This window comes from Hyperolius riggenbachi, chromosome 3 (genome assembly GCF_040937935.1).
Source record: "Hyperolius riggenbachi isolate aHypRig1 chromosome 3, aHypRig1.pri, whole genome shotgun sequence".
NCBI lineage: Eukaryota > Metazoa > Chordata > Amphibia > Anura > Hyperoliidae > Hyperolius > Hyperolius riggenbachi.
In genome coordinates, this window is record NC_090648.1 from 146,825,570 (window position 1) to 146,969,748 (window position 144,179).

The 144,179-nt window shown below is 44.4% G+C and overlaps 1 protein-coding gene across 2 annotated transcripts; it reads right to left on the minus strand.

The window, feature by feature from the left end:
* Window positions 1-18,708: 18,708 nt before the first annotated feature.
* On the minus strand, window positions 18,709-81,353 carry PLEKHO2 (pleckstrin homology domain containing O2). 2 transcript variants are annotated; one of them, XM_068275086.1, is made up of 6 exons: window positions 81,247-81,353; window positions 47,613-47,759; window positions 37,968-38,081; window positions 31,354-31,458; window positions 28,374-28,475; window positions 18,709-20,371 (listed from the first exon to the last, which is right to left on the minus strand). In XM_068275086.1, the coding sequence occupies exons 1-6, from the start codon at window positions 81,253-81,255 to the stop codon at window positions 19,118-19,120; spliced, it is 1,731 nt and encodes a 576-aa protein (XP_068131187.1). In that variant the 5' UTR covers window positions 81,256-81,353; the 3' UTR covers window positions 18,709-19,117. The 2 variants fall into 2 exon arrangements, with proteins under 2 accessions (XP_068131187.1, XP_068131186.1); XM_068275085.1 differs by having other exon boundaries at window positions 37,968-38,084.
* Window positions 81,354-144,179: the final 62,826 nt, after the last annotated feature.

The window sequence follows — 144,179 nt, forward strand, 5'->3', positions numbered from 1 at the left end:
TGAGGGGGAATTAGACAGGCTAAACTCTCTAAATACATACAGGGTCTATTTCTTTATGTTTTCCTTCTGACCTGTGCAAGTATCTAATAAATGTTACTGTGAATCATAGTAAAGTTTCACAGTCTGTTTTTTCCACGAGGGAGGTAAGTCCACCAAAACTTCCCCCTTTTAAACTATTTTAAGATCCTTTATGCACCTCTGTTCACCTATTTGAAAGTGAAAATGACTCTGTCCATAAGGGTAAAAACTCCTTAGTGGTGCACTAATTAAGGCTGAAGTATTGCAAATACCTTCTGTTGCAAGAAGGCAAATTACACTGGCCATACAAAGAGTGATTTTTCCACTTGATCATTTAACTGAATCCAGGCTAAATTCTTGTATTCGATCAACCAAAATTGATTGATATTAAGTGTAGAATTGAAAGAATCCCTATAAGGAATCTGTCCATACCTGGTGGGGGTTCCGCCGAGATCCAGGCGGAATCTGTTATTTCCAGGTCTCTGTGTTTGTTCCCCGCGGATGACTGGTTCACAGGCTGCACATTCTGATAGTCGGACGGCGCGTTCCAAGTTTGCCCTCCGCAAAGGTAAACAATAGTCAGCTGACTCCGCTCTTTACAGCTGACACCTAGGCAGGGTCTTGCTGTGTGATTGGATGTGCGGAGTGTGGCCGGCCACTGATTGCATGATGTATTGTATTTAAATCTGCAGAGTGCTCCCAGTCATTGCCTGTGATAAGCATAGCTTTGGCTAGTTGCTGGGTGCGCATTCACCTGTTGATACGCTGGATATTGACCTTGGCTTGTATTTGACCATCCTTGTCTATTGTGATTAACCTCTGCTTGATTCCTGGAAATCCTTGTCTGCTGCCTGAACCGACCTTGCCTGTTATTAGACACTTTTGCTTGCCGCCTGGACCGACCTCTGCTAGTTACTGGATACCTCTTGCTTGCTGCCTGGACCGATCTTTGCCTGTTACTGGATACTTCTTGCATGCTCCCTGGAATGGACGATAAGTATAATTCTACTATCCTTGTCAGTCATCTGAACAACTTGCATACAGTCTCATATAAACTCTATTACATACTACCTGGAGCATCTGTTACCTGTTGAATAACTTTGCATGCAGACTAATAGGAACTGTGTCATAACTTGCATCATCTATTACCTGTTGCATAACACTGCATGCAGACTTGCATGAACTCATAACCTGGACCATCTATTACTTGTTGAATAACTTTGCATGAAGACTTGCCTGAACTGTCTCATACCTGGTTTACTCATTGCCTGACCCTTGCTTGTGGATTGCTTGATTCCTCTCCTGATACTGGAGAATCTGCACTTGCTATCTCTGCTATTACTGATAAACGACGGTGATTGCCTAATCCTTCTGAACCATGGTAATAACCTTTTGTGATACTGCTGAACTGTTGAACTGTGTTACTAGCCTGTTACTGTTCTAGCAGGTTATTCCTCTCTACTGAGTGAGGACATAACCTGTCAAGCCTTACAATCCCACTTCGGCTGGAGCATTTTCTTCAATCATACAAACATGTAATAATGTTTGAGATCTCTCTATCAGTTCTTCTTCGATCAAGCAGGCACATATACTGAACGCTGATCTTTACTGCATTATTCTCTAGTTATTACTACAGAATAAACCACATATCAACTTTTATATGTGGTGCTGGCATCCTGCAGGTGGTTCATTTTCTATCACTGGTTGGTGATTTTATCAGACAAATTAGTCCAATTGAATGTTGCTTAAAAGGAACTAGCTTAAAGTGAACCAGAGACGAAGCACCCTTGTGTATTTTACCATAGAAATCAGTGGGAACATTAGAGAAAACATTTACCCTGCTCTCTGTTCCATCCTCACTGCTAAAAGTGTCTGTTATCTAGCTGAGATAAGAATCCCGGACTGAGCATTGATTCTGGCTTTGCTATAATGACTCAGCTATAATGATTCCTGAGCAAAGCCAGCAGGGGGCAGGCTTGGACTTGAAGACAGCAAAGAACACAGTCTCAGCTATAATTATTCTGTAGCAAAGCCAGACCGACTGCTTAGTCGGGATTCTTATCTTAGAGGTGATAACAGGCAAATTAAACAGAGAACAATGTAACAAAGAGCAGATTAGGTGTTTACTGTCATGTTCCCACTGATTTATAAGGTAAAATACATGAGGTTGCTTCATCTCTGGTTCTCTTTAACACCTTAAAGAGGAACTTTAGCCTAAACAAACATACTGCCATTGAGTTACATTATTTATGTTAATTAAAATAGATAGGTAATATAATCTCTTACCCACCCTGTTTTAAAAGAACAGGCAAAGGTTTGTGATTTCATAAGGGCAGCCATCTTTTTGGTTGAAAGAAGGTGACAGGTAGCATGAGACACAGTTCCAACTGTCCTGTGTGCTGATCACCCCTCCCAGTTGCTAGGCAACGTGAATAAAAACATAGGAAATCCCATCATGCTTTGCGCAGCATCACTTGGAAAAAGCCCGGGCAGTTTTATTTGATGGGGCGGAGCTTAGCTAAAAATGTAGCTAAAAATGAGACTTCTATAAGAAAAACAAAGGTCTGATGCTGTGAAACTGTTAAAGAAACATCAAGCCTTTTCAGTGCTGCTGAGTAGATTTTTAGTATGGAGGTTCACTTTAATGACAAGCTGACTTTTAAAAACGTCCTGCTAGAGCCTCTTAATGGCTCCAGGACGTTTTTATAAGTCAGACAGTGCTGCTGCCGCTGTGAACATGCGCGGGTGCACGTGCATTCCCGTGCATGTGCACGTGAAAATAGTGGGGAAAAAAAGCCAAAGAAAAAATACACCTTTATTTCCAAATACTATATTGTCACCATACTTTGTACTAGGGACATAATTAAAATGTTGTGATAACCAGGACAAATAGGCAGATAAAATGTGTGGGTTGTATGCACAGTAGCAGTGTTTATATTAAACCCATATGGGATGAAATTGGAGAAATAGTGTATTTTTTCATTTTTTCCTTGTTTTTCCCTGTAAAATGCATAGAAAATAAAGGAATTACTGAAAACAAATATCAACCCCAAAAAGCCCAATTGGTGGTGAAAAAAACAAGATATGGATCATTTTATTGTGATTAGTATTGATTAAGCTATTGTCAAATGAAAGGGATGAGCACTGAACGGTGAAAATCGTTCTTGTCCGTTAGGGTAAAAACGCCTTTGGGGTGAAGTGGTTAACTGTGTATGAAATTTTTTGCAAAGATACATCTAAATCAAAAATGGTTTGGCTGTTCTAAAAAAACAATCAGGGTTGCAGAAGGAAAATGATGTTCCAAATTAGATAATGGATCTCCAGAAATAACTTTAACATCCTTAGTTAAGGTAAGGGGCAGAACTAGAGCCAGACTGAGACAGGCAAGAGAGGCACTAGCCTTGGGTGCATGGGTGAGCGTTGGGTGCACTCTTGAATCATTGTGGTTGATGCACAAAAGCCAGTCATTTTGCTGTGTGCAGACAGAGCATGGCTGTCACCCCTGTCATAACCACCTATATCTCTTTTGCTTTAGCAAATGTCATGGAATGTAAGTAAGTTATATTAATTGTATCTTCTTGCAATTCAATGGACTCTGAGAAGTCTTCTGCAGCACCACAATTTCGAAGACGTTGACTCTTCGGCGTTCAGAATTTCTTATGGCTATGACTATACAAACCTTGATAGCAAGGTGACAGCTCTGCTTTTTTTTTTTTTTTTTAAGCAAAAATGTCAGCCCTTTCATATCCCCCTCTAACTCTTTTGCTTTGGCAATCATGGAATGTAAGTAAATTGTTACAAGAAGCTCATTTTGAATATGGATATGAATTTGAATATAAGAGAGAAAAGAAATTGTGTGTGTGACAGACAGAAAGAAAGAAATATTCAATTCACTTTTTTCTCCTAGGTGATATTTTTACACCTTATTCAAAAATGCCTTTTAAGCCACCAGTAATCAAGAAAACACTCTGAATATTTTGATAGTACGTTTTCACCTACTTTTGGTACTTTTACCATTGCAAAGTGCTGAAGAGTATTTTTTAAACAGAAGATGAAAAATTATTTAAAAAAGTAAACTGAACAGGGCATGGCCCTTATTCAATTCATTTTTTCTCGTTTTCTTTTTTTTTAGCACTCTGCTTGGGGGGCCCCATTGTAAAACTTGCATCAGGGCCCACAGCTCCTTAGCTACTCCACTGCTGAGGTGGCTGATATTGACCACCACAGGTGACAATCAGATGTGTGTATGGTAGCCCCTGACCCCCGACCTCCAACCCGCATCATATCTACTCACACCGAGTGATGACGATCCCATTGTTTGCGCCACTCCGCAGCCCACCACGTGATATCGCGCACGTGCCGCTCGTTCTCCCTTCGTCACAGTCCCGCCCTAACCACCCTTCACCCGCATAGCTACACAGCTGACACGGGTGTGTGCAGCGTGGCCCAGCAATGCTACTCAAGGGGATGAGGTCCTGATCCCTGATGGGCGACATCCATCACAGGTGTGTACGCTCCTTAACACTTTAATAGAAAGGGAAAGAAATAGTGTGTGTGCAGAGAGGGAAAGAGGAAGGAAGAGAGAGATAAGTGGTGAGTGACAAAGAGAGAACAGTGGTGCTCAAATACCCCTTTTTAAAATTCGAGTTTGGTCGAATTCGAATAGTAAATTATTCGAGGTCAGTCGAATATTCGAGTCGAATAATTTTTACTATTCGATTCGACCTCAGACTTCGAGCTCACTATTCGAGTCGGTATTCGAGCTCATTATTCGAGCTGACTATTCGAATTGGCCTTAAATAGCTTCCAACACTTGTTTTGAGGGTGAATGATGCAAGAAACATCTTTTTTTCCAAGTAACAACAGCAAGTGATTATGTGGGGATGTTCCTTTAAAAAAAAAAAAAGGTGAAAAGAGAAGTTGTGTCCAGAATTTTGTTCAGTACTGTATATACTTCTTCTTCTTCTTCTTCTTCTTCTTCTTTATCTTCTATCTTCTTCTTCTTCTATATCTTCTTCTTCTATATCTTCTTCTTCTATATCTTCTTCTATATCTTCTTCTTCTTCTTCTTCTATATTGTCTTCTTCTTCTTCTTCTTCTTCATCTTCTTCTTCTTCATCTTCTTCATCTTCTTCATCATCATCTTCTTCATCTTCTTCATCATCATCATCATCTTCTTCTTCTTCATCTTCTTCTTCTGCATCTTCTTCATCTTCTTCATCTTCTTCTTCTTCATCTTCTTCATCTTCTTCTTCTTCTTCTTCTTCATCTTCTCCATCTTCTCCTTCTTCTTCATCTTCTTCTTCTTCTCCTTCTTCTTCTTCTTCATCTTCTTCTTCTTCATCTTCTTCTTCTTCATCTTCTTCATCTTCTTCTATATCGTCTTCTTCTTCACTTATTTCTCTTTTCAATTTTTTTTTTACAGAAATGCAGCTATTTTTGAGCGTAACAAATAGCTGGTGGCGCACGCATGTTGGAAGCGCCATTGTATGTGCTCCCTGGCAGTGGAAACACACAGACAGCAGGAGGTAAATTCAGCAGCAGGAGGAGGATGATGAGTGTGTGGCAGCAGGCAGTCAATGAGGCAGGCAGCGTGACATAATAGCCCTGGTACCTAGCGGTGATACCAGGGCTGTAAATAAACACAACAGGAGGTCCCAGACAGCGGTCATGCAGCCCACATCGTGTCCAATACACAACTGGGACAACACAGTTTTCAACCCGGGCACCTCAGAAAAATTAAACCTTTTTTTTTTTTTTAATGGTTTTTTGGTTTTGTTTGTACAACCAATTACACAGATATATAGCTATTGTTTGACGTAATAGCTGGTGGCAGAGTGGCAGCAGAATGTAATTCTGTGTACCCTGGCAGTGGGAAACACAGACCGACAGCAGCAGCAGCAGGAGGAATGGAGGAGTAGTGTGAGTGTGGCAGCAGGCAGGCAGGCAGCGTGACATAATAGCCCTGGTACCTAGCGGTGATACCAGGGCTGTAAATAAACACAACAGGAGGTCCCAGACAGCGGTCGTGCAGCCCACATCGTGTCCAATACACAACTGGGACAACACAGTTTTCAACCCGGGCACCTCAGAAAAATTAAACCTTTTTTTTTTTTTTTTAATGGTTTGTTGGTTTTGTTTGTACAACCAATTACACAGATATATAGCTATTGTTTGACGTAATAGCTGGTGGCAGAGTGGCAGCAGAATGTAATTCTGTGTACCCTGGCAGTGGGAAACACAGACAGACAGCAGAAGGGCAGTACACAGCAGCCCACTGTAGGTGTAAAATGTGTGGCTGCAGGCGACGTAATAGTCAAACTGAACCAGGCTGGCTTAGTGAGCAGGAGCCAGGAGGTGGTAAAGGGTGGTAAGGCACATTAACGATGGTTCTTAGCCAGTTCATGTCCCCCTCTCGCCGACAACAGGGGCCAGGAACTCGCCTTCCACCCACGCCTGGTTCATCTTGAGAAACGTCAGTCTGTCCACAGACTTGTGAGACAGACGTGAGCGTTTCTCGGTGACCACGCCACCAGCTGCACTGAAGCAGCGCTCGGACAGCACGCTGGAAGGGGGGCAGGACAGCACTTCCAGGGCGTACTGCGCCAGCTCGCTCCAGATCTCCAGGCGCTTGACCCAATACTCCATGGGATCAACAGGGGCATCGCTGTCAAGCCCGCTGTAGGACCCCATGTAGTCAGCCACCATGCGGGTCAGGCGCTGGCTGTGACCGGAGGAGGATGCTGCTGCATCATGCACCTCCTCTCTAGTCACTGCTGCCGGAGCCTCTACAGTCCTGTAGAGCTCGTGGCTGAGAGACAGCAGGTCTGTGGGGCGCTTGCTGCTGGATGCAGGCACCTGCTGCTGCCTCTGTGCTGGCTGCTGGACAGTGGGGGTGGAAGGCTGGGGGAAGGCTTCCTCCAAGCGCTCAACAAGGGCCTGCTGCAAGCTCCTTATTTGTTGCGCTGGGTCTCCTCCTGCAGGCGGCAGGAACTAGCTCAACTTCCCCTTGAGGCGTGGGTCCAACATCATGCTGATCCAGATGTCCTCCCTCTGCTTCATCTGGATCACCCTGGGGTCCTTGCGCAGGCACGCCAGCATGTGCGCTGCCATTGGGAAGAGGCGGGCCACGTGTGCTGGCACATCGACGGCAGTGCTGTCCTCCTCATCCTCCTCCTCTGCCGCCTCATCCTCTCTCCACCCCCGCACCAACTCAGCTGCGCTGTGCTGATCCCCCTCATCAGCAGCAAGGTCAGGGACCTCCACCAAGTCCTCCTCCTCCTCCCCCTCAGAGGTGGACTGTGCAGCTGCTTGCCGCTCCTGCTGGTCCAAGGCTGCCGCTCCCTGTTCCAGCAAAGCATCGAGGGCCCTGTTCAGCAGACAAACCAGGGGCACCCACTCGCAGACCATAGCATGGTCCCTGCTCACCATGTTAGTGGCCTGCAGAAAGGGAGCCAGCACTTGCTGGTCTTGTCCCTTCTCCGAGCGGCGGAAACAGTGGCCAGGGCAAGGTACTGGTTGACAGCGTGCTTCTGTTCAACCAGACGCTCCAACATCGCCAGGGTGGAGTTCCAGCGAGTCGGAACGTCAAGGATCAGCCGATGGCGTGGCAGCTCCAGCTCCTTTTGCACGTCTTCCAGGCTCGCACAGGCTGCAGCCGAGCGCCGGAAGTGACGCACAACGTTCCTTGCCGTTTCCAGCAGTTCGCCCATCCCCTGGTAGGTGCGCAAGAACTTTTGCACCACCAGGTTCAGCACGTGGGCAAGACAGGGGATGTGGGTCAGGTTTCCCCTGTCTATTGCGGCAACCAGATTGGCCCCACCTCTCCGACTCTGAGGCCTCTGGGGGTCAGCCAAATCCTCTCCTGCTCCTGGAGTTTGGCCAACACATGGGTTGCCGTCAGCTTGGTCTTCCCAAGGCTGACCAAGTTTAGCAGCGCTTGGCAGTGGCGGGCCTTCACGCTGCTGCTGAGGCGGGGGGTTTGGCCAGGTGTGCCGGAGGATGGCAGAGGATCGGAGGAACCTGCTGCAGTTCCCCTGACCCTGCGGGGGGGGCACCACCCACTGTGTTGCTGCTGCTGTGCCCGCTGCTGCTCTCCCATCCTCACCCCCTTCCACCAAGCTGACCCAGTGGACAGTGAAAGACAGGTAGCGGCCTGTCCCGAAGCGGCTGCTCCAGGAGTCCATGGTGACGTGGACCCTTTCACCAACCGCGTGCTCCAGCCCTCGCTCCACATTGGCCATCACAAAGCGGTGCAGTGCAGGAATGGCCTTGCGGGCGAAGAAGTGTCTGCTGGGGAGCTGCCAGTCTCGGGCTGCGCAAGCAAGCAGCGCACGCATGTCGCTCCCCTTCTGCACAAGCGTGTACGGCAGGAGTTGGGAGCACATGGCCTGTGCCAGCAAGCCGTTCAGCTGCCGCACGCGACGGCTGCTGGGAGGCAGAGCCCTAACCACCCCCTGGAAGGACTCGCTCAAAAGGCTCTGGCGTGGCCTTTTGCTGGCACGGGAATCAGCAGACACAGCAGAGGAGGCCACTGAGGACTGGCTGCCAGAACAGGCCTCAGTGTTGGCGGCAGGAGTTGCAGAGGGGGGAGGAGCAGTGCGTTTCCGCACTCCTGCTGGTGCTGCTGGAGGAGCAGGAGGGCGGGTGGCTGCTGTTGCTGCTGCTGCTGCTGAAGGCTGTGCAGTGATGGGTGTGGTGCCACTGCCAGCACCAGATGCCTTAAGCCTCTGGAACTCCTCATGCTGGTGGAAATGTTTCGCAGCAAGGTGGTTGATGAGCGAGCTGGTGCTGAACTTTAAGGGGTCTGCACCTCTGCTCAACTTCCGCTGACAGTGGTTGCAAGTGGCGTACTTGCTGTACACTGTGGGCATGGTGAAAAAACGCCAGATTGGTGACAAAAACGACCCCCTATGGCATGGAACCGCTGCTGCCTGTCTCCCTGTGGTGGTTGGGGGGGGGGGGCTTGGGTGCGGCTGGTGGTGGTACTGGCAGATGCTGCTGCTGCTGCTGCTGAGCCTGAGACACCAGCAGGCTGTGGGACCTGCCTACTGCTGCCAATGCTTGCAATGATGCGCCTCCTTGCAAGGCCCACAAGCGCATCCTCCTCCTCCTCCTCAGAGCTGCTGAGGACGACATCCCCTGGAGGTGGTGGCACCCAGTCTCTGTCTGTCACCGTGTCATCATCAGCCTCCCCCTCCTGAAACATGTCCTGCTGGGATGATGACCCCCCAAACTCCTCTCCTGATGCATGGATGGGCTGCTTGACTGTCGCCACAGTCTTGCTGTCCAATCCCTCATCCCCCAAAGTGCCCATCAGCATATCCTCCTCCAAATCGCCAACAACAGCAGACAATTGACGCATCATGCCTGGGCTCAAAAGAGTGCTGAGTGACAGGTCGGCGACTGACGGTGAACTGGCCTCCTCCCCAGGCCCTGCTGGGCGGCTGCTGCGAACAGGGGTGGTGGTGGTGGTGGTGAGGGTGGAGGCCTCGGATGCAGAGCTGATGGCGGGCTGCTCATCCTCCGTCATCAGTTGCACCACAGTGTCTGCATCCTTTTCCTCAATGGGACGTTTCCGACCCGGCTGGAGGAAAATCGGAGCAGGTGCTACACGCTGCTGCTGCTGCTGTGTCTCTGCAGCGTGAGTTGCAGATGCTCCTGCTGGGCGGCGCCCAAGGCGTCCACGGCCAGTGGCTATGGGAGGAATGTTAGCCACTGACGCTGCTGCTGCTGCGGAACTGTGCATGGTGGCGCGGCCACGCCCGCGGCTTGCCACAATGCTGCTCCCTCTCCTCCTGATTCCCTTGCTGCCCTTCCCCTTGCCCAAACCGCGCTGGCTGCCACTTCCAGACATCTTCGATGTTTTGGGCGTAAACACAAAAGTTTTTGAAAAGGGCGGGTGAAAAGTGGGGTACTTTAATGGAGTGGGTTGGTGGGTGAGGTGACTGAGTGAGTGTCCCGACTCCCTAGTACAGTAAGTAAGTAGTAACAGTCAGGAAGTACAACTAGCAGTTACAATAATCAGTAGTAATCACAAGGAAATAGAGTGTGTGTACACTACAGACAGTGAGTGCACGCACGCGCAAACACGCGCAGGAGCTGGCCTATGAACAGAGAGTGAGTGAGTGTCCCTAGTACAGTAAGTAAGTAGTAACAGTCAGGAAGTACAACTAGAAGTTACAATAATCAGTAGTAATCACAAGGAAATAGTGTGTGTGTACACTACAGACAGTGAGTGCATGCACGCGCACACACGTGCAGGAGCTAGCCTATGAACAGTGACTGAGTGAGTGTCCCTACTACAGTAAGTAAGTAGTAACTGTCAGGAAGTAGAATTTACAATAATCAATCAGTAATCAGAAGGAAATAGAGTGTGTGTACAGTACACAGACAGTGAGTGCACACACACACGCAGGAGCTAGTAGCCTATGAACAGTGACAGTGAGTGTCCTAGTACAGTTACAGTATATAACTATTCAGAAGGAAATAGAGTGTGTGTACACAGACAGTGAGTGCAAGCACAGGCAGGAGCTAGCCTATGAACAGTGACAGTCAGTGAGTGTCCTAGTACAGTTACAGTATATAACTATTCAGAAGGAAATAGAGTGTGTGTACAGTACACAGACAGTGAGTGCACACACACACGCAGGAGCTAGTAGCCTATGAACAGTGACAGTGAGTGTCCTAGTACAGTTACAGTATATAACTATTCAGAAGGAAATAGAGTGTGTGTACACAGACAGTGAGTGCAAGCACAGGCAGGAGCTAGCCTATGAACAGTGACAGTCAGTGAGTGTCCTAGTACCGTTACAGTATATAACTATTCAGAAGGAAATAGAGTGTGTGTACAGTACACAGACAGTGAGTGCACACACACACGCAGGAGCTAGTAGCCTATGAACAGTGACAGTGAGTGTCCTAGTACAGTTACAGTATATAACTATTCAGAAGGAAATAGAGTGTGTGTACACAGACAGTGAGTGCAAGCACACGCAGGAGCTAGCCTATGAACAGTGACAGTCAGTGAGTGTCCTAGTACCGTTACAGTATATAACTATTCAGAAGGAAATAGAGTGTGTGTACAGTACACAGACAGTGAGTGCACACACACACGCAGGAGCTAGTAGCCTATGAACAGTGACAGTGAGTGTCCTAGTACAGTTACAGTATATAACTATTCAGAAGGAAATAGAGTGTGTGTACACAGACAGTGAGTGCAAGCACACGCAGGAGCTAGCCTATGAACAGTGACAGTCAGTGAGTGTCCTAGTACAGTTACAGTATATAACTATTCAGAAGGAAATAGAGTGTGTGTACAGTACACAGACAGTGAGTGCACACACACACACGCAGGAGCTAGTAGCCTATGAACAGTGACAGTGAGTGTCCTAGTACAGTTACAGTATATAACTATTCAGAAGGAAATAGAGTGTGTGTACACAGACAGTGAGTGCAAGCACACGCAGGAGCTAGCCTATGAACAGTGACAGTCAGTGAGTGTCCTAGTACAGTTACAGTATATAACTATTCAGAAGGAAATAGAGTGTGTGTACAGTACACAGACAGTGAGTGCACACACACACGCAGGAGCTAGTAGCCTATGAACAGTGACAGTGAGTGTCCTAGTACAGTTACAGTATATAACTATTCAGAAGGAAATAGAGTGTGTGTACACAGACAGTGAGTGCAAGCACACGCAGGAGCTAGCCTATGAACAGTGACAGTCAGTGAGTGTCCTAGTACAGTTACAGTATATAACTATTCAGAAGGAAATAGAGTGTGTGTACAGTACACAGACAGTGAGTGCACACACACACGCAGGAGCTAGTAGCCTATGAACAGTGACAGTGAGTGTCCTAGTACAGTTACAGTATATAACTATTCAGAAGGAAATAGAGTGTGTGTACACAGACAGTGAGTGCAAGCACACGCAGGAGCTAGCCTATGAACAGTGACAGTCAGTGAGTGTCCTAGTACCGTTACAGTATATAACTATTCAGAAGGAAATAGAGTGTGTGTACAGTACACAGACAGTGAGTGCACACACACACACGCAGGAGCTAGTAGCCTATGAACAGTGACAGTGAGTGTCCTAGTACAGTTACAGTATATAACTATTCAGAAGGAAATAGAGTGTGTGTACACAGACAGTGAGTGCAAGCACACGCAGGAGCTAGCCTATGAACAGTGACAGTCAGTGAGTGTCCTAGTACAGTTACAGTATATAACTATTCAGAAGGAAATAGAGTGTGTGTACAGTACACAGACAGTGAGTGCACACACACACACGCAGGAGCTAGTAGCCTATGAACAGTGACAGTGAGTGTCCTAGTACAGTTACAGTATATAACTATTCAGAAGGAAATAGAGTGTGTGTACACAGACAGTGAGTGCAAGCACACGCAGGAGCTAGCCTATGAACAGTGACAGTCAGTGAGTGTCCTAGTACAGTTACAGTATATAACTATTCAGAAGGAAATAGAGTGTGTGTACAGTACACAGACAGTGAGTGCACACACACACACGCAGGAGCTAGTAGCCTATGAACAGTGACAGTGAGTGTCCTAGTACAGTTACAGTATATAACTATTCAGAAGGAAATAGAGTGTGTGTACACAGACAGTGAGTGCAAGCACACGCAGGAGCTAGCCTATGAACAGTGACAGTCAGTGAGTGTCCTAGTACAGTTACAGTAAATAACTATTCAGAAGGAAATAGAGTGTGTGTACAGTACACAGACAGTGAGTGCACACACACACACGCAGGAGCTAGTAGCCTATGAACAGTGACAGTGAGTGTCCTAGTACAGTTACAGTATATAACTATTCAGAAGGAAATAGAGTGTGTGTACACAGACAGTGAGTGCAAGCACACGCAGGAGCTAGCCTATGAACAGTGACAGTCAGTGAGTGTCCTAGTACAGTTACAGTATATAACTATTCAGAAGGAAATAGAGTGTGTGTACAGTACACAGACAGTAAGTGCACACACACACGCAGGAGCTAGTAGCCTATGAACAGTGACAGTGAGTGTCCTAGTACAGTTACAGTATATAACTATTCAGAAGGAAATAGAGTGTGTGTACACAGACAGTGAGTGCAAGCACACGCAGGAGCTAGCCTATGAACAGTGACAGTCAGTGAGTGTCCTAGTACAGTTACAGTATATAACTATTCAGAAGGAAATAGAGTGTGTGTACAGTACACAGACAGTGAGTGCACACACACACATGCAGGAGCTAGTTACAGTATATAACTATTCAGAAGGAAATAGAGTGTGTGTACACAGACAGTGAGTGCAAGCACACGCAGGAGCTAGCCTATGAACAGTGACAGTCAGTGAGTGTCCTAGTACAGTTACAGTATATAACTATTCAGAAGGAAATAGAGTGTGTGTACACAGACAGTGAGTGCAAGCACACGCAGGAGCTAGCCTATGAACAGTGACAGTCAGTGAGTGTCCTAGTACAGTTACAGTATATAACTACAATACAAAATACAATCACTAAGTAGTAAAGGACAGCAGAAATACTGTCTAATACTATCTAATACTGTCTAATACTGTCTAAATACTAATGAGAAATAAACTAACAGAGGACAGGAGGACAGCTGTCCACACAGGCAAGGCCCTGAGGCCTAAAGCTGTAAGCCTGCAGCAGCTGTCTGAGTCTCTCTCTATGTAACACAAAAGCTACTAACTAAAATACAATGTCTATCTAACTAACAACAATATAGGTGTGTATAGGAGGTGTATGTGAGCAAAAACGCTAGGTAAATGACCACAATAGAGCTCTTGCTAAGCCAAAGCACAAAGGAGCAACTCTCTCTCTATGCAAGTCTCAGGCAAGGACGGAGAAACTGAACATGGTGGCCACTATTTATAGAGTAGGGGCTGGCCAGGGTCCCCCTCTGTGATTGGCTGCCGTCAGAGGGCCTGGGAGCCCTCTGATTGGCTCTAAGGACATCAATCTGGGCTATGACGCTATTCGAGCTCGGTATTCGAGCTCGAATAGCGCCGTTTGCTCGAATAGCTCGAATAGTGAATGGGCTATTCGCGTTTACTCGAATAGCCCATTCGAATAGCTGCAGCTATTCGGAGCTCGAATACCGAGCTCAAATAGCTGGAAAAGAGCTCGAATATTCGAGCTACTCGAATATTCGAGCTCTGCTGAGCACCACTGAGAGAGAATACATAAAAGAGAGAGAGAAATGTTTTGTGATAGGGATAAATACAGAGACAGCAGGGCCCATATGCAATTAACTTTTTCTCCTGAGTTTTATCCTACGAGATAATTTTTCAGCTTCTCTTTAAAATAACATTCCAGAACTTTACAATTCAAACATGAAAAAGTACTATCAACATTAAGGTTTGAAAATATCACCTAGGAGAAAACTCAGAAGAAAACATAATTGCATATGGGTCCAGGACATAAAGAGGCTTTGTAGCTTCTGGCCCCAATGGAATACTTTGTAAGAATAGTCGCAGCAGTGGGATGCTTTTCATATTAATGGTTATCCAGTTCCAATCATAAAATAAAAATGATATGAGATCTTATGTCTTTAATTTGATCTGTAGCCAGGAGATGCTTTGGACAGGAACCACAAGGTTATTGCCAGACCGTCCAGTCAATGACAATCAAACAAAACAAAACCAACTAGAATGTTTGCAAGGCCAACAGAGTCATAGCAGTCAATACCTGGAAGTACTCTTGTCTTTGCCGCTCAAGTGATAATCTTGTAGCACTGTTAAGGAAAATGATTGCAAAGTTCACGCTAATGTGAATCCAATAATTGTTCACCTCTATTCAATCGTTAGGCTCCAAATAAATCTCTTCTAAGAATAGCCTCTTGCGTTGTACTCTATTGCAATGGATTTGCTTGCATTTAATCCTAAAGCTGGAAAGTAAAACCCAATGTTACAGTGTTATTATAGAATCTAGATTTTTGTGCCATAATTGCTGACTTATAAACAGGAAGATCCCAGAAGCGTTTTTCAAGCGCAAGACTTTGTAGTTCTGTATCTACTTCAAATCCAAACAAAGCCTCATTTATCAGAGTGGCTGAGAATGGAATCGTAAAAAACAAAGTCTCCTTTTTTTTCAGGAATGCAGAAAGACATGGAAAATATCATTGGGTATTTTAATGCAACATAAAAAACACAATACAAATCTGAGCCACAAACTTTTTTAGGAATAAGGCACAATAGCCAATAATGCAGGAAGCCCACACGAATGTTTCCCTGCATTTTCTCTTAATGGTGTGTTGCCTGGCTGTTCTGCTGAACACCTGCCTCTAATACTTTTAGTCATAGACCCTTAACAAGCATGCAGCAGATCAGGGGCTCTGACTGAAGTCTGACTGGATTAGCTGCATGCTTGTTCCAGGTGTGTGATCCAGACATTACTGCAGCCAAAGAGATCAGCAGGGCAGTCAGGCAACTGGTATTGTTTAAAAGGTAATAAATAAATGTGGCAGCCATCATATACCTCTCAATTTAGGTTCCCTTTAAAAGACATCGTTCTTTGCCCTATAAACTGAACTTGTATAGGTGATAATGTAGTAGCAATATTGCTACTACTATAGGTGAAAATGAGTAACTCACTGATCTTTAATCTTGCAAGAAAACCGGGCAAGCAAAATGGAATTTCATTACCATAATTCGTTCTGAGAGAGAAGCTTCACTACTAATTCTATGGATACTGACCGGTGTTTTGGTTTGTTTTCGAAGGAGCTGATTTATGAAGCTGCAGTGCTATAGCAGCACGAGCTCCATGGCAGCACCGTTCAAGGCTACACACTATACTCGGTTTTGCGGCGTAGCCTTCCTTAGTTACGTGCGCTGCTTACATAGCAATGCCTGCTCCTCTAAATGCCGGCCGCTACTATGTTAATTGACATAGTTACTATGTTAATTACATAGCATGTCAATTAACATAGTTGCCACCGCTCTAGTGAAGTATCGCGGGCATGATACTTCACAGCAACGTCCGGTATTTAAAGGAGCGCATGTTACTATGGAAGCAGCACGCGCCACTAAGGAAGGCACACTACGCTGCAAGACCAAGCGTAGCGTGCAGCCTTGAATTTAGCTTGCAGTGCTGTCATGGAGCTCGCACTGCTATAGCAGCGCAGCTTCGTGAATCAGCCCCAATGACACTTAAAGGCAGTCAAGGGTGAAATATACATTACAATTAATTAAATCCTCATACCTGAAGACAAAATCATCATTTGAATGGGTAAATAACTCACCCATTCAGTGGGAATGGACATTTTTCTTAAAGCCCCCTCCCCAGCAGCTTGTGTTACCCAAAAGAGTCTACAGATTGCTTTGCAATAAGTCCTGAACTGGCACACTGCTCAATTCCTGATCATGCAGTATGTCCTGCTTTTTGGAGAGGGGAAGGGAAGGATGCTAAAGCATTGCTGCTATGGGAATATCAAAGGAAACTTCTGCATCAACAAAAGTTCTTGGTAGTGGAACATGGACTTTATCCCTTTCTGCCCTCATCAGCATTTAATACACTTATAAATACTTGTCATCACCAATAAGCTATACAAATCCGAGTCCTCACTCACTGTGTTATTGTGTCAGCATATTACAAGCAGCAGAGTGTTGTACCCTGTTAGCCATCAGTAAAAGCAAGAAATTTTGAATCAGGATGATACCATTTATTGGCTAAATTAGAGGAATATACTAGTGTCCTGGGCCTAATGTGCTTGTAACTGCACTACACCTCGATTCCTGACATCACTGGATTCAGCTGATGTGTGGTAAAATCAGGTGTTACCATATGACACAGAAAATAGGAAGTACAATAAATGCCAGACTACATTTTCATGCATTCTTGCATTACAATAGAAACCATGAAGTTAATTCCCAAAACAAGGGTAAAACTGATGCATTCAGTCAGAGCATGGAAATTTCATTGGTATTTACGCAAGTAACGTGCACTGTGCAAACTGTGTCATGTACACAATGCTTGCATTGCTTCTATAACGTGCATTGCGCTGTTTGCATAATACATAACATGAGTTGTACTAAGTGCACAACACACATTACATTGCTTGTGTAACTACTGGTAAAATTGCAACACACATTTAGTGAATCAATCCTCATGTGCCTGCATGAGCAGACATGGCGTTGTAGCCTACAGGAAGTAAGTGGTGAGCATTTGTAAGATTTCAATACTGCTAGAAGGAAATGGGGATAAGATCTTAAAAAACGAATGCAGGTAACCTTACATAATGACCTTCTACCCAAGGCTGGATTTATACTTTGTGTGTCCCTAGGCCTAGTATGTTTTGGCTCCCCTTTCTTGTGCAGCAGCTCTTGCCCCATTCCATGTGCAGCCCCCTCTTCCATGTATATCATCCATGTATGCCAGGGGAGGACTGGGACCTTTTGGCCTGGGGGGAAAACACAAACTAGAGGCCCGTTTTCACGGCAGCCCCAGCCCAAATGACATCACACACGTGCCCCACGTGCTATGTGCCGGTAGTCACGTGGGAAATACAGCAAGGACACTCGAGGGACAGCGTGACAGATGAAGTATTAATGCACTGGCACCGGGGAGGCACATAATACATTTTGAGTTACAACAGTCAGGGTTTCTATCTCTTACACAAGTCCTGCAAGCAGCCCTTCTGGAGTCTAGGGACTGTCTGCAAGCAGCCCTTCCGGAGTCTAGGGACTGTCGAAAACTTTTCAACCTAGACAATATCTTATGTAGCTGTGCACATGCAGTTAACAATGGTGAGAGACCAGACAGATTTTTTCCCACGGACCCTGCAGGCAAGCCTCTGCTCTGTCTTATGCTGTGTATATTTACTATCTTGCCCGCCCTGCAATTGCTCTGTAATTGGGCGTTTATTTCCCTCATTCAGCCTAGTGTTTCACATTGCCTTATACAAAAACCTGAATTCACCAGGCACAGTGCCAGCCCTAAATCATTAAATGAGAGGCAGCCTGGGGGGAAATCTCCCCCCTTCCCCCCTGGCCAGTCCTCCCCTGATGTATGCAGCCCCTCTCATGAACAGCTTCCTGGAGCATCTTTTTCCCTTTTTCATGTGTTGCACCCCACTTTCAGCATCCTCTTTCATATGTTGCAGCCCCTCTCATGTTCATCCACCACTTGGGCTGCAACTGCCCAAGACCCAAGCCTTTGTTGCCTTTGCAGAAATCCGGCCCTGCTTCTACCATCCATCCCAATATATATAGCCTAATATTTTTCAGTAATTGTTTGTTAACCACTTAAGTAGCAATAGTCTCTGCCCCCTTAAGGACCAGAGACCGCTGGTGCAAGAAACGGCGGCATAACGACGAATCGCCGCCCACGCCACACACCGGGAAGCTCAGCCACCCACTCTGCTGTCTCTATGACGGCAGAGTTCCTGTGAGCCGGTCAGGAGCCGCTTTCATTGTCTCCTGACCCTGCCTATCATTGTAAGCCAATGGGAGCTGTTTACTTTGATAGACAGGGTCAGGAGCCAATAAAATCGACTCCTGACCCGCTCACAGGGCTCTGCCGATATAGAGACGGCAGAGCGAGCGAGCTGCAGCGGGGAGCCAGCGGCGAGATTGTCGGGAGCGACAAAAGCGGCGAGAATGCGCAGCGTCAGTGTATAGCCATCAAAACAGGGCATAGATTTCAATTAGCGCAGTCCTTATCTAGTTAATCAGGACTTTACATTGCTGTTTACATAAAAATGACATCTTTATTGCTAATGGGCTTATATAACAAGGCAAACCAATGAGCAATGTGCAGATTACAGTAACACAAAGGAACCAATAAGGAACCAATTCAACTTTTCTAACCAGATATGTATAACTGGGAATAAATAAGCCTGAAGGTGAATCTATATGAATACTTCTTTCAAGATTTAATTGTTAGAATGGTCTTCTGTGGTAAAGTCCTGTAATGTGTTCAAAACTTTTCATTGTACATTTCAAAATATATTATTCATTACTGCACAGATATTGCATTGACAGGAACATGTGCCAACTGGCCCTCAAGCGGAAAATTAAAATGTAAGGGTAAAGTGCTAAAGCAATTTGTATTGTATATTATCTTCAGCTATTTACAGTTTGTAAACATTTACTAAAATGGAACGCTTCTCCTTTGCATGGCCAAGAGTTCCTTCTGCTTCTGCTTTTCAGTCTTTGCCTCTGGCGTGCTTGTACCACTCCTGGGCTCCTTTATCACCTGGAGAACATCTGAAGCTTCTTGAAGTTGAGTCATTAACTCATTAAGAATTTGTTCTGCATTAGAGTCTATTCCATTATCCTCAGCAGTCTTTCCAAACTGGCCCATCAAAACCTGGTTTAAAAGAGCCTTTGTTTTCTCCTTTCCGTGTGCCAGTTTCATCTCTACCCGTTCTAAATGGTCTTCTTGCGTTAGATGTGATATAGCACCGTCCTTGTCCCTTGCATTTTCATTGACCAGGCTAGTTGGAGATAAAAGGTCTCCCATGGAGGAGGACTTTGCTTTCATATCAGTTTGATGCATTTGTTTTTTTATGTGGACATTTTTCTTTTTATATTTTACGCATGGGGCCACCTTCTCATGACTCGTGGGTATGACTGTTTTTTCAGGGAGTTCATCTTGAACACTGTTTGTCAATGAGTCATCCAACTCATGGTGTGCTTCATCCTCAATATTTTTGCAGACACTTTCAGATCGCTCTTGAAGGTCTTCTTTACTTGAAGCCTTTTCATTCAGATTTTCTGATGACCTCCTGCTGCCATCTTGTAGGCTACTCAAGCTGTTGTTTGTCTCTTTTGTTCTTAAGTCTCCTGATAATACTCCCAGAGGTGAACTTGATGGAGCTTCAAGCTCATCTGATTCAAAATGTATCAGGTTCTCTTTGCTTCCTCTCTCATGTGATGTAATGTTCTCTTTCTCGTCCAGATCTGAGGCTGAACCAACCCATTTAATTTTCATTTTGTCTGACAGGATTTTCGGGGGAGGTTTGGGAGGAGAATTCACCACATCACTTAGATTTTCCTTGCTCTCGCTTTTGATTGCTTTGAGTACTGACTTCTCATCCGTGTTTGTCTGTTCACTTTCAGACAAAAGCTTCTCTCGAGCATAAAGACTTTCTTTAAGGCTTTTTGAAGGAGGAGATGGTGCTTCAGGTACCTGGGCTTCACCATCTTTTGTATCAGGAATAGGAGTCTCCAGAGTTTGAGGATTGTTTGGCTTTATGGGTGGCATAGGTATCTTTACAGGTTCCTTCTGAGGTTCTGGTTCTGCAGCCTTAGGTTTTGGCATTGGAGAGACTACTGTTAATATCCCAGTGTCTAAAGACTCCAGGCCCAATCTTAACGAGTCATCAGCAGCTGCATCTGCCACCTGAAGGAGACAGTTAAGAAAATAACATAATGAAAATCAAAAGAATAGCACCTGATTTTATTCATTAAAGTGAAGCTGAGTTGAGAATGTAGGCCAACATCTTTATTTGCTTTAAAAATACTTTAATTGCCTGGCTGACCTGCTCACAGCTGGAATAAGCATGCAGTCTTTGGAGTCAGACTTGAGTCAGGTCACATGTTCTTACACTTAGAGTTATGGATTGCCAACAAGGTAATGGTTAACCAGAACTCCTAGAAGTGTGTAAGGGGATGAAAGGGATAAAAAATCCTCCTTACTAAAATGCTATACAAAACAGAATTTTGCCTTCTTAAATCAAAAGATATTCACTCTGTAATTTTAACAAGCTGACCCATCAATGCAATCCAGTGGTTCTAGGGGTGTGTTTAGCTATCAGGGCAACAAAGGGATGATTTGCATATTAAGCAGGGATGCATTGTGGGAGACATCATATGCTCACTCCAACCTGAATAATCACAAATACTGTACCTTTTGTTTTAAGAAGGTACAATTATGTTATACTGAGACACATGGATAGACACAGGGACAGACACATGGATAGACACAGGGACAGGCACATGGGTAGACACAGGGGCAGGCACATGGGTATACACAGGAGTAAGCACAGGGGAGACACCGGGGTGGACACAGAGGTAAGCACAGGGTAGACACAGGGGCAGGCACATGGGTAGACACATGAATAGACACGGGGCAGACACAGGGGTAGACACAGGGGCAGGCACATAGGTAGACACAGGGGTAAGCACAGGGCAGACACAGGGGTAGACACAGGGGCAGAAACATGGGTAGACACAGGTGCAGGCACATGGGTAGAAACAGGGGCAGGCACATGGGTAGATAATAATAATGGCAGTATTTGTATAGCGCCTTTCTCCTGTCGGACTCAAAGCGCTTGCGAGGCAGCCACTAGAGCGCACTCAGTAGGCAGTAGCAGTGTTAGGGAGTCTTGCCCAATGAACTCCTTACTGAATTACTGGCTTACTGAACAGGCAGAGCCGAGATTCGAACCCAGGTCTCCTGTGTCAGAGGCAGAGCCCTTAACCAGTACACCATCCAGCCACTGCTAGATACAGGGGTAAGGACAGGGCAGACACAGGGGTAGACACAGGGGCAGACACAGGGGTAGACACAGGTGCAGGCACATGGGTAGACACAGGTGCAGGCACATGGGTAGACACAGGGGCAGGCACATGGGTAGACACAGGGGCAGGCACATGGGTAGATACAGGGGCAGGCACATGGGTAGACACAGGGGTAAGCCCAGGGCAGACACAGGGGTAGACACAGGGGCAAGCACATGGGTAAATACAGGGGCAGGCACATGGGTAGACACAGGGGTAAGCCCAGGGCAGACACAGGGGTAGACACAGGGACAGGCACATGGGTAGACACAGGGGCGGGCACATGGGTAGATACAGGGGCAGGCACATGGGTAGACACAGGGGTAGACACAGGAACAGGCACATGGGTAGACACAGGGGTAGACACAGGGACAGGCACATGGGTAGACACAGGGACAGGCACATGGGTAGACACAGGAACAGGCACATGGGTAGACACAGGGGTAGACACAGGGACAGGCACATGGGTAGACACAGGGGCAGGCACATGGGTAGACACAGAGGTAGATACAGGGGCAGGCACATGGGCAGACACAGGGGTAGACATAGGGGCAGGCACATGGGTAGACACAGGGGCAGACACAGGGGTAGACACAGAGGCAGGCACATGGGTAGACACAGAGGTAGATACAGGGGCAGGCACATGGGCAGACACAGGGGTAGACATAGGGGCAGGCACATGGGTAGACACAGGGGCAGACACAGGGGTAGACACAGAGGCAGGCACATGGGTAGACACAGGGGTAGACACAGGGGCAGGCACATGGGAAGACACAGGGGTAGACACAGGGACAGGCACATGGGTAGACACAGGGGCAGACACAGGGGTAGACACAGAGGTAGATACAGGGGCAGGCACATGGGCAGACACAGGGGTAGACATAGGGGCAGGCACATGGGTAGACACAGGGGCAGACACAGGGGTAGACACAGAGGCAGGCACATGGGTAGACACAGAGGTAGATACAGGGGCAGGCACATGGGCAGACACAGGGGTAGACATAGGGGCAGGCACATGGGTAGACACAGGGGCAGACACAGGGGTAGACACAGAGGCAGGCACATGGGTAGACACAGAGGTAGATACAGGGGCAGGCACATGGGCAGACACAGGGGTAGACATAGGGGCAGGCACATGGGTAGACACAGGGGCAGACACAGGGGTAGACACAGAGGCAGGCACATGGGTAGACACAGGGGTAGACACAGGGGCAGGCACATGGGAAGACACATGGGTAGACACAGGGACAGGCACATGGGTAGACACACGGGCAGGCACATGGGTAGTCACATGGGTAGACACAGAGGCAGGCACATAGGTAGACACAGGTGTAGATACAGGGGCAGGCACATGGGAAGACACAGGGGTAGACACAGGGACAGGCACAGGGGTAGACACACGGGCAGGCACATGGGTAGTCACATGGGTAGACACAGAGGCAGGCACATAGGTAGACACAGGGTAGACACAGAGGCAGACACAGGGGTAGACACAGGGGTAAGCACATGGGTAGACACTTGGGTAAACACGGGGCAGACACATGGGTTGACACAGGGGCAGGCACATGGGTAGTCACAGGGTAGACACAGGATAGACATAGGGGCAGACACATAAGTAAATACAGGGGAGACACAGGACCAGGCACTTGGGTAAACACGGGGTTGAACACAGAAGCAATGATTAAAGCGGATCCAAGATGAAAAACTAACTATAACAAGTAACTTGTCTATATATCTTATCTAAAGTTTAGATAGTTTACACAGCAAATCTAGCTGCAAACAGCTTCAACAGTTTATGATTATTTCTTCCTGTGATACAATGAGAGCAGCCATGTTCTGCTTATCTTCATAACACACAAGCAAACTGATCTGTATCTCCAGCCCTCAGCCTGTGAAAAATTCACTCCCCTCTCCTCCTCACTCCTCCCCTCTACCTCTGAAATCTCTGGCTAGTAACACCTCCTCCTCCTCCTCATACTGAGCTCCCATAAGCCCTTGCTACATGGGTCTCTAAGTGCCAAAGCACTGGAGAAGCTGTGTGTGAGGCTTGTTTAGTTTATAGGGAATTAAGGTGGGTACACACATCAGATAAAAGTCTTTGGAAAATGAAAGATCACAGACCAATTTTACCCCATTCCATCTAGTATGAGAGACATACCTACACAGTCTAATCTATTGAGCTGACCCATCAGATAAAAATCTTTGCAAGATGCTGAACACAAAGATGCTGTACACAATCAAGAGATCAGTATCTGCAAAAGATCTGTTCCTGCAAAAGATCCATTCCTGCAAAATGCATTCATAGTCTATGAGATCTGCAGATCATCATACACACCTTGTTTAACCACTTGCCGACCGCACGCTTATACCGTGCGTCGGCAAAGTGGCAGCTGCAGGACCAGCGACGCAGTATTGCGTCGCCAGCTGCAGGCTGATTAATCAGGAAGCAGCCGCTCGTGCGAGCGGCTGCTTCCTGTCAATTCCCGGCGGGGGGCTCCGTGATTAGCCTGCGGGCCGCCGATGGCGGCTCGCAGGCTAAATGTAAACACAAGCGGAAATAATCCGCTTTGTTTACATTGTACGGCGCTGCTGCGCAGCAGCGCCGTAAGGCAGATCGGCGATCCCCGGCCAATCAGCGGCCGGGGATCGCCGCCATGTGACAGGAGACAGCCTGTCACTGGCTGCACAGGACGGATAGCGTCCTGTGCAGCCCGGCTTACCAGGGGGGGCCAGGTAGGAGAGGGAGGGGGAGGATTTTGCCGCGGAGGGGGGCTTTGAGGTGCCCCCCCCGCAACACCCGGCAGGCAGGAGCGATCAGACCCCCCCAGCACATCATCCCCCTAGTGGGGAAAAAGGGGGGCGATCTGGTCGCTCTGCCTGCACGCTGATCTGTGCTGGGGGCTGCAGAGCCCACCCAGCACAGATCAGCTAAAACAGCGCTGGTCCTTAAGGGGGGGTAAAGGGTGGGTCCTCAAGTGGTTAACGGACAATCATCTGCAGATCAGATCCTCCAGGATGGATCTTTGGATCTGCAGATGATTGTCTGATCTGCAGATGAATGTCTGTACCACCCTGACGTTCTATTAACCACTTGCCGACCGCGCACTCATAACGCGCGTCGGCAAAGTGGCAGCTGCAGGAACAGCGACGCAGTACTGCGTCGCCAGCTGCAGGCTGATTAATCAGGAAGCAGCCGCTCGTGCGAGCGGCTGCTTCCTGTCAATTCCCGGCGGGGGGCTCCGTGAATAGCCTGCGGGCCGCCGATGGCAGCTCGCAGGCTAAATGTAAACACAAGCGGAAATAATCCGCTTTGTTTACATTTGTACGGCGCTGCTGCGCAGCAGCGTCGTAAGGCAGATCGGCGATCCCCGGCCAATCAGCGGCTGGGAAACGCCGCCATGTGACAGGGGACGTCCCGTCACTGGCTGCACAGGACGGATAGCGTCCTGTGCAGCCCGGATCTCCAGGGGGGGCCAGGTAGGAGAGGGAGGGGGAGGATTTCGCCGCGGAGGGGGGCTTTGAGTTGCCCCCCCCCGCAACACCCGGCAGGCAGGAGCGATCAGACCCCCCCAGCACATCATCCCCCTAGTGGGGAAAAAAGGGGGGCGATCTGGTCGCTCTGCCTGCACGCTGATCTGTGCTGGGGGCTGCAGAGCCCACCCAGCACAGATCAGCTACAACAGCGCTGGTCCTTAAGGGGGGGTAAAGGGTGGGTCCTCAAGTGGTTAAATGCGCCAGGGTGGCGGCGCAGCACTATTTTTTTGTGTTTTTTATTTTTTTATATCATGTAGCTAGCCTAGCGCTAGCTACATGATTTCCCCCTCCCTGCGGCGTCCCTACCACCCTTCCAATCGCCGCCGCGTCTTCCCATTTTAGGGCTTCCCCATCGCCATGGCGACGATCGTGATGACGTCATCGACGTCATGACGTCATCGGGAGTCCCGATCCACCCCTCAGCGCTGCCTGGCACTGATTGGTCAGGCTGCGCATGGGGTCTCGGGGGGGGGGGGGCACCCTATAACGCAGCGGGTAGCGGGTAGCGGCGGCAATCGATGTAAACACGCAGCAAGCAAAGTGCTTTCTGCGTGTTTTAAAAAAAAATTGTCAAGAGCGGCGCCCTCTGGCAGTAATGGACGAGCTGAGCTCGTCATTACCGACAAGGAGGTTAAACAAGGTGTGTATGAGATCTGCAGATATCATAGACTATGAATGCATTTTGCAGGAACGGATCTTTTGCAGGAACTGATCTTTTGCAGATACTGATCTGTTGCATGTGTACAGCATCTTTGTATACAGCATCTTGCAAAGATTTTTATTTGATGTGGAGTTCAGCTCAATTGAATAGACTGTGCAGGTATGCTCTCATACTACATGAAAGGGGTAAAATTGGTCTGTGATCTTTCATTTTCCAAAGACTTTTATCTGATGTCTGTACCCACCTTTAGAGTATTAAAACATAAAAAAAAAGTATTTGGCTTGAGGAATGCCCTATAAACTATATGAAAGGAACACAAATATGCAATGAGTAAAAGTTTATCTCGGATCCACTTTAAGGAAAGTAAAAGTTGTATCTCTTTTTCGTGCTCACCAGTGTTACAAGCCTCATAGAAAAAGCAGCAGTGTTTACCTCTTAAATATCGAATAGTGAAATATATAACAAGTGTGCTATTATACTTAAAATTAATTTATCATAAAACTAGCCAAATAATGTTAACCAGGACATCTCTATGGCAACACATGTTAGAATATTACTACATAAATATAAAACAATAAAGAACACAGGTACTGGCATGCATAAGAAAAATATGTGAAGATGAAACAAGTGGTTAATGGTGGAAATACAACCAATTAAAGCAGCAGAAACATGCTGGGGACTAAGCAAATTCTCTGCCTCTGGAACTCTGTGGAGCAGTTATTTTACACATAATCCTTTGCCCACTCCACTAGGCATTGTGAGTTCTATCAGTGTGAGATTCTTTCTGCTTGTAATATTGGACTGTTTTTTTGTTTGGGTTTTTTTGCTTGCATTTCCACTATCATTTTTGTGCTCGTTAGGTATTGTTCTTTTTTTTTTTTTATCCCTGCATTGTTCACGTGTAATACTATATAGTGCTTTTATTGTGTATACCAGTACCAATGTACTTACCATAATTATTTTATGTTTAGTGTGGTAATATTCTAGCATGCAATGGCATTAAGGTGTAATTGTTACAAAAATGTGCCTAGTTGTTTAACTCTTAGGGCTGGTGCACACCAAAAACCGCTAGCAGATCCGCAAAATGCTAGCAGATTTTGAAACGCTTTTTTTATTTTTCTATGGCGTTTTGCTAGCGTTTTGCGGATTGCTGCTGCGGTTTTCAGTATAGTAGATTTCATATATTGTTACAGTAAAGCTGTTACTGAACAGCTTCTGTAACAAAAACGCCTGCAAAACCGCTCTGAACAGGCGTTTTTCAGAGCGGTTTGCGTTTTTCCTATACTTAACATTGAGGCAGAAACGCATCCGAAATCCAAAAAATGCCTCACCCAGGCATTTTTCGTTTCTGCAAAACGCCGCCTGCTCCGGTGTGCACCACCCCATTGAGTAACATTGACCAAGCGGATCCGCAGCCGCAAGCGGATCTGAAAACGCCCAAAAAGCCGCTCGGTGTGCACCAGCCCTTACCGGTAGAACAATTGTTACACACAAGTCTTATTCACCCTTTTGTCAATGTTTTGCTTGTATCTCCCTAATTTATATAACAGAAAAGCAAACTAGTACCACTGACTTCTGATTGGCCACTAGTTCTAGCCCATCAGCAGTGAACAGTCTAAAGGTGGCCACACACAATACAATTTTTTAAATATCTGTTCAATTTAAGAATTGCAATCAATTTTTCTGACTGATTGTAACATTTAAAACACCTATGTTCTATTTTTTACCAATTATGATAAAAATGATTGGAAACTCTGAGAAAATTGCTAGGGTGTGTATATGAATAAATTGACAGTCATACAACATACAATCTTTAGAAAAATTTCCAGCATTCCGGATCGATAAAAATCTAAAGAAACGGAAAACCCGATCGCATTTCTCAGTCGAATGAAAGAAAAAGCTTTCGTTTTTTTCGAGAGATCCGATCATAGTTATCGAATTGCCGTAAAATCGGATCATTTTAGTGTATCGTGTGTGGCCACCTTACTACTTAGTGCTGATTGGACAGAACTACTAGCGCTGACTAAAGGTGGCCACACAAACGATACAATAAAATGATCCGATTTTACGGCAATTCGATAAAAACGATCGGATCTCCCGAAAAAATCTAAAGCTTTTTTTTCATTCGAATGAAAAATCTGATCGGATTTCCTGTTTTCTTCGATTTTAATCGATCTGGAATGCCAGATATTTTTCTTCAATCTTTCTAAAGATTGTATGGTGTGTGTTGGATTGTCAATTTATTAATATACACACCCTAGCAATTTTGTCAGAGTTTCCAATCATTTTTATCATAATTGGGGAAAAATTGAACATACGTGTGGTACATTGGTCATATTTTTGAAATGTTACAATCAGTCAGAAAAATGTATCACAATTCTTAAATTGAACAGATATTTAAAAAATTGTATGGTGTGTGGCCACCTTAAGCATGACTGCAAAGGCCTTTGCATGAATGCAATTGCTGGGAGGAAGGAGTGAGTTGTTTTGGGGGGATACAGGGGTGCGTTACAAGATTAAAAATAGATCATATAATAACTACTATAGTGAAGGTGAGGGGCGCCAATTATTTTATGAAGCTAGCATGTGACAGTGTGACAGCAGGGGTGCATTAGTGACAGCTTGGCCTCAGAATTTTATCACAAACCTCTTTGAGGTGGATCCTTGTAGGTGGTCTTCTCTTTGCTGCCGCCACTTTAACTCTATCGCGGGTCACATGTTCCAAAGAGCAGCTGGTGTCTATCTGCACCTACACAAAAGAGTAAAAGGCCCTCAGTGAATAATGAGTAAATCATAGTGTGCAGCATCTGTATAGGCTGAGAAATTACTTGAAGAATATTTTGTAGTCATTTTCTGATAGTTACAGTGTAAAGTTACCCCTACATTGGAGACAGAGCAGAAGGGGAGCTGCTGTATAGCCTTTCTGTGGTGCACCTTAACCTTAGTGGCTGATCTATGCTTTTGGAAAACAACCTTGGTTACCAAGGGTATTCTTAAAGGACATCCGAGGTGAAAATAAAGTGATGAGAAAAACAATTGTATCTATCCTCCTTCTCCTAAAAATGACTTTTTAGATATCTAAACAGTGACAACATGCATACATGGCATGTCAGCTGACTTGCTGACACGCTGCATCTGGATTGATTGTTTTGGATTCCTCTTTGTGTTGATTGGTTAGTCCTTGTATAAAACTAAAGTGAGTGCCCTCAGTTTTCACCTGTGATAGCCTATGCTGGGCTTGTTGCTGAGACTGCACTCACAGCAGGGTTACCTGTATCTCGCCTGTCTCTTGACTAGCTTTGTTCCAGATTGGATTACCCGTTGCCTACTCCTGCCTGTTCCTGAACACCTTTCTCTATTGGATTACCTGTTGCCGACTCTGCTTGTACCTGGATTACCCTGATTGCCGCCTGCCTCGACCACTGCTGGTTTAACAGACTCCCATGAACTCTGCCTGGACTGACACCGGCTAAGGATTTGACCATGCAATTGCTTAGTGATTGAACTGCATCTACTCAGCCTGCTATCTTGGCTTTCATCTGGACTGCCTCAGCTTTTAGGCCTCAGGTGAATATTAGGTATATTGTGTTTGCATTAATTGTGGTGTTTGGTGATTGCTGTCTGCCAGATTGTATGCTACATCTACCTGTGGGGTTTTGTAGTTGTGTGTTAGGTAGGAGTTTTGGTGCAGGTGTTAGGGCTGGGTTATAAGGTCAGTCATATGAGCATACAGTCTGACTAATAGCAGGATCCAGACGAGCCTGACATGTTCATTTTGAACGACCGCCATGACAGATCCCGTTGTGGATAGTGGTCCCGATCCCCATTGACCCCTGCTGTAATTACCGCGATAGTTCTAAGTCGCGTTCGCGCCTGTCATTTGCTCCTGTGGTATGATATTGCAGAAGATGCATCGGGGAACAATCGTTCTTTGCATTGTTTGTTGCCATGTTTTCCCCAATCCATCTGCTGTCTCGGTGGTGGTGGTGGGTATTAAGCGTTAACAGGAGGCATTGAATATAAGTGTTGGTTGTATAGTGATCCAACATGGAGGACTGATAAATAATATTGTGAGACACCTGCACTGACCTGTAGAGTCTTGCCTGACACACTCATCAAAGATCTCTAACATCTTGCGTAAGCTGAGCTTAAAGGTAAAAGTTAATCTTTACTTTCCTAGGGCTTCTTCCAGCCTTTAGCAGTCTATGTGGTCCCTCCAGTTCTGCTGCCCTCCAGTGCACCGCTAGCTGATTCGTAAGATCGGTGACCACAGTTGTGGTTGCAGGCCTCTGCGCATGCATGGGCACATTCACACACCTCTTTTAATCACACTCCCGGGGCTGGGAAGGTTCTGCGCTTGCCAGGGCCGGATTTGTACTCTTTACCGCCCAAAGCCACTGTCACCAGCCACCCCCTTCAGTATAGGTAGCGAGATGAACCATCCCCCTTCCCTCTGGTATAGGTAGCCTGATGACACCCCACCCCCCAGCTCGCCTTCACACCTCAGCACCTATCGGCTTGTCTCCAGTGCAGAAGCTTCCTTTTCCTTTCCATCTCCAAATCCATAGCCACCAGCAACAATGCAAACGTACACAGAGAGCAAGGTGGCTGCTGCACAGGCGGCCAGCAGCAGAGTACCGCAGTCAGGCGCTCGCTCCCTGCATTGCAGCATTTGCAAGCTTGCAAATGCTACACCAGTTTAGCCTGCTGCTTTGGTGCCCTTGCTCCTGTGGTGCTCTAGGCCATGGCCTAAATCCGGCTCTGGTGCTTGCACAGTTCACAGAGATTTAAACTGAGTATCAGCAGTCCTTTGCATTTCATTCTTGTTTTCCGCAAAATACAACTGACTACAGTTTAGCGCACACGCACCTTGAAGATGTTCTCCAGCCTGCACAGAGGAAGTACAGCACGTGAAGCAGACCCTTCTCCTTTCATAAGTCATGTGGTTCAGTGTGAGACAATTGTATTTGTCAGCCATTTATTTATAGACCACATGTTCTCATTATGCAGTATGCACGCCTCATGGGGTACTCCAGGTGGGTTTATGAGGTACTTGTCACAGTCAATACAATCTAGCAATACTGCCTTTTCCAAATTGATAATTCATATATGTACAGGTTTTAGTTAAAAGTATATTACAGTATTAGGAAAACACTTATACCTCATTATGATGCACTTTGATGAATTCACCATGCCAAGGGGTACATGAGGTTATATTGCCTGTAGTAACGGGCATATGGTAAATATTGTCATTCAAAAGGGGATGCATCATTTAGAAATACAAAGAAACGACGAAGTAGTAAAATGATCTGAATTGTAAACTGCTTGTTTGGATCCACAGTAATCATATTTTTTTGTTATCATTATCCATTTATCATTTTCCAGGCTTGCCTTGAACCTCATTGGTTGGCACAAAATAGCACAAAGAGAATACATATTTCAAACATGCTGAAAAATTGGTAGGCCAAGATTAGGAACCTTTTCTCTGAATGTACTCAACTGCACAATAATGATTAAGAGACTGATAAAATTGAAGAGAGAGAGAGAGAGAGAGAAAGGAAAAAAAAATGGGCTGAAACCAGGCCTTCATTTTCCTTTCAGTGTAGTGTAAATCCATAAATCCATACCTCATCAAGGACTTTGTTTTTGCCCCGGTTAATCCCCTCATTCAAGGCCTGGATCCACGCGTCTCGCTCCTCTATATTCCTGGCTTGAAATTTAACATCTTGCACCTGTAACATCAATGCCATTATCTACTATATAAGCACAAGAGAAAGAGAAATGAGAACCAGTGGGAAGAATTTATCATAAGCATTGTCATGCTGCATTTTCCAAAATCAGCAATGTTTATGTTTGCACTCTATTGGCCTTTTTCTGCTCTGCTATTGGCAACAGGCCTGATTGTGCAGGCTTAATGGTGTCATTATCAGTCAGGTGAGATAATCTGTTAAATGTTTGTACTTACAGGAACATTAGCCATTCAAGTGAAGATAAATAATTATACAAATCATTTATAGGGATTCCTTGCACTGATTAAAACGAAATGTTATCTTTTCAAACCCCAAAAGTCATCAAAGCATGCGGTATACAAAGAGAAAACCAGGTAGGTGAGCCTGAACTGCTATTTAATACAGATTGGGGCAATCACTGGTAATCAAAACAGTGTGTAAGGCCTGTTCATACAAATGCATGGGTGGCTGTGTGTTATGCTCTAATGCTCCACTGCGAATGCTAAACTGTATAGCACCCCTGCGTGCGCTATGCTGTAATGCACCACTGTGCACACTATACAGTAATGCAACCCTGCGCACTCTATACTGTAATGCATCACTGCACATGCTATACTTTAATGCACCCCTGCACATGCTATATTGTAATGCACCACTGTGCACGCTATACTGTAATGCACCACTGTGCACGCTATACTGTAATGCACCACTGTGCATGCTATAAAGTAATGCACCACTGCACACACTATACTGTAATGCACCACTGTGCATGATATACTGTAATGCACCACTGTGCATGCTATACTGTAATGCACCACTGCGCATGCTATACTGTAATGCACCACTGCGCACGCTATAAAGTAATGCACCACTGCACACACTATACTGTAATGCACATGCTATACTGTAAAGCACCACTGTGCACACTATACTGTAATGCACCATTGCGCACGCTATAAAGTAATGCACCACTGTGCATGCTATACTGTAATGCACCACTGTGCATGCTATACTGTAATGCACCACTGCGCATGCTATACTGTAATGCAACACTGCACATGCTATACTGTACAGCACCATTTTGCACTGTATACTGTAATGCACCACTGCACATGCTATACTGTAAAAAACCATTTCGCACGCTATACTGTAATGCACCACTGCGCATGCTATACTGTAATTCACCACTGCACATGCTATACTGTAATGCACCACTGCGCATGTTATATGTAAAGCACCATTTCGCATGCTATACTGTAATGCACCACTGCGCATGCTATACTGTAATGCACCACTGCGCATGCTATACTGTAAAGCAGTTGGCTGATGGTGTAATGGTTAAGGGCTCTGCCTCTGACACAGGAGACCAGGGTTCGAATCTCGGCTCTGCCTGTTCAGTAAGCCAGCACTAATTCAGTAGGAGACCTTTGGCAAGTCTCCCTTACACTGCTACTGCCAATAGAGCGCGCCCTAGTGGCTGCTGCTCTGCTCTGGCGCTTTGAGTCCGCAAGGAGAAAAGCGCAATATAAATGTTATTTGTCTTGTCTTGTCTAAAGCACCATTTCGCACGGCATACTGTAATGCATCACTGCGCACACTATACTGTAATGCAACCCTGTGCACGCTATACTGTAATGCACCACTGCGCACACCATACTGTAATGCAACTCTGCGCACACTATACTGTAATGCACCAGTGCGCACGCTATACTGTAAAGCACTACTGCGCACGCTATACCGTAATGCACCACTGCGCACGCTATACAGTAATGCCCCACTGTGCACGCTATACAGTAATGCCCCACTGTGCACACTATACTATAATGCAACCCTGTGCACACTATACTGTAATGCACCACCGCGCACGCTATAAAGTAATGCCCTACTGAGCACGCTATACTGTAATGCACCACTGTGCGCGTTATACTGTAATACACCACTACACATGCTATACTGTAATGCAACCCTGCGCACACTATACTGTAATGCACCACTGCGCACGCTATACAGTAATGCCCCACTGCGCACGCTATACAGTAATGCCCCACTGCGCACGCTATACAGTAATGCACCACTGTGCACGCTGTACTGTACTGCACCACTGCGCACACTATACTGTAATACACCACTGCGCACGCCATACTGTAATGCCCCACTGCGCACGCTATACATTAATGCCCCACTGCGCATGCTATACAGTAATGCACCACTGTGCGCACTGTACTGTAATGCACCACTGCGCACACTATACTGTAATGCCCCACTGCGCACGCTATACAGTAATGCCCCACTGCGCACGCTATACAGTAATGCACCACTGTGCGCGCTGTACTGTAATGCACCAGTGCGCATGCTATACTGTGCACCACTGCGCGTGCTATACTGTAATGCACCACTGTGCATGGCCACCATTCACACTATGGCTCATTTCCTATCCACTGTGCGCGCTGTACTGTAATGCACCACTGCGCACACTATACTGTAATACACCACTGCGCACGCCATACTGTAATGCCCCACTGCGCACGCTATACAGTAATGCCCCATTGCGCACGCTATACAGTAATGCACCACTGTGCGCGCTGTACTGTAATGCACCACTGCGCACGCTATACAGTAATGCCCCACTGCGCACGCTTTACAGTAATGCACCACTGTGCGCGCTGTACTGTAATGCACCAGTGCGCATGCTATACTGTGCACCACTGCGCGTGCTATACTGTAATGCACCACTGTGCATGGCCACCATTCACACTATGGCACATTTCCTATTAACTTTTCTCCTGAGTTTTTTGCAAGGCATTATATTCCAAATCTTACTAATAAAATTAAAGCGCCCCGTAAACCTTTAAAGCGCCCACCATGCAAGAAAATACTCAAAATAAGATTGATATTACTTTTTTTTACCCACTGTTCAGTACTTTTTCAATTGATAAGTGCTGACATTTTTTTTTCTTTTGATAAGAAGAAAAATTATCTCTTGTGAGAAAACTCAAGAGAAAAATCTGATAAGGCACTTCAAAAGACACACAATGGCCTCAATTCACTAAAGGTACATACACACGTCTGATTTTTCCAAACGACCAGTCGTTCAGACCGGTCGTTTGGACGTCAATTCAGACGTGTGTACAAACGATCGTATCGCTGATAAGACTGGTTTTGGCCTTTAGGTACATACACACGTCTGATTATTCTCGAAACGACTGGTCTTTTAGACTGGTCGTTTGGACATCAAGTCAGACGTATGTACAAATAAACGTTCAGCTAATAAGACTGGTTTTGACCGATCCGCCAAGTGGATCCTTCAAAACCAGTCATATCAGTGGAACGATCGTTTGTACACATGTCTGACTTGATGTCCTGACGACCGGTCATTTGGAAAAATCAGACGTGTGTATGTACCTTAAGCTTTATCAAACACTTTATCGAACGTTTGATAATTTATCTCATGAGTAAAATCTAATTTTGAATTCACTAAGGTGTTATAGATTTATTGAATATTTTATTGATAAAACATTCAATAAATCTATAACACCTTAGTGAATTAAGGCCTTTTAGCAATCTTGCTGTGTTGGAGCAGTCAATGTACACTGCTAGTTTCATCACCTGAAGAAGTTCTCTGCCTGAAACTAGTAGTGTACCTTGACTGCTCCAATACAGCAAGATTGCATAAAGACCTTTTGTATGATATCTCTTTCATTGGAAGTGGTTTAGTGGTGTAACGGGGTGGGGTGCCTGTGGAGACTTGGTAGCGGTCAAACTGTTACAGGAGTCCAGTGTATTGGCCAGAGGTGGGAACCAGTTTGCATTTGTAATTTGATAAGTACCTATGTGTTCTGGAAAACAGACATATGTATGGAGCTCACCATCTATTCTAAGGATTCCAAGGCTGTATAGATAGCATTCTAGCAAATTATTTAAACTTATTTAAGTGTACCGGGACCCATAAGATCCCTAATTTTATTATATTTAATTACTCCTATTTAATTTACTCACTTTCTCTCATCCATGGATCATGTTCTCACCATAGGTTATGGAGCAGAAAATAATTGGGTACAAAATACTGACAAAGTGAGCGTGACACCTAGGGATAATCCAGAAAGTTTGACCCACTGTAGCTCAGCCCAAATCTTTCAAAACCCTTTCTATGACTGGCTGGAAAATAGGGACCCTAGCTGTTTTACTGCCCCCTTAAAACACTTTTCAGACTCTTTGGCCAGCTAGCTTGCAATTGGTTATTTTATTGCTAAATGATAATGGGCAGCGATCTCAGATACTCTAAGCTACCTGGATTACTAAACTGTAAGGAAAAGGAATGTTAAGCATTTCTATTCGTAAGCATTCGAAGATTTTATTTTTTCTTTATTTATTTTTTTTGTAAATATTTATGCACTCTCTCGCTTTACTTTTTAATGATTTAAAAATAATTTAGCCATTTCTCTGTGCTCTGAAGTATAGAGAAGTAATTGAACTTTGCCTCTGTGTTATCCTGCCAGGAGCATGGCAGTAGATGTCACCGCTACTGCAGTTACACTGCTGCTCTGGTTGGTTCTTTGTTGAAAAAGGTGTGTGTGTGTGTGTGTGTGTGTGTGTGTGTGTGTGTGTGTTGTTGAGTTAGGTCTCAAAAGTCACTAGAGAGAAGGAAAATCAGTAAAGAAGAGCACTTTAAAGGTGAAATTCCAACAAGAACAATAAATATAGCACTATGCTTGGCACTCACCAAATAATGTAGCTGTCCAAGGCATGTAAAAAGCAACATATACCTAACTCCCAAGGAGAAACTGCAGTCATGTGATGCCAATAAGGTTCTTTTCCTCAGCCCTGGACTGCCAGGCAAGCTCTGACATTCTTGCAGTCAGGGGCGTGCCTCCTCCAATTGAACAAGAGAAAAAAAGCAAGAGACAAAGATGGTCAGCAGACACAGCCATGTTTGAGTGATTCAACTGGTGAATCTCTTGTGACTTTTGTCTCACGAAGCGTCGCTTAGTCTGTTGGTGTCCTGTCCTGTGTACGAAGGTCTTCTGCAGACGGCAGTGTCGCTACCATAGTACTACTACTATACATAGTCTGTGGCAGATGGCTTCAGTCGTGTCTTCACTCTTTCTGTTGTCACATGTGTACAACTGTCGTGAACTTGAATTGTCACTGTTGTCTCTTGTCTGTTTGTCGCTGCCTCACAACTACAGACAAATGTATGCTGTGTGTATGGGCCTGTAGTGGAATCATGGCAGTTGACTTTCATTAGCCTAGTGCTTTGGGAATCACCAGTTATACCATGAAAGCCCAAATCCAGGAACACTTCAGTGGGACCCGGACTGTAAGCCTGTGTTGTGCCATCTCCATCTTTCCTGTATGAGTTTGTGGCAGAAGTGGTGGACCTGCTGGGATACCACTGGCTCCAGCTCTATGTCAGTACAGTTTTTTGTGATTTTCTATGCATTTGAGATTTATATTTTTGAACAGGCTTAAAGAGAATCTGTATTGTTAAAATCGCACAAAAGTAAACATACCAGTGCGTTAGGGGACACCTCCTATTACCCTCTGTCACAATTTAGCCGCTCCTCGCCGCATTAAAAGTGGTTAAAAACAGTTTTAAAAAGTTTGTTTATAAACAAACAAAATGGCCACCAAAACAGGAAGTAGGTTGATGTACAGCATGTCCACACATAGAAAATACATCCAAACACAAGCAGGCTGTATACACCCTTCCTTTTGAATCTCAAGAGATCATTTGTGTGTTTCTTTCCCCCTGCAGCTATATTCCACTGAAGTGTCAGGCTGTTTCTTCCTGCAAAGTGCAGACAGCTCTGCCTGTATGTAATTCCTCAGTATGTGAAAGCCCAGCCAGCTCAGAGGAGGATTTATCCAGCTTGTAAAAGATAAGAGAGAAGAGAGAAGGTGCCCTAATCTAAATAATACACAGGCAGTGTGCAGAGAGGGGCCTGGAGGGAGGAGATGCATCACAGAACCACAACACTGAAGAACTTGGCAGCCTTCCAGACACAGGCTGACAAGTCTGACAAGAGAGAGATAAGTTGATTTATTACAGAGACTGTGATAGCAGAAAGTGCTGCAGTAAGCCAGAACACATTAGAATAGATTTTGGAACTTGCAGGATGATAAAAAACAGGATGCAATTTTTGTTACGGAGTCTCTTTAAGAAAAGTTAAAACTTCTATTGAGTTTTTATTGCTGTCTGGTCCCCGCTGGTAGTGCAGGAAACTCCTTCATTGAATGAACATTAGGATGATAAACACCACACAGACAATTAGACCATTCCGCACTCTGGTTTGAACTAAGAACCTTAGACTAGAGTTCCACTTTAAGACCTATTGACTTACTACATAGGCACCTGTGAAAAAATGGCAATATTGAGTCATTTATATGACGCTTACTGATTGAATACACATAGCATTTAAGTCACATGTAGGCTAATGTATCTAAAGGTCACAAGCCAGGTGAAGAAGTGTGGCTTCATCACAAGGTAAAGGTGCGTGCTGAACATTCATTACCTTGGTGCCTGGTAATGGAATCAATGTGAAATGCCTTTTACGCTTTAGCAGGGCTTTCTGGTCCTGACACTTCTCAAAGCTGCCAAGTTCCAGGGTCTCCAAACACTTCTTGTCCTGCTGTGGAGGCAAAAGAATTACATGACACATATATAGCGCGGTGGAATTTGGCACCTTAATTAGAGTTAAAAAAAAAGTAGCAGTCCACTGCATACAACTTAAAGTGAACCAGAGATGAAAATAAACTAATGTGATAAACAATTGTATCTGTCCTTCTACTCCTAAAAATCACTCTTTTAGATATATCAAGGTTTTATTTTATGTATAAACATTTACAAAGCAGATTTAATGTTTCATAGTCTCTGCTCAATTGCAGTGTCTCAAGCGTCCCAGAGTGAAAATACATGAACTATTGACCCTTTTTATGTTTTCCTCACAGTATACATTATATATACACATATACATTCTGAACATTTGTATAGCGCTTTTCTCCTGTTGGACTCAACGCGTTTAAGAGCTGCAGCCACTAGGGCGCACTCAAGAGGCTACCCTGCAGTGTTAGGGGGTCTTGCCTTGAACTCCTTACTGAATAGGTAGGTAGTGACCCTAGCCAGGATTTGAACCCTGGTCTCCCATGTCAAAGGCGGTGCCCTTAACCAGTACACTATTCAGCCAATGTATAGTAAAAAGCCCAGGTATCTGCTTAGGAAAGTGTTTTATAGCTGTAATTTGTTATCAGTGAGCCGACTGATGCTAGGGACACAAAATGCGTTTTTTGGTCGATTTTCTGTTTGTTTTTCCGCTCAATTTCCCGCTCAATTCTATTATCTTTTCTTATCAATTTCCATTCACTTCTATGAGAAATTGAGCGGTAAAATGATCGAAAGTAATATCGGACATATCGGAAATTATTTATCGAACTCATCTATCGAAAGCAAAAAACGTATGGTGTGTACCTAGCATGAGTCCTGACTGGAGAAAAACTGTTAATTCCACAGCTAATTATAAACTCTTTCAGGCAAGGAAAAAAAGAAAAGGAGCACAGCGTAAGGGTCTGTATGCTTGCCACTGTATATGCACAAGTCTATCTCACCATGTCACATGTCATCTCTGGTACACTTTATTGACCCGTATTTGTTTTCTCCAAAATTTTCGCTTAGGAGATATTTTCACAACTAACCAATACAGAGCCTTGTAAGTCACCAGCAAGCTGTAACATACTCAGAATAATTGTGACTGTACTTTTTCACCTACTTTTTCAATTGCAGAGTGGTGAAAAGTTATTTTAAACAAAAGATGAAAAATTACCTCCTAGGAGAAAATGAAGGAAGTTAAGTGAATTGATTAAGAGCCAATGGTCCATATGCAATTTATTTTTTCTCCTAAGTTTTCTCCTAGGTGATCATTTTTTCATTTTATTCTTTTAAAATAACTTTTTAGCATTTCACTATTGAAAACATACCAAACGTAGTAGAAAAAGTGCTTTCAAAATTATTTTTGATATTTGCTTGCTGGAGGTCAAACTGCATTTTATTGACAAGGGCCCATATGCAATTCACTTTTTCTCCTGAGTTTTCTCCTAAGTGATATTTCACACCTTGTTTTATAAAATACCTTTTTAAAATGACAAGCAAGCAAGAAAACACTCAAAATGATTCTGATAGTACCTTTTCACCATTTTTTAGGAACTTTTTCAATTGTAAAATGCTTAAAAGTTATTTTAAAGAGAATATGAAATTATCACCTGAGTCATCTTCTATGAGATAATTTTCATTTTCTATTTAACTAGATTTTCAGCATTTTACAATTTAAAAAGTACCCAAAAGCTGATAAAAAAATGCTATCAAATTTATTTTGAGTATTTTCTTGCTTGCTGGTGGCTTAAAGTGAACCTTAAAGAGAACCTGTACTGAGTAAAATTATTTAAAATAAACACATGAGGTAACTTCAAATGAACATTACATAGTTACCTTGCCATCAGTTCCTCTCAGAAGCTCACCATTTTCTTCTGACAATAATCCCTTCCAGTTCTGACAATATTTTGTCAGAATTGAAATATATCAGTTGCTGTCAGTTACAGCTGAGAGGAGAACTGATGTGTCCATGTTTCCCTATGGCTCAAGTGGGCGATGTTACAGTTTAACAGTGTGCTGACCAGGAAGCTGTAATGGGGTAATAGCCATTTTCAAAATGGAGGACAGCGAATTCCCTTGATCACAGTGGACAAACAGGACACAGGAGAGGAAAAATAGATTGAGGAGTAGACTACATTGGAGGTAAGTATGACTCGTGTATGTTTATTTTGACGTTTAATTTTCAGTTCAGGTTTTCTTTAAGTCAGAAAAAAAATGAGTTTTACTCACCTGGGGCTTCTATCAGCCCCCTGCAGCAGTCCTGTGCCCTCGCAGCCACTCACTAATCCTCAGGTTCCCCGCTGCCAGCTAGTTTTGTTTTTGCCGACAGCCCCGTCAGGACTGGCCATGCGTAGCTTTCTCCGCATTCCCGACTGCAATTAGCGCTATTGCGGGTCGCAACACGTACAAAAATACGCGTTGCCACATTACGAACGCATAGATATGCGGCAACGCGTATTTTTGTACGCGTTGTGGCCCGCGATAGCGCTAATTGCAGTCGGGAATGCGGAAAAAGCTACGCGTGGCCAGTCCTGACGGGCCTGTCGGCAAAAACGAAACTAGCTGGCAGCGGGGGACCAGAGGATTAGTGAGTGGCTGCGAGGGCACAGGACTGCTGCAGGGGGCTGGTAGAAGCCCCAGGTAAGTAAAAGGCATTTTATGACAAGTTGTGAAAATATCACCTCGGCGAATACAAGGGAGAAAAAGTGAATTGCATAGTGTCTATGTCTCGAGGGGCTGAATGCAATCCACCTTTTCTCCTGAGTTTTCTCCTCGGAGATATTTTCAAACTTGTCAATAAAATGACTTTCAAATCACCAGCAAGCAAGAAAATACTTAAAATAGTTTTAATAGTATTTTTCCAACTAATTTTTGGTACGTTTTCAATTGCAAAGTGGTGAAAAGTTATTCTAAATAAAAGATAAAAAAATTATCTCCTTGCAGAAAACGCAGGAGAAAATGTTTATTGCATATGGGCTAAAGTATCCAAAATGCCCAATTTACCACATCTTTCACTAGAACTTCCAATGCAGACTTTCAAGGCTGTCGCTTAATAACATTTGGGTCTTATGGTGGTTAGACACGGTTTAACTTTTCATTTTTTTTGTATTACTGATCGATTTAAATAAAACCTGCCTAATCATTCTGTCTAGCTGCTTCATACAGTAACTGTTGTCCTACCTCACACCCATAATGGTCAAATATCCTAAAACAACTGCATGCAACCTGGAACAATGTTCTATGTAAATACAGACTAGACTGGACTGGTTCTTGCTCCATAGGGGAGTAAGCAAAAGAATGGTTTAACTTTGCCCATTCTACTTTAATGAGAAATAAAGAGCTCCTTGAAGCTGCACCCCGCCACCCATCAGCACAAATATAAACTCCATCATGTTAGGTTAGTGCTACATTTCTGTCCATTTGTGCTGCAAATATTAAGATTTTTGCTGCTTTCATTTTAAAGATTTTGAAAAGTTCTCTCAGCCTTAAGGTGAGTACACACATCAGATAAAAGTATTTGGAAAATGAAAGATCACAGACCAATTTTACCCCCTTCCATGTGAGCATACTCTACACAGTGTATTCTATTGAGCTGAACTCCACATCAGATAAAAATCTTGTCTGTTAAACAAGGTGTGTATGAGATCTGCAGATATCATAGACTATGAATGCATTTTGCAGGAACGGATCTTTTGCAGGAACTGATCTTTTGCAGATACTGATCTGTTGAATGTGTACAGCATCCTTGTTCTAAGCATCTTGCAAAAATTTTTATCTAAAGAGGAGTTCAGTTCAATAGAATATACTGTGTAGAGTATGCTCATATACTACATGGAAGGGGGTAAAATTGGTCTGTGATCTTTCATTTTCCAAAGACTTTTATCTGATGTGTGTACCCACCTTTACTCAGTCAGGCTTTGCTGGGAGAACTTTTCACCTTTATAAAATCTTGAATATTTCAAGAACTATAAAACATAGAAGGAATATTTTTTGCAGCACAACCAGAGCACTATCAAACCATACAGATCTGTAGGCTGTTGTATGAGGAATGGGTGATGTTATTGTGTGGGAAAAATAACTGCTACTATCGTCAAAACAAAAGCAGCACAAATCTTATTTTTTTTTCAGTACAAATGGGCAAAAACGTAGCACTAACCAAACATGATGGAATTGTTATTTCTGCTGATTGTAGAAGGGAGAGCTTCACAGAGCTCAAATAAAGCCCCTTGATGCAAGTTCCTAGAGTTTAGTTGAACAAATCTTTTAATATGGATTTCGGCAATCTCCCCACAAGATGTTAATAAAACAAACCACCTCTACTGTATGTAGCTGAATGTACACCTGTTTCTTCATATACTGAGTGTGGGTTTATAGCAGCGAAACAGCTGCCATGTTTTTGCGGGAGTGACAAGTGCCGGTCAAATAAACGCAGCAGATCTGTCCTGAGCAGAAAGCAGATGTATTTCCAGACCAACCTTGCCAATTTTCCTTTCACACAAAAACAGCCTTCTTGGCAGAAGTAACAGGTGCCTGAGAATCCTCCATGAAGAGGAGCCCTGGCTGTGTTGCGCACCCAGAGAGCCATGATTTTCCAGACATTGCTCTCCACACCTTTCCTGTCTGAGGCTCACGCAGATAAACATTCTGGATGAAGTGGACCACACATTACTGATCTGTATCTCAGCCTATTTCAAAGTAAAATGTTGTTAGGCTTACAGCTGATGTCTTCACAATATTATTCAGAATCATGCTCATTTATTTTACAAAAAATAGCTGAAGGGTAACTCCAGTCAAAGCTTAAAGTGAAATTCCACTTTAGTATAAAAAGGGCTTTTTATAATTTACTTTGACTAAAAATGAATGTCCAGATTAGTAAGGCTGACTATAAACTTGTAATGGCTGGAGTAGTCCAGAGATTGTTATGACGCTCCCATTTGAGAGTGTAAGAACACTTTGGAATAGCTGCAGTTTGTAATATATGTTACGGGCTTACGGCCAGAACCCAAAGTTGGCCATTTCAGGATGGGGCCGGTCAGTATGCGAAGTGGACAACTGATGTGGCCAATTCAAGACGAACTCACTCATTTCGGACTTTGGCCAGCTAGAACGACACCTGACGAGAGCCGGCTGGCCAAGTTCCAAAGAAAGGCTTTCATGGAGTGCGGTGGCAGTGCATCAAATAGTATACGTTTCAGAGGCGGCATCTGCATTATCCGGTCCCCCCCCCCCCCCCGTGCCCTTTGCCCCCTGTGTCCTCTCACCTCTGTCTACAGGGAGGAGATATACAGTATAGCCCGTCTTAGCACACCTGTGTTCTCTCCGCCCCTGCTGTGTGTGCAGTGGTCTCTGGCTTTTATTGCAGCCTGTGTCACTGCTATTCACTGCCCTATGAAAACATTACCCATACGAAAGCAAATATTGGTGTCACAGGCTGCAAATAAGCCTGTGCACTCCACACGTAGCAGGGACAGAGAGAGCACAGCCATGCTGCCTAGGCTGTCCTGCTTATTCCCTCCTTGTAGAAAGAGGTGAGAGGACATGGGGGTATTGGGCAGGGGGAGGAGCTGGGGAATGCAGATGCCACCGCTGAAATTGTACCATTTGCTTTTCTTCTGGACTCGGTCACCAGGTCCTTTGATTTCGCTTTCTGGTCGGCCAAATTCCTTATAAGTAAATTTAACATAGTTTCCTTTCAAACTGGCCGCAATAGCCGGCCACTTCACATATTGACCAGCCAGATTCCGATCGATGTAGAAATGTTTTTTGTTTTTTTTTTGTTTTTTTTTTACTCATTGGATAGAGTGCGGGTAGAACAGATCCTGTCAATCTTTTAGGCAATGCTTCCAGTGACACTGCATCAAACAATATAATCGCATTGCTAACACAATTTGATTATATTGCAATGGTAGGTTCACATTGACACCTTAGAAATGCAGTGTGATGGGATCTGCTGCCATTTTACCTTAGATCCTGATTTTTCCAAGAAGGGAACGTAGATGGGAACCCTAACCCATTTAGGGGAAACCCTAACAATTTACCTTCCAGTAACACACAGCTAATGACAGAATGTTTCCACTACTACTCCTCATAGGTGATTCCTGCTGCCTTTTTTTCCTGCCTACATGTGTGCTACCATCTTTCCTGTCATGCTAACATTATGCACTGCAGCGTAATTAAATTCTGTGCATTATTTTGGTTACTATGCACAATGAGTCTACTCTGTTATCTGAAGTATTCCATCACCCCTCTTCCACCACCGGGTGTTGCTGCACCCCTGACACTATCTTCTGAGCCCTCAGCCTCGATAGCATGTAATAACATGTGATCAAAAGTCAGAAGAGGATGATGGGAGTATAGCCCCGCGGGTGGATGAAAAGGAGAAGCCGGTCCAGCATGCAGAACAGGTAACTATAAAAATGCTCCCTTCACAGCTCTGCATGACCTCAGTAGGCAGAACAAGAAATCCAGATACCATATCTATAGCTTAGGTAGGGCTCACACTTACTGTAAGTCCGTGGAAAGTGGCTGCGGTTTTCCACAGATGATTTTTCATTTGTATCATGTGTTAAAGAGACTCTGAAGTCCGAAAATGCCCCTTTTTTGCCAGTCCTGTTAAGCATTAATGGGTTAGCTGAAACGCCCCTAAAACGAGGCTTTATACACCCCCAAATACCAGGGCAAAAATCCACGACTTTCCTGGTCGTGAATTTTGCTGCCCGGGGAGGCAGAGCTTTGAGCTGCAGCTCTGCCTCCATTCACATCAATTGCCCACGGATCTCCGCCTCCTCCCCACCCCTCTCAGTAAAAGAAGACTGGGAGGGGCGGGAGGAGGCGGAGATCCGTGGGAGACGCGAATGGAGGCAGAGCTGCAGCTCAAAGCTCTGCCTCCAACAGGAAGGAGCCCCGCAATTTGCCCCGGGCATTCCGGGGTGAATAAAGCCTCATTTTGCAGCGGGATAGTGGCGTTTCAGCTAACCCATTAAAGCTTAACAGGACTGGCTAAAAAAAGGGTAATTTTCTGAGGCTTCTGTCTCTCTTTAAATGTGGACGTCACCTATAGTTGGAAGAAGGCACTTGACTGTGGGCTATGGAAATTGCATGCAGTGTGCAGCAAGTTTTTTTTCTGCATGCGGGAACTGCACCTAAATGTGAACGGGCCCATTTATTAACATGACCTGTCACATCTGCATGCAAGGAAACCATGCACAATCCCCTCAAGTGTCACATACAGATACCTTCTTCCTGGTTCATTGTTTTCAGAAGAGAGATAAGATTCTGGAATTTGAGAAGAGGACAAAACTAACATAAACAGGAAGTGGATGTATCGCCTAATCATCTCATTTCTGCCTAGGGTCTTCAGCAAAAAAACTTAGGACATCATAGTATTCAGTCTCCTTTTTTCACATTTTAAATCTACCTCTTCAGTTAACTATACAACCTATCCTAGTTACTCTTCAGACTTTGATTCCCTTCTTCCTTCATTTGTTCATGTTGTCTCGCAGTGCCACCTCAGCTGTAGTTTATAGGCCGCCAAAGGTGCCCATTCTAAATTACAGATTTACAGCTGGTAATTTAAAGGATACCCAAGGTTACATGTGACATGATGAGGTAGACATGTGTATGTACAGTGCCTAGCACACAAATAACTATGCTGTGTTCTTTTTTTCTTTCTCTGCCTGATAGAGTTAAATATCAGGTATGTAAGTGGCTGACTCAGTCCTTAACTCAGACAGTAAGTGACTACAGTGTGTCCCTCACTGATAAGAAATTCCAAATATAAAACACTTTTCCTAGCAGAGAATCGCTTCTGAGAGCAAGAAAGAGGTAAAAAGGGGAATTTCTTATCAGTGAGAGTCACACTGTAGTCACTTCCTGTCTGAGTCAGGACTGAGTCAGCCACTTACATACCTGATATTTAACTCTTTCAGGCAGAGAAAGAAAAAAAGGAACACAGCATAGTTATTTGTGTGCTAGGCACTGTACATACACATGTTTATCTCATCATGTCACATGTCACTACAGGTATCCTTTAAGCACCAGATGCGCATTAGAAGCAGTGGAGTTTCTCTACCCTATAGTGGGGAGGACAGTGGCAGGGACAACGGTGTAGTTTGGCTACTCAAGTGTACGCCTTAACTCTACCTAACGCCCCCTATTCTTTGCATTTTTTTGTACATGTTCTACCACAAGGTATCATTGTATTTGTCATTTATGTGTGTATTTATTTGTAATTATTAAGTATTTATTTTATCCACCTATGGTTATATTGTGCTTAATACAGCCCCAAAGAAGGTAACAGGCTATATGAATCAACACTTATAGTAATATACACAATAACTACACATTAAAGAAAATCTGTAATGAAAAAACTCCTCTGGGGGGTACTCACCTCGGGTGGGGGAAACCTCCGGATCCTATTGAGGCTTCCCCCGTCCTCCTCGGTCCCACGGCGGCGGCGAAAATCCTCCCGGAGCGGCGGTGATGTAAATATTTACCTCTTGGCTCCAGCGCAGGCACAGTATCCACTCTTCCCACGGAGATAGGCGAAAATAACCGATTTCCGTCGGGCCGCTCAACTGCGCAGGCGCAAGTCTTCTGCACCGACACAGTAGAGCGGACCCGACGGAGATCGTCTATTTCTGCCTATCTCCGTCAGAAGAGCCGCAACAGTGCCCCCGCTGGAGCCAGAAAAGGTAAATATTGCACAGCGAAACAAATTGTCGGCTGTGCGTTCTGGGGGCTGCAGCGAGACCGCCGTGGGACACAGGAGGACGGGGGATGCCTCGATAGGGTCCAGAAGCTTCCCCCTACTGAGGTGAGTACCCCCCAGGGGAGCTTTTTTTTCAGTACAGGTTTTCTTTAAAAACAAAAGTTTGCTTTCTTAAAAAGGAAAGAATTTTTCGATAATTCAGGTTGGAGTGAGGTCCGAGATGTCTCCCAGTGCATCACTGCTGAATATATGCAAATTAACTATTGTTGCCCTTAGAAGCTAAACACACCTCCAGATCTGCTGGAATGCAATGATGTGTCAGCTTGTTAATTTGTACAGAGCCATAATAATCCAACATGCATACAGACTGTTTCGGATTGGTTGATCCTCATCAGTGCATGACATGGATTATTTTGGCTCTACGGAGTAGGGCTTGAAACACTGAGGGGTACAGACTAACCAGCAAGCTCATGGTGACCCAGAACTCATTGGAGTGTGTGAGGGGCTACAATGGTCATCTCAAAGCTCACTCCAATCCACTGAATTATTGCAAATTCTCTCTGTTTTAGGAAAGCAGACTTGTTTTCCATAGCATTTTAGTAAGGGGGCTTTTAGGACCATTGTAGCCCCTCACACACTCCAATGAGTTCTGGTTCACCATGAGCTTGCTGGTTAGTCTGTTTTTTCGCCTATGTTTTTCTAAGCTGTTTGTTGAAAAATGTAGCAATCTGTGTGTCCTGAGAAAACATACAAAAAGTCAATTCTGTAGCTACTGACTTCCCAGAAGTCCTTGAGATGACATACCTCATTGTCACAGATGAGGAGCTGTGTCTTTTGTATCTGAATGTAGCGATCTTTCCACAGTCCCAGCAGCCCACTGCTTCTCTTCAGCCAGCCGGCCTTGTGGATCACAATAGCTTCTGGGGGGGAGACACTGCTCCCCTTTTCGCCCTGGAGCACAAATACAGAAAAAGCGTCAGAGTGAATGGGCAGAACATACACGGATTACAACTTGATCTTGCTTTTGTTTAATTTGTCCTTCAGTGGAAATGATCAGGCAAATGCAAGCATTCCAGTTTTGCAGGCAAATAGCATGCAGCCTACATCTAATCCCATTAAATATAAGCAGCTACTGCCAGTGGCGTAACTAGAAATCATTGGGCCCCCCTGCGAAACTTTGATTGGGGGCCCCCCTTGACCCTACTGAACACTGAATAGGGACTGTCTGCAAATCTGTGTCTGCAAAACTTTGTACGATTCCTCATCAGTGGCTGAGCAGATGCAGTCATTAGAAACAATGTGTAGAAAGCAGAATTTTTTTTCTCCATACCCTTAGTTGTCAGTCTCTAAGGACCGGTAAAAAAAAGAAACTCCTCCCCCACGGGGCCCCCTGCAGCTTCTGGGCCCCCTGCAGCTGCATCCCTTGCAGGGTCTATTGTTACGCCCCTGGCTACTGAATTGGTCTGGCTCATTTCCATACATGTCAAATTATTTATGCTGCTTTTCTGGCATATGTTTTGATTTGACCACCATGTGAGGCTGATAGTTGAAATTTCTGTATACGCCGACTAACGCGATTGAGCACGTTACCGGGGCTGATCGCGGCTGAACGGCAGACTGCGGGAGGACGACGAGGGACTCACATGTGCTTATGCTGCTGGAGGGAGCTGCGGGTGAGTATCAAATCTTCTTTCCCTTACAGCTCTGGTTTCCTTTAAAGCCCTTTCTATAATGTGCTTTCTGATGATGAACCCAAATGGGCACCTGAGTGTGGGCTATGGGAATCACACGCAGTGTGCTATATGATGCAGTGCACTTAAGAGCCTATTTCTACTATGCCTGAATCTGGTCTGAATCTGCAGTGTTTCCCCGAATGCCTGTATCACTAATGACTTGCCGTCCAGATCGCACTGCGGTGCGAATATAGAGCACATACTGCAGATTTCGGCAGTTTGCAGCCTAATTCCTATTCGCTTGCATGGCACAGCAAAGCAATTCGGGCTACATCCCTATACGTGAACAAGCCCATTTATTAACATGGGCTGTCACAGTTGGTGTGATTCTACATGTGGGGAAACCATGTTCAATCTCTTCAAGTGCGCCCCCTGCCTGAGTCACCTACAAATGCCTTCTTCCTGGTTCATTATTTGAAGAAGCAGTAGAGTGTTGTGCTATTATTTGAAGGAGGATAAGATTCTAGACTTTTGGGAAGAGGACAAAGGAAGTGGCTGTATCACCTAACCATCTACATCGGGATTTTGACAAGAATACTTTGACATCTTTGCATTCGGCCCTCTTTAAAGAGACTCTGTAACCAAAATTTCATCCTTTTTTCTACCATCCTACAAGTTCCTAAACCTATTCTAATGTGCTCTGGCTTACTGCAGCTCTTTCTACTATCACCGTCTCTGTAATAAATCAATGTATCTTTCCCCTGTCGGACTTGTCACCCTGTGTCTGGAAGGCTGCCAACTCTTCCGTGCTGATCTGTTATGCATGCCCTCCCCCCTCCACGCCCCTCTCTGCACACTCCAGTGTGTGTGTTATTTACATAAGCCAGCAGCGTCTCTGCTTTCTTATCAGTGAGAGAAGAGAGCTGGATAAAAAATCTCCTCTGTTATGCTGGGAATACACGGTTCGTTTTTGCCTTCGTTTAAACCTTCGTTTCGATTGTGCCTTTTGTCCTTTTCGATCCCGAAATAATCGGTCATACGGTTAATATCACCACCCACGGTTTCGTTTTTTTTTTCGATTCTGATGGTTTCGTTTTTCCAATGATCGAAGGCTGCAAAGAAACGAAACGAAAATCCCTTTTTACAGGGACGGACTAGCATAAACGAATATATAATCGATCTGAACAGCCATCAAGCCTACCAATGGCTCGATTAGATGGATAAAGAGAGATAATATCAAACATGTTCGATCACTAGTCGTTCGTTTTTGGGGTCTATTAATCGAAACTATAATGAGATTATGACTATTTTCACATACGTTTTCAACACTCGATTCGTTTACCGAACGAATCGAAGGTTTAAACGAAGGCAAAAACAAACCGTGTATTCCCAGCATTAGGCTGTAAAAGGAGCTGGCTGACACATACTGAGGAATTACAGACAGGGCAGAGCTGTCTGCAGGAAGAAACGATCAGCCTGTCACTAGTATTCAGTGTATGAGAGCTGCAGGGGGACAGAAGGTAAACACACAAATTATCTCTTGAGATTCAAAAGGAAGGCTGTATACAGCCTGCTTGTGTATGGATGTATTTTCTATGTGTGGACATACTGTACATCAACCTACTTCCGGTTTTGGTGGCTATTTTGTTTGTTTATAAACAAACTTTTTAAAACTGTTTTTGACTACTTTTAATGTGGCGGGGAGCGGCGAAATTGTGACAGAGGGTAATAGGAGATGTCCCCTAATGCACTGGTATGTTTACTTTTGTGCGATTTTAACAATACAAATTCTCTTCAAAAAATAAAAAAAGAACATCAGTTACAGTAAATATACAATCCCCAGGTAAGTAATTCTGCTATTATTTATTTCGCCTTATGTATCCTTTAAGATGGTCACACATGATACAATTTTCCTATATTTCTTTTCTGTTTGAGAATTACAGTAAATTTTTCTGATTGAGTGTAACATTTTAGAAATCTGACCAATGTACCACAGCTGTTCAATTATGAAAAAAATTGCTTGGATCTGAATTTTTCATCAGGACTAATTCACACTTCAAGAACTTTTCGGAGCATTTTGTAATTTTAAAAGCTCTTGCTATTGTAAACCTATGTGTATGTTCACACTGGAGCGACGTGATTTTGTAAAAATCCCCCATAGGATTGCATTAGCAAGAGCTTTTAAAATCTCTAGCATTTAAAAAGCTCTTGGAGGCCCAGTGCTCACCAAAAACCTCTAGCAGATCTGCAAAATGCTAGAGCAGGGGTCTCAAACTCGCGGCCCGCAGGCCATTTGCGGCCCTCGATACAATATTTTGTGGCCCTCGCCAGCAAAAGCTTCCTTATAGTTCGCTTTAGTGCTCCCTAGTAATCCGCCGCATCCCTGCCGCTAAACGAGGGCTGCAGAGCCACCAAAGCGCCCGGGGGGGCAATCCGCCGGCATTTCCTGGAAGGGGCAGAGCTTTCAGCTTCAGCTCTGCCCCTCCTGACGTCAATCGCCGCATGGATCGCCGCCTCTCCCCGCCCCTCTCTGTGAAGGAAGAGTGAGAGGGGCGGGCAGAGGCGGCGATGCGACGCGATTGTGAAATTCCTTATGCGGCCCAGCCTCATCCTGACTTTGCCTCCTGCGGCCCCCCAGGTAAATTGAGTTTGAGACCCCTGTGCTAGAGGTTTTTGAAGCAGATTTTCTAAACATGCCTAGCATTTTTTTTGCAGCATTTTTGTGTAGCAGATTACAAATATTGTTACAGTAAAGCTGTTACTGAACAGTTTCTGTAACAAAAATGCCTGGAAAACCGCTCTGATGTAGCATTTTTCAGAGCGGTTTTCCACTTTCCTATACTTTAACATTGAGGCAGAAACGCCTCAGAAATCTAAAAAATGCTGCAGCCCCTGAGTTTGCGTTTGTGGAAAAAACGAGCAGCTCTGGTGTTCACCATCCCATTCACTTTCATTAGCCAAGCGTTTTTCCCCCTGCAAGCGTTTTAAAAAACGCTTCAGAACCGCTCTGGTGTGCACCAGCCCGTAGTGTGAATCAGTCCAGATTCCTATTGATATTGTTACTGTTAGGCCGTGTTCACAGTGCCTAGTTGCGTTGCAGAATGATTCTGCATGTCATCTCACTGCCGATACAGTTCTATGGGCCTGTTCACATCTCTGCGTTGTTACTGAACGGGTTATTCTAACTCGCTACATGCAGGCTTTGTACTACAGTCTACGGCCAGTCTCCATTGCAGTTCACACTCATTATAACGTGTGCATTATGCAACTGACCACTGTGAACCTAGCCTTACAGTTATTGCTCTGTGTAGTCTCAGTTGTTTTGAATTTAGTACTGGCTGATTTTTTTTAAGCAATGTTATAGGGTCCCATATAGGGTCACTTGTTCACTAAACCCTGAGAGTATTTAAAAATAATTTTCAAAATGTGGCTATATATTCAACACTATTATCCCGGTCTGTTAAACTAGTCTTCTGCTAATAAAAATGTTTTGATGACAAGAAATTGACCATCTACCCTACGCCAATCAATTTTCAGAAAAATTGATCAGAAAAAATAATCCGCTCCCAATTGATATTCATAAAAACATGAAATCCAAATCAGAGTTCTAGCTCAAATAAAAGGAAAGGTTTTCTGTACAACCGATCGCTTTCATCAAATTGCTGTAAAATCAAATCTTTTTATAGTAATGTGTGTGGCCACCTTTCTTCCATACTACATACAATTTGCATTACATTCCTATGCAAGCCAGCAGAACTGGGACAAGGTCCTCCAGCACCCAAGGTTGAGACACCAAAGTGCACCCCTCCATCCCTCCCACCCCAGCCATCACACACTGATTGCTATTGGACTAAAGGCCCACACACAGGGCGTACAAATGTCTGTACAGACACGTGTTGAGTGACGGTTCGTGCATCAGTTCGTTCATGTGGACACGGCAAGCGACAAAGACTGTCAGCAGACTGTCTGCAGACACAGCCATGTTTGAGCGATTCAGCTGGTGAATCTCTTGTGACCTTTGTCTCATGAACCGTCGCTTAGTCTGTTGGTGCCCTGTCGTGTGTACGAAAGTCTACTACAGACAGCAGAGTAGCTACCATAGTACTACTACTATACGTAGTCTGTGTCAGACAGCTACTGTCATTTCTTCACTCTTTCTGTTGTCACGTGTGTACAACTGTTGCGAACTCAAATTGTCACTGCCATAAATATGCTGTTGTCTCTTGTCTGTTTGTCCCTGTCTCACAACTACAGACAAATGTATGCCGTGTGTATGGGCCATGAGAGGTGCCCCAGGCCCCCAACCTCCCAACACCTTAATCTTTAGTTATCTGGCTTGCAGTCACTGCCATGTATCCCCTTTTCTTATTTCTCTCATACTTAATAGGGGAATGATAGCTGAGTGAGTTGTGCGCCCCATCCTGCTCTGTGCCCTGAGGCTGAAGCCTCTCTGCCTCTGCCCTGCAAGCCAGAACTGTTAGCAAACCTGTTTTACTTATGCAAAAACTAAATTTTAAAAGTAGAGCGTTATATATGCAGTGCTCTTATGGTCTGTTTTCTCAGCTGCTGCATTGGTAACTACTGCTGTGCATGCTGTTTATTACAGCATCCAGCATCCTATGTATGTATGTGAATGATATCCAGGCCACAGGGAGATGTGCTGGGTCAGTATATGTGGACAGCTGGAATCACTATGTTGTTTATGGGAAAGTGAGAGGGAAATATGATGTGGAAATGACCAGGTAACCGGGACAAAGGGGAATCACACAGAGGAAGCTGGATAAACAATGAGATACAGCCAGAAATAGCAGAGAGGAGGGGCTGTGTGGATGGCTATAGGGAGAGGCAGAGATGGAAACTATTTCTCAGTATTTCTCATTAGACTATGATGATACCTCAGACTTGGGTTTATACTTCAGGTGTAATTGCTGTTATAAGGTTATTATTATTATTTAGTATTTATATAGCGCCGACATCTTCCGCAACACTTTACATAGTATGTTGTCTTGTCACTAACTGTCCCTTTAGAGGGGCTCACAATCTAATCCCTACCATAGTTATAGTCTATGTACAGTATGTATCCATACCTCCCAACTTTTTGAGATGAGAAAGATGGACACTTAAGCCAAGCCCCTGCCACACCTCTGGTCACACTCCCACCACGCCCATAGTCACGCATACTATAAAGATTTCATAAGAAAAATATGTTGTTTTATAATTCAAACCACACTGGTCCTTTCTATCCTGGTTAATCTTCCTTCATAGTAACATTTTAAAATGAGTTATATCAATTTAAAGGATGGGAAGATTAGAGTCAAACACATTTTTAGTATAGAAATATATATATTTACCGGTATATAGAAAGAGGGACAAAGTCCCGAAAGATGGACAAATGAGGGGAAAAGAGGGACAGAGGGACAGGGCTCCCAAAAAGGGACTGTCCCTCCAAAAGAGGGACAGTTGGGAGCTATGTGCAGTGTTGCCAACCTCTCACGTTATTTTTTACTGACAAATGCCTTAAAATTTACTGACAACATTTTTTTTACTGACAAAATCCCCTGCGCGCTGAAAAATGGGCATGGTCACACAGCAGAATGTGGGCGTGGTCATGGGTGGGGCCAAATATACATGATTTTAGTAGTGCTGTAAAAGGTCTGTCGGGGAAGTTTGAGCTCTGCCATAGTGTCCCCCTCCCCCCCTTCCCCCAAAATACATGTAATCTTACAGCATTTCACCAAAAATCCACGTAAAAATAGAGATAATATGGCAGTGGTTCCCTAAAAATAGTTGTAATCTGACAGCAGCGATTCCCACAAAATACACATAATCTGGCAGTAGTTCCCCAAAATACACTTAATCTGACAGCAGTGGTTCCCCAAAAATAGGTAGCCCCAGGTCTATAGGTGTCCACAGAATAGGTGGCCAGCAGTATAGATGTCCCCAGAACAGGTAGCCAGGGGTAGAGATGTCCCCAGAACAGGTAGCCAGGAGTATATGTGCCCAGTATATGTAGCCACTAGCCAGAGGTATATGTCCCCAGTATATGTAGGCAGGAGTATATGTGCCCAGTATATGTAGGCAGGGGTATATGTGCCCAGTATATGTAGCCAGGGGTATAAGTCCCCAGTATATGTAGTCAGAGGTTTATGCCCCCATTATATGTAGGCAGGGGTATATGTCCCCAGTATATGTAGGCAGGTATATATGTGCCCAGTATATGTAGGCAGGGGTAAATGTGCCCAGTATATGTAGCCAGGGGTATATGTCCCCAGTATATGTAGTCAGAGGTATATGTCCCCAGTATATGTAGGCAGGGGTATATGTCCCCAGTATATGTAGGCAGGTGTATATGTCCCCAGTATATGTAGGCAGGGGTATATGTCCCCAGTATATGTAGTCAGGGGTATATGTGACCAGTATATGTAGGCAGGGGTATATGTGCCCAGTATATGTAGGCAGGTGTATATGTCCCCAGTATATGTAGGCAGGGGTATATGTTCCCAGTATATGTAGGCAGGTGTATATGTCCCCAGTATATGTAGGCAGGTGTATATGTCCCCAGTATATGTAGTCAGGGGTATATGTGCCCAGTATATATAGTCAGGGGTATATGTGCCCAGTACATGTAGTCAGGGGTATATGTGCCCAGTATATGTAGTCAGGGGTATATGTGCCCAGTATATATAGTCAGGGGTATATGTGCCCAGTACATGTAGTCAGGGGTATATGTGCCCAGTATATGTAGGCAGATGTATATGTCCCCAGTATATGTAGGCAGGGGTATATGTCCCCAGTATATGTAGTCAGGGGTATATGTGCCCAGTATATGTAGGCAGGGGTATATGTTCCCAGTATATGTAGGCAGGTGTATATGTCCCCAGTATATGTAGGTAGGGGTATATGTCCCCAGTATATGTAGTCAGGGGTATATGTTCCCAGTGTATGTAGGCAGGTGTATATGTCCCCAGTATATGTAGGCAGGTGTATATGTCCCCAGTATATGTAGGCAGGTGTATATGTCCCCAGAATAGGTAGCCAGGTGTCCCCCCAGCAGGAGGGGAGCAGCGCAGAGAAGAGGGAGAGCTGTAGGATCAGCGGGGAAGGGGGGCCACCCCCTCCCTTCCCTCACCTTAGCTCTCCCCCTTCCCTCGCTCGCTCTCCCCTCCAGAACGAAGTGCTCCTGCGGTGGCTGGCAGCGGGTGGAACTTACCTCCGTCTCGTTGCAGGCGCGGGATGGATTTGCCGCTAGTCTGGTCCAGACCAGAGCAGTGGCACCAGAACTTCCGGTGCTTGGAGCGAGATGGAGGTAAGTTCCGCTCACTGCCAAACGCCGCATCGCACTTCGTTCTGGAGGGGAGAGCGAGCGAGGGAGGGAGAGCCCTAAGGTGAGGGAAGGAGGGGGGAGACGTCCGCCCTTCCCCACCGCTGATCCCACAGCTCTCCCTCTTCTCTGAGCTGCTTCCCTCCTGGCTCCTGCTTACAGGCCTTATGGACGCTGCTGAATTCCTCACGGAATTCACGGGCAGCTAAAATTGTAACAAAATTTACGGAATGCCCATAAATTTATGGGCGGTTGGCAACACTGGCTATGTGTATCAGTGTATGTATCGTAGTCTAGGGCCAATTTAGGGGGAAGCCAATTAACTTATCTGTATGTTTTTGGGATATGGGAGGAAACTGGAGTACCTGGAGGAAACCCACACAGACACTGGAAGAACATACAAGACAAGAGTGCTATTCACTACACCACCATGCTGCCCAGGATATACTGAACTTCATGTTCATATGCAGTATTGTATGCTCTGAGTAAAGCCTTGTACACATGTTAGATTACTGTCACCCTGGAGGGATTGGTACACAAATCCCTGGACACCAGTTCATGGCCAAGGCTGTGCAGACATGTCGCTAGCCTATAGGCTATGTCACTATGGAGGGGGAGGAGGGGCAATGTGACCTATTGAGGTCGCTGTACACACACACTATATTATAGCCCAAGGTGCTTTTTATCGTCTGTGTCGGTGGAGTTTAATCCAAAATGCATACAAACCTTTAGGCTAGGTTACGCTATGCAACTGGCCACTGTGAACCTAGCCTAAAGCATTTCTGATGTAAATCATGAAGAGAAAAGATTTTACAATGGGCAAACACTGACTAAATAATCTATAAATGAATACTGTAAACAATATGCAATTTTATTTATTATGCTATTTTCCCTACAGTTCCTCTTTAACATGAAAGCTGTATTGTAGGATGACATCTCAGAGCTGAATGGTTGCCATGGGAAACGAAAACACTTTTTGTTAATGGCTTTCATACACAAGGCTTGCTTGGAACAGCAGACATTTCCCAGTATGCACCAGGGACTCAATGTTGGCAGTAAATTGCCACAGAAAGTTTACTCTAATTACCTCACACACAAGAGGAGACAGTCACAGAGATTTTTACAGCTAACAATGAAGAACGTTCCAGATAGCAAAGTCATTTTATTCCACAGGAAAGTGTCTCTTTTAATCATGCTGCCCCTTGGTCTGAAAATGCAGTGTGCTTTGCAATCATTTCAGAAAACAAGAACTTTGGGGGGGGGTGGAAGTATATAACTTCCAGGTCTCCTTTCCATATGCCTCTGTCAAGGTACATAAACACGTCGATTTTTCCAAATGACCCGTCGTTTGGACGTCAAATCGGGAGTGTGTACACTCGGTCATTTAGCTGATAACGCTGGTTTTGATGGATCCGCCAGATCTCTCTCCACGCAGTCCTCCTTCTCCTCTATGACCCGGCGCGTGTTTACACATAACACGTGTGTAGCCGCCGCCCGCCCGGATAGGTTGATGATTGTTGCAGCTTCACACAAGGGCCCGGGGCGCAGAGAAAAAAAGGTAATGTGATGCGGAGCGGGGTGTATCAGTCAGGGACCCCCGATTTAGTTTGCCCCAGGGCCCCGGAGCCCCTTAAACCGGCCCTACCTCTGAGGAAGTTGCATTGTGGTCGAGAAAATTGTCAGATGACAAAAGTGATTTACTATAATTAATTAAATGTACACTATTCATAGGCAAACGCAGGGCGGGGGGTGGGGGGGAATTATAGCTGCCCAGAATCCCCCCTCAGACCAGGGCCGGTGCAGTGTCAGGGGCCAGGCACAAGCTGAGACACCAGAATATCTGCAGGTATCCTGTAGCTCACAGCACTGCTCCCTTTCTTTCCTTTAGGTATGAGCACAGCCCTGTGCCCTGCTGTGTGAATGCTTCACTATCCCCTTCATTACCAATGTTGGCTGTCCTCGTTATTATCTGTATCCAAACTGCTCCTGATCAATACCGTTGTTGGTCGGACGCCGGTCAGATGGGAAATTGCATTATGTGTACCCAGCATGATGTACTACCATATTATTATACTGTATTGTGTGAGGCTGAGGGAGAACTTTCAGGAATCTTCCCCCCCCCCCCCCATTGAAAAGCCTGGATTTGCCCCTGCTATTGTACACAACTGTTAATTGAATGTATAGATGGAGTGTGTAATAGGTAAAGTTTGACTTTATATGTGTTATTATGTATTATACTTTACTGGTGTCACTGTAAGCCCTGATTTCAATATTTAGAGTTCTAGTTAGAATACTCTATTTCAATGAAACAGCTTTCAGTTCATATTACACTTCTCAAGTGCACAAATAAAGGATCACAGTAATTTGTCTAATGGCGCTTTGAAAAGGATAAAAAGAAATAGACTTGTACTACTTCACGGTGCTGAAAAAATTGACCTATTAGTGCATGAAAAATTATGGAAAGCATCGGTAGCGGTATACTAATAGTGGGATAGCACTACGGTATTTAGGATTAGGACTATAGATACAATTGTTTATCACATCAGTATATTTACTCTTACTGTACAGTAGAGCTAAACTTTGTTTTTTAAATAAAACAAATTATATTTGCTTGAGCTCTACAAGTGGCCCCATTGGTAGTTAGAAAGTTTTGGCAGTTATAATTATACTGTATTCCTTCCCTCCTGTGACTGCTCTGGCCTCCCTTTGGTACACACTCTATATTGGGCAGCACGGTGGTGTAGTGATTAGCGCTCTTGCCTTGCAGCGCTGGGTCCCCGGTTCGAATCTCAGCCAGGTCAACATCTGCAAGGAGTTTGTGTGTTCTCCCCATGTCTACGTGGGTTTTCTCTGGGCACTCTGGTCTCCTACCACATCACAAAACATACAGATAAGATAATTGGCTTCCCCCTAAAATTGCCTCTAGACTACAATACATACACTACACGATATGGACATAGGACTCTGGTAGGGATTAGATTGTGAGCTCCTTTGAGGGACAGTTAGTGACTAGATTATATACTATGTACAGCGCTGTGGAAGATGTCGGCACTATATAAATACTAAATAATATGAAATGATAGGTCTGCTTTAAAAGAGACCCGAGGTATGAGACCTACAGAAGCTGCCATATGTATTTTCTTTTAAACAATACCAGTTGCCTGGCAGTCCTGCTGATCTTTCTGGTCAATGGTGTCCGGATCGCACACCTTAAACAAGCATGCAGCTAATCTCGTCAGATTTGTCAGAAACATCTGATCTGCATGCTTGTTCAGGGTCTATGGCTTAAAGTATTAGAGGCAGAGGATCAGCAGGACAGCCAGGCAATGAGCATTATTTAAAAGGAAATAAACATGTGTCAGCCTCCATAGCTCTCTTACCCTTGGGTTCCCTTTAAAATCCAATCAGATTCCACTTTAGTCTGGTGTGATAGCACAGAGTATCTCTAGTAGTGTAGTGTATCTTCAGCTCCACTTATCATTAATATCTGTCTCTGTGTACTGCTTAGTGATTTCCTGTAGGCTGGATTGGAGTGAAGCAACTTGTGGGTAGTTATGGTGTGAGTCAGCAAACGGAACTGAGCAGTATTCATACCACAAACTAGGAGTAACATCAGTGATGCAACCCAGAGCTACGCTAATATATTATTTTGGTAAGTTGACACTGTTTACAAAGTAAAAATTTCTGTTCTGATGCATGTTATTGGATTACCCAGAACTCAAACACAAATCACAGAACATCTGTTTGCTGTTGATTTGACTCCATTAACTTTCTGTTCCTCAGAATGTCCTCCTTGTATCCTCTATGGACAAAACAGGAACTGAAGAACCTAACATCTTTCCACCTTGCAAAGCAGCGGCTCTAACTGACAGTAATTAACACTGATAACACAGCAATACCTCCCTGTCATTCTTTAGGCGCTTACACACGCCAGATTTTTTAAAACTACGGGTCACCAGACTCAGTAGATCAGTCAAAACCAGCCTTATCAGTCAGATGACAGCCTGTACTCACATGCAAACTGTCGTCAGAACGACCGCCCTTGAGCGGGTCTGGTGACCCGTAGTTTTAAAAAATCCGGCGTGTGTAAGCGCCTTTACCCATTTCTGAGATGTAACAATTGATACTGATCTCTCATTTAATCCCCATGTAAACACATTAATCACCTCTAGTCCGGGGCGTAACTAGAAATCACTGGGCCCCCCTGCAAAACCTTGGATGGGGCCCCCTGCACACTGAATAGGGACTGTCTGCAAATTTTTGTCTGCAAAACTTTGTAGGATTCGTTATTAGTGGCTGAGCAGATGCAGTGATTAGAACAAATGTGCAGAGAGCAGAACGTTTTTTCTCTCCTTGCCCTTAGTTGTCAGTCTCTCAGGACAGGGCCCCCTGTGGCTTCTGGGGCCCCATGCGGCTTCATTCCTTGCAGGGTCTATTGTTACGCCCCTGCCTCTAGTGATCTGAAGTTAAAACTCCCACCATCCATACAGAAGATACAACTAAACTACTAGTGCTTGTCTGGGCCGGCTCTACCATGAAGCAGACTGAATCATGTGATCCAGGGCAGTAGACTGTAGGAGGCAGCGTCATCTCTACACTCAGCTGATCATTTCCAGTCTTCCCCTGTTCTCTGCTGCTTCTGCCTGACTCACGGAGCACAGAGCTTCCCTGTTGTTAGCCTGTCTGTGTGGCACGCCACTTACTTAAATATGCACTGCTTTTTACTAGCCCTACCTCCTCTTCATGTGCTGATCTGCCCTCTAGTTTCCCTGCACAGCTGTTGGCACTCAGCCACCCACCTACACATCCGTACTCAGCTAAACATCTATCAGCACCCATTCGCTCGCCTATCAGCATCCAGCCTAAAACAGGTAAAAAGGGTGGTGGTGGGGGGATCGCTTCAAGCAGTAAAAAGTATGAAACCTTCCGGTTGCCACCTGTACTCATTATGTACCTGACTGCTGCGGCAGCCTCCTCTGGTCTACCTTAAAGTGGATCCGAGATAAACATTTACTCATTGCATAATTCTGTTCCTTTCATATAGTGTATAGGGCATTCCTCAAGCCAAATACTTTTTTTGTTTTGTTTTAATACTCTAATTCCCTATAAACTAAACAAGACTCACCCACAGCTCCTTTTGTGCCGTGGCACTGTAGCAAGGGCTTATGGGAGCTCAGTCTGGGCAGGAGGAGGAGGTTACAAGCCAGAGATTTCAGAGGCAGACGGGAGGAGGGAGGGGGAGAAGGGATTGCATTTACACACAGGCAAGCTGATAGCATCTCCCGCCCTCAGCTTGTGACAATGTGACAAACAGAACATGGCTGCCCTCATTGTATTACAGGAATAAATAATCATAAACTTTTGAAGCTGTTTGCTAGATATGCTGTGTAGACTATCTAAACTTCAGATAAGATATATAGACAAGTGTGAGAAAGCGCGGAAAAGCCGCCGCGAGTACTCAGAGCAAGGCGGCTGATTCCGCGTCCAACGCGGCAGGTTGCGCACGTGGGTCTGCATCCACCGGCATGACGGAGCGCGATGGAACCGCCGCATGCCTTATGAACAAGGCGGCGGATTCCGCGTCAGACGCGGATGTTGGCACGCATAGGCATAATTCTGACAGTACTGCTGAACGCGGAGGAACCGCCGCATGCTTGGACAGCGGTGCGGCTGGTTCCGCATCCAACACAGCAGAAACATTACAACACATATCTGGTGTGGCTGGGACTGATAGTCCACACAGGTTCAGGAGGACGCGCGCGCGGAGAGGCAGAGTCTTTATGACAGTCAGAAGGGTGTCAGCTGACCAAGCCGGTCAGCTGACAATTCCAGCAGTTTTCATTGGTCCAGCACTTAGGGGTGGCGCTGGAGAGCGCTGGGGTATATATACTGGGTGCTGGTCATTTCTCTGGTGTCTGGCGTTGCGATCACTACGTGGTAGCACTCAGACCTTCTGTCAGTATCTGTGTTATTATCTGAGTTATTATCTAGACCAGTTTCCAAGGTGTTGATGACCAAGGAGCTCACACCTTAGTCTAGGAATCCTGTTACCATCTGTATTATTATCTAGACCAGTTCCGGGGTGTTGATGATCTTGGAGCTCACACCCAAGTCTAGGCATTGTTGATTATTTGTTATGACCTTCTGCTTTCCTGACCACTCTTCTGATCTTTGATTAGGTACTTCGCTATATCTGATACTCTGTTGCCAAACTCTGCTAGTCTTAGGATTCCGCATCTGTCTCCTGTCTCTGTACTTTATCTGTCTGTGTGTTAACGACCTGGCCTGTCCGACCTCGAGAACTATCTTCCCTGTTGAGAGATAGTTCCCTGTCCAGTCAGTGACACTTCACCTTTGGTGTCACTCACTCTCTGATCCTTCCCACACTCAGTCTGGCTCCGCCCCTTGGGGAGCATCAGACCAGTGGAAGGAACCTGTTTTCTAAGCAGTATCTCGTACTGCCTAGCACCCTCTACATGGGTGCTCTCCTCAAAGTATACGGTTGCACCAAACACTCATATTACTCAGGTGTCCAGAGGTTAGAGATATATCTGATTATTGGTGATACTGCAGATCATCAATAATCGGGTATATATCTGCATTCTCGGTGATACTGCAGATCACCGGTAATCAGATCCTCTCTGTATTACACCGATCGTTACAGAACGCCAGACCAAAAGACAAATGGACGCACACAGCCGTCTGGGCACACTTATCACTTCGGTGGATAACATCAACCAAGTGCTGGGTAGCCACCAGACTTTAATAGACGCACTGTCTGAATCCGTACAAACCCTCCAGACGGCTGTAGATGAAGTGCGATCCCCTCCTAGCACAGACATACGTATGCCTGTACCTGAAAATTTTTCTGGTCACAGATCTGACTTCCGAAATTTTAGGAGTAGAGTGTTGTCATACTTTGAGTTGAGACCTAGATCCTCAGGAACTATGGCCCAAAGGGTCACGTTCATAAAGACTCTATTATCAGGCGATTCTCAGACCTGGGCGTACAGTCTACCCGCCGGAGATTTAGCCTTAACCTCGGTAGATGAATTTTTTAACGCTATGGCAATAATTTACGACGATCCAGACATTGCCTCGACTTCTGAGCGGAAGCTCAAATTGTTGCGTCAAGGCAAGAGTCTGGTCGAGGAGTATGCTGCAGAATTTAGGAGGTGGTCAGTTTCAGCCAGGTGGGACACCTATGCCCTTTTAGACTGTTTCTTATCAGGGTTATCAGATGAGGTTTCTCATTTAATGTTAAGTCAGCCTGAACCTAGAACTGTCGATGAGGCCATTTCATCGGCCATTAGGATTGATCGCAGGTTACGTTATCAAAGGCAGACCCGGGGTAAAAACAATGTTAAGATGGTGCCCTACGCTGCGCCTCCTGTGACCCCACCTCCTTCCGTTTCTCCTCCACCCGAGCCAATGCAGATTGGTCGGTCCAGATTGTCTCAAGTGGAGCGGAGACGCAGGATTTCTGAGCAGTTGTGTCTTTATTGTGCAGAGGGGGGTCATAGAGTGCGGAATTGCCCTAAAAAGTCGGGAAACGCTACTGCCTAGGAGTAGTTGGGGGTAATACCCTAGGCGTACGACTCTTACCCCTAGAGGATAAACGGTTACTTCTTCCTTGCACGATTACATGGGAAGAAAAATCTGAAGTCTCTGAGGCCTTCATTGATTCAGGCTCAGCGGCTAATTTTATGGATTACGAATTTGCTAAGAAATTGGGTATTCCGCTCACCCCGGTAAAACCACCCATCCAGGTTACGGCAGTGGATGATTCCCCCCTGCAACGTAACCATCCTCTGTCTCAAACACCAGAGGTGGAGGTCACTATAGGGGTGCTGTACAGAGAGAAATTGCAGTTTTTTGTGTTACATATGACAACCTCCACAGTCATCCTTGGCATGCCGTGGTTACACCTTCACTCCCCTCAGATAAATTGGGCCACTGGTCAGCTAACAAGCTGGTCAGCCCATTGTTTCCATCATTGTTTAGTGAAGGTGACCTTGTGTCAGACCAGGATTCATTTAGAGGGAGTTCCGGAACAGTATTCCGAGTTTTCAGATGTGTTCTGTCCCAAGGCTGCCGATAAATTACCCCCACATCGCCCTTTCGATTGTCCCATCGATCTCCGATCTGGTTGTATGCCCCCTAGAGGTCATCTCTACAATTTATCTGGGCCGTAAAAAGTGGCCATGCAGGAGTACATCCGTGAAAACTTAGCTAAAGGATTCATTTGCCCTTCCCGGTCACCTGCAGGAGCAGGCTTCTTTTTTGTAAAGAAAAAAGACGGAGGCCTTCGGCCATGCATTGATTACCGAGGTCTGAATAAGATCAAAGTAAAAAATCGCTATCCATTGCCTTTGATAGACGATTTATTCACGCAGGTCTCTTCACGCTAAGATCTTTTCGAAATTGGACTTGCGAGGGGCATACAACCTGGTGCGGATCAGACAGGGCGATGAATGGAAAACGGCCTTTAACACACCCGATGGGCATTACGAGTACCTGGTGATGCCCTTCGGGTTGTGCAACGCCCCGGCCGTTTTTCAGGAACTTATTAATGAAGTATTCAGAGAAGTGTTGGGTAAATTTGTCCTGGTATACCTTGATGATATACTTATTTTCTCGGACAACCTCACCCAACACAGGGCTCACGTCAGATTTGTTCTGAGCAAGCTAAGACAGAACTTGCTTTATGCTAAATTGGAGAAATGCATTTTTGAAGCAACATTCGTCACTTTTCTGGGGTACATAATTTCCACCTCGGGCCTTTCTATGGATCCTGCCAAGGTCTCTGCTGTCCTGGAATGGCCTCAGCCAGTGGGACTAAAATCTCTCCAGAGATTTTTAGGATTCGCCAATTACTATAGAAGGTTCATAAAGCAGTACTCCACAGTCATAGCACCCCTCACCAGTCTCACAAAGAAAGGGGCAGATACCAACCACTGGTCCCCCGAAGCCCTGGCTGCTTTCTCCACTTTGAAAGAATTGTTTTGCTCTGCACCCATTTTGAGACACGTTGACACCTCCTATCCCTTTATTGTGGAGGTGGACGCCTTGGAGGTCGGGGTAGGGGCTGTGCTGTCTCAGCGCTCTGGGTTGCAGGGAAGATTACACCCGTGTGCCTATTTCTCTCGTAGGTTCTCACCAGCAGAGAAAAACTACGATATAGGCAACAGGGAGCTCCTAGCCATTAAACTGGCCTTTGAAGAATGGCGTCATTGGTTAGAAGGAGCAGAACATACGATTACAGTTTACACTGATCACAAAAATTTGGAATACATTGAGGGGGCTAAAAGATTAAGCCCCCATCAGGCTCGGTGGTCATTGTTTTTCTCGAGATTTAGATTTATTATTACGTACACTCCGGGTAGTAAAAACATTAAAGCGGATGCCCTGTCCAGATGTTTTGAACCGGAGACAGCACAGCCCTCAGACCCGGAGACTATTATCCCACAGAAAGTTGTGTTGGCAGCCACAGAGACTTGGAAAGACTGGACAGAGACTTTAAGTCCCTTCCAGCAGGATGTCCCTGAGGGAAAGCCGGAAGGGGTTATGTTTGTACCACTGCCATTTCGTCTCCAGATCTTACAGAAGTTCCACTCGCACAAGAATGCTGGACATCCGGGGGCCTCCAGAACACAGGACCTGGTTGCCAGATGTGCTTGGTGGCCTTCTCTGGCAACGGATTGCAAGCAGTATGTTAGAGAGTGTGCAGTTTGTGCAAAAAGCAAACTCTCCCGTCTGGCACCTGTGGGAACGTTGCAGCCTTTGCCCACCCCGAATGAGCCGTGAACCCATCTGTCCATGGATTTTGTGGGTGAACTTCCGAGGTCTGAAGGCATGTCGGTCATTTGGGTGGTAGTCGACCGTTTCAGCAAAATGGCTCATTTTGTGCCCTTGAAAGGACTCCCCTCGGCCCAGGAGTTGGCCGATCTTTTTATCATCCACGTTTTCCGACTACATGGCATTCCGGAAAACACAGTGTCGGATCGGGGTGTCCAATTTGTTTCTAGATTCTGGAGGGCATATTGTCATCAAATGGGCATGGAACTGTCATTTTCATCGGGCTACCACCCACAGACCAATGGTCAGACTGAGAGAGTGAATCAGTCATTGGAACAGTTTTTGAGGTGTTATGTTGCGGATGCGCAAAATGATTGGGTCAAGTTCTTGCCGTTCGCAGAATTTGCGCACAATAATTTGAAAAGCTCATCCTCTGGATTTTCACTGTTTCAGGTGGTAACTGGAAAGTTGCCTAAGTTCTCCCCACTGCCAGTAGCTTCCACTCCGTTTCCAGCTTTGGAGGCATGGCAAAAATCATTTAAGAACATTTGGGGGAGCGTGAAAAATAATTTGGAGAAGGCTTTTCAAAGTCAGAAAGGTCAAGCTGACAAGAGACGCTCCGTAGAGTAGAAGTTCTGGCCAGGAGACTTGGTCTGGGTGTCCACGCGTCACTTGACCCTGAAACAGCCCTCGCCCAAGTTAGGACCCAGATTTGTGGGCCCTTTTCCAGTGACCAGGAAGATCAACAATGTTACTTATGCCATTGATCTTCCTGCCAGCATGCGTGGTGTAAGATCCTTTCATGTGTCCCTGCTTAAACCAGCAGTTCATGTAGGTCCCACTCCTCCTCCTCCTGTGATGGTAGATGACCAACCTGAGTACGAAGTAGAAAAGATTTTAGACTCACGCGTTGCACAGAACTCAGTGCAGTATCTAGTTCACTGGAAAGGGTATGGTATTGAGGAGAGAACATGGGTACCTGAGTGTCGCATGCACACGGATAAATTAAAGAAGGAGTTCCACGCCCTACATCCTGGGAAGCCGGGTAGGATAATTCTGACAGTACTGCTGAACGCGGAGAACCCGCCGCATGCTTGGACAGCGGTGCGGCTGGTTCCGCATCCAACACAGCAGAAACATTACAACACATATCTGGTGTGGCTGGAACTGATATTCCACACAGGCTCAGGAGGACGCGCGCGCGGAGAGGCAGAGTCTTTATGACAGTCAGAAGGGTGTCAGCTAACCAAGCCGGTCAGCTGACAATTCCAGCAGTTTTCATTGGTCCAGCACTTAGGGGTGGCACTGGAGAGCGCTGGGGTATATATACTGGGTGCTGGTCATTTCTCTGGTGTCTGGCGTTGCGATCACTACGTGGTAGCACTCAGACCTCCTGTCAGTATCTGTGTTATTATCTGAGTTATTATCTAGACCAGTTTCCAAGGTGTTGATGACCAAGGAGCTCACACCTTAGTCTAGGAATCCTGTTATTATCTGTGTTATTATCTAGATCAGTTTCCAAGGTGTTGATGACCAAGGAGCTCACACCTTAGTCTAGAAATCCTGTTACCATCTGTATTATTATCTAGACCAGTTCCGGGGTGTTGATGATCCTGGAGCTCACACCCAAGTCTAGGCATTGTTGATTATTTGTTATGACCTTCTGCTTTCCTGACCACTCTTCTGATCTTTGATTAGGTACTTCGCTATATCTGATACTCTGTTGCCAAACTCTGCTAGTCTTAGGATTCCGCATCTGTCTCCTGTCTCTGTACTTTATCTGTCTGTGTGTTAACGACCTGGCCTGTCCGACCTCGAGAACTATCTTCCCTGTTGGGAGATAGTTCCCTGTCCAGTCAGTGACACTTCACCTTTGGTGTCACTCACTCTGATCCTTCCCACACTCAGTCTGGCTCCGCCCCTTGGGGAGCATCAGACCAGTGGAAGGAACCTGTTCTCTAAGCAGTATCTCGTACTGCCTAGCACACTCTACGTGGGTGCTCTCCTCAAAGTATACGGTTGCACCAAACACTCATATTACTCAGGTGTCCAGAGGTTAGAAATACTGTATATCTGATTATCGGTGATACTGCAGATCATCAATAATCGGGTATATACAGTGGTGTGAAAAACTATTTGCCCCCTTCCTGATTTCTTATTCTTTTGCATGTTTGTCACACTTAAATGTTTCTGCTCATCAACAACTGTTAACTATTAGTCAAAGATAACATAATTGAACACAAAATGCAGTTTTAAATGATGGTTTTTATTATTTAGTAAGAAAAAAAACTCAAAACCTACATGGAGCTGTGTGAAAAAGAAATTGCCCCCTGAACCTAATAACTGGTTGGGCCACCCTTAGCAGCAATAACTGCAATTAAGCGTTTGCGATAACTTGCAACGAGTCTTTTGGAGGAATTTTGGCCCACTCACCTTTGCAGAATTGTTGTAATTCAGCTTTATTTGAGGGTTTTCTAGCATGAACCACCTTTTTAAGGTCATGCCACAACATCTCAATAGGATTCAGGTCAGGACTTTGACTAGGCCACTCCAAAGTCTTCATTTTGTTTTTCTTCAGCCATTCAGAGGTGGATTTGCTGGTGTGTTTTAGGTCATTGTCCTGCTGCAGCACCCAAGATCGCTTCAGCTTGAGTTGACGAACAGATGGCCGGACATACTCCTTCAGGATTTTTTGGTAGACAGTAGAATTCATGGTTCCATCTATCACAGCAAGCCTTCCAGGTCCTGAAGCAGAAAAACAACCCCAGACCATCACACTACCGCCACCATATTTTACTGTTGGTATGATGTTCTTTTGCTGAAATGCTGTGTTACTTCTACGCCAGATGTAACGGGACACGCACCTTCCAAAAAGTTAAACTTTTGTCTCGTCGGTCCATAAGGTATTTTCCCAAAAGTCTTGGCAATCATTGAGATGTTTTTTTAGCAAAATTGAGATGAGCCTTAATGTTCTTTTTGCTTAAAAGTGGTTTGCGCCTTGGATATCTGCCATGCAGGCCGTTTTTGCCCAGTCTTTTTCTTATGGTGGAGTCGTGAACACTAACCTTAATTGAGGCAAGTGAGGCCTGCAGTTCTTTAGATGTTGTCCTGGGGTCTTTTGTGGCCTCTCGGATGAGTTTTTTCTCTGCGCTCTTGGGGTAATATTGGTCTGCCGGCCACTCCTGGGAAGGTTCATCACTGTTCCATGTTTTTGCCATTTGTGGATAATGGCTCTTGCTGTGGTTCGCTGGAGTCCCAAAGCTTTAGAAATGGCTTTACAACCTTTTCCAGACTGATAGATCTCAATTACAGTACTTTTGTTCTCATTTGTTCCTGAATTTCTTCTGATCTTGGCATGATGTCTAGCTTTTGAGGTGCTTTTGGTCTACTTCTCCGTGTCAGATAGCTCCTATTTAAGTGATTTCTTGATTGAAACAGGTGTGGCAGTAATCAGGTCTGGGGGTGACTACAGAAATTGAACTCGGGTGTGATAAACCACAGTTAAGTTATTTTTTAACAAGGGGGGCAATAACTTTTTCACACAGGGCCATGTAGATTTGGAGTTTTTTTCTCACTAAATAATAAAAACCATCATTTAAAACTGCATTTTGTGTTCAATTATGTTATCTTTGACTAATAGTTAACATTTTTTGATGAGCAGAAACATTTAAGTGTGACAAACATGCAAAAGAATAAGAAATCAGGAAGGGGGCAAATAGTTTTTCACACCACTGTATCTGCATTCTCGGTGATACTGCAGATCACCGGTAATCAGATCCTCTCTGTGTTACACCGATCGTTACAACAAGTTACTTGTCATAGTTAGTTTTTCATCTCGCTTTAAAGAGAACCCGAGGTGGGTTTGAAGAATATTATCTGCATACAGAGGCTGGATCTGCCTATACAGCCCAGCCTCTGTTGCTATCCCAAACCCCCCTAAGGTCCCCCTGCACTCTGCGATCCCTCATAAATCACAGCCACGCTGCTGACAAACAGCTTGTCAGAGCTGGCTGTGTTTATCTCTGTAGTGTCAGTCTGCTGCTCTCCCCGCCTTGTGCAGAACTCCGGTCCCCGCCTGCATCCCTTCCCTCCCTGCTGATTGGAGGGAAGGGACAGGGGCAGGGACCGGAGCTATGCAGGAGGCGGGGGAGCAGCTGAGACTGACACTACAGATGTAAACACAGCCTCACAGCGTGGCTGTGATTTATGAGGGATTGCAGAGTGCAGGGGGACCTTAGTGGGGTTTGGGATAGCAACAGAGGCTGGGCTGTATAGGCAGATCCAGCCTCTGTATGCAGATAACATTCTTTAAACACACCTCGGGTTCTCTTTAAAGCCAAAGTGTCACTTATCAAGTATCAAGTATAGGCATACAAAAGTGTTAGAGCATCCATATCCAAATCAGTGGAAGACATCACATAAATTCTAATAGAAACATAATTGTACAAACTGATGATTATATTTCTTTCAGAATTCATGTGATATCTTCCACTGATTTGGATATGGATGATTTATCATATTTGTATACCTGACATCTGTCAGATTAGTGACACTTTGCCTTTAAGGACATTGTTCCTACTTTATGTTGTCGATAGGGTTACTATGGATACTGTGAGGACATTTAAGACATTTATAGCACAAAATATGTTTTCAGTTTACAAAAAAACACAGGGGGAACATTGGCTCGGGGATGACCCACAAATGGGTACACACACTGAAAAGTTTGAGAACCACTGACCTAAAGTGTTCATTTAAAATAAATTCACTCTGTTCACCCTTCTGCTACATAGATTTGGTAAAATTGTACAATAAAGATTGTATCATTAGTGGGCACCTTTAGATGTTTTTAAATGGTACGATTTCAATAATGTATGACGTTCAGTGGTTATGATAATAGTTGTCTTCAGACACAGCTGTCTGCCTGCATTGACTGATATACTTACCTAGGAGTCTGTGGACATCATCAGTAAGCGACTGGAGAACTTCTCTGTTATTACCAGTGGGAAACTAGATGCAGTGAAAGGTGCTGTCTACAAATTATCGGTGGAAAACATTGGGGGTTCATCCAAGGAAAACCTTTCATTACTCTGAATGGGAATGCATATTTACTCCTAAATGTGCTTTTTCTGACTGGCAGACAAATGGCGCATGAGATAAATACGGCTGCTGTCATTGCTGTCTTTCTAAGTAAGTTAGTTGTCTAGATAATGTAATGGTGATGCCCTTGGCTATAAAAGCCGGTCACCTAGAACAAGTGTGTAGATGCTGGGGTCTGACTTTCCTTACACTTTCTGACTATATATTTGTTCAGAGGCTTAGATTGAGAAATGATTACAGCCATAGGCGTGTCATTACATTTAGGCAAATAGTATTGTCATAAGATGGATAAGTCATAAGATGGATAAGCAACAGCCTCATGTTCCTCTTATTATAGAGGTATATGAGAAGATTACGGAAGTCATCAAGTTATGAAACTTTCATATTTCCTTAAAGCGAACCTAAACTCTTGCACAGGAGTCAAGGAAAACACAGATACATTCACCCTGTGTGTGTTTCCAGAGAACAGCCTGTCTAATTCTCCCTTATCTGCAAGTAATCAGCAAGTGTAAATCAGGGCTGTCAGCTGTCTGTACTGTGCCACGCTGTGCCGTTGTTATGGGGTAATATGTAAACACTGGAGGTTACTCCTTTCTGTGCTCCCCGGAAATCAGGAAGTAAACACTGCAGGATCTCTATTGTAGTTCTATAAGTTATGAGTAAATGTTTTTCTCTGAGGCCCCCTTGAAATGCCACGTTGCCCCGCATTATGTTCCCCGACCACAAGGGCCATGCAAGTCTATGGAGACTTGCACAATTCGCATGATGTGATGCCGTGTGCCAAAAGTATCAAAATCGCAGCAATACGACGCAAAGTCTGAAGTGCACTACCACATAATCTGTGCCTACCACATGGATTATGCAGTAATGCAAGTCAATGGATGACACAGCAAGTGTGTACAACAGAAGCACGGTGCAACCTGGCGCACATGCGAGGACCGATGGGAATCCCAGTGACGTACTTTCTGCCCGCAGGGAGTACGTCACTAGCCATATGACCCTGTCACCACACCATGGTTTGGTGATATTTTCTTCACTTGATTTACATTTTGAAATGTATTACATGGCGACATCTTTACTGCTGGCAGATGATCTCTGTGTATGGAGATGCTACATCTTTAGCAGTTGGAAACAGCTGTTATTTCCCACAATGCAACAAGGCTCCCACAGTGTGATGTCAGTACCTAGGTGCTGGCATCACACTGTGGGAGGGGTTTCACCACAATATCAGTCATACAGAGCCCCCTGATGATCCATTCGAGAAAAGGTAAAGATTTCTCATGGGAATGGGGTATCAGCTACTGATTGGGATGAAGTTCAATCCTTGGTTACAGTTTTGCTTTAAAGCAACTAACCTAACTCTAATCTAAGACTTTTATCATTGTCTTTATCACTGTTGGGAATATTTCACTTCCTGTCCCTCTTAAACAGTGCTGCCCATAACTATTCATACCCCTAGCAAATTTTGAATTTTTTGATGGAAAATGACATAGGTGTCTCCCAAAAGATAATACGATGATGTACAAGAGGCATTATTGTGGAAAAAAAATAATTTCTCAGCTTTTATTTACATTTGAGCAAAAAGTGTCCAGTGCAAAATTATTCCTACTCTTCACAAGCTGTCACAGTCTGTGGGAAAATTCAAAGTCCTACGAATAGTCCAAGCTGTTCTAAAGCATCCTAATTACCCTGAATGATTAGGAACAAATGCTTTAATCAACTCAATAAGTGAAAAACAGCAGCTCTCTGCACTTGGTTTGTGGGCAGTCATGGCTAAGACAAAGGAGCTTAGTGAGGACCTGAGGCTGCACATTGTGGCTGCTCACATGTCAGGAAAGGGCTACAAAGCCATTTTTAAATGTTTTCCAGTGGCTAAAGTGCAAGGTATTATTAAAAAATACAAGATGCTCTGCACTGTGGAAAATCTCAGAGGACATGGTCGGAAGCCAAAAGTGACACCGGTGCTGGCCAGGAGAATAGTGAGAGAGGTGAAAAAGAATCCAAGGATTATTACCAGGGCCATCCTGGTGAATCTGGGTTCTGCTAGTGGCAATGTCTCAATGCAGACAATCCAATGGACACTGCACACTGCTGGGTTCCACGGATGCAGACCAAGGAGGACGCCACTTCTCCAGATAAGGCACACAAAAGCTTGCTTGGCCTTTGCAAATGTTCATCTGGACAAAGAAGAATACTTCTGGTCTTCTGTGTTATGGTCAGATGAAATGAAAACTGAATTGTTTGTTCACAATTATGTTTCCTTTATTTGGCGTAAAAAATTAAAAGTATTCAACCGAAAGAACACCAGCCCCACTGTCAAACATGGTGGAGGGAACCTAATGCTTTGAGGGTGTTTTTCAGTCAATGGACCAGGGAACCTAATCACAGTAAACGGCACCATGAAAAAAGAGCAAAACATGAGGATTCTCAACAACAACATCAGGCAGTCTGCAGGGAAACTTGGCTTTGGGCACCAGTGGGCATTTCAGCATGACAATGACCCAAAACACACAGCAAAAGTGGTGAAGAAATGGTTAGCGGACAACAACATTAACGTTTTGGAGTTGCCCAATGAGAGTCCTGACTTGAATCCAATTGAGAATCTGTGGAGCGAGCTAAATATCAGGGTGATGGCAAGAAGACCCTACAACCTGAAAGATTTGGAGCTCATTGCTAAAGATAAATAGGCAAAAATACCTGTGGAGAGAGTGCAAAAAGCTGGTCTGCAATTATAGGAAGCATTTGATTGCTGTAATAGCCAATAAAGGCTTTTCTATTGATTATTGAGAAAGGTATGAATAATTTTGGACTGGACACTGTTTGCTCAAATGAAAATAAAAGCTGAGCAGTGTTTTTTTTTACCACAATAATGCCTATTGTACATCGTCTTATTATCTTTTGGGAGATGTCATTGTCAATGACATATGTCATTCCCCATCAAAAAGTTACTTGCTGTTTGAATGAACGTAACTTTAAGTCAAAATTTGCCAGTGGTATGAATAATTATGAAAAGCACTGTAGGTATCTCAAAAGACAGATATCAGCATAGCAGTAACAAACGGACAGATGCTTCAGCCCATGCCTACTCCAACCACTCAAGTAGGACTGTAAAACCATCTGCCATATATGCACAAAATAAGAAATGCACTGTGGTGATCTTTATTTTCACACAGGAAAGTTGAGGTCGGAGCGGAGGCTCAGGAACACCCGTTTCAACACAGCATACCTATATATAGTTTTACACTGTAAAACCTATAGATGATAGAGGTTGCAGAGAACAGCTATAACTGTTAGGACAATCAGCAAGCAAGTGCTCTTATTTATACAGGACAAAAAACTCTACAAAGCCCTCAAGGCTGAGCTCTGGGAATAAAAAACAAGTGGAGTTAAATGTAGATGGAATTCAAAAGAACCAAAAACAACCCCAATTGCAAAAAGCTGCAAAATGTAAAATACATGTGTACACAAGCATTTGTCTCAAAGTAATATGCACAATAAATTACTTTTTTTCCAATGTCACTTTCATGCATTAATCTGACAGCACCGAACCTCTCACTGACAGGTTGTAGACTAGTGCATCTCCTCATGGGGGATTCCCAATGTTTGCTTTATTCTTGTCCTTAGAAAGGACCAATACAAGATGACAGCTGGCCTGTCTACATGTCTATAAACTATTCTGACGTTAGACTGCACCACTAAAGGAAACCCTAATAATCTCCCAAGAGGGGCTGGACTAAACCAAAACCTGTCCGTAAAAGGTCACAGCCACCAGACTAGAATAAAGAAAAAGTTATTACAGTTCATTTACTCTGGGAGAAATATACCTATTATATGTACCGTAGGTTTACTCATGTCATTTAAATTGTGCCATTTTTGTAGTTCACTTATGTAGCTATAGCAGTTCTAAAGCATATGTGCAATTTATGATATCAAATAATCCACAAATCAGTAGATTACTAAGTGGGGCTTTTTAGGGGACAATTAAGAGTACTCGAAAGAGATATGAATGACTATAATTTACATTGTATGGCATCCTCCTATACCTAACTTACAGCCCACCTGGGGGCTTTGTATGCATTTTACTTAGAGGTGTATAACTATATACAAAGCAGTGTGCTATAACATTCTGGAAGGTGCTGGCTTGGCTGGCTTCCGAAGAAGTGACCTCGGATATACAAAACATGTCAAGCTGAAATATTCATGCAGTCATGGAGCCCTCTGTTGTGATTGCATTGTACATTCAGGTAACCCTCTGGGTGGAGCATTGCTGAAATCCCCTCCAGGGAAGATTTGGAGCAGTTGTGCTCATAAGTTTACATACCCTGGCAGAATGATTTCTTAACCATTTTTCATACAATATAAATAACACAAAAAATAGATTTCATTCATGGGTAGTGGTTGGCTCAATCCATTTATTGTCAAATCACCGTGTTTACTCTTTTTAAATCATAATCACTACACAAAATAACCAAATGACCCTGATCAAAAGTTTACAAGCCTGATTTTGCCTGGTAATACACAACTTGACACAAACGGGTTTTAATGGTTATTAAAGGTAATCATCTTCACCTATGATCTGTTTGCTTGTAATTAGTAGGTGTATATTAAAGGTCAATGAGTTTCTGGACTCCTGACAGGCCCTTGCATCTTTCATCCAGTGCTGCACCGATGTTTTTCTGGATTCTAAGTCATGTGGAAGGTAAAAGAAACATCAAAGGATCTGCGGGAAAAGGTAGTTGAACTCTTTAAAACGGGAAAAGGATAGAAAATATCCAAGGAACTGAGAATGCCAATCAGCATCGTTGAAACCCTAATTAACCTTTCAGCAACTGCTCCACGCCGATTGGTGTGAGCAGCGCCACAGCCACAGGACCACTCCACACCGATTGGCGTGAATGGCTCTTGGCGGAGATTGCAGGGGATCGCTCGTGCCGATGTGCACGCATGCCCGCTGGAATGACGGAGCTCTGCTCCGCCATTAGTCTCCCAGCAGCGATCGCCGCTCGGAGACTGTTAGATGGCGAAACCGCCGTCTTTTATCACTGTACAGCGCTGTGATCTACAGCAGCGCTGTACTGGGGACAGCCGTGTGACACGGCCGATCACAGTGATTAGCTGGCGGGGGGAGGGAGGGGATGCCGCGAAAAAATCAAGAAAAAAGAAAGACATGTATTTAATAATAAAGGAAATAAATATTTATATATATAAAAAAAAAACATCCTGGGAGCGATCATTGCCCACCAACAGAGAGCTCTGTTGGTGATCAGAAAGGCGGGATGGGGGGCGGGGGGAAATCACTTGTGTGCTGAGTTGTGCAGCTCTGCAGCGAGGCCTTAAAGCTGCAGTGGCCTATTTAGTAAAAATTGGCCTGATCACTAGGGTGGTTTAACACCGCGGTCCTTAAGTGGTTAAGAAGTGGAATATTATGGGTTATGTGTTGAAGCCAACCCATGGTCAGGTATATCAACTAAAATTTCAGTCACAACTGCCAGAAAAATTGTTCAGAGTGCAAGGGAAAAACTACAAATAACTTCAGCAGTAATACAGGACCTTCTGAGTAAATGTTGTGTAGCAGTTTCAAGATAAACAATCAGGAGGCACTTGAAGGAAGATGGGCTGCAGGGTCGAGTTACCAGAAGAAAGAGAAAGCTATTACTATGCAAATGTCACAAAGTATGCCACTTACAACTGTGTATCAGTAGCTCCTGAAGGCGGGGAAGGCCTAAAACGATCAGGCCTGGAGAGGGGCAGTCCACTTACCTATGAACATTTAAGCACTCTATGGGGTTGATTCACTAAACCGTGCTATGACAAATAGCACGCCTTATTAGAGATAACACGCCTTATCAAAGTTAACACGCCTTATCAGAGTAGTATAGCAAGCGCTACGAACCCAAAGGGACTTAGGGCAGGACGAGTGCCATTGCCAATTGGCAGGCGTAAGTTCGTATCGCTCGCTGTGCTACTCTGATAAGGCGTGTTACCTTTGATAAGGCGTGTTATCTTTGATAAGGCATGCTATCTCTGATAAGGCGTGCTATCTGTCATAGCACGGTTTAGTGAATCAACCCCTATGTGCTTTAATGCAATTTGATTGATTCCAAATCCCTGTTGTGAGTATTGGTGCACTGGATTCTATGTTTTTATTTAATAAATTACCTTTGGGTTGATTATTGGACAGTAAATAGTGGTCTTATCATCTTTTGGTGACTGTCACCCTGTTGGTTTACTGAGCACTGGGTGTCTACAGGTCATCTACTGACATTTACGTATGTGTGAAATAACAGTTGCAACTACTTGTGCTTAGGCTTATATTGGAGTTTTTATTTATATTAAAGTGGAATATAACCCTGCATTTCAACTTTGCTCTAAAACATTATTTACAGTATATTACATGCAACCAGCATTTTTTTTTTTACTAGACCAGCATTGGAAGGGTTACACAGGGCTTTAAAGTCCCTAGAGATTTCTGCAACCGAATCCGAACTTGAGTTAGATACTTTTTGTTTACAAATATGTGTTTATTATGACTCATCTCTCTCACTGAGAAGGAGCTTGGAGGACAGCCAAAGAGATGTATCTATTGATAAACAGTTACACACTAACTAAATAGAATGTAACCATCTGAATGTCTGCACGGAACTTAAAACCTCTGTGTTTAACCCTTCCAATGCTGGTCTAGTAAAAAAAAAATGCTTTTTGCATATAATATGCTGTAAATAATGTTTTAGAGCAAAGTTGAAATGCAGGGTTATATTCCGCTTTAAGTTTGAGGTGGGAGGACATGAATGAAGAAATAATTGACAGACAGTCAGGACAAGAGATGGTAGAGGTTTGGTGCTTAGTGTTATATTTGATTGTCAGCTGCAGAGGGATAAAACTAACATGAGTACTAGTGACCACTGACATTGCTGACCCCTCATTGAACATCAAGTGTACATCAAATAAAGGCGCCTGGAAATTTGGGGCTCCCAGTAATGCAGATAGTAAAATATCGGTATTATATACCGATATTTTACTAAGGCCAAATCTAATCCTACTCTCACACAGAACCCTCCCAACCAATGACTAACTTTAAACCCCCCCCCCGCAAAAACTACCTGCCTAATGTCTAAAACGAACCTTCCCCCTGCACACACTACCTGACTAATGCTTAACGCCCCCCCCCCCCCCCCACACACACACACACACACCCTAACTAATACCTAATCTCCCCATCCGCATACACTACCTGCCTAAACTTACTCCACTTCACACTCTACCTCCCTAATGCCTAAACCTAAACTGCCCCCCCCCCCCCGCACACACTACCTATCTATTGCTGAAACACATCCCTTTCTCCCACGATGATCGCATTGCATCCGCTTAAAACAAAATATGAAAAATCTGGGGCACCACAAAATACTGGCATTTCGGCGCCCTATACCACTATTTTCTATTGGCGCCTATGGTGGCGCCCAAATAGTCCACTTGCCGCATGCGCCCCTTTTTTACTGCTTGGCTAGGCCAGTGCTGCTATAGTGGCTCTTAAAGCGGGATGCTTCCAGCGCATCCTCCCTTTTTCCATATTGATAAAATAGACATGCAGCACTGCAGAAAGCTGGGCAGTGTGTCCATAAATTATTGTTCCTAAAATATTACCCAAATGAAATATGATCAGCAGCAACTTTAATGATGGTGAAAGAGAACTGATAGGTAACTAGACGGATAAGAAATGTTCCAAGAAAATATTTCAGAACTGGTGATGAGATAGTACAGAGTGATTATCCATTTTAACGTAAAGGGAAAGATCATGGAAAAGGACTATGAAGAAATAGTCTCAGTGGAATGGTAGGGGTGTAAATCAGATTGAATTTTGGATTAGTGGTGTTATTATTATTGCTTTTCAAATGAGGAAGGAAAAAGTGCAAAAATAAAGGCTTAAGTGAGATGTCAGGATACAAATGTGGAATAAAGAGAGCTGGGAAATGAGATGTGAAGGAATGGGGTTTAGAGCACAGGAAGTTAGGTAGGAATCAGTGGCGTAGCTAAGGAGCTGTGGGCCCCGATGCAAGTTTTACATTGGAGCCCCCCAAGCACGCTATACATAACAATTGATGCAAAGCGCCAAAACCTGCCAGTGGCAACTACAGTGTCAGAGGTGCAAGAGGGTCATGGAGGACAGTTTGATAATGATTACCACTATTCAAAGTATCCATAGAAGAGATTATTACCAGCACTGGACCAATAGAGACTTAATACTGCAGTCGAGAGAGGGCCCTTCGGGGACCCTCTGGCCCAAGGACCCTGATGCGGTCGCAACCTCTGCACCCCCTATTGCTACGCCCCTCGTAGGAATGATAAAAGCTGTCCAGTTATTCCTGGTCCACACCATGCAATTTCCCATCAGAACGATGTGTGAAATCGATAATCACTACTGCCCTAAATCCATCCCGTTATCGATCAGGAGCTGATCACACCTGTCGGAAATTATCGATTGGCTGGATTATCGATTTGACAGGAAAAAGCATAGTGTGTACCAGGCCTTATGGTGGTAAGACCTGTCACAGTGTTGTTTACATTCAGGGATTGCACAGGCAGACAGAGTTGTGTGTTGAAGCTGTAGCATATTGCATTACTGTTGCTAGTAAAATATGTTGCAGAATATTCAGGTGATAAACTGGTGGCTGGACAAAGGTGTGGTCAGCAGTTTAAAGTGTCACAGGCGTTGAAAAGTTGCCAGTCACACATTGTATTCTTCCTTGCAGGAAGAGAAACCATAGTGATGACTCATCACTGTACTGCTGAGCTGTCCAGTTCAGCCAACCTGCTGAATTTATTTAAGAATTTATATAGCGCCGACATATTACGCAGCGATGTACAGAGTATTTTGTCTTGTCACTAACTGTCCCTCAGAGGGGTTCACAATCTAATCAATGCATGCAATGAATGATATTGAATTTCTTACAGGGGATTTATTTGAATCTGTAAGTACACACATACAAACCAATGGAAAGCTCTGATGGGTCAAATAGCCAGTAGACGATAAAAAAGTCAAAGTCAATGACCTTGCCTTAGCTAAAGCTGAAGGTAAATACTCCATTCTCCTCCTCCTTGACCTCTCAGCAGCTTTTGACACAGTAGATCATTCCCTACTCCTTCAGTCCCTTCAGTCCATAGGCATTCACGACCTCGTCCTGACCTGGCTTTCATCCTACCTCTCCAACCGCTCCTTCACAACCTCCTTCAATGAGTCCTCATCCACCCCCAACCAACTCTCGGTGGGAGTCCCCCAAGGCTCGGTCCTTGGCCCCCTACTGTTCTCCCTATACACATCCTCCATTGGCAAGGTTATCTCCTCCATGGGTTTTAACTATCATCTGTATGCTGGTGACACCCAGATCTACCGCCACACCCCTGACATATCCCCCACTACCATGGACAAGGTCTCTTCCTACCTTTTTCCATAATAATTTTTTTTTGCTATGGGGCCCAGTCATTTCTAGCTACGCCCCTGGACATAATGCTTAAAATGCACATTGAAACATTACCCAAAAAAAAAAAATCTGAATTATAAATGTTTGAAAGGCCAAATGCTAAGAAGCATCAAAACAAATAAAAATAAACATTTCCCAGAAATAATATTCAAATAAAAATAAGGTGGCTTCAACTAGACACATTTTTCCCCATTAACTACCTTGTTTTCCTTTGGCTATACGATAACCTGAATAAAACTTTACAGAAATACACAAAGCCAAGCCTTCATCTATGTGGATGGAATACTTCAAAGCGTGTTTCACAATCATGGTTCCTTTAATGAGCTCTCTGCCCCTCTGTATGCGAGTGCTTTATTTCTGAACAGCGCTGGGCTGTAATTGCTGGCTAAAGTGTGGTGAGCATGTTCTGGGGCAGAGCTGGAAACTTTTAATCAGCTATGTAACATTTGTGATTTCAGAGCACAATCTGGTCACTGCTGAGGGACTACAACAGCCTGACACACAGCTGTCTGCACAGTAACCCCTTGTGTACTGGCTGCTACACAGCTCTCCGCAACTTTTGCATCTTCCTAAAACATCAACGGTTCACTCTAGTGTCATCTCCAAATCCACTCCTAAATAACGAGATGTCCTCATTAGGACGTTCTCTTCTATTTCCAACAGCAACCTCCAGTGAAATCAGCTGACGTGAAGCATCTTTATACTTGAAAGGCAGCCTAACCAGTATGAGGACATCTACTTAACTGTCCCAGCGCTGCTTCAGAGGAAATCATTACATTACCAACAACAACTGACAAGTTCTGCAACAAGCGACATGGGAGCCGTCTGAACTGTTTTGCCTTTGAAACAATTATGTCTGTTTCCTTTCCTCTTCTCTCCACTCTGTCACAAGCCTGAAGTAAAATGAAGCTGCCTACACAGGTTTTGAGTTACCTGACAACCAAAGCATCACTACATTCTCAGCAGAGGAAGGGTTAAACAGGGAGGTGTCAGTTCCACATCCACAGAGAGAAGTACTGAGTTGACATGCAGGTGACAGAAGAGACAGTCTGAGAGGCTAATGGATAACTTACATTTTCCATGGTCAGCCTGTCCCCAGGATACGCAGTCTCAGACCTGAGACTTCTCTACAGGAAGGGAAGCCAGATGTCCTCCTCCATGCACCCCCTTCCCTGCACTCCCCACCCACCCAGGCTGGACCTTCAGCCCTGACAGGCTGAGCAAGAGGAACCTTACTAGCCCCAACACTCAGCTCCCCTCCCTCTGCTCTGCTCAATTCCTCTTTCTCAGCTGCTAGCAAACCTCTGCTTAGAAAAGTTGGGTTTCCGGTGGTTGAGCTGAAGTTGAGTCAGTGAACTGAAAGTACAGAACAGTTTCCCTCATATAACACAGCACAGCCTTGTAGCTTAGTCTGATGTGTGAAAGCAAATAAAGGAAGGCTCGGTATTCACCTTTCAACTAAAGCATCATAAATACATTAGCACTGGGCTCCTAAAACATCAGGGTTGGAATTCAAATGCAAGCTGGCACAGATGCTTACCTCACCTCTGCAGATTTGTGGAACCAACTAGCTTGAGGCTTTTCATATATAGCACGTTAGAATAATATGTTCACTCCTCCAACAACCTCTTCCTAATCATTCCACGCATCTCGCACTACCATGCATGACTACAGGACTTCACTAGAGCTGCCCCCATCCTGTGGAACTCTTTCCCACTGCCTATTAGGCGTGCCCCCTCCTTCAACACCTTCAAATCAGCCCTCAAAACTCACCTCTTTAAGGAGGCCTACCCCACCTCACCGCTGCCCTAACTCTCTCTGCTGAGAACCTCTTGATGCAGCCCCCTCCCGCTAGATTGTAAGCCTTTGGCAGGGCACTCCCTCCCTGCGTATCATACTTGATTGAGCATGTTACCCACGTGATTGGGCAAGTTTCTACTGGCTTTCTGTATCTTATTGCTTATTACCTGTACTGTGTTGTCGGTTATCCCTGTTATCATTACCTGTTATCATTACCTGTAATCTAATTTATTGTACAGGGCTGCATAATTTGTTGCACTTTTTAAATCCAATAAATAATAAAGCTAAGTTTAGGCAGGGGTTAATATAGGCTGTGTACCTGGTGTTTGCAATGCTATAAAAATGCTAGTCGATATCTGCCTAAAATAGGACAATAGAGGTGTAATTGGGCATTCATACTAATGTAGTTAGTTGGCTGCGTGTTAGGAAAATTGTGTAAGCAATGTTCCATAAATGTGTGCCAGAAAGCCTGCCAGGAGTTTGGTAGATGTTCAGAGAGTATTTTATATCCATCTTGGAGGTGTGGCGTTTGCGGGAAATGGCCCAGAATTCACAAAGTCCCTAGAAGCTACAGGGAAACACTTCCTTTTTGGTATATGTAGTGTATAGTAGCAACTGGAGCAGTCACATAACAATTAGGATGCAGAAGATGCAACTTCACTGGGGTCCCTGGACCAGAGGGGCCTCCTTGAACTGCTGTGTTAGCTTTTGGTTGATGGTGGTAGTATTCACAGCCATATGTGCTTTGAATAGTAGTCATTGTTAATACACACTATTCCCCTCCCCCTGCTTACACCTCTCTGACACTGTGACTGTCATTGGCATATTTAGGTGATCCACATTGATTGTCATCTACAGAGTGCTTGAGGGGCCCCAATGTAAAACCCATATTGGACCCATCTTGAGCTACCCCACTGGGCTGCAGCATCTACAAGGCTTGTAGAGGAGTTGGGGGACTCCGGCAACCACAGAGGTGGCAGAGGATCAGCTGAGGTGGAGCAGTGGCCAGGACTATATGTAACTGCTGTGCTTGGGTGGAGGATACACAGAAACTGGCACCAGTATGGGGAATATATCCCTAAAACAAAGAGCAAAGCAAGGTAGATTCCAATAGTGCTTATTAAACAACAATAAAAATGCAATGTATCAATAGTATAATGTAAAATGATTGCTATAGCGATGATTTTACAATTTTGTTTTGGTTGAAATACTTGAAGATAAGTTGAAATCACTCAGGAACTAGTAGGGAACTGTGAAAAATGACATTGCCCAAATGTAGAGAGGTGAAAAAAAAAAAAAAGCCCACTTGTTCAGGTGTTGCAATTTCTGAAACACACAGCAGTGAAAAGTCCATAAGTAAAAACAGAGTACTAAATACCTAATTGGATGTAAATGTTGCTATTAATGACTGAAAGTGACTTACTGTAACTAATGTTTTCCTTCAGAATGAGTGGAAATGTGGAAGCTGAACATAGTGATACCCATCAGGCTGTGTCTAGAAATAACATCAGCATGGAGGCCATCACTAGAAGAACAGAGCTTTGTGGACGTTGAAGAGCCGTTGTCCCCATTTCCAAGTACTTCTTCCCAGAAATCTTTAATTAGCAAGATGCAATAGAGGAGAAAGAACCTCCTACCCATTTTTTGAAGAAACACTTACTTACGTTATTTAAAGCAAACCTGTGTGAATCTCAGGACAAAAAGTCATATGCTTACCTCAGTAAAGGCAACCCTCTGGAATCTCCACAGGATTCCCAGGTTTTTCTCCTGACTGCAGATCCAGTGCTGGATGCTCTGGAAGTTCAGGGCCACTGTCCCATACCTGAATGAGGGCGACCACACTGCCCAGGTGCAGAAAGGCTGGTACCTGTACAGTAGCAAGGAGGCGATGCACAGCTCAGCAGAAAGCCTGTTTGGCTCAGTGCCACTGTGCAGGTACAAGCCTCCAGCGCAGTGCAGCCGAGCTCCATCAACAAGCCATTGTCTACGAGCTTTGGGGTTCTCGGCACTGGGACAACGAGGTGAAGGGGGCAAGAGAAGCCTCTAGATGATCCAGAGGCTTCCCTCTACCTAGGTAAGTTCCCATTTGGGGCACTTTATTTCCTTTAAAGTACACTGGCCATGTCTAAATAAATCACTTCTATCCTAGACCTTCTTACCACCAGTATGCCAAAACTCAGATTTCCCACCTGGAAACAATCCTAAATTCCTGCCTAGAAGGAAGGGACAGACATACCTAGAATGCATGACTTTTGCCAGATGGCAGATCGAAAACATTAGAATCACTTCATGATTTAGTAGATTTACTAGTATTTACTAGTATTTAAAATACTTTCACAACCATATCTGATGACCTGAGCTGGAAGAAGAACACCATCACAACCCAAAAGAAGGCCCAGCAGAGGCTCTTCTTCCTGCGCCAACTAAAGAAGTTTGGTATGGCCCAAGAACTCCTTAAAATCGTTCTACTCTGCCACCATAGAGTCTGTCCTCTGCACCTCGAAACTCGTATGGTATGCTGGCGCCACCGCAAGCGACAGATACAAAATTCAGAGGGTCATCAGATCAGCTGAGAAAATAATTGGGAAACTACTCCCCCCTCTGGAGCTCATCCACAACTCTAGGTTGTGCTCTAGAGCAGCAAAGATTGCTAATGACCAATCACACCCAGGTCATCGCTTCTTCCGACGGCTCCCATCGGGTCGGAGGTTCCGGGCCATCCCCACCAAGACATCAAGGCACAGAGACACTTTTTTCCCCACAGCGGTGAGGCTATTGAACTCCCTATAAATCCCATGGTGCGCCCCTCACACTTGTACTTAGCCGCCACCACCCATGGCCCAAGAGTGTTTACGGTACTGGGATCATTCTGAGTACGTTGTGTTCTTGCTGTGATACTGCCTCACGGTTTTTCCTTGCATTGTATATTTCTGCTGTAACTTAATGTTGTGCACTTTTTTATGTTATGTCTTTACTGTAAGTTATTTTTTGTGAGCTGCCCTGTGATGCTAAAACCAATTCCGGGCATGACCCAGTCATGCTTGGCAAAATAAACGATTCTGATTTCATAAAACAAGGTGACATATCGTGACCTCTCAACACTCTTGAATTAAGGCTTGTGACCCATAATATTTCATGGCAATATAAATAATATTTCTTTGAACGTAAATTATCAGAAAAGATGGGGAACCAATTCTTAATAAAACCTTTGATGACGAACAATAGGAAAAGAGTTAAGAAAAATCGCACAAAAGCTCAGTAAATGTTTCTACCCAGGAACAGGGATTTCAGATTATTATCATGTCATACAGAACTCCAGTTGTTCTACACAAAATGTATCCTACAATACTGTATCCCAGATTTGTTAAAGATGCAAAAGCTGCATTGGAGACCTTACACATATTTTAGGTCTTGCCCTCAACTAAACATTTCTGGAGTAGTGTACAATTTTGGATTTAACAATTATAACTCATGAGATCCCATTGACACCTGAAACTTTCCTACCACATCATTACAATTTAACTGCCTAAAATTAAAAAAAAAAAAAAAAAACTGACATAGGGGCTTTTGTTTGTACCTGTGCTTTGTGGCCTTAATAAAAGAAGATTGATTGAGGAGTGCCGGAGTCTTTCAGTTCTTTCAGCCATAAATTTACAAAAATATCTCTTCTTGTTCATTTTATTAATGCGGCCAGAGCCTCTATTCCTATACTTTGCAAATTAACCACTTCTCCAACAATAACTTAGTGGTGGTTTAGAGTAAATTTCATAGCTAAAATGGAGGAGTTACCATAATTGCCACCACCCTAGACAAAACAGAGCAATTTATTTACACCTGGACACTATGGTATGATTTCAGAAACTTTGATAGTTATAAATATATTATGAACTGACCCTCTACACTTATTACTCTTTTTACTCTTTCTTCTCTCTATACATTTGTAAAGTATACCCAAGGCAAACCTCGGGTTAAAAAATACAGACTTACCTAAGACAAAGGAAGCCTCTTTATCTTCTAGAGCAGGCATGGGCAAACTTTGCCCTCCAGCTGTTAAGGAACTACAAGTCCCACAATGCATTGCAGGAGTCTGACAGCCAGTAATGACTCATAAAGGCAAATGCATTGTGGGACTTGTAGTTCTGTAACAGCTGGAGGGCCGAGTTTGCCCATGCCTGTTCTAGAGGCTTCCCAAGCCGTCCTCTGGTCCCTCATTGCCAAACGCTGCCCCCGAAGAACTCCAATAAGGGCTTGACGGATTGAAGATTCAGGCTGCGCTGATCTTCAGGAGAGTACAGCCACGCCTGCGTGGTAAGCTGGAGCCGCTCCTGCAAAAGTGGCTCCGTGCTAATGCGCAGGCATGGCTGTGGTCCAACAGGATGCACGCGCCTGAAGAGGTGTGTGTCCTGGATCTTCTGCCGTGTCCTGGCAAGCAGTGGCAGTGGTGGGGAGCACACAGGAAACCTCTACAGCATCTACAGACTTCCCTCTTCTTCAATAAATATGTTTTTTTTTACCCAAGATTCACCTTGCGTTCCCTTTAAAGTGGATCCGATATAAACTTTTACTCATTGCATAATTGTGTTCCTTTCATATAGTTTATACAGCATTCCTCAAGCCAAATACTTTTTTTTTGTTTTAATATTCTAATTTATTTATTTATTGTATTTATAAAGCGCCAACATATTACGCAGCCCTGGACAATAATTTAGGTTACAGACAATATTTAGGGGTGACATACAGCAATATGACAATACAGGAATACAAGAAAAACCAGATCACGCAGCACAGTATGAGTACCAGGTAATGCTTAGTCAGTCACTGGATGGAGCATGGAGATTAGGCAAGTTGAGTTCACTCAAATGCACAGCATGGGTTCACAGTAATGGAGGTGCATGATCAGGTAGGACACAAAAGGAGGAGGACCCTGCCCGAAGGCCTACAATCTAGAGGGAGAGGTAAGGACATGAAAGGTAGGGACCAGAGTTCAGCTGCGGGTTTAGAGCACTTGTGAGGGGTGGTAGGCCAGAGTAAAAAGGTGAGTTTTGAGGGCCTTCTTGAAGATGTTGAAGGAGGGGGCTGCCGTAATCGGTGGAGGTAGGAAGTTCCGTAGTGTTGGTGCAGCTCTTGAGAAGTCCTGGAGGCGGGCATGGGACTGGGTGATGCGGGGATGGTCAGGCGAAGTTCATTGGAGGAGCGAAGTGAGCGGCTAGGTGTGTACCTCTGAGTGAGATCGGAAATTTAATTCCCTATAGACTAATCAAGCCTCACCCACAGCTTCTCCAGCGCCTAGGCACTCTGACCCATGTAGCAAGGGCTACAGTCTGGGCAGGAGGAGGAGGAGGTGTTACTAGCCAGAGATTTCAAGTTTTCCCAGGCTTAAGGCTGGAGATGCAGTGCAGCTTGCCTGTGTAATGTGACAAACAGAACATGGCTGCCCTCATTGTATCACAGGAATAAATAATAATAAACTGTTGAAGCTGTTTGCAGCTAGATTTGCTGTGTAAACTATCTAAACTTTAGATAAGATATATAGACAAGTTACTTGTTATACAGTGGTGTGAAAAACTATTTGCCCCCTTCCTGATTTCTTATTCTTTTGCATGTTTGTCACACTTAAATGTTTCTGCTCATCAAAAACCATTAACTATTAGTCAAAGATAACATAATTGAACACAAAATGCAGTTTTAAATGATGGTTTTTATTATTTAGTGAGGAAAAAAAACTCAAAACCTAAATGGCCCTGTGTATAAAAGTGATTGCCCCCCTTGTTAAAAAATAACTTAACTGTGGTTTATCACACCTGAGTTCAATTTCTGTAGTCACCCCCAGGCCTGATTACTGCCACACCTGTTTCAATCAAGAAATCACTTAAATAGGAGCTATCTGACACAGAGAAGTAGACCAAAAGCACCTCAAAAGCTAGACATCATGCCAAGATCCAAAGAAATTCAGGAACAAATGAGAACAAAACTCCTGTAATTGAGATCTATCAGTCTGGTAAAGGTTATAAAGCCATTTCTAAAGCTTTGGGACTCCAGCGAACCACAGTGAGATCCATTATCCACAAATGGCAAAAACATGGAACAGTGATGAACCTTCCTAGGAGTGGCTGGCCGACCAAAATTACCCCAAGAGCGCAGAGAAAACTCATCCGAGAGGCCACAAAAGACCACAGGACAACATCTAAAGAACTGCAGGCCTCACTTGCCTCAATTAAGGTCAGTGTTCACAACTCCACCATAAGAAAGAGACTGGGCAAAAACGGCCTGCATGGCAGATATCCAAGGCGCAAACCACTTTTAAGCAAAAAGAACATTAACCACCCTGGCGTTCTATTAAGATCGCCAGGGCGGCTGCGGGAGGGTTTTTTTTAAATAAAAAAAAAAACTATTTCATGCAGCCAACTGAAAGTTGGCTGCATGAAAGCCCACTAGATGGCGCTCCGGAGGCGTTCTTCCGATCGCCTCCGGCGCCCAGAATAAACAACTTGTTTTGCTTACATCGTCGCCATAGCGACGAGCGGAGTGACGTCATGGACGTCAGCCGACGTCCTGACGTCAGCCGCCTCCGATCCAGCCCTTAGCGCTGGCTGGAACTTTTTGTTCCGGCTACGCTGGGCTCAGGCGGCTGGGGGGACCCTCTTTCGCCGCTGCTCGCGGCGGATCGCCGCAGAGCGGCGGCGATCAGGCAGCACACGCGGCTGGCAAAGTGCCGGCTGCGTGTGCTGCTTTTTATTTGATGAAAATCGGCCCAGCAGGGCCTGAGCGGCAGCCTCCGGCGGTGATGGACGAGCTGAGCTCGTCCATACCGCCCAGCTGGTTAAGGCTTGTCTCAATTTTGCTAAAAAAAATCTCAATGATTGCCAAGACTTGTGGGAAAATACCTTGTGGACCGCCGAGACAAAAGTTGAACTTTTTGGAAGGTGCGTGTCCTGTTAAATCTGTCATAGAAGTAACACAGCATTTCAGCAAAAGAACCTCATACCAACAGTAAAATATGGTGGTGGTAGTGTGATGGTCTGGGGTTGTTTTGCTGCTTCAGGACCTGGAAGGCTTGCTGTGATAGATGGAACCATGAATTCTACTGTCTACCAAAAAATCCTGAAGGAGAATGTCCGGCCATCTGTTCGTCAACTCAAGCTGCAGCGATCTTGGGTGCTGCAGCAGGACAATGACCCAAAAGACACCAGCAAATCCACCTCTGAATGGCTGAAGAAAAACAAAATGAAGACTTTGGAGTGGCCTAGTCAAAGCCCTGACCTGAATCCTATTGAAATGTTGTGGCATGACCTTAAAAAGGCAGTTCATGCTAGAAAACCCTCAAATAAAGCTGAATTACAACAATTCTGCAAAGATGAGTGGGCCAAAATTCCTCCAGAGCGCTGTAAAAGACTTGTTGCAAGTTATCGCAAACGCTTGATTGCAGTTATTGCTGCTAAGGGTAGCCCAACCAGTTATTAGGTTCAGGGGGCAATTTCTTTTTCACACAGGGCCATGTAGGTTTTGAGTTTTTTTTTCTCACTAAATAATAAAAAACATCATTTAAAACTGCATTTTGTGTTCAATTATGTTATCTTTAACTAATGGTTAACGGTTTTTGATGAGCAGAAACATTTAAGTGTGACAAATATGCAAAATAATAAGAAATCAGGAAGGGGGCAAATAGTTTTTCACACCACTGTAGTTAGTTTTTCATCGTGGATCCGCTTTAATCTAGTTTTTTTATACCCTAATACCTACTGAGAATAAGTTTATGAAAACACAATAGTTATCCATTTTTACTACTTCATCAAGTATTGACAAAAATATATTATTATTTTAATGATACAACTTGCAAGTATATAATGTACCTATATTTGAATAGATTTAGATTTTTTGCTTAAACGGAATCTGAAGTAAAAATAGACTTATGATATAATGATTTGTATGTGTAGTACAGCTAAGAAATAGAACATTAGTAACAAAGATATGAGTCCCATATTGTTTCCAGTACAGGAAGAGTTAAGAAACTTCAGTTTTTATCTATGCAAAACAGCTTCTCTGAGCTCTCCGACCCAACTTAGGTCAAAAACAGTCCACTTTTCAAAAAGCACTTATACATCAAAGAAACAGCGAAAGACAACTTCAGATAAGGTTTTACTGCAGGAAGGTCAAAGGGTCATTAGCTCTGCTCTGTTTCTTAGTATAAAATACAAAGTGTAGTTTGTAAACTGCAAAAATTTGAGAATGAAGCAATGTCATTAAAAAAGCGATATAACTGAAAATAAAAAATATGAGACTCTTTTATTTGCTACTAATGTTCTATTATTTATCCATACTACACATACAATTGATTATATCATACGTTTTTTTTCCGCTTCAGTGTAACTTTAAGAATAAATATAGATTGTTTAGGGAAAAATAAGACATCCCCTAAAAGAAGCCCTAATGCATCCTTTTGGAGCAAAAAAAAGAATTCAAGACTCTCTCTTATTTTGGGGGAAACACTGTAGTAATCAGTATATTGAAAGAAGAAAAATGATGAAAACAAACAGGACTTTTCTCTGAAGTTCTCAGTAAACTGGTGCAAAGCAAATCTTCTTTGTGAAGGCAGCAGCACAGAGCAATACCGCGCCATTTCCTTAGTGCGTTTAATGAATCTAGCACATCATGCCCATTTAGACACAGGATGGGGTGGGGACACTTTGCACTGTAAGTTTACTGTGGAACTTTAACCAAACTGTTGTAGCCTAGCGTTCCCTCCCACAATACTTTTTGCTTGATTGTTTTAAGAATAAGCATCTTTAATAATGTCAAATGATAATTCCTCAGTGTGTTCCCAGTGACCTGGACCATCCGTTCCCCACAGCCATTCAGTGAGGGACACATCCTGTTCTAAGGTCGATCATGAGTGAAGTGTGAAGTCAGTCATATCATAGTACGTTAATGCCCTTTCCTGCAGGCGCTTGAAGTGAACAAGTAAAGGGTTATATTGTCACTTTTCTTAAAGAGACATTGAAGCGAAAAAAAAACTATGATATTATGATTTGTATGTGTAGTACAGCTAAGACATAAAACATTAAGATCAGATACATCAGTCTAATTGTTTCCAGTACAGGAAGAGTTAAGAAACTCCAGTTGTTATCTCTATGCAAAAAAGCCATTATCTCTACGACTTTCAAAAGTTGTGGAGAGGGCTGTTTTCTGACTTTTATTATCTCAACTGTTAGTCAACTATTTACTTTTCCTCTGGCAGAGGAGAGGTCATTAGTTCACAGACTGCTCTGAAAGAATCATTTTGAATGCTGAGTGTTGTGTAATCTGCACATATTAGAGAATCATGCAATGTTAGAAAAAAACACTATATACTTGAAAATAAAAATATGAGAATATTTTCTTTGCTGCTAAATTTCTAGTAATTATTCATAGAACACAACCAATTCATTATATTATATTTTTTTTTTCGCTTCAGTGTCTCTTTAAAGAGGCACCGTAGTGACATATAGTACAATGTTGTAACTGATTTAGGATACTGTGATGATTTGCTCAGCTGCCTGTGCAGGCAGGCAGCCCTTTGACCATTGTGTAGGTTTGCATGCTGCAGGACTCTGGAAAGAAGAGCTTCTGTCAGTTTTGCAGCTTGTGCTTGCAGAGGAATTTGCATACGTTGTCATGCAAATTGCCTGGCCACATTCATTGGAGGCGTGTACTATAAGTACTATGTCTTTCCCACAATGCTTCGCTGGTCATTTCCTTTCCATGGTCTGTTCCTGATGGACACTGCTGGAGTGTCAGCCATTGCTATCTAGTATAGTTAATTCCTGGGGGTTGCTTTAGGCTCCCCTTCTAGCCCAGTCAGGTTGTATTATCTGTATTGCCTGTTCTGTCTTGTCTTGCCTGTTGCCATTGTCCTGCCCCAATGGTGGTCGACAGGAAATGGTTCTGATCTCTGTTCTTGGAGTATAGCTGGTGCAGCGGTTGCTACCAGCTATCTCTTCTGTTCTGTCTCCTGGGATCGCGCTAGCTACTTTTCGCTAGCGCTGGGGATCCTTCTGTTCTGTCTTCTGGGATCGCGCTAGCTACTTTTCGCTAGCGCTGGGGATCCTTCTGTTCTGCTACTCTGTACCTGGATCACGCTAGCCACTTTTCGCTAGTGCTGTGGATCCTATCTCTCGTTTGTCCCTGTTTTCGTGTGTCTGTCTTGTCTGCTACGCTTGCTGGAGGCTCGGTGAGGTAACCGTTAAGCAAGCGCTCGCGTCCTCTGTTTCATGTTTGTCTGTTAATGGTTAGTTAGGCGTGCTTGTCTCTATTGTGCTTATCACGTGGAGATCGCGCATAACCGCGTGCACTGTTGCGAATGAGTGCGGTGTTCGCGGTTAGCTAGCTTTTGTTATTTTCCGTATCTCCTTATTGTATTTGCTGTGCCTTTGCTACCCTCGTATTCTATTCTGATCTGCCTTGTGTCACGTCTGGCGATCGCACCTCTCGCGATCGCGTTCCTATTTCATATCTGCTGTTGTGTGTGCGCGGTCGCGGGGTGGCGACTGGATTGGCGCACACACATACAACCTATCCCTTTGCTCAATCTCATTCGCAATCGCCTCTCTTGCGATTGCGTTCTGCGCTTCGTACAATTCCTGTCTGGTACTTGTGGAGGTACAGAGGATTGGTTCTTCTGCACTCCCCAGCGCCATCTGCCGACAGGAATTTCCCTCTACAGGTGCGTAGCACCTTTTGCTGGGTGCCTGCAAATATACGCTTGTGGAGGATTTCCGCCGTCTCAGCGCACGCGTTGTGCGCTGATCACGGAGAAAGTTCCACAATCGTTACAGATACCCACTCTTACATCACTTATCCCGGTTTAAGCATCAGAAACACTTCCTACATCTATGAATTGTTGTATATTGGTATGTAACCTTGCCCTCCCAGTGATTTTTAGCCTACGCTATTTAGCTATACAGAATTCTCCTCCCGGACCATTCCGAGACATCAGGTATAGTTTCTACTGACTTTGGAAAAGTAAACAAACATTTCATATTGATAGACCTACCAGCAGTGAAGATGTGATAAGTTTAACCACTTTACCACCCGCGGTACGGATTTCTCCGTCCCTTTTTCCACCGTCACCACCAAGGGACAGAGAAATCCGTACCTGACGCCGCTCCCGCCGCTGTCCGCGCGCCCCCGCGCTTGTGCACGCCACCGCCCGCTCGCCCGGAGATCAATGAGCGGGAAAAACCTTTCCCGTTCGTTGATCTAAGCCCCCCGCAATGATCAGCTGCTTCTATGAGAAGCAGCGCGATCATTGTGAAAAAAAGTTGCCCAGCCTCCCTGAACTCCCTGCAAGCGTACTTCCTGTACGCTTGCAGGGTCGCATAAACAAAAACTCACTGTGGCCATCTTGTGGCCAAATAGTAAAACTACACCCTAAAGCATTTTTCATATACAAATACCTTAGTTAAACATTATTATTATTATTTAGTATTTATATAGCGCCGACATCTTCCGCAGCGCTGTATATATTGAGTATATATTGTCACTAGAGCCTGTCCCTCTAAGGGGCTCACAATCTAATCCCTACCATATAGTCATATGTCTATGTATGTATTGTGTAGTGTATGTATCATAGTCTAGGGCCAATTTAGGGGAAAGCCAATTAACTTATCAGTATGTGGTAGGATGTGGGAGGAAACCGGAGTACCCGGAGGAAACCCACACAGGCACGGGGAGAACATACAAACTCCTTGCAGATGTTGACCTGGCTGGGATTTGAACCGGGGACCCAGCGTTGCAAGGCAAAAGCGATAACCACTATGCCACCGTGCTGCCCTAAACATTATAAATTAACCCATTACCTCCCACACTCCCCAATTTTTTTTTTTTTGTAATTAAAAAAAAAATACAATTAAAAAAAATACATAAATAGTTACCTTAGGGACTGAACTTTTAAATATTTATGTCAAGAGGGTATAACACTGTTACTTTATAAACTATGGGCTTGTAATTAGGGATGGACGCAAAACTGAAAAAAATGCACCTTTATTTCCATATAAAATATTGGCGACAAACATTGTGATAGGGACATAATTTAAACAGTTTTATAACCGGGACAAATGGGCAAATAAATTTCATGGGTTTTAATTACAGTAGCATGCATTATTTAAAAACTATAAAGGCCGAAAACTGAAAAATAATATTTTTTTTTCCACATTTTTTTCCTATTTTCCCAATAAAACACATTTAGAATAAAATAATTCTTGGCATAATGTCCCACCTAAAGAAAGCCTAATTGGTGGCGAAAAAAACAAGATATCATTCATTTCATTGTGATAAGTAATGATAAAGTTATAGACGAATGAATGGAAGGAGCGCTGAAAGATGAAAATTGCTCTGGTGCTCAAGGGGTAAAACCCCTCAGTGGTGAAGTGGTTAAAGGACAACTGAAGTGAGAAGAAAATGGAGGCTGCCATATTTATTTCCTTTTAAACAACACCAGTTGCCTGGCTGTCCTGTTGAACTATTTGGCTGCAGAAGTATTTGAATAACACCAAAAACAAGCAAGCGGATAATCTTCTCAGATCTGACAATAAAGTCAGAAACACCTAATTTGCATATGTTTGTTCAGGGTCTATGGCTAAAAGTATTAGAGCCAGAGTATTAGTCAGTGTTTGCTGATTGTAAAGCTTTCCTCTCTCTGAATTACATTCTGACATTTATCACATGGTGACATTTTTACTACTAGCAGGCGATGTCACTGGAAGTAGCTGCTGCTTGCTTTCTTGGCAGTTGGAAACAGCTGTAAACAGCTATATCCCACAATGCAACGAGGTTCACAGACAGGCAACTGCCAGGACCGTGGTCCTCAAAGTTTTCTGTGGGAGAGGTTTCACCACAATATCAGCCACGCAGAGCCCCCTGATGATCCGTTTGTGAAAAGGAATAGCTTTCTCATGTAAAAGAGGGTATCAGCTCAGGGATGAGCAGAAACTACGCCAGTGCGAATTTACGCATCGTAGTTCGCATCTCTGCATCGTAGTTGGTAGGTGAAGTTTCAAAACTACGCTTACAAATTTACGCGTAGCGAAGTACCGCTACGCGTAGCTTACGCACACTATGCGTAGTTAACATGCATATTGCGTAGTGAACTACGAATGCGTTACTCGCGTCTAATTTTCCGCGTGCGGTTGCACACTTACAAATTTACACATTGGAAAGGGGAATGTACACATAGAAGAGTTACCGGCATAAGTAGTTAATGAAGAATTAATGCGTAAAATTTTCTGCATGCGGGCATAAGCAGCCGCATACACTACGCTTCGCACTACGCGTCATTGCGTATTTTAACGCATAGTCTACGAAATGCATACGAAGCGAATATTTGATTTCGAAGCCGTAGTTTGGTAAAGCATAATTGCGCAGAACTACGCGTAGTTCCAGCGTAGCGAAGTTGGCTGACTACGACCATCCCTGTTAATCAGCTACTGATTTTTGATGAAGTTCAATTCTTGGTCATGGTTTCTCTTTAACCACTTAAGGACCCACCCTTTACCCCCCCTTAAGGACCAGCGCTGTTTTAGCTGATCTGTGCTGGGTGGGCTCTGCAGCCCCCAGCACAGATCAGGGTGCAGGCAGAGCGACCAGATCACCCCCCCTTTTTTCCCCACTAGGGGGATGATGTGCTGGGGGGGTCTGATCGCTCCTGCCTGCCGGGTGTTGCGGGGGGGGGGGGGGGGGGGGCACCTCAAAGCCCCCCTCTGCGGCGAAATCCCCGCCCCTCCCTCTCCTACCTGGCCCCCCCTGGTGAACCGGGCTGCACAGGACGCTATCCGTCCTGTGCAGCCAGTGACAGGCTGTCCCCTGTCACATGGCGGCGATCCCCGGCCGCTGATTGGCCGGGGATCGCCGATCTGCCTTACGGCGCTGCTGTGCAGCAGCGCCGTACAATGTAAACAAAGCGGATTATTTCCGCTTGTGTTTACATTTAGCCTGCGAGCCGCCATCGGCGGCCCGCAGGCTATTCACGGAGCCCCCCGCCGTGAAATGACAGGAAGCAGCCGCTCGCGCGAGCTGCTGCTTCCTGATTAATCAGCCTGCAGCTGGCGACGCAGTACTGCGTCGCTGGTCCTGCAGCTGCCACTTTGCTGACGCACGGTATAAGCGTGCGGTCAGCAAGTGGTTAAACAACACATGTAACTCAAAGTCAATCACACTTCTGTGAAATCAAACTGTCCACTTAGATAGCAACACTGATTGACAATTAATTTCAAATGCTGATGAGCAAATGGAATAGACAACAGGTGGAAACTATAGGCAATTAGCAAGACATCTCCAATAAAGGAGTGGTTCTTCAGGTGATGACCACAGACCTCTTCTCAGTTCCTATGCTTTCTGCCTGATGTTGTGGTCACTTTTGAATGCTGGTGGTGCTTTCACTCTAGTGGTAGCATGAGACAGAGTCTACAATCCACCCAAGTGGCTCAGGTAGTGCAGCTCATCCAGGATGGCACATCAATGCGAGCTGTGGCAAGGTTTGCTGTGTCTGTCAGTGTAGTGTCCAGAGCATGGAGGCACTACGAGACAGGCCAGTACATAAGGAGACATGGAGGAGACTATAGGAAGGCAACAACCCAGCAGCAGGACCACTACCTCCGCCTTTGTGCAAGGAGGAACAGGAGGAGCACTGCCAGAGCCCTGCAAAATGACCTCCAGCAGGCCACAAATGTGCATGACATGCAAACATTTTTGTGGTCGGCATGCTGGGAAAAGTAGTGCATAAATCAATAGATAAAGTGTCATTCACGGACATAAAAGGAGGGGTGCAACCGTAATTCGCTAAATAAGAAGAATTTGAAAAATAAGGGTATACAACGCCACGTCAAATTATGTCCAAAAACACATATTTATTGCACATTCAATAGGACACACGTGCCCTCAAGCACCAAAGAGTACATCACAAACATTGAATAAAAATGATCTGTACAGAAATTAAAACCATGAGGCTTCCACCGGGTTCAAATAAGCATACCCATCAATGCCTTAGTATACCAATATACATATACTCAAGACTAGCTATACTCCAAAATGTATTGAGAAAGCTCACTGCACGGATATTTATAGCTGATACTTGTAGTCCGCTAACTATTATAGCTTTTAATGAAAGTGGATAGGATATTGTCTCCAGCCAATTTCCAGCATGGGGGACCACACTAAGGCCTGGTGCACACCAAAAACCGCTAGCAGATCTGCAAAATGCTAGCAGATTTTGAAACGCTTTTTTCTTCTTTTTCTGTAGCGTTTCAGCTAGCATTTTGCGGTTTTGTGAAGCGTTTTTGGTGTAGTAGATTTCATGTATTGTTACAGTAAAGCTGTTACTGAACAGCTACTGTAACAAAAAACGCTGGCAAACCGCTCTAAAGTGCCGTTTTTCAGAGCGGTTTGCGTTTTTCCTATACTTAACATTGAGGCAAAAACGCCTCCGCAATCCAAAATCTGCAGCAGCCCGGGAGTATGCGTTTCTGCAAAACGCCTCCCGCTCTGGTGTGCACCAGCCCATTGAAATACATTACCCAAGCGTATCCGCAGCCGCAAGCGGATCGCAAAATGCAGCCGAACCGCTCTGGTGTGCACTAGGCCTCTCTGAGGATCTGCCTTTGCGGGGATATCTGCCGCCAATCTGATTGAATTTTGTTGGGATATCTGCTGCCAATCTCATTGCAATTTGTGGGGATAGCTGCCGCCAATCTAATTGTATTTTGTGAGGAAATCTGCCGCCAATCTGATTGCATTTTGTGGGAAATCTGCCACCAATCTAATAGCATTTTGTGGGGAAAGCTGCTGCCAATCTAATTGCATTTTGTGGGGATATCTGCCGCCAATCTGATTGTATTTTGTTGGGAAATCTGTTGCCAATCTGATTGCATTTTGTGGGGATATCTGCCGCCAATCTAATTGCATTTTGTGGGGATATCTGCCGCCAATCTGATTGCATTTTGTGGGGATATCTGCCGCCAATCTGATTGTATTTTGTGGGGATATCTGCTGCCAATCTCATTGCAATTTGTGGGGATATCTGCCACCAATCTAATTGTATTTTGTGGGGAAATCTGCTGCCAATCTGATTGCATTTTGTGGGGATATCTGCCGCCAATCTAATTGCATTTTGTGGGAAATCTGCCGCCAATCTAATTGCATTTTGTGGGGAAATCTGCCACCAATCTAATTGCATTTTGTGGGGATATCTGCCGCCAATCTGATTGTATTTTGTTGGGAAATCTGCCGCCAATCTGATTGCATTTTGTGGGGATATATGCCGCCAATCTAATTGCATTTTGTGGGGATATCTGCCGCCAATCTGATTGTATTTTGTTGGGAAATCTGCCGCCAATCTGATTGCATTTTGTGGGGATATCTACCGCCAATCTAATTGCATTTTGTGGGGATATCTGCCACCAGTCTGACTGCATTTTGTGGGGATATCTGCCGCCAATCTGATTGTATTTTGTGGGGATATCTGCTGCCAATCTCATTGCAATTTGTGGGGATATCTGCCACCAATCTAATTGTATTTTGTGGGGAAATCTGCTGCCAATCTGATTGCATTTTGTGGGGATATCTGCCGCCAATCTAATTGCATTTTGTGGGAAATCTGCCGCCAATCTAATTGCATTTTGTTGGGAAATCTGCCGCCAATCTAATTGCATTTTGTGGGGATATCTGCCGCCAATCTGATTGTATTTTGTTGGGAAATCTGCCGCCAATCTGATTGCATTTTGTGGGGATATATGCCGCCAATCTAATTGCATTTTGTGGGGATATCTGCCGCCAATCTGATTGTATTTTGTTGGAAAATCTGCCGCCAATCTGGACGTGCCGCATGTGGACGTATCCCTTTTGGAGACTGTCCTCAGAAGTCCTCACAATCTACTCCCTACCATAAATTCATGCAACATTTCAAGAGTACATGTGTATGTGAGCCTAAAATGGGGGGGAGGAGGAAAGGAGATCGGGGGGAGGAGGAAGAGAGGGGGGCTTGGTGGGCCCTTAGTGTCCCAGTCCGACTCTGTGTATATATATATATATATATATATATATATATATATATATATATATATATATATATATATATATATATATATATATACTAGAGGACCTAGGCCCGTTTAAAAACGGGCTAGGTCTGTCACTGCGCATGCTCCCGCCATGCACGCACATTTCCGCCGCGCTCGCCCGTCCGCGCATGAACGCCGTCCCTTGCCGCGCGTCACTCTCCTTTAGTGTCTCTGCGTCCCTGCACATGCGCAGAGCGCAAAAGGGACACACACAGGGACATGGGACGAAGAGACATTAGGGTTTTATTATAGAGGATATATATATTGTGATGATCAGAGCAGATGTCTGCTTGGTTCTGGCCTGGATGTGAAGGAAAAGGTCCTGGATAATGAGTGTTCAACATTATCTGGTAGATTTGTATGGGATCCAGGGCTGGCGTGTATTGGGAGAAGGGTGGGCCTTACACGCCACTCCTCCAAGTCCAGGCCTGAGTTTGGCAGAGAGGGTGTTAATGGATTCACCTGTGTGAATATGGATAAGTACCTGCATCAGTCAGGATGCAGTGGGCTGTATGTGGAGCAAGCAGGCTCCAGAAAGGCTGTGTAGCCGTGAGGGCTGCCAGGCCTGTAGCAGCAGGGAAGCTGCTGATACGGAGGTGCTGGAGGGGAGTTGGACTCCAGTACTGGTAAACCAGGAGAAGCCTGGAAAAAGGTGAGTGGCACCAGGACTGCCATTAGGCCCGTGGCAGGGTGTCACTGATAAGCCAGTGGGGCTGAAGAAGGCTGTATATTTTTGTACTGAGCCTACAGTGTGATTACTGCATACCCAGAGTGGTTTATTTTGATGCTGTTTATGGACATTGTTTGACTGACAATAAAGCTGGTTTGTTTTATTTTCACCCTAAAAGACTCACTGGCTGGTGTGTTGTGACCCTTTGACGCTGCTGACCGACTCTACCAATGAGTTAAAACCCCCAGAATATCACTATATATATATATATATATATATATATATATATATATATAAATACCAAGGGGTAAGCAGCACAAACCACATTTTTATGCAATTCTATGCAAAGCATGCACGCAGCACAGGAGTGCTTTGCTGGGCACCTTGAATGGCTTGGGGTGCTTTGCTGGGCGCTTTGCATGGTCGGGGGGGGGGGGGGGGGGGAGGGGGGGGGGCTTTGCATGGCTGGAGGGTCTTTGCTGGGTGCTTTGCATGGCTGGGGGTGCTTTGCTGGGCGCTTTGCATGGCTGGGGGGTTGCTTTGCATAGCTGGGGGGTCTTTGCTGGGTGCTTTGCATCATAGGCAAACGCAGGGGGGGATTACAGCTGCCCAGAATCCCCCCTCAGACCAGGGCCGGTGCAGTATCTGGGGACAGGCACAAGTTGAGACACCAGAATATCTGCAGGTATCCTGCAGCCTAGAGCACCATGCTGCTTCCTGCACTATGTGCCACCCCTTTCTTTCCCGGCTACAGTTGACTTTGGATGTAACAGCAGCAGGCAGCAGCAGCATATGTACAGGAACTAAACAGAGCACTGAGCCAGGTATGAGCACAGCCCTGTGCCCTGCTGTCCCCTTTATTAGCAATGTCGACTGTCCTCATTATTATCTGTATCCAAACTGCTACTAATCTATCCCGTTGTTGATCGGGAGCAGATTGGACATTTAGCAAATAATCGTCAGATCCTGTCAGTCGGACGGGAAATTACAGTATAATGATATGGTAACACATCATGCTGAGTACACATGCAATGTGCGTGGCTGAGGGAGACCTTTCAGGAAACCCCCCCTTGAAAATCCTGGGTTTGCCCTGTGCATGGCAATGGGTGCTTTGCTGGGGGGGCTCTGCATGGCTGGAGGGGGGGGGGCTTTGCTGTGCTCTTTGCATGGTTGGTGGGGGGTGGGGGGGGCTTTGCATGGCGGGGGGTGGACTTTACTGGGTGCCTTTTAGGCTGGGGGTGCTTTGCTGGGCTGGGAGGGCTTTGCTGGGGGCTGCCTGCGCTACTCAGACCTCCGATCAGGGCGACCAGAGAGGCGGAGAGAAGCAGCACACGCTACCCGCCCGGACCCATACACTTCATATGCGGAAGTGCTCAATGATGGCACATCTGCATTGCAGTGTTTGCATCCTGCGGGTCACGTGTGAGCTGTCTCTCCGCCTCTCTGGTCGCCCTGATCGGAGGTCTGAGTAGCGACAGTGGGGGAGGAGCCATGAGCGGTGGGGAGAGGAGAGCAGTTGGCGGCGGGAAGCGGTGAGCGGGACTTGGCCGGCCACCTTCTGGCCGTCCAAAAGTCCGAAATTGAAGCCCGTTTTGTACATTGGCCGGATCAGCCGACCACTTTGCATTCTGACCGACCAGAACCCAAAGTGGGCAGACTTTGGGTTCTGGCCATAACATATACACTAAGCATAAAATGCTGTTACAGTGACTAAGCATACAATGCTGTTACAAGTAACAATTTATAGTGCATTTTACTCTGGGACAAATATAGATGTTATAAGTATGTGTTTAAAATTGAAAATTTTTTCGTGATAGTGGTCCAAAAATTTTTAAATGTAAAATATGTGCAAACATATACAAATAAAAAGTACGTTTTTTTCCAGAGTAAAATGAGCCATAAATTACTTTTCTCCTATGTTGCTGTCACTTATGCCGGGAACACACGATGCGTTTTTGCGTTCGTTTTTGCCGCCGTTTTCACATTCAATAGATTCTACTCTCGATTCACCGCTCGATTCTCCTCTCGATTCCTTATCTTTTTTTATCAATTACATTCACTTGAATGAGGAGAATCGAAACGAAAGTAGAATCGACCAGATCCGACGGGTTGGAATTTATCTATCGAACCCATCTATCTAAAGTAAAAACTTAACGTGTATTCCCAGCATTACAGTAGGTAGTACAAATCTGACAGAAGTGACAGGTTTTGGATTAGTCCATCTCTTCATAGGGGATTCTCAGAGATTTATTTATTTTCAAAAGCACTTAGTGAATGGCAGCTGCTTCTACCAACTCATCAAAAACCTGTGTAGCGAGCAGGGAAGCTGGCCAGCATCATTGTTTAAATCCTTTTTAGGGAATATCTTTATAAAGAATAAAAGCCTTGCTGAGAATCCCCTATGAAGAGATGGACTAGTCCAAAATCTGCGGCTTCTGTCAGATTCCTACTACCTACTGTAAGTGACAGCATTATAGGAGAAAAGTAAATTATGGCTCATTTTACTCTGGAAAAAACATACTTCTTATTTGTCTATGTTTGCACATATTTTAAATTTTACAATTTTTCGCCATTGTGCCCCTTTAAAGTGAGAACAGTTTGCGACCCTCACCTGGGTCTTTTGACATCATAATTGCTAAAAAGTCAGTTGAATAGTAGTTAAATAATGTCAGTACCATACCTGCAGTGAAAACATTTACAGTAATAAAAAATCTAGGGCTGTCTGGATATATTGTAAACATTGGCAGTGGTGCTGCACGACTGACTACAGTTATTCTGACTGTTGCTCAAGCATAGGCTGTGATTCACCATGTCTCTGGCATGTTTATTTAATGCAATCCTGCATTATAGGATGCTAGATTTGGTTTCATGCGAATATAAGGAACTAATCCTATCTTTAAAGAGGAACTTTAACCCAGGAGTAAACTTCATCTCAATAAGTAACTGATACCCCCTTTATCATGAGAAATCTTTACCTTTTCTCAACTAGATCATCAGGGGGTCTGTATGGCTGATATTGTGGTGAAACCCCTCCCACAGTGTGATGTCATGACCATGGTCCCGACAGTTTACTGTCTGTGAACCTCATTGCATTGTGAGACATAACAGCTTTTTCCTACTGCCAAGCTCCCAAGCAATATCTTCCTCTGTGCATAGAACTCTCAGTAACAAACATTCTCTACAGATCACCTGGCAGAACTAAAGATGTCACCAGTGATAAATGGGAGGAACCAAATGTACATGAACCTAACAACAGTGGTACAATAAAAGGTTCCTTTATCCCCAGCAATGTCCCCTTAAAAAAACCCCATCCAAACATAACTAGGCAATAGGAACTGTGACTATCTAGGCTATGTGTGGGGATTGGGAGGGAGGAGACAATGATTAATCAAGTTTGCAGATGGGGGGGGGGGAGTGTTCTGCCTTCTTCTACTTGGGGATTTAGGAGGGATACCCCCTTAAATCCCCAAGCATAATAACGCAGAGTCCACTGTAATGTGGCAAACATACTTTATAAACCAGTAAATAAAGTAAAAACGGGATACTTATCTGCAGCCTGGCTCCTCATTACAGTCTTCAGCAATGCAAGCCATACCATCGTAACGTCCCAGGGAGTGCACCTGCAGCACCTATCCCTCCTCGTCTCCCAACACTGATATTATAGACAGCCTCAGCATCTCCACGTACTTTTATTCTCCAATGTTAAAAAACTTCAACATGATGATAATCAGGCTTGTTTGGACAGTTCTTCAAACTATCATTACACCTGGAGAGTACAGGATAGGATGGAGGTGCAGAGGACCTTCTCCATCCTATGCAGTCTGGCACCCTCCAGATGTTATGATAGCTTGAAGTGCTGTCCTAAGAAGTCTGATTATCATCATGTTGATGTTTTTTTTATCACTGAAGAATAAAGGTATGTTTTAAAACGCTGAATGTGATGCACCTGAGCATATCTTGTTGGAAAGTTGTATATCATTTACCTAAGGATTGTGACAATTGCACCATTTCCTGGTCATGAGCCCAGATTGGTTGCATAGGTACCTTGATGGACAGTGCCTAGGCCTTCCATAATTAAGGCTTTAAAGGGAACCTGAGATGAGATGATATGAATGCTGCCATATATATTCCCTTGTAAACGATGCCAGTTTCCTGGAATTCCTGTTGATCTACTGGCGTAGTGTCTCAGTCAAAACCCTGGAACAATATGTCTAATCCAGTAAAACCTGATTCAGCTGAGTCAGAGTACCTGATCTGCTGCATGCTTGTTCAGGGTCTATGGCTAAAAGTATTACAGACACAGGATCAGGAGGACTGCCAGGCAACTGGTATTGTTTAAATTGGAAAATTGTATACTTACCTTCCGTAATTTTCCGTTCCTGGATCAAATGATGGCGGCATACAACTGGGTTTAGCCCCGCCCCCTAAACCCAGAGGACAGTCCACTAGAAAAGCCTGAACCACTCCCCCCCTCGCCATTCTCGTAAAAATAATTCCTCGAATGGACAAGGAGGGAGGGATTCGTATGCCGCCATCGTTTGATCCAGGAAAGGAAAATTACGGAAGGTAAGTATACAAATTTCCAATTTCCAGGATCAAACATGGCGGCATACAACTGGGATATAAAAAATCACACACCAGGGAGGGAACTGCTGCAAACATAACTGAAAAATTTATTTCTTGGCTGCAGAAATAACAGATTCTCCAAAACTTAAAGTAGTAAGACAGGCAGGATCTACATGGTAATGTGTCATGAATGTGTTAACAGAGGACCAGCTAGCTGCCTTGCATATTGTATCAACTGACACCTTAGAGAACGATGCCCAAGAGGCTGCCATTCCCCTGGTGGAATGGGCTCGGATTTCCTTAGGCACTTGCAAACCCCTTAGCCGATAGCACTGCTGAATGACCTTCACTAACCAGGCTGAAATAGTTCTGGAAGATACTGACTGCCCCCTTTTACACCCCTGATGGTTAATAAACAAGTTTTCTGAAGACCTAAACGGTGCTGTAGCAGCCATATAGGCTTTAAGACATCTTCCTATGTCCAAGGGATGTAAACCTTGATCTGAGGAGAAGGTTGGCAATGTGAGTTCCTGGTTAATATGAAATGACTTGGAGACCTTCGGTATGTGATGAAGGACCGGTCTAATAACAACTCTGTCTGGGAAAAACTCCAGCAAATTGCCTGTGCATCCCAAGGATTGAAGGTCAGACACCCTCTTCGCTGATGCGATGGCCACCAGAAAAACAGCTATTAATGTGATTTGCTCCACCGAGGCAGATTCCACCAGATGAAATGGACGAGAGGCCAATACCTCCAGAACTAAGGACAAGTCCCACTGCTGGAAGAAAGGCTTCCTTGGAGGACGGATCTTTGTGACTGCTTGTATGAACTGTATGACTAGTGGGTGCTGTGCCCATCTTCTCCCGGTTAATGCAGACAAGGCTGATATCTGGACCTTAATTGCGGCTAGGCTCAAGCTCTTCTCTACCACAGATTGCAGAAACTGCAATATATTATGAATGAGTGGAACTCTAGTATCAAAATCCCTTTCTTTTGAAAAACAGATAAACTTCTCCCAAATCCTATGGTAAGTATTGTTCGTAGTTGGCTTTCTTGACCTTAGCAAAGTTGCGATTACTTGGTCTGAGCACCCCACTCTCAAGAATCTTTCCCTCTCAAGATCCACACCGCTAACCTGAGCTTCTTCAGGTCGGGGTAAAGTAGATCTCCCTGGGTAATCAAATCCGGAATCCGTGGTAGACTGTAAGGTTGAGACACACTGAGGCTCATCGCTAGGGAGAACCAAGGTCTTCTCGGCCAGAAAGGAAGAATAGTTATGATCGTGCATAACTCGGTTGAGACCCTCTGGAGAAACTTTGGTATCAATGGAAACGGAGGGAAAGCGTACCCCAGCTTGAACGTCCAAACTTGAGACAGACAGTCCACACCCGATGACCGGGGATGATGGAATCGAGAGAAGAATCTCGGGAGTTTCGTGTTCTCTGGAGTTGCCCAAAGATCGCACTGCGGCAACCCCCATCTTTCCACTATGTCCCGGAAGATCTTTCTGTTCAAGGACCACTCGTGCGGACTGTAAAACTGTCTGCTTAGGTGATCTGCCAGTTGATTCTGGGGACCTGGAATGTAAAGTGCAGATAATCCCCTCAAATTCCTTTGGGCCCATAGCATTATGTGGCTGGTCTCTTGGTGAAGAGCCCGACTTCTGGTTCCCCCTTGCCTGTTTATATACGACACCGCCGTAGTATTGTCTATCCTCAGGAGTACAATCTTGTTCTGGATCTTGTGAGAGAAGGATTTTAGGGCCAGAAAGGCTGCACGAAGTTCTAGCAGGTTTGACGGAACACTGTGCTGAGACACACTCCATTTCCTTTGCACACAAGCTCCCTCGCAGTGGGCTCCCCATCCTTCCTGACTGGCATCTGTAGTTATTACTACTGGCTTGTCCTGTACAATCTGATGAGAGTTCTCGAGATGTGTCGGTTCGAGCCACCAAGTCAGGGACTTTTTCACCTCCTGGGGTAAAATTAGTCTCTGTGACATAGCCTCCTTTCCCCAATTTTTTAGGAAAAATTTTTATAGACCCCGAAGGTTCCAGTGAGCCCACTTGACCATGGGGATGGTTGCTGATAAAGACCCCAGGGTGCTTAAGCACTCTGAGGCTGTCAGGTAACTGCAAGAAAGAACCCATCTGATCTTCTGAATTAAAGATAACATTTTCTGATCTGGTAGACATAATCTGTTTTGTGCTGTCATAAATCTCGCTCCCAGGTAGATCATATCCTGGGCAGGGGTCAATTGACTTTTTGAAAAATTTATAATCCAACCGAGAGACTGGAGGAAGTCCAAGACTATACTCTGATGTTGTAGAAGGATTTCCCGGTCCTGGTGTAACAATAGGACGTCGTCGAGATAATGAAACACTCGGATTCCTCTCAACCTGAGAACTGCAATCGCTGGTAGCAGCACCTTGGAAAAGGTTCGCGGCGCTGTGGATATGCCGAATGGAAGGCACCGGAATTGAAAGTGTTGTCCCTTTACCGCGAATCTGAGATATTTTTGAAATCCTTCGGCAATTGGTATGTGAAGGTAGGCGTCTTGGAGATCGATTGTACACATCCAGTCCTGAATCTGCACCTGCTTCACAATTGTCTGGAGAGATTCCATCTTGAAATGATGAATATTTATGAACCTGTTGAGGAACTTGAGATCCAGAATCGGCCGCCAACCTCCTGAGGCCTTTGGGACCACGAATAATGGAGAATAGATTCCAGAGAAGTGTTGATGTCCCGGGACTGTGATTATTGCCTTGCTTGCCTGAAGAGTATTTACAAAGTCCAGGAGTACCTGCCTCTTTAAGGGTTGAGCAGGGATCTTTGTTGCCACAAATCTTGTACGAGGAGGCCTTCTTTTGAAACTCCAAGAGTGTCCCTTTTGGATGGTTCTCAGTACCCATGGATCTTTCACAGAATCCACCCAGACCGTCCAGAAGAGACCTAATCTGGCACCGACTGGAGATGCCTGGGTGGATATCCCCTCAAAAGGGCTTCTGTCCTTGCTGGGAAGACGAAGAGACTTGCTTTGACTTGCCAACCCTGAGAAACGAAGACTGAGTCCCCCTCCAATTCCGATTAAAGGGTTTCCCTGGCCTGTACGACCTCGCTTGTTGTAATCTATTTGTGTACGTCTTCTTAGGATGCTGAATAGATTGTCGAGGTTTCCGATCCTGTGGAATCAACCCCGACTTTCCCCCCGTCACTTTGGTCATCGCTTCGTCCATTTCTAGACCGAACAGATGAATACCGTCGAACGGAATCTTGCACCAGTTATTACGCGAGGAAGGATCCGCCGACCAGGGCTTTAGCCATAAGGCTCTCTTCGCCGTAACATTGTACAGCATGGCTCTTGCAGAAGATCGTATCGTATCTATCGCCGCTTCCCCTATATAATCTTCCGCTAATTTGAGCTCATCCAGCGCCTTTATTATCTCCTGCTTTTCCAGATCAGCATTGACCGCTGTCTCGATGTTATTCACCCATACCTTCACCGCCTTAGCAAGAGAGGTCAGGGCAATTGCAGGCCTACAGGCCGCCCCTGATGCTAGAAAAGCCTTTTTCATATCCAAATCAATTTTCCTATCTAAAGGGTCTTTGAAAAATACTGCATTCTCCTTAGGCAACGTAACATGTTTAGCGAGCCTCATAACGGAAGCATCTACAATAGGCGCGGAATCAACTAACTTTGAATCCTCCTCACTCAATGGATCCAGCTTGGAGAACCGATTACTCAGAGAAGGCTTTTGGTCTATCTTTTTCCACTCCTTCATCATAACCTCCTTTATCACCTTCATTAACGGAAAGGAGCTTGGTTGCGTATTGAGATGGGGATAATATTTATCTTGCTTATCCTCCGATTCCTTGTCCTCTTCCCACTCAAATGCCGACTTAATAGCGGTGAGAAAGGCAGGAACAAGAGCAAAGTCAAATCCAATCGGAGGAGCTTCTGCACCCTGTACTGAACTCTCTTCCTGAGGATGAACTACAGAGGCTGAGGCCGATTGGGATGTAGATAACTTTTGAAATGTGTCTTGAACAGCCTGCTGAATAAAGCTCAACACTTGTTGGTTGTCCGCTTCCTTATCTCTCCCTAACTCCCCAAAGCATAGTTCGCAAACCATTTTGTCTGGCATAGCCGGCTGCCCGCAAGACCAACAGAGAGTCTTATCCGGCCTCACATGTCTCACAGGAGAAGGAGATACAGATTTATGATGCCTCCTTGAGGCCCCGTCACTTGGACGATATCTCTGAGGGGAATAATTCCTAACATAAAGTCTATCAGGAGATTTTCTCCTATAATAATTAGAAGTATCTCTTCTGTAATAAGAGTCCCTTGAGGATTTCCTCCTTGGACTAAGTCTGAAATAGTCTCTTGAGTAAGAGGAAACAGACGAATCTCTTCCTGAAGTACGTCTCTCCTGCGAGCGTCTTCTGGGCGATCTTCCACGTGTAGAGTACAGTTGAGAAGATGTGCCCTCCTTAGACCTTGATCTTGATCGATAGTCTGTTGATAGGGACTGGAGTCCTTTAGACACCCTCTGTCCCTGCAAACCTCCATGCGGACTGTGAAGACATAATAAAAAGAGAAAAAAAAAACTATGCATTCACAAAAGACCGCAACAAGAACTATGGGAGGTCGCTGCACTCTTTCAAAAACCCCAGTGACATCTATAGACAAAGGGATCACCCAGTGAAAAATATAGAAATAAAGGATGCATAGTGCACCCCATACCTGGGATCCTCAGGTGCCCTATGGGCTTGCATATTGAACTCTGAAAACATAATAAATGGCCGTAAATGTACCTTCCTCCTCCACAGGCAGCAAGCAAAACAGCAATCCATGACCAAACATCGGAAAATGCATTCCTACCTTCGCCCAAAGGCTAACTTGTTTGAAGCTCAGACCTCAGAGGAGACGCAGAATGGATCTCTCCACCGCTGCTGAATGGAAGGCACTCGCTTTCGCCTCAGCTCCCACTGCCATGCTAGAAACGCCGGAAGAAGTCGCATCCAAATATGTCAGGCGGCCAATCAGGCGCGTCCCGCCTCTCGCGAGACCAGCAAGCCAATCCAGCGCTCTCTCCTGGCTCTCAATTCGATGGTGGCCGGCTACATACCTAGTCTCATTTAGAGACTGTGATGCGCCACTCAGGCTGTGCGGGAGAGGCTGAACCCGCACAGCGCACTGCTCAAAAAAAGGTAGGGGAAAAAACGAGCAGGACTGGGGAGAAAAAGTGAACTTGTCCAGAGAGGACAGGAAAAAAGAATTGCGAGGGGGGGAGTGGTTCAGGCTTTTCTAGTGGACTGTCCTCCGGGTTTAGGGGGCGGGGCTAAACCCAGTTGTATGACGCCATGTTTGATCCTGGAAAAGTAAATAAATATGGCAGCCTCCATATCACTCTCACCTCGGGTTTCCTTTAATGTGGTGCACCGGAGCATATCTTGATAGAAAGTCATGTGGATCTTTTGCTGAGCTTGGTTGCAGCTCCATCCAGCTAGAAAATGATATCAGACGAGAGCATCAAAATCTGAGGTGAGTAGCGCTTTTGATTTTCTTCTTTTGGATATTAAATTATATACATCTTTGGAACAGGTATCAATAGCTAATGGGTACCATGGCTAGATTTTTTTACAAATTTTTTTTTGCTGTAATTTTCATCAAAGTGAAACATTGTTGCCTAAAAAAATCCCTTCAGTTCAGCTCACTACATTGCAGGGATTAATGTCACACTTTAGTTTTCTTTAGTTAATCTTCCATGCATGAATGTAAAACATGTACATGAAAAACACAGTTATTCATAGCACCGGACTGCCCAATGTGCCCATCTCGAGGTGTGGAAAAAGGTGGCCACTAACGATCCAATTTCTAGTGAAAAATCGTTTGAGCGATCAGATAATTCTGATCGGAAGTTAAATTGTTCACTATACCATCAAGGAACCAATCTTTGCTTCATATCGATCACAACCATCAAGAAAATTCAAAATCCACTCAGACGACTCTTTTTATAATTGCTCTTAATTGATTGTGCCCATCAACTAAGAATATTTACAACCAATCCGATCAGATTTCTTTTTGCTAGAAGTTGGACCGTTAGTGGCCACCTTAATATTTTTCTTTTTTTTGCAAGGGGACGAAATATACTGCTACCTGCATTTTTAACATATACCTGAAGTGAGAGGGATATGGTGGCTGCCATATGTATTTCCTTTTAAACAATACTAGCTGCCTGGCAGTCCTGCTGATCTGTTTGGCTGCAGAAGTGTCTGAATCACACACCTGAAACTAATATGCAGCTAATCCAGTCAGACGACAGAACACCTGATCTGCATATGCTTGTTCAGGGTGTATAGCTGAAGGTATTAGAGACAGAGGATCAGCAGTACAGCCAGGCAATCTGCATTATTTAAAAGGAAATAAATATGGTATTATTATTCCTTATTCCTCTCACTTCAGGTGTGCTTTCAATGTCCAGGTGCAGAAAAAGAAAGAGACAATACCAGTGCCAATACCAGACCCATAAGGGGAGTCAGTAATATAGTGTCAGTCATTGATTATGCATGGGAGACTGAATGGAAAGTATGAAGTTCAGTTTGATGGCTGTAGTCTGCCTTGATTCATTTAGTAGGAATAGTGCGCCCTCTAGTGACCATCATTGTAAACATACATTTACCTTACTGTGGGTATGGAATCTGAAACGTCTAAGGCCCAGTGCACAGCAAAACCTCTAGCAGATCTGCAAAACGCTAGAGGTTTTTGAAGCAGATTTTCAGAGCAATTCTAGGCATGTTTAGGCCCCATTCACACAGATTCTGCTCCCCCCCCCCCCTTCAGTAGGTAGCCAGATGCTCCCCCCCTTTCAGTATAGCTAGTCAGAGGTCCCCCTTCTTCAGTATAGGTAGCCAGATGCCCCCCCCCCCATTTTAGTATGAGTAGCCAGATTCCCCCTCCCCCTTTGTATATCTAGCCAAATGCCCCCTCCCCCTTTCCCTTCAGTATAGGTGGCCTAATAACCACCCCACCATTCAGTATAGATTGCAAAATGCCGCACACCCCCCCCCCCCCCCATTTCAGTATAAGTAGCCAGATGCCCCCTCCCACTTTGTATCTTTGTATAGGTAGCCAAATCTCCCCCCCCCCCCTTCCCTTCAGTATAGGTGGCCATATTACCAACCCTCCATTCAGTATAGGTAGCCAGATCCCCCCCATCTCCTTCAGTATGGGTGGCAAGATGTGTTCCCCTCCCCCCATTTCAGCATTGGTAGCCATATGGCCAGTACTCCTGAGTATGGGTAGCCCTTCTCCCTGCCCTGAGACTTGACAATGACTCACCTGCTTTTTTCCCAAAAAAGTTCCCCTAACTGGCACTGCATACATAGACCTACAGATCATCACAGCGCTGGTGGCTTATAGTGATAAGAGAGCAAGCGGTGGCCAGTGATGGTGCTGTATACTTAAATACAGGAAGTGAGCAATGATGTCACTTCCTGTATATAGTGCTGTCACTGGGTACTGCTTGCTCTCTCACCACTCTGTGAGCCACTGATGATCCACAGGTCTATGTATGCAGCACAGCACTAGTGAGTGTAACTTTATAGAGAAGCGCAGGTCTGTCATTGTGTGGGTGGCCGGGCCTTCAGTGAGAGTCGGGCACTTCCCCAGCTTCTCCAGCGGCCAAGGCATGGGCCTATGTAGTCTTTTCACAGATCTGGCCCAGGCTGACTGAGAGTGCTGAGTGAGAAGGGAGAGAGCAAGGGCTGATGAGAGCATTGGGTGAGTGGGGAGAGAGAAAGGGCATACTAAGAGTGTTCGCTGAGTTGGGAGAGAGCAAGGCCTGATTGACACTAGTGCTGGGTGAGTGAGGAGAGAGCAAGGGCTGACTTAGAGTGCTCTGTAAGTAAGGAGAGTGCATGACCAGACTGAGAATGCTATGTAAGTTGGGAGAGTACAAGGCTTTCGATTGAGAGTGCTGGATGAGTTTGGAGAGAGCAAGGGCTGACTGAGAGTAGAGGGTGAGGGGGAGAGTCCAAGGCCTCACTGAAAATGCTAAGTGGGGTGTAAGGTCTGCTGGTTCACATCAGACTCAGGCTGCAGCTCCGACTTCCAGGTCTTGGCAAGCCGTTGACGTCACTGGAACGCAGGAGACTTCTCAGCTCTCATGGGATAGGCGGATGTCGCATTCTCAGTATGCGCTCCGCAGATGTAAGCAGTAACTCTGACGTTCATAATTGCATGAAAGCTGATCAGCTGACACGCCGGCCTGCTATTGGTTTGTTTTCAATTCTGCCTTTGTTGATTGGTTAGCTCTAGTATTTAAACCTGGTGAGCACCCCCAGTCATCGACCGTGATAGCATTAGCTATGGCTTGTTGCTGGGTAGCGCTCACTGTTTCATTGAATTCTTGTTGCTAACTATTGCCTTACTGTTACTCGTGCTATTTACAAAACGTGCCTGTCAAGTGACAGGCAGCCTATTGGTCCAATCAGAGTGCAGGGATCACGTCCTTTGAAGTGATTGGACCCGAAGGGGCTCAGGGTGGCAGGACAGGAGCGCTCCTTATTTGCAGAGAGGAGGCGTAAGTTACTAGCGCTCACTATGCTGCACTACCCGCAACATAGCATGTACTCCTTTGATTATGAGTGTTACGCGGACAGTAGGGCACGTAGCGTGCAGCCTATTACATTTAAGGCACGCTGTGGAAATAGTGCGAGTAACAGGAGGTTACTCACACTAGTTTCTTTAGTGAATAAACCCCATTGAGAGGTGACTGCCAGAGTGCTGGGTGAGGGGGGGGGGGGAGACCAACATTTAACTAAGGGTACTTAATAGATGTGGGTGCTGGGTTAGGCCTCGTTCAGACTATACGCGTTGCCGTGCGCATTTTGGCAGCGTGTGTAGTGTGCGATACGCAAGAACGGTAGAAGGGCATAGACAGCCCTTCTACTGTTCCCATCATATGCGCTGCGTGGCAGCGCAATTGCGCTATTGCGTGCTGCATGCATTTTGGGGAATCGCAGCGCAGATCCCATTAATTGTAATGAATGGGATCTGCAGCGCAGCGCATAGTAGCGCAGATGGAGTGCGATCGTACGCGTTGCCTTCCGATCGCACATCCATCTGCGCTAAATGATGTGGACGAGGTCTTAGTGCGAGGGCTGACTCGACTGAAAGAGTTCTGGTTCAGTGGGAGAGAACAAAGGATGGCAAGGTGCAGGGTAGTAAAAAACGAGGGATGACCTATGATGCTCGTTGGGTTTAGAAAAAAGTAATGGCCACAAAGATCACATTGATATTTCAGCCTGGCAAAGCTCATCTATCACCAAAGGGGTTGCCCATCTAAGTTTTATAAAGTCTGGGACTGCTGGCTTAATAATATTAATAGAATTTAATCTGGTTTTATGTAGGAGTTATTTAATTGTATGACCTCTTGTACTTTCTTGTTTGCTCTCTCTGCTTCTGCCTTCCAACACTAAATATTGGAGAAAATCATCCTATTATTGTACTGTTCAGTTGTTGGTGGTGATAGAAAACATCCTGCAAGGAAAAAACACAGAGACAACAGGAGCCCAAATGGTGCAGTATGCCAAAGTAGTTTGAGGAAAAGGAGGTGGTAAGTGAATAATACTCACAAAGGTGGGTTGCAGAAGGGCACTGTAGGCAGGTGGAGATGTATAACCCCGGCTCCACCCGGGTTTCCAGGCACAGCTGGAAATGGTCGCACTCTTGTAACAAAAACACAAAAACACAGCTCAATTGACCTGTAAGGTGGTAGGAACCAGCAAGGATCAGAAAGGGATGCTACCAGATGTGATAAAATACATTAAAACCAAATGAAACAGAAAAAGGGTGAGGTGGCTTAACTCAATGAATACATTCATGTATTAGATGAATTTTTATTATTATGCCAGTGCATAATAACAAAATTTCATCTAATACGTGAATTTGTCTTCACTGAGGTAAGCCACCTCACCCCTTTTTTTTTATTTGGTTTTAACGTATTTTATTACATTTGGGCGCCTCTATCCCCCTACTTTCTATTATTGTACTGTTTCTTCCGAATCTAACTGACCACATTGTATTCTTGTGAGAAACGAGGCAGCTGCGGCGAACAGCACCGCCGCCGCAGCTGCCTCCATGCGGCCATCCGTACGCTCGGCGTCCAGGACGCCGAGGACGGAACGCTTCTCCGGGCAGGGGGTCACCATAGCCTGCTGGCGCGCGCACATACGGGACCTTTATGCGGGGAGGAAGCCCGTCAGCTGACCTCTTGGTCGGCTGACGTCAGAGGAGTCCCACGGCGCCCAGGATTGGCTGATTCAGAGAGGCGTGCCAGTGGGGTCTCCTCTGCTTCATAAGCCTCTGGGCTTCAGTTTAGGATTGTCTGTTGTCGTGAATACTTGCGTGTTAGCGCTCAGACCTTAGGCTAGTTCCCTGGTGCTGATGCTACAGATTTCACACCAAGACTAGGAGATTGTTATCTGTTTATTGTTATTTGTTTAGACTAGTTCCCTGGTGTTGATGCTACGGATTTCACACCAAGACTAGGATATTGCTTACTGTTTGATCTCCTGTGTATGACTCTTAGCTATTTCCTCTGACTCTGATCTTGCCTTCTGATCCTGTACTTTCGCCTATCTGCCTACCTGTTGCTGAACCTCTGCCTGATTACCGTTTACTCTCTTGTCTCACTATTCTGTTCCGATACGTACCTTCCTGTTGCTGAACCTCTGCCTAATTACCGTTTACTCTCTTGTCTCACGATTCTGTACCGATACATACCTCTCTGTTGCCGAACCTTGCCTGTCTGACCCTTCTACTCGCCAGTGGGCCCTCGCCACTGGTGAGGTGTTAACTGCGCCAGCTCCGCTGGTTCAGCAGCTCTGCTAAGCTATAGTTTAGCCTTAATTACCTGCTCATTAGGTACCTGTCATTTTAGCATTACTGTGTCTCGTACGCTGCAGTACAGTCTGACTCACCCGCTCCTCAGGTGGTCATTTATCTGCAGTATAGTCTGAATCACCCGCCCCTCGGGAGATTCAGCCTCTTCAGTATTGTCTCTCCAGCTTGCTGGAGGTTATACGTTAGTACACACTTTGTGTACTGTTTATACCTCACCAGCCCCTCTGGTGAGGCCTCATTAAAGCTTTGAAGTACTGTTGCACCCAAACACTTACACCTTATTAGGTGGCCTGAGGTTAGCCATACTTGTATTATTGGTGATTCTGCAGATCACTAATAATCAGGTATACATCTGTATTGTTGGTGATACTGCAGATCATCAATAATCAGATACTCTCTGTGTGCTGACACCGACCGTTACAATTCTATTATTATACTATATTTATAATGTGAATTTATGTTCACTGCTTGTATTGCATTCTTTCTGTTTGAACTTGTTCAATGATATTTCAGCCTGGCAGTATAGAGGCACTTACAAGTGAAGAGAACAGCCCCAAATGCATCTTCACCGCCAACCAAACTGCAACCTGTCATGAGGAAAAAATATCTACACACTCCTGCTATTATAACTGAGCCTGCAGTTCAGGACCCAATTTATGCAATATATTTATAGAAATAACTACATGTAATATACTTCCAGCTTACACATTTTGGGGTTTTAACATGTACGGTAGATACAACAGATTCAATGACCTCTATTGGTGATGCTACATGATCTCATAAATTACCTATAGAGAAGTCCTGCAGCAGACCTACCAGAGCTACCAATGACTGCCAGGTCGGGAGGGATTGTACGAAATCCTGGTGGCCCTGGTCTTCATTCTAGAAGAGGATGGATTTGATTGTGGTGGTGTAAAAGCTGGTCAGTAGCTCTCGCGGCATTCCACATTTTTTCAGTTGGTACAAGAAGAACAACCTCTGCTGTGCTTTCTTCAAAAATTACTAAAAAGCATACTAGGCACCAAACCAGTTAGGAATATTATATATAAAATAGTAAAAAAAAATACTAACTTTAACAAAATGGAACAAATTATTTTTGAGCAAGGATTAGTTCATACTAGGTTCTCTATAGGACTGCAGTGGATAGAATGAATTGGTTTACTATCGGTATGTTCACAAAGTCCATTTTCATCAGATCTGGGTTTGACTGTTGTGATACTGTAACAGCTTTAACATCTCACTATGTGGTCTAACTGTGTATGTATCTGTAGAAGCAATATTAAATCAGAAGCTCCTTTGAGTGTAGGGCCACTTGTCACTATTTCTGGGATGTCTGTAAGGAGCAGAAGAAGTTTCCCAATACAGCAACAGTAGGGAATGATTTTTTTTATCTTCTATTCATTCCACCTACCACCACAAGAGGGACAAGAGGATAAGATTGCATTTTAACATAACATAGTGGTAAGGAATAGACCACTCACAGCATTTGACAGAATTAAACCACATTATATGAGGGAATATTTTAAAATATTTACTAACACACTTACGGGGCATTTCACAGGCAGCTGTGTTTCTTGCATAAAACTCATCAAACGTCTTGGTCAGCTATAAGCTGGTGAAATTAAGGTTTACAGCTGCTTACTATTGATAGTGTTCAATACTTAACATCAGAAACAGCTGATATTGTTCACCAAACAACATTATGGATCTTTATGGACCTATTACTGATTTCTCCAGAACATCATGGCACACCTTGTTTCTGGGGCCTGTATTTGACAGATGATAGACTTTTCAGCTGATCTCCTGGATTCTGATGCTGGTGGGGAATCCCTGGAACTTCCTCACATGATGCAGGGAACCAAGATATAAGAAACGTTATATGACTGGCTATTTCACTATCACACCATGCACCATGCACAATCTTAATGAACTGATGGTCACCTGAGTAACTGCCGTGGACAGTAGCAACAGAGTCAAAGTTGATGAATCAGCCTCTGTCAGATTCAGGAATACTTTGGGATTGAAAACTTCCAAGTGTAAATGGCTGTTTTAGTTAGGCATGCTGTCAGCACACGTCATAACACGCCTGTGTACATATATAATGCAGCAGACGTGAACACATGTAATTACATTCACCTTTGGCTATATACATGGTAAAACAAGAGCATTTTACCTCAGGTGCAGTCAGTTGGGTCCACTATATGGTGAATGCCTTTAGAAATACAGAAACTCTATAAATCACTGACTGTACCAAAGAATGTTACTTCAGAGATCAGTACTAGCACTGCTTTAAACACCTTAAAACTTCCAAAAATGTCTTGCTTATAGGAAAGCTGCAGTCATTTTAGATATATATGTGAAAGTGATTACCTCAAAGAATGTACAGGTACATATGAAGAATCATACTATTCCCAGATCTATATTGCAACTATAATGCTTAATGATTTTTTGCCCTTCAAGATATGAGGACCCCTGTCAGTTTTATGGTTTGGCTAGTGCTCTCTGCATATCATTCCCTGTTCCTGTATGTGGGAGGGGCATTTGCAGAAACAGGAAGAATGTCCCACAGTAAAGACCAGACCAGATTCATGTGAATAGGGCTTTTACGCTAAAAAGACATTAGATCTTGTATTAAGTATAGACAGTATACTGGCTATGAAAAAAAAGATGTGTTTCTGACTACGGTATTTGAAAATAACACAACATGATCAGAATCGTTACTCAATATCATTATTAGACACATTTTAAGAACACAATGCAAAATTGTAAATTTTAATGATATGTTTTGGCATAATTCAGAGTTTCCTAACAAATATTGTATTTATTTAGGGCATTACAGCTGGAAAAACCTATCAATGTATTTGATTAAAATGTATTCTAATCCATAGTTCCCCAACCCTGTTCTCAAGGCCCACCAACAGTGCATGTTTTGCAGAAAACCACAAACATGTACAGGTGGAGTAATTAGTGTCTCACCAGAGCTGATTAACCACCTCTGTGGATTTCCACAAAACATACACTGTTGGTGGGCCTTGAGGACAGGGTTGGGGAACACTGTAAAATCTAATCCACAGATTCCAGATAGCTTAGAATGTTTCTGTTATCCTCAGAGATATGATTATATGCTCATATACAATTACCAAAACTAATTTTAAGGGAAGATTAGACACTGGAAGCAAATTGGAGGCAGTAAGGCAGTGGTCAGGAACCTTTTTGACTGAGAGAGCCATAAACGCTACATATTTTAAAATGTAATTCCGTGAGAGCCATGCAATATGTTTCAAACTGGGACAGTGCACATGTGCAGCAGAGGCCCCTGTTGCCATGGTAATGTGTATACAGTTGATCCTCCGGGCAGCAGAAGTGTCAGACACGTCTTCACCTTCTCTTGGGTTTCATCAACATCAGCAATTTCCCAGAGAGCCAGACAGGAGAAATACCGACTAACAGCTTGTACAATTAGCTAGCTGACTTGGGGGTTAATTCACCTTGTAGGACGAAATCCCTGCACTCTGGCCCAATAGGCTGCCTTTCAAGTGAAAGGCAGCCTATTGGGCCAATCAAAGTGCGGGGATCTCGTCCTACAAGTCACTGGACCTGACAGGGTCCATAGTGGGACAATTGGAGCGGCCGTTAGTTTGGGGGGAGCGTGAGTAAGTTAGTAGTGCATGCTACAGTATTAGTGTGCCTACTTTGAAAATGTTACTTGTGCTGCCACACTAAGCTGCACTGTTTGAGCAGTGTAGCTTAGGGAATCGACCCCTACTGATTTTTCTGTGAGCCAGATGTAGCCATCAGAAGAGCCACATCTGGCTCCTGAGCCATAGGTTCCCTACCCCTGCAGTAAGGGATGGTCAATGAGATGCTAATAATTATTAGTGCATGCAAATTGTATGCAATTGTGCATGTATTTGCATAAACAACTAGAATTATTATCATCTTAGAAGTGCTGTAATATGAATGAAGAGTCTATTAATAGCATGTAGAAGAGTGCGAATAGCTAGCACTGGGGGTAGTCACAATTTTAATAAATCAATCCAATAGGGCTTGATGCACTAGCATTTGAAAATGTTCAGTGAGATGCAAATAATTCTGAGATGATGAAGGATTATGTAAATTCTGTATGCAAATGTATGCATCTTAAAAATGGACCAATTAGATTTCACCTTGTTGGGATCTGATTGGTGCATTTTCAAGCCATCTTCATTTGCATACAAAATTTGATAAACCTGCCTTATGAATTGCGTTTCATTGATCATCCTTACTGGACACTTGATTTTTCTTCTAAGTGGCTATGATAGTACAAGAGCATCTTCTGGTCTCTAGCCGAATTACCACAGTACAGGAGCTTTCCATGGTACTGAACATACAGGTAAGCTGTTATTTCATGTTTGGCGCTGTGGAGTTTTTTTTTTTATCAAACTAAAAGTTAAAAAAAAAAACTGCATAAAATCTCAGTCCTGAACTCCATTTACTTTGTGTACAGAATTGGAAGATGGAATTGAGCATAGGAAGCTTGATAATAATCAGAAATTGTATTAGAAGGCAGCTTAAAGAGAAACTTCAGCCTAAACAAACATACTGTCATTAAGTTTTATTAATTATGTTAATTAAAATAGATAGGTAATGTAATCTCTTACCCACCCTGTTTTAAAAGAACAGGCAAATGTTTGATTTCATGAGGGCAGCCATCTTTTTGGTTGAAAGGAGGTGACAGGGAGCAGGAAACACAGTTCCAACTGTCCTGTGTGCTGATCGCCCCTCCCAGTTGCAAGGCAACGTGAATAACAACATAGGAAATCCCATCATGCTTTTCACAGCATCAGGGAAAAAAAGCCCGGGCAGTTTTCTTTGATGGGTGGAGCTTAGTTAAAAATTCAGCTAAAAATGATGCTTTGGTAAGAAAAAAAAGTTCTGATGCTGTGAACTGTTAAAGAAACACCAAGCCTTTTCAGTTCTCTTGAATAGATTTGTAGTCTGGAGGTTCACTTTAAAGTGTACCCAAGATGGCATGTGATATGATGAGATAGATACCAAATACCTTCTGGTTTAAGAAGGCAAACTTTTGTTTTGATGATAGAGATATGTGCGTGTACAGTACCAAAAAATTATTAAAAATAAAAGACCTGGCGCTCCTCACTGTACTCCCTACTTTCCTCTCTTCTATAACAATCTGGTTCGCTCACTGCCTAAAAAGTGTGTGCAACACTCACAATGCATAAAAATAAAGTATGAAAGCAGAGCGATCAACAGATATCATAAAAAATAAAAAACATAAAAAACATAAAAAACAGCTCTACTGCTGCCTAATGTTCAAATGTCCTTTTGAGGCAAGCCTAATGCTGTCCGAAAAAGTCCATCCGCATTTCATAGATGTATTCTCTTCACTATGAAACCGCTTCTAACAGGGTTGACTAAATCCTTTCACAGGTATATTAATGTACGCTCACCAGATCAGTCGGCTAATCTTTTCAGATCAGCAGTCAGCGTTTTTGGCTTTGCCAGCAAGATTCCTCCGATCACTCCACCAGCATATCCAGGCATCCAACCGTATATTAAAAAACAATGGAAAAATACAATAGTGTGATACCGTTTGGATAAACTGGGTATTGTCACCAGTGCACCCCTTTAGTTAACAGTGCCACCCAACGTGCCTCCACCAGCATAGATACAGAGCGCTCACCAGATAAACTGTCCGACCCGCAACAGACCAGCAATATAGCTTTAGGCTCGGAGCCTAAAGAGCTGAGGAGACGCTGGAGGATCCTGTGTTGTGTTTTTATATGCGCATGTTTTACTGCAAAATTGTAAGTGCACTACTTTTTATTATCTATTAAAACTAAACGGAATTATGCTATGGTCGGCTTTGTTTGAGTCCTAGGAAGCTCTCTATCTTCAGCATTGGAGTTAAATCAACAATAACAAGCTATAATAACAAGCTATATTGCTGGTCTGTTGCGGGTCGGACAGTTTATCTGGTGAGCGCTCTGTGTATCTATGCTGGTGGAGGCACGTTGGGTGGCACTGTTAACTAAAGGGGTGCACTGGTGACAATACCCAGTTTATCCAAACGGTATCACACTATTGTATTTTCCATGTTTTTTAATTTACGGTTGGATGCCTGGATATGCTGGTGGAGTGATCGGAGGAATCTTGCTGGCAAAGCCAAAACCGCTGACTGCTGATCTGAAAAGATTAGCCGACTGATCTGGTGAGCGTACATTGATATACCTGTGAAAGGATTTGGTCAACCCTGTTAGAAGCGGTTTCATAGTGAAGAGAATACATCTATGAAATGCGGATGGACTTTTTCGGACAGCATTAGGCTTGCCTCAAAAGGACATTTGAACATTAGGCAGCAGTAGAGCTGTTTTTTATGTTTTTTATTTTTTATGATATCTGTTGATCGCTCTGCTTTCATACTTTATTTTTGTGTACAGTACCAAGCATACAAATACAGACTGTGTTCTCTTTCTTCTTTTTCTGTTTACAAGAGGTAGCCCATTCAGGTATGCAGGTGGCAGTTTCTCTGCAGTCGGAACCTAGTCAGACTATAGTGGAATCTTCCTTCATAAGGAATTACATTCCATAAAACTCATAACTTATAAAACTGTGGGATTCTTAAAAAAATCATTTTTAAGAGTAGGAGGAAAGATACAATTGACTATCTCAATTGTCTTGTGAGAACTGTGCATGCACAGGACGCTTAGGGCAAGGGCATGTGATCAAGCCATGTGCGCGGATGCGCATGCGCAGTTCCGCACAACTTTGGCCGAAGTCACCTGGCTAACAGAGCCGCCAGCAGGACCACGGAGGAGAGCCAGAGGATGCTGAGGGACCTTGCAGGCTATGGGGGGCTGGAGGAAGCCCCATGTAAGTTCAGATTTGCTTTTAAAGAGAATCTGTATTGTTAAAATCGCACAAAAGTAAACATACCAGTGCGTTAGGGGACATCTCCTATTACCCTCTGTCACAATTTCACCGCTCCCCGCCGCATTAAAAGTGGTTAAAAACAGTTTTAAAAAGTTTGTTTATAAACAAACAAAATGGCCACCAAAACAAGAAGTAGGTTGATGTACAGTATGTCCACACATAGAAAATACATCCATACACAAGCAGGCTGTATACAGCCTTCCTTTTGAATCTCAAGAGATCATTTGTGTGTTTCTTTCCCCCTGTTCTCATGCACTGAAGTTTCAGGCTGCTCGTTTCTTCCTGCAAACAGCTTTGCCCTTGTCTGTAATTCTTCAGTATGTAAAAGCCCAGCCAGCTCAGAGGACGATTTATCCAGCTTGTAAAAGATAAGAGAGAAGCTGCTCTAATCCTAAATAACACACAGGCAGTGTGCATAGAGGGGCCTGGAAGGGGGAGTTCATAGCAGAACCACAACACTGAAGAACTTGGCAGCCTTCCAGACACAGGCCGACAAGTCTGACAGGGGAAAGATACATTGATTTATTACAGAGACTCTGATAGTAGAAAGTGCTGTAGTAAGCCAGAACACATTAGAATAGCTTTTTGAACTTATAGGATGATAAAAAACAGGATGCAATTTTTGTTACGGAGTCTCTTTAAAGTCTCTGCTAGGGGTCCCTTTAAAGGAAACACAAGGTGGAAATAAACTGATCAGATAAACAATGTATCTATCCTCCTTCTCATAAAAAAATACTTTTTCGATAACCCAAAATTTTATTTTACATGTAAATCTAAATTTAAAATTTTTCCTGTTTGATTGTGTCTGCTCAATGACACATTCATTGAAGTATGCCAGAGCTAAAATCTATGAACTAAGACCATTGTGATCTCTCTCCTGCTCTCAGATGCCATGTTATGCTAGGACAGTGTTTTATGGTTGTAAAGCCTTATCAGTGAGGTTTACGCTCTAGTCCGACCAGGTCCCAACTGGACAGAAACTGTCACTTGAATTCTTGATGATTAACTTTTTCAGAACAGAAAAAAACTAACACAAAATAGTTATTTGTGTTTTGTGCTTGACACTGCATATACACGTGTATCTCATCGTGTCACATGTCACACCATGGATCCCTTAACCAGTTCACCCCCAAGGGTTTTTACTCTAACGGATCAGAGCAATTTTCACTTGTCAGTGCTCCTCCCTTTTATTCCCTAATAACTTTATTACTACTTATCACAAGAAAATGATCTATACCTCGTTTTTTTCGCCACCAATTAGGCTTTCTGTGGGTAGTACATTTTGCTAAGAATTTTTTTATCCTAAATGCGTTTTAATGGGAAAAAAACAAAAAAAATGAAAAAAATAATTATTTCTCCTTTTTTCAGCCATTATAGTTTTAAAATTAAACATTCTCGAGTGGTTAAAACAAACACCGTTTATTTGCCCAGTTGTCCAGTTTATTAAACCGTTTAAATTATGTCCCTATCACAATGTATGGCAACAATATATTATTTTGAAATATAGATGTTATTTTTCTGTTTTGTTTTTTTTGTTCTGGCCATAATTACCAGCCCCTATATAATAAATTAAACTTAATTTTCCCCCATAAAATATCGATTAAAAAAAGCTGAGTCCCTAAGGCAACTATTTATTTATTTATTTTAAGCTGATTTTTATTTACAAGTGTTATTTTTTTGGGGGGGAGGGTTGGAAGTGTTATTTTATTAATTTTATTAATAGTGTGTATGTACTTGTGTATATATATGTGTAATATACTTTTTGGCCACAAGATGGCGCTAGTGAACACTCTCCCGTATAGGAAGTGATCACTTTTTTTTTTTTTTTTACTCTTTATTAAACTGTAACATTTCCTGTTTTTATGAATGGACGCGGCCGCTGTTTGCGGTCGCGTCTATTCACTCCAGGCAGTGCGATTGGGTAGAGGACTGCTCGGTCCTCTTCCCCAATCATTCAGCACGGGATCCCGACGGTAATGGCGGCGGTAGCGGCGCGCACACGAGCGGAGTGGCGGCGGGAACGCGTGACGTATTAAAACGTCATGTTGCCATTAACAGGCAAAAGCATGACGTCTTAATACGATACATTGCCATTAAATGGTTAAAGAGGAACTTAAACAAAAATTTTGGATTGAACTTCATCCCAATCAGTAACGGATACTCCCTTTCCCACGAGAAATCTTTACATTTTGTCAAACAGATCATCGGGGGGGGGGGGGGGGGGGGGCGGGGATGGATGGGGGTCTGTGTGGCTGATATTGTGGTGAAACCCCTCCCATAGGGTAATAACAGTTTCCTGTCTATGAACCTTGTTGCATTGTGGGAAATAATGGCTTTTTGCAACTTCCAAGTAAGCAGTATTTCCCTCTGTGTGCATACTGTATATATATTTTAAACAACTACCTTTTATCCTATCACATTGTTAGTGGGTGTGTTTAAAGATATTGGCAATTGGTGCTGTCTGTTTTATTATTGCCTGCCAGTAGTAAAGATGATGACGTGCAGGCTTATTGTGGATCAAGCAACATGAACCAATTCCACGACGAGTATCAATCATTTCTTGATCTATCTTCTTTTTTTGTAACTTCTCACATTGCAATGTATTGATTTATTTTTAAGTAAAGATTAAATTATGTAATTCTCCCTCAGTGATTGTTTTGTATAAATCTATGGATATATAAGTCAATTTGACAATGCAGCACCAGGTAATAAAGTGGAACAACTTAGACACTTCTTGTTACTGTATGTCAGTGTGTGTGTTGACCTGTTCATAAGACAAGTCCTTCTACAGAGAGGCATTAGGAAAATTGGGCGCATGGGGCTCCTGGACAAATCGGACGCTGGCATTGACTTTAATTGAAAATATCGTCAAGCTGGTGGCAAAGGGGAGATTTAGGCACCAGGGGGCGTTCTGTCCGGCACACTATAACTATCATTTTTTTTTTTGGGGGGGGGGGGGGGGTTAGGTCTGGAAAGGGGTTTGTGCATGGGGCGGTGGGAGGCAGTTAGGGTTAGGCTCAACACACACCATACAATCTTGGTTGTTCAATCTTACCACTTTCATGTAGTATAAGAGCTTATCCAATCAAGCATTCAAGGTATTTTCAATCTGTTGGCCCTTATACTACATAGATTTGGTAAATCTGTACAACCAAGATTGTATGGTGTGTGTTGAGCTTTAGGCATCAGGAACGGTGTTTGTGCGGGAAGGGGGCTTAGGGTTAGGTGTCAGGATGGGTGTTTGTGCAGGGGGGTGTTTAGGCATCTAGAAGGGTTGTCTGTGGCATCTATGAGGGTGTTTGTGCAGGAGCTGGTTAGGGTTAGGTATCAGGAAGGATGTCTGTGTGAGTGGGTGGGTGGGGGGGGGGCTGCGGTCAGGGTTAGGCATCAGGTGGGAGGGTTCTGTGTGAGAGTAGAGTTAGGTTCAACTATAATACAATATCTGTAACATTTACTTAGATTTTACTATTGAAAATTAACACTTTAAATAGTAGAATATCGGTAAATGTACCAATATACTACTATGAGCAGTTTTTCCTGCACCCGATTTTTCTTGGCGCCTCTTTTTCTCATACGCTTACCATATCCTTTGTTGAAGCATTGGTGTACAAGTTTCTAATACTGAATTTTGATGCCTTTTTCAACTTTATTCATTCAGTCACATTTCTATACGACTCCAGAGGAATGTGTTCCATGTCTTGATTTCAGGGTGGAGGATTAGTTGTGCACTTCCAACTATAATATTATGACACACATTACAATACAGGTTGAGGCATTTCCAGGTGAGGCTGTGACCTTGGAGGATCCATGGCTAAGTTACAGGAAGGAGAGATGCTTAGAGTCCGTGTGACTCACTTGGTAACCTGGAGTTTTCATCTGGGTTGTTCCTCTCTCCATGCCTCACACCCATACTAGGAATCTCCACACTTCCCCTGCCAGCGCATTCCGGGCCTGGAGCTATGCTCATGCAGCAATTCAGCTCATTACAATGATAGGGCACTGAAGGTGCAGTGATGTTTACTAAAACTACATAGAAATCACAGGGAGCAACACCTTATGACCAAAGCCATCACAGCACAAGTTTACAAAATAACATTCTTCTAAATTCTATACAGTATTTTTCGATAGTCCATGAAATAGTCTCAGCAAACAGTGATATTCCAGATCCAGTTCATACTATTGCATCACAGAGCAATGAAACAGGTGATTGGGTGAGATCATCTTGCTGTGGTTGGTGATGTCATGATTCCTTTCATTACACCGTACAAGAGCTGCAGAAGGAACATGTTCCAGACGCTCAGATCCTGTCTGGTGCTAAACGTCAAAACCTGCTTAATACTGGTCAAGTTTTCCATGAAAATAATGGAATAATAGATACATTTTAGTTACATTTCTAAAAACTGGTAAAGTTGGGACAAATATTATAATTGTGTAATTCTGTGTGAGGGGCAATGGATTATTGTAGATTTGAGGGATGATGAATACTGTTCATTTAAAGGATACTTGAGTGACATGGAATATGATGAATATGATGAAATTAACATTTACATGGACAGTCCCAAACCTACAGAGAACTTGGCTATGTTCCTTTTTTTTGTTCATGTTGTTTGATCCACAGTGAGGCACATCATCATCTTTACTACTGGCAGACATGAAAAAACTAGACAGCTCCAACTGTCATTATCTATAGCCACACCCCCTAACAATGTGATAGGCTGAAAGCATGATTTTTTAATAGCTATACATATGCACAGAGAGGGATACTGGTTGCTTGGCAATTGAAAACAGATGTTATTTACCACAAGGCAACAAAGTTCACAGACAGGAAACTGTCAGGACCTAGGGAAAGAGATCAATAAATATGCCTGATCAGAAGATATGGTGACCACTGTAAAAGAGATTTATTACAAACATTCTGGCTAATCCTGACATCTTCAAGTGAGATTGTGGGTCTCCATCCGCATTTGTCTGATAGACATGCTCTCAATTTAGTCAACCCCTTACAGTAGTTAGAAGTGAGTTTGTAGTTAGTAAGAATACTTGATTATTAACTGTGAAACTACAGTAGTAGTGTAGTGTACAGTTTATGTTGGAGTGCATTGTAAGTTTAAACATCTAGGCAAGAATACAAGGCCACATCAATACAGGCAGGTGCATTGGAACAGGCTAGCGGGTACCTTAGTGAAGGAGATTTATAAGCTCAATATCTTCAAATGCCAAGGAGAGTTTGATAGTGCAGTTTTATGCAAAGAAGCTGTGGATCTTTAAGTGTCAGACCTTTACTGGTTTTCTGCATTATTATCAACAAATTGAGGAGCATTTTGCTACACTTTTCTCTAGGGGGATGGGGGGGTGTTGGGTGCAATCTTATGAAGAGTCCAATATATATGTTACAGCCAGAACCCGATGTCTGGCCACTTCAAATTCTGGCCGGTTAAATCTAGAAGTGGCCAGCTGATGCGGCCAATGTTCAAAATAAACTTTCCCTGCGGACTTTGGCCGGTCAGAACGCGTTATGGCTAAGTGTGGCCAGCCAAGTCCCGCAGTCCCGCTCACCTCTCCCCCACACAGACCTCACATTAGGACGACCCGGACCGGAGAGGCAGAGTAGCGCACATGCGACCCGCAAGACGCATACACTTTCATGCTGAAGTGACGTCATTGCTCACTTCCGCATGTGAAGTGTTTGTGTCAGGGCGGGTAGCATGCGCGCTGCTCTGCTTCTCTCCACCGCTTCTGGTCGCCCTGATCTGAGGTCTGCAAATAGCGCAGGCTGCCCCCCCCCCCCCAGCCATGCAAAGCGCACAGCAAATCCCTCCAGCCATTCAAAGCATCCAGAAAAGCTCCCCTCCCACAGCCATGCAAAGCGCCCAGCAAAACTACCCCAGCCATGCAAAGTGCCCAGCAAAGCCCCCCAGCCATGCAAAGCGCCCAGCTTATCCCCCCCAGCCATGCAAAAGGCCCAGCAAATCCCCCCCCCCCCAGTCATGCAAAGCACTCAGCAAATCCCCCCCCCCCCCAGTCATGCAAAGCACCCAGCAAATCCCCCCCAGCCATGCAAAGCGCCCAGCAAATCCCCCCCCCCCAGCCCTGCAAACTGCCCAGCAAATCCACCCAGCCATGCAAAGCGCCCAGAAAAGCCCCCCCCCCCCCCCTCCAGCCATGCATAGCGCCCAGCAAAGCACCCCCCAGCCATGCATCCCCCCTCATCTTTGACTAATCATCACTGTAATTTGATCTCTCCCCGTGTCACCTGACTGCCACAGCGGAGCAGCTAATTTAAAAGCACAGGATGTTAACAATATGTCTGCTCCCAAGAAAGCAGGATGTAGACACACTGCAGATTTATTGCAGGATTTGTATCAGCTGTAACTAAGAAATACTTTTCTTTAAAAAGATTATTATGCTGTATCTTTCAGAGCAGAGAGGAAGTTCCGAGTGCCATTCATGGTGCTGGACAGGACCCGGGATGTTCTGGGATTTGGACTTTGGCCGACGTCAAATCGGCCAGTTCTAGAAACGGCTAGCCGATTTTTGGTTTTGGCCATAACATCTGTATGTATATATATATATATATATATATATATATATATATATATGTATATATATATGTATATATATATATATATATATATATATATATATATATATATATATATTATTAACAATGAATTTGTTACATGCTTACTCCTACAGTGCTTAGTCTGTATTATAACTTATTTTATGGTTTTAGTAAATTGTGGTTAATTTTGTAGTTGTGCACAGTAACAGCTAGTCCACACTAGGTCCGGAAACGTATCCGTGGCTGCGTTTTTCAGCCCTGATGAAAAACTGAGTACCGGATACTAATGTTAAAAATAGCAGCCGTCCTCACCCAAGAAAAAAACGGATCCGTCTGTGTTTGCAGGGACCAGTTTTCAAAACCTGAACGGAAGGTCCGGAATTGCTGCATTTTTATGGACCACGAATACACGGATGGGTAGTGAAAAGCAATGAGAAAATACATCTCCATCTCCACAGGCAAAATAGCACCAAAAACTGATGAGAAAACGGATAGCCTGAACTTTATTATTGGCCCAAAAAATCCTCCCACTACCTTCCTAATGATAGAGACGTTTTCTGTCCATTTTTCTGGTAAAAAACTGAACGGAAACTGATGCAAAACTGATGCACTTTTTATGAAATCGGATCAATTTGCGGTCTGGTGGTACTTCCCCTGATCTTCCCCTGATCCCGGACTGCAGCGTCCTTCCTGCAACCGTGCCTAGTGTGAACCTAGCCTAATTGTATACTAAATCTTTTTGTATGAATAACATTTGCATAGTTGCTTTTTTGTTTAGCTTTTTATGTAATAGCCTACTTTGCACCCATGGACCTGCCAGTCCTAGTGAAATGTATTGGGATTAATATACTGTAGATGCATGTGTGTTTCCCTATGCAGTGTCAGGCATTGCACTGTATCACAAGGCGGCTTTTTCCTTACTTGTTACGTAACCCCTTGTATGAATAAAGGGGTTGTTTAAAAAAAAAACAAAAAAAAAACAACAACCCTTTTGCTTCTACATCTGTATGGAAATGGCAATCTGACTGACCTCATTGGGGACTTAATTAAATAATGCTTGGAGGATATGAAGCATATGTATCAGCAGGCAGCAACTACCTGACTGCATATATTTGTAAAAACTTGTGGATTTTACTATCTTTGGGAAGAGTAAGAATTATGTTTTACTCACTGAAGAGAGCTTAGCTTTATTCTTCGTATGAAATACAGATAGCTACACAATTTCTCCATTCTACTAACCATGTCCTTTTTGGGGGGACATGGATGAGTGGGAATAGTCCCTTGCCCCTCAGCTTTTAGATAAAAGTGCTTTGCATGGTAGAGGGAGATATTTCAGCTTCCCTTTCTATGCAAGGCATGTCCCCTCAGTCTTGAAAGCAATGTGTGCTTGTTGTAGTGGCATAACAATAGGGCCCATCTAAGGCCCACCTTCAGCTGTTACTTCATTGGTGCTGTAGCGGTAACTGATACCTCTGTAGGTGCCTTGAATAGTGGTAATCATTATCAACCGTTCACCATCTCTCTGTTTACACATCAGTTATGCCTCTTCTTTGGAAGGCAGGTTATAGTGCACAACATCAGTCATTTGTTATATACTCAGTGCTAAGGGTAAGGGCCCAGTGTGAGATGTGCACCGAGGCCTATGGCTCTATAGCTACACCACTGGTTAGGGTTAGCAGGGGGAGTGGCCTGGCCACATACTTGATCCCACCACCTTACTTACCCTCACCTTACATGGCTGGATAGGGGTAAGGATGATTGACTGGTTGGAAGGTTAAATGGGGGAAATGTTGTTTTTTGTGTTTATTTTAATTAAAGAGAATCTGTATTGTTAAAATCGCACAAAAGTAAACATACCAGTGCGTTAGGGGACATCTCCTATTACCCTCTGTCACAATTTCGCCGCTCCCCGCCGCATTTAAAGTGGTTCAAAACAGTTTTAAAAAGTTTGTTTATAAACAAACAAAATGGCCACCAAAACAGGAAGTAGGTTGATGTACAGTATGTCCACACATAGAAAATACATCCATACACAAGCAGGCTGTATACACCCTTCCTTTTTAATCTCAAGAGATCATTTGTGTGCTTCTTTCCCCCTGCAGCTATCTTCCACTGAAGTGTCAGGCTGTTTCTTACTGCAGAGTGCAGACAGCTCTGCCTGTATGTAATTCCTCAGTATGTGAAAGCCCAGCCAGCTCAGAGGAGGATTTATCCAGCTTGTAAAAGATAAGAGAGAAGAGAGAAGCTGCCCTAATCTAAATAATACACAGGCAGTGTGCAGAGAGGGGCCGGGAGGGGGGAGTTCATAGCAGAACCACAACACTGAAGAACTTGGCAGCCTTCCAGACACAGGCTGACAAGTCTGACAAGAGAAAGATACATTGATTTATTACAGAGATGGTGATAGTAGAACGTGCTGCAGTAAGCCAGAGCACATTAGAATAGGTTTAGGAACTTGTAGGATGATAAAAAACAGGATGCAATTTTTGTTACGGAGTCTCTTTAAAAAAAATAATGCTGAAAAATATTTAGATCTTTTTACAATATTTATTTGAAGGTGCAGTGATGTTTTAGTAAACTTTAGTAAACTTTTAGTAAAGTTTTCTCCTAGGTGATATTTTCACATTATACATAAACTGCATTTTAAGCCATCAGCAAGCAAGAAAATACTACGAATAATTGTGACAGTACTTTTTAACCTATTTTTTATACAATTGCAGAGTGCAAAAGAGCCTTCTTTTAGTGCCAGTTCACATGGATGCTTTTACCGCCAGCGTCATCGTTTAACGCTCCCATTCAAGTGAATAGGAGCATTTGTATCGGGCGTCGTGTATCGTTTACCGATGTTTGTGCAAACAAGACATTCTGATCCTGTATTTCCCTGTTGTACCAAGCGATCCTGGACACCGCATGCGGTGCGGCATCCAGGGGGGTTGATTACCGCCATATTTTCGTGTCTCCCTGCAGGAACGGAAAACGCCAATCGCGACGGGAAGCCGCCGAAAGCCCGTGCAAGTCCCGAACGAGACGCCGCTGTAAGCTGGGCAGAAGCCTGTGTGAACCAGCCCTTAAACATAAGATGAAAAATTATCTCCCAGGTCTAGGAGAAAACTTAGGAAAAAAGTGAATTGGATCGGGCCCAATATGTGGCTATAAAATAGCATCACCTGCTATGGGCTGGCAAACACTGCATCCACTGTGAAAAATTTATAAATTTGTGATGTGACAATGACATTTTTTGATAATAAATAATACCCAGTAAAATTAACGTGTGCTCTCTGGTCCCAACTTAATCATCCTTTTTTTCAGTTTCATTTGAACTTAGTTTTTTTGTCCTATTGAGTAAACCACTCCTATCTCTTGCTTTTGCCCTATTATGGCCTCGATTCATAAAGCATTACCTCATGCGGTAATGCTGAAAACAGCAGACTTTACCGACCACTTAGCAAAGTGTCAATTCATAAAGGCTGTTACCGCATGAAAAGCTGACATTACCGACCAGGGAGATAAATTACCGACTTGGCTGCAGTTACCGACAACACATGTCAGTAAATTGTCAGCAAATGTCAATTCATAAAGCCTTCAACAAGCAGTAAGCCTGGCGGTAGTTACCGACATCTCTGGTGAGATCTTAACACCTTACCGACAGCTCTGACAGCTCTGATTAAAGCAAAGTGCAGAGAGCCGAAGTCTGTTTGAGTCATCAGTGGAGAGAGCCAGAGAGCCCTCTGTGTGAATCATTTCTGCAGGCAGGGAAAGACTGTGTGACTCATCTGTCTGTGTCATCAGTGGGAGAGCCAGAGAGAGCCGTCTGTGTGATTCATTTCTGCAGGGCAAAGAGAGAATCGAGACACTGCTCTACTCTACCACTCAATGGGCTGCGGTAATTTACCGACCTCCAAGGGCAGCTGGGGAAATCTTTATGAATTAGCACACAGACCGGGAAAATACCGAGTGCGGTATTTTCCCGACAAGATTTTTTTTATCGCACTGCTGTTTATGAATCGAGGCCTATATGCTGCTTTGACCATCTTTTTAGCTTATTTCTTCCCAACCAATCTATCACTGAGCTCCTGTGCTTCATCAAGGAATTCATTGTTTTCAAATGCAAAAATGCACATGTAGGGACCGATGCCACCTGAGACCTCAGGTATCAGCTGTCAGCTCTTTCAAGGATGTTCCCTGCCATCTCTTTCCTGAATACAGACAAAGAGTGAATAGATACTTAAAGGGAGTAAAAATATTTGTTGCTAATTGGGTATGAGAAATTTCAGTGGCTGCAGTGTGTGTCCCTATGTGGATGCTGGTAGGAGTTTTTGCAAGGCTGATGGTTCTAAAGACATTGAAGATCAAAGACTGTATTACTTGTGCTACTGAATGACTTATTTATCAACTGAAATGCCTGTGTGGGCTTATTTATATTGGGAAAACTAAAATAAATCAGAGACCACAGATCACAGATAGCTGTCTAACTATGAGATATATGCACTAAACTACATTAAAATGTACATGCACAGACAGTACACATTAATTGTGCAATGTTACACAAATTACGTTAAGTACCTTATGCAATATACGTAACTCACATTATAAACACAATGTGAGGAACTATAAAAATGCATTGGTGGCTCAGTTTCCTGAAGTACATGGATTTTCCCCAATGGTTTCATGTACAAAGGATATTGGGGTGGATAAGCAAACTTTAAAGGAAAAACACAGAGACACTGGGAGCCTGGATGTTGTAGTATGTTCCGAGGGTATAGAGATCAAATTAGTAGGAAATGCGTTACTCAAAAGATTGGGTTACAAGACAAGCAACCATTAATTGCGTTTTTGGAGGATAACCAGCTCCCTCCAATCGGGGACAGGTCACCGCCTGTATAGGTCACTCTCTGCAGAAACGGCCTGGAGCCCCGGGGAGGACACCACTCTGAAGGAGGGGGTGTATATGGAAAGACACACGGTGGAGAGGCGCCCAAGTATATAAAATAATTACAATGATTATCTAGACCTGTAACAGTTATTGGCCTGATGAAGTCAGTTGGATCTCATGAAACGGGTTGCCTTGTGCTAAATAAACAATTTTCTTACTGTACTGTAAGTGGTGTCATGGATGAGGTAAGCCATCTCATTTTTGTTTTTAATTTTGTAATTATTTTATACACTTGGGCGCCTCTCCATTAAAGATAAGCAAATGTAGGGGAGACATTGGTGGAATATTTCTTAAGCTGGAATGTAGACGGATATAATATAGAAGTAAAATGGCCTCTGGCCAAACAGTAAACATACGGATTTGAACTTGAGTGTGTTCCCGTAGTGTTGAATTTATGTCTCGCCACGTATTTGGCATCTGTGACATATGCACACATCCCAGGGCTGGAAAATACAAAACGGAAGGTTTCCATAACTTTCTTATCTGAGGTGCACTTTAACCATAAAATCAAAAATCAATTCTTTATTTTTATCTGGTAAACAAGTAATAAGGATGCTAATCAGGCAATCCAAAGGTTAAAATCTCTATTACTTTTCTTCTTTATAAATGATCATTCCCCAGTTTACCTGACTCTTATTTGGTATGCTGCCACAAAAAGGAAGTTGCAGGGCATGCTGTGTTGTCCTTTTTTTGCTTCTGTACATTAGTTAAGTCTGAGGGGAAATAAAGAAGCAAAAAAAGACAACCCAGCATGCCCTGCAAATTCCTTTGTGCGGCAACGTACCAAATAAGAGTCAGGTAAACTGGGGAATAATCATTTATAAACAAGAAAAGTAATAGAGATTTTAACTTTTGGATTGCATGGTTAGCATCCTTATTACTTGTTTACCAGATAAAAATAAAGAATTGATTTTTGATTTTATGCCCGACAGTTACACTTTAAAGGGAAGGTTCAGGGAGGGTGGGTTAAAAATAAAAATCAAATTCCACTTACCTGGGGCTTCCTCCAGCCCGTGGCAGGCAGGACGTCCTCCGTGCTCTACTGCGCATGCGCAGTAGTTCTGCGCATGCGCAGTAGAGCCCGGAGGACGTCCGATGACGTCAGAGCGCCGGCGTGGGACGCAGAAGTTCCGGGCCTTGGAGCGCAGAAGAGCCCGACCTGGCAGCCGGCCTGGCCAGGTCGGGCGCGCCACCGGAGACCACCGGGAGCCTGCGGAGCGGCGGCGAGGGCACCTCCTGCCTGCCACGGGCTGGAGGAAGCCCCAGGTAAGTGGAATTTGATTTTTATTTTTAACCCACCCTCCCTGAACCTTCCCTTTAACCATTTCAGCCCGCAGGGATTTTTCACCTTATGCATCAGAGCAATTTTCACCTCCCATTCATTCACTAATAACTTTATCACTACTTATCACAATTTATTGATCTATATCTTGTTTTTTCCGCCACTAATTAGGCTTTCTTTGGGTGGTACAAATTGCTAAGAATTATTTTTTTATAAATGCATTTTAACAGGATTAATAAGAATTTCTCAGTTTTCGGCCATTATAGCTTTAAAATAATCCATGCTACCATAATTAAAACCTATGTATTTTATTTGCCCGTTTGTCTCGGTTATGAACCCATTTAAATTTTGTCCCTATCACAATGTATGGCGCCAATATTTTATTTGTAAATAAAGGGGCATTTTTTCCGTTTTGCGTCCATCACTATTTACAAGCTTATAATTTAAAAAATGTTTGTAGTATACTGCCTTCAAATGCATATTTAAAAAGTTCAGACCCTTAGGTAACTATTTATGTCTCTTTTTTTTTTTTTTTAATTGTCATTTTTTTTTTCCATTAAAATTTTTTTTTGGGTAATATTTTGGTGTGGGAAATAAACAGTTAATTTTTAATGTTATTATATGTGTAAATTGTAATATAAAAAATATGTAGATGTAGTTTTACTATTTGGCCACAAGATGGCCACCTTCAATTTTTTTTCCCCTTTTTGTGCTTCTCGCAAAGCGGAAGTACAAGGGGGATGCGGAAATTTTTCCGGCCAGAAATACTGAAGCCTCTTGTGAGAACGCTTCGGTTTTTCTGTGGGGGGCACGGATCGGTGATCAGGAACCATGTTCCCGTTCACTGATCCCAGGGCTACCGGGGAAACTACGGGGGGACGGGAGGGGCGCCCGCGATCTCGTGCGGGAGCGCGTCGAAGCTCGGCACCGCAGCAGAGCAGCCGCCCGGATGTGAGCTTCTCGTCTGGGCGGCAGAAATCGTTAAGTACCAGCGGCCTCTGCCCCCTAAGGACCTGAGACAGCTGGTACCAGAAACGGCAGTACACTGATAAATAATGGCAAATCGCCGCACATACCCGCCGCAATCGCCGTCACTGCCACATGTCGGGAACCTGGGCCATCCATTCTGCCGTCTCTAAGATGGCAGAGTTCCTGTGACCTGGTCAGTAGCTGCTTTCATTGGCTCCTGACCCTGCCTATCAATGTAAGCCAATGGGAGCGGCTTACGTTTATAGGTTCAGGAGCCAATGAAATTGGCTCCTGACCTGCTCACAGGGCTCTGCCTTTATAGAGACGGCAGAGCGAGTGAGCTGCGGCCGGGAAACAGCAGCGAGATAGTCGGGAGCGACAAAAGCGGTGAGAACGTGCAGTGTCGGTTGATTGAAATGTATGCACTGGCAGCCGGGTAGCCACCAAAACTGGCTGTAGATTTCAATCATTGCGGTCCTAAAGTAGTTAAGGTGCCCTACAATCTTGATTGTATAATCTTATTCCTATATCACAAGAGTAACTACATAAAGTATCCATTTAGAAGACAGTATATTCATTTAGTTAGCACTTCTGCAACATGGAAACAGTAAGGTTGTACAATCACAATCAGAATTGTAGCATGAATGGGCATCATTAGATTGTTGTTGTGCCAAAACTTCCCTTCCACTCCATTCATCAGGATTCAAAGCTCTCTCCACTGAGAATAAGGGAAACAATGACAAGCTGTCAAATCTCTCCCCTATTCTACATAATAATGTTCTTTCTTCACGTCCGATTGCAGAAATCTTGCATTTATTTAATTGTGAGTGATGCCTATTAAAGGTGCATAATGTAAAAGTAATTGTGTCCATGTTCCTCTGTGCTACTAAAAAGGAAAGGTTATGGCTGGAGACACACACACACGCACGCACGCACGCACGCACGCACTAGGCCTCTTTATATTTTTGTGCCATTTTGGCCTACAAAAGATTAATTTTCAATATATACATTTTATGATTTTATAGCAGCTCACTGATGTCTTAAATTAACCGAGGGTGGAAATATATGGTTGAAGGAAAGCATTGGAGCTTTTCTAGCAAGCAACTGGCCTCATTAGTAACATAAAGGTAAGATTATAAATTGTAATATTTTTAACTTGAGGGAGGGACATGTTTCTGACCACATCCATGTAGAAGCTTTTGTAGTTCATGCAGCATGGCCAGATTCTACTCTCCGTGACCTCACCAGCACACTGGAAGCAGTATAGCATGTTTACATCTGTTTCTGAATAAGGTCCTCTTCATTGTAAAGGCCCCTAGGCTGTTCATGGGTAAATGGAACGCCCAACGGAATCACATAGGGAGCCCTGTTCACAGACCATGCTGGCAGACCAGACTTCAGCTGTTACTGCCCAGCTTGTTCTGTCCTTTGCTCCTTTTCGCTTCCACAAATAGCTTCCGTGGAGACAGCAAAAGCCACAAAATGCTCCACTTCTCTATGCAGAAAGTACAAGTATTGACAAGGAGACTGTGACTGTGTGCAGGATGAGAATAAGGCTCTTGACATCTCAGAATCCATGTTTTTTTGAAAAATATTTCAGAAACGTTGGTCCATTCTCTTTTGTAGCCAATTCGGTGCCTGCAAGGTAATTAAACCACTTTTTGCTTATGCTTAAATATCCTGGAGTCAGTAATGTAAATTTAGGATACCTGGAAGGTCCAAAGAACCTTCCAGAAAAGACACAGAGACTCTGAGAGCCCTATATAGTGTTATACCAGGTAAAGCAAGTGGGTGTAGTAGAGTAATACTCACAAACGTGGGTTGGCAGCACTAACAACCACAGTATGAAGTGAGGAATGCCTTTCCTCACTTAGGATCTTTATGATCTTGACATCATCAGGGTCGCACTTCACAAAAGCATAAAAAAGTATAATATAGCTGCTGCAGTTACACCTTCATCTGTGGGATGTCTTTAACATTTAATTGTTACTATAAACATATTATTTAGAACAATATAAACTAAGAGTGAATAAAAAAATTAAATTCTGCAATTTGAAACTTGCGTCCTCATTCTAGTGCCTGGATTATGGCACTCCCCATATTATATAAGGTGAACGACCATTATGCGGCATTCCTTCTATTATGCCTTAGTTAGATTGACTGATAAGGCTTTGTTGATATATCAGCCATTCTCTGCTGTGGTCTAGTTTTGGACTGAGATATCAGTCGTCGTTTGGTCAGGTCTATCATGTGACTGGGTGTGTCTTGCTGGGCAGGACATTTCACTCTGTTCAGAGAAGTTGATACAAGATGTTTGCCGGTCTCCCGTGCCCCTGATCCTCTGATGACGCAAGTTTGCGAAAATGGTCGGGAAGGAGATGGTCGTCACCTATAGACCTCTTTTGGTGTGTCTGGTTATTCCACACGTGCATTCTGATTTCGGGTGTCTCAGATAGCAGCGGTATGTTCGCTGTTTTGCTTTTCTGTCACAGATCTTCTTTAACACCCTTGAGGTCACAGTAGAAGCAACAAAGTATTGTGGCTGTTCCTTTCTCATTCCAATTCAAGGTTCAATTTCATGTATTTATTTCCAAGTCATCATTATAATCAGCATGGCTGGGTACATGACCAAGATGACACTTGACCATATTAATGTTTAGTTGGCTGGCCTGGCTGAGCAGATGTGATTCTCCATTAGATGACATGAGGTGAACCTAGGAGATGTTACCAAAGACGCCAATTGTAAATTGTTTGTGTTTGCTGGACTGGAACACAGAGATGCAGCATCACAGTGTCTAACAAAATCACAACATGGGCTAAATGATACAGATTATATCTTAGGTACATGCAGCGGTGGAATACGATAAAGGGCATATCACTGACAAGCAGATTGCAGCTAAGGATCTTCTTAAAAAAGAAACAGTAACAACAGTAGCTGGTTTGTAACGCCTTCCTTTAGTTTGATTGTCTAATAAATGTAGGAATGCTTTATATATATATTGTATTATTTACAGTGTTATTACATACAGTATCTACAGTATTCATGATTTTTTTTGCATCTGTGTTTGTATCATAATATTCTTCTTTTTTTTAAAGTCTTTCTCAGGAGTCAAAGGTAGTCTTTGTTGGCTTACACTAAATTTTTTTTGTTGTTCGATGTTATAAGGGTGATATGAATAGATGTAGACTAAAGCTTTCTTTAAAGAGAGACTGAAGCCTAAAATAAAATAAAATAAAAAACAGACACTTACATAAGGAGAGGGAAGGCTCTGGGTACTGAATCTATGTCCAGTCAGAGCCGCCACAGCACCACCACAGCACCACCTGCTGGACGTAGATTCGTACTGCGTCGGTCCGGAACCAGTTAAGGATCTGCTTGAAAGAGACAGAAAAGAAGCCGAGAGCCCAATATAGTGTAGTATCTCTGTGAAAATTGGTCAGCTGTACAACAAGGCAATGGTTATACTCACAAACGTGGGTTACCATAAAGGCAACCACTGGATAGGCAGGCGGGGAGAATTATGACCTGACCCCGCTCAGGTAAAAGAAGTCGCTCTCTGTAGACAGGAAGGAATGGGGATACATCCCTCCACAAAGGGTGGACTAGACAATTGGTAGAGTAGTAACACAGAGGTGCCAAGTAGAATAAAAGCGATTAAAAACCGTTTAAAAAGGGGGAAGATGGTGGACTCACCTCCCTCATGTAAAGACAAACCGGACAGTGGGACGTTACTCACAGTATAAAATAACTTTTATTAAAAGCTCCAAAGTTGCAACGCGTTTCACGGGTCACAATCCCACTTCATCAGGCAAAAAGTTTGGAGGGTACAAAGTAGGGTGAAAAGCCTGGCTAAGCGCCTCTGTCACAGAGGCGTTGGTGGAGGGTGGATCCGGAAGGGCTAAGGTGAGGCATTGGACTAAAGAATGTCCGCATGTCCGACATCACCATGAGATCGCTGGAGCGTCCTGTCCTTGCCTGCGTGGACATGGGAGAAGGATTACTGGCAGTGGTACCTGTATTGCGTTGTGATGTGACATCACCCTTAAATGCATTGTAAAGCATAGTTGCCAGCTTGTTCTGCAAGTGCTGCATCCTTTCTGCCTTCATGTGATTTGGAAACATCTCCGACCACTTTGTGCCTATACTGAGGGTCTAGTAGCGTGGCCACCCAGTACAGCTCATTCCCCTTTTTATACGGGGGTCCCTCAACAAGCTAGACAGCATTTGGATGCAGACGTACTATCCATCTCCTCTTGCTCTTCCTCAGTGACGTCAGGTAAGTTCTCCTCCTCCCCGCAGCCACGAACAATACCACGGGAACATTGAGCAGTACAAGCCCCCTGCGACGCCTGCTGCAGTTGTTCTTATACCGCCGCCTCCTGCTCCAAAAAAACACCTTCCTCATCATCCGAGTCTGACTCCTCTTCCCCACACGACTCTTCCTCCTCCTCCTCCTCCCCCCTCTGTGCTGCTGCAGGTGTTGAGGAAACATCTTGTTCTGATGAGAATTGATCCCACAACTCTTCCTGCTGTTCCTGTTCACGCTCCTCCACAGCTTGATCCACCACTCTACACACGGCATGCTCCAGGAAGAAAGCGTACGGGATCAAGTCGCTGATGGAGCTCTCACTGCGGCTCACCAGGTTGGTCACCTTCTTAAACGGCCGCATGAGCCTGCAGGCATTTCGCATGAGTGTCCAGTTCTTGGGCCAGAACATCCCCATCTCCCCAGAGTGTGTTCTTCTACTGTAGTTGTAGAGATACTGGGTGACGGCTTTCTCCTGTTGTAGCAGGCGGTTGAACGTCAGGAGGATCAAATTCCAGCGAGTGGGGGTATTGCAAATCAGGCGTCTCACCGGCAAGTTGTTTCTCCGCTGAATATCGGCAAAGCGTGCCATGGCCGTGTAAGACCGCCTGAAATGCCCACACAACTTCCTGGCCTGCTTCAGGACGTCCTGTAATTCTGGGTACTTCAACACAAATCTCTGAATTATGAGATTCAGCACATGTGCTATGCAGGGTACATGTGTCAGCTTTTCCAAATTCAAAGCGGAAATGAGATTGCTGCCGTTGTCACACACCACGTTGGCGATCTCCAGTTGGTGCCGGGTCAGCCACTAATCCACCTGTTTGTTAAGAGCAGCCAGGAGCTCCAATGTTACTCTCCGCTTTGAGGCAAGACATGTCTAAGATGGCGTGACACCGTTGTACCTGGCATGCAGAATAGACCCTGGGGAGCTGGGGCTGTGTAGCTGGAGAGGAGATCGCAGCACCAGTAGAGTTGAACTGCCACTCAACCAAGGAGGAGGATGACAGCGAAGAGGATGTAGCAGGAGAAGAGGAGGTGGCAGGAGGCCTGCCTGCAAGCCGTGGAGGTATCACAAGTTGGTGCGCTGCACAGCCATGTACTCCCTGCTTGTCATCAGTCACCAGGTTGACCCAATGGGCTGTGTAAGTAATGTACCTGCCCTGACCATGCTTGGCAGACCAGGCATCTGTGGTCAGATGGACCCTTGACCCAATGCTGTGTGCCAGAGATGACACCACTTGCCTCTCAACTTCACGGTACAGTTTGGGTATCGCCTTTTTAGAGAAATAATTGCGGCCTGGCATCTTCCACTGCGGTGTCCCAATGGCCACAAATTTATGGAAGGCCTCAGAGTCCACCAGCTGGTATGGTAACAGATGGCGAGCTAACAGTTCTGCCAAGCCAGCTGACAGACGCCGGGCAAGGGGGTGACTGGCAGAAATTGGCTTCTTCCGCTCAGAGATTTCCCTTACGGACACCTGACTGCTGCTGTGGGCAGAGGAGCAGGAACCGCTCAAGGTAAGAGGCGGAGTGGAGGGTGGCTTGTGAAGGTGCAAGGGAGAAAGAGGCTGAAGATGATGCACCTGAAGGAGGAAGAGGAGAAGGAGGGTGGCTTTTCTTTTGTGTGCTGCTTTTCCTCTGGTGCTCTTCCCATTGCTGTTTGTGCCTTTTCTCCATGTGCCTTCGTAAGGCAGTTGTCCCTATGTGGCTGTTGGCCTTTCCACGGCTTAATTTTTGGAAGCAGAGAGAAAAGATGGCATTGCTCTGATCTAAGGCAGACACACTAAAAAATGTCCAAGCCGCTGAGCCCCCCTGGGGTGATGGAACTATGGTGGCATCAGCAGCTGACGTTGAAGGGCATGTTGGCTGGCTGTACATAGGTGGCGATACATGGCGCCGGACACTGCCACCAGCTGTTTCTGACAACAAGCTCCTCCTGCTTCTTTCAGGAACTCGTCTCCTCCTACTCCTCTCTGACTCCCCCTCTGAACTGTCCCCTTGGTCATCTTGTCTCTTAGGAACCCACGTGACATCCGTATCACCATCATCATCATAATCATCCTGCCCAGCTTCGCTTGCCTCAGACACCTCATAAACTGCACCAACAGCAGGTACTTCATCCTCCTCACACGTTACGTCCATAGTGTCCCCTAGCACAGACATATGAGGTGGTGTAACTTGCTTAGCGCCTTCATCTTGTTGTATCAGTAGTGGCTGTGAATCAGTGATTTCCCCACCAAATAACTCCTGTGAAGTGTCAAATGGAATGGATGTGGTGCTAGTAGTAGCTCTGGTGGCTGCGGAAGATGAGGTGTTCTGTGTTAAATAGTCAACCACGTCCTGACAATATTGGGAGTTCATGGGACGTGCCTTCTTCTGAGCACTGTACTTTGGTCCAGGGCCACACGAAATCACATCAGCACGACCTGGAACAGACCTGCGGGGTGGCCTGCCTCTGGGTCTGCCCCTGCCTCTGCCTGTACCCGTTTTGTCCATATCGGAGGGGATGAAGTGAAAGGTATGCACTGACTTGACTAATACAATGTGCAGTCACACAGGTGCAGTTAACAGGTATGCATGTAGTGGTATATCACACTGCATGCGCTCACGTAGGTAGGTGCACTGAACAACAGGTAGGTATATGCAGTGATGGGTATTACAAATGTGCACCTGTCAGACACACGTACTGTGAACAGGTACAGTGACTGGTGGTATTAACAATGCGTGTGCTCATGTAGGTAGGTAGGTACAGTGAACAGGTGCAGTGATTGGGATGGGATTACAAATGTGCAGCTGCCTGTCACACACACAGGTAGTCGCTGAATGTGCTGGACCTGGCAGTGGCACAGTAGAAATTAAGGGGCCAAAGGCCAGCTGCGACTGACTGACAGGGCTGTATATAATGCAAGTGGGCGAAACACACAAAAAAAATAGATCACAAGAACAAGATTAGCTCTCAAAAGAGCTGTCGAGGGGAGCTTTTTTAGCAATAAGAATCAGCAAGGAGCAAGCTAACAAGCCTACAAGAGCCTAACTAAGCTTTCCCTATGAGAGTCTGCAGCAGCTCTCCCTTCTCTAATTACTGCAGGCACATGAGTGAGTCCAATGCCTGATGCTGCCTGCCTTTTATAAGGGGGGAGGGCCTCCAGGAGGGAGTGTAGCCTGATTGGCTACAATGTGCCTGCTGACTGAGATGTACAGGGTCAAAGTTGACCCTAATGATGTAGTATAGGAGGCGGGTCGAACCACCATAAAGTTTGCGTTCGTTCACAAACGCGAACCACCGAAGTTCGCGCGAATAAGTTCGTGGTCAAACCATTTGGGCCATCTCTAATGACAGATAGCAACACTATTTCGCCCCCCCCAACCCCATGTTCAGTCATGGCCCGATCATCGTCCCTCTACCACCTTCACAGCAAAATAATGCATTGTTAGCCAGAAGTCTAGCCAATCATCTGTACAGCACAGTGCCCTAATCTGTTGCCTGATGTACTAGCTTTAGTCTTGTTTACACACATATAGCATGTCACTTACTGGCCACATGCTAAAGTAAACTCAGCCAAAGTGGCCAATAAAGTTCAGGAGCCCTCCAATGTCATCTTAAGATTTGGATCTTTAGCAACATCTGACCCTTGAACTCATCATTCTCCCCATTCAGCCGCCAGAAATTGCATCATCCTGTGCCACGTGTCATCCCTCCTTCCCCTCCATAGCAACAGTGTGTCATTAGACTTTAGGCTAACTATGCATCTGTACAGGCGTGTCTCCAAACGGTAGACTAAGGATCAAATCCTGATCCCTGTCAGGTGGCAGTCATACTCATATACTGATACGTATATAGAAGTTTTTTACTGATTTGCTAAATATTGTCAATATTACTACTTAGCTTTGCGAGCAGAGTAAACACAAAACAAAGTTATATGTAACACAGCACCACTGCCTGCGCCACCTCGGTTTAGCAGCTGCTAATTTCCTCCATGAA

Excerpts from the sequence above, each read along its gene's own strand:
- PLEKHO2 (XM_068275085.1), bottom strand. Across the intron at positions 28,476-31,353 it reads AAAACAAAGTCCTTGATGAG|GTGCAGATAGACACCAGCTG; the intron begins GTATGGATTTAT and ends TCTTTTGTGTAG. Across the intron at positions 20,372-28,373 it reads CAAGGATCCACCTCAAAGAG|GTGGCAGATGCAGCTGCTGA; the intron begins GTTTGTGATAAA and ends TGTCTCCTTCAG.